We start from the raw sequence: 144179 nt of genomic DNA on the forward strand, positions 1-144179 counted from the left end.
ATCACTGTAGCCAGGACTAAGACACACACTGCTGTTTCCTGTTCCTACAAACCTGTAGTGAAGGTGAACAAAAAGTCCCCATATCCTGTAAAGTTTAAGGGTGCATTTAGCTGGACTTAGTAGATAGTCCCAAAAGAAATAACAGCAATAAGGATAAAGGCCACTACTTTCATGAATAATGCATCACTCTCTTACATCATCAAATTTGGGGGCAAGGGAGAGATGCTATACTTTGAAGATCATTACAACTAAGAGCCGTGCAATAGCTTGTGATAGCAATCAGAGATCAGAGCTGGAGTCCTGACATTCAGTCTTCTGCTCTAGCTGCTGACTTGTTTGCGCTTTCCAGCTACAACCCAATTATGACATCTGTAGATGTGTTTGCCAGAATGGCAAAGTTTGGAAGCCCACACTCTCCTGAAAGAAAATGAAGCTCTGCTTGTGTAGTTTATCGTTTGGTCTGTCCCCATGTGTAACTTTTCAGAAACATATACGGAGTTAAAAACAGCAGCATTCCACCTGTGCCCTTCCCACTTACTGAAGTTTCAAGATACTTTTCAAGCTATTCTTATTTATAAAGCCTTTCTAGTTCCCCAATCACAGTAGTACAACATTTTAATTTTTTTGTAAGTAAAAATTAAAATAACTGTTATAATAATACTGTAGATAGATGTCCAAATGAGTGTCTCATTGTTTTTTCCCCCAAAATTATCAAACATGAAATTATGTTCCCAGAGTTTGTTCCACTGAAGACTGGATTTAGTTTTCACCTTAGGGCATACAAACAAAAATAAGAACTGACTGCATAAGGCTCACAACTTGTAACATCCCAACAGAGCCTGGGAAAACTGTACTGGTGATTAAAAAGTAAATACAGTAATCATACATCCCTCTTACTATGCTAGAAATTATAATATTTTTGCTAGAAAAGTAAACACACATATTTGCCTACTCATATAAATTTTTTTAAAAATCAAGTTTTGATAGAATTCCACATGGGGAAGGTCAATGAAAAGATCACCATCTAAAAATATGGGCCATATTATCACATGGCCTCGTAGGTTGTGGAAGTCTTTATAATGTAACTTCTAAAGATTGATAGTGTGTGCTTAATAAGCTTGCCTCAAGATTTACTGAAGCCAGTGAGAGTCCTTCTGCTGTTTTTCAAGCCCTGTATTAGGAAAAAAAGGGAGTATATTATCCAAGAAACACTAGCAACCATCAGACTATTCAGTCTTGCATTATGGAAGCCAACTGCAGTGCCAACTTTAAGATCGCAGTAGAGTATCAGAGTTCCCTGCATGGCCACAGCCTTAGTTAACAGAACCCCAAATTCTTTTGCATATCTGAATTCAAAGAAAAGCACATGATCCATAAGATTACATACAGCTAAGCATTCCATAATCCACAGTTTCATTGCTGCTTTCCCCTTTCTTCTCCTTGTTTCAACTTTTTTACAAAAAATACTAAAATAAAAGATGCATTTGTAAATGCCTTTTGAAGCAGACTTTGGTAATTAGTCTGCCTCATGTTTCATCTAGAGCTTCTATTGAAAAAGTAAATCAGTATAGTTAAATAAAACAGGCAATAGAGCCCACATGAAAGAACCTGCAGAAGTTTATAACTGTTATCTGAGAGTAATATTTTAGTATGATTTTAGTAACTGAATACGGCATTTAAGCGAAGACCAGTTTTAGTAATAAAAGTGGTTAAGTGTCTAAATCGTACTGGTTTCCTTGAGATAAAGGAACACAATGTATGAGCTACTATTCTAGTGCTTTAAGAAATTGGTTGTTACAGAGTAGCATAAAAGGAGCTTTAATACTCTGAAATGATTCAGAGTATTATATAAACTCATAGCATTATTTGAGTTTTCTGGCATGCCATCTTCCATCAGCTTGAAGTGTAATACAGAAACTTCAGTTACTTCACATCCATTTGTGTGAATTATGTCAATGCACAACCACAGCTGTCACAAATCCCATGTCTTTAGGAGTCACCATTAAAATTTTGGTAAGATTGATCAACTTTAAGTGCAAATTGCTGTTATGTATCTAAGAGAGCAAGGGCAATCTCTCACGTAGTGCTGGGATGCGTTGCTGTCCAACAGTGAGACGATGGAAAGGAATGTCTGTGGCTTTTTCCCTTCATTTCCCATTCCTAAAGCTTAGGTTGGTAACGTACATCCTGCACAAAGTGGGCAGCTAATAATTTTAATTGTCTAAGAGTTTCAAAGGAATGTATGCATTTTTGTGACCTCATCTACTATTTTTGTAGCATTAATCTACACATTTTGAACACTAGTTTAATCCGAGGATGTCATCCATTAACCTGAATGTGGGAGACTCTTGGACATTTGCAAACATTGGAACAATGACTCGATAGTTTATTTAAACTTGGACTTCAAATTATGGAATGGAGAACGTACTTGTTTTGTATCAAAGAATGAAATACAGCTTTCACCAAAAATAAAATCCCAACATTTCTATAAATCAGTGGAAAAAATAATTTATTGCCATTTCTTTTGCACATTAACATGAAACATTTATACATATATATTCTGTGCTGATAAGGTATACTAGATATAGACAATTTCTATACACAAAGTAATTGCACTATCCTATTTTATAATGCAAATATTCAGAAATTATCAGTCAGATAAGAATGGATATTATTCACATAAAAATGCACTGTATGTTGAAGTTACGGAAGGTCTATGCATCTGAAACTTCATCCACTTTTACTAACTGTATCAGCTGATGAAAGACACTATGTCCCCTTATATCCTTTAATTATGCCATGATGCCTAGGATATTATCAGGTCCTCCCAAGGAATAAAATAAGATCATTTCTGAAAATTAGAGAGACTAAACCAGAAGGCAACCATGACAACCATGTCCCAGCAGCATGCCTTTCAATTTTGGGGGCTCCATCAGAAAAGAATCAAAGCACTACAGGTAGTCTAAAATTGTCCAGCAATCTATTATTAACATGACAACTGAATTTAGTTAATATAAACCAATGGAAAATACATTGCAAGTGAACAGCATTTCAGTAAAAGTACATTGGCACATGCTTCAAATGGCAGTATCAGACAAACAACTGCCCCTGTTCAATATAGAAAATGTTTACATAGTGTCTACAAAGGGAAAATGCAGGATGATACAAAAGAGGAAACTTTTTCTAACCAGGAATTTACAGTGCATGAAGCGTTATTCACAAAATGAATGGAAACATGGTCATAGCAGAACTAAATCTGATAAACATTTATACAGTAATTTTCATAATGCTGCTTTAGTTATTATTTTTAAATAAGTTCTTTAGGTTCATTGTTCTGCCCAACAACTGAAATACCTATCTTTCCAGAAATGTCACTGATTCACGTAACCACTATACTTCAGAGACGAAGATGTGAAGCATCAGATTGAAGTGGTTAGTTGTGGCGTGCATACTACAAAATGTTATCCAATCTTATCCGGTGGTAGGAAGGGCCACGTGACTGACGTGCAAAAATGTGTATCAAAAAAAGGAAAGCTTGAAATACATGCTCATAGCAGAGATAACAATACCAAACATTAAGGAAAAAAAAAATAGCAGGCGAGCCAGGAGAAAAATGGTGAGTATGATTTCAGGAGTAGGGCAAAAGACAATGGTATTGCACATGGCAATGGGAGATATGATGTGAAATAACATCCATAACTCAACCTTACTGCCTGGCACCCTGTTTGGAGACAGTACTGCACCCTATCCAGCATCCTCTTCCTCTTCCCTCAGCTCAGAAAGCATCTTGCTTTGTTTCCTTGAGTGCATGCAAGTAGAATTTGAGAAGTAAGGGATTTTCTTTGAAGAAACAACACGGTGGGTCAATGCAGTGACAAAATACATTTTACAACTTGCAACCAGTATCAGTAAATAATAAAAATAATAAAACACAGCATAGATAACGCATGTATTTCTTTCGTATGTGTTGTATGTAGGAACCTAACAACTCCTACATTCCCTAATGAACTACCAGCTCTGACTGAGATACTTTTAACTTGTTCCCATCAGTAATGTGGGGACATGGCAGAAGGGAAAGATATTTGAAAGTGTGGAACGATGGAAATTGCAGTCAGACATCTGAGGCTCTCTGCAAACTTTATTTTTTACAACAAATCTGTGTCTCAAGAGAGAAGCTGCAACTGAACCTCTGTTAAAATAATAATAATAGTAATGATTAATCTTATAACATGCAAACAAGTGGATGCAAAATGAGTAATTGGTCACAGTTGCTTTTGTTCTATGTATATTTCTGATGCAGTTCTGATTTTTGTTGTAATGGTATCATGAAAGAGATATCTTAAGTGGAAAAAGGTAAAGGAGCAGTTCTCCAAACCAACACTGATTCTCGTAAATCCGGTCTTTCTCAGAAGTAACTACTGCTCACAGTCACTGGCATCAGAGATGCCAACTTAGGAACCAAGTTTGAGGTATGCTGAGCTGTTCCAATCCTATCATTTTCTACAGGCCTAGCAGAAAGAGCGTATTTTAAGCCTTGGTTTCACATCTCTATACCAGCTGTAAGTATTTTGTCTTCTTTCCTCACCACATATTAATTACTGGGCTTCAGGGTAAAATATTATGCTGATAAATTTGAAAATGCTGAACTGAGAAATCACTCTCTGAGAGATATAATGACAAGAAAAATATATCACTAATGTGAATCTATCCTAGATTTAAAGATATTGGAGGTAGAAAAATTCATGATAAAAGAATAATCAGCAAAAATATCTTCAGGATGATTTAAGAAATATTTTCATGTTTACTTCTATAAGCCACTTCCTGCAATAGTCTGGAGTGACCTCTCAGGAAATTTACCGTGTAGTTTCTGAATAAATGTTAACATGCCATATTTATTGTTACGAACAGTCCCCCTGAAATTAACAGCACTGCACGTGATAATACATTACCATGTGTATGCGTTTGAAAGGTCAGAGAGAATAAGATTTTGACAAGAAAACCAAGACTACACTCTTGCCTAAAGCAAAGCTATTACTCTAAGGTAATCAAATACAAAAAGTTGGTTATCTGATTTCTGCTTTTGGACTACAACTATTATGTACAGCCTATAAAGTGCCAGAAGTAACATGAAGAGTTGTCACAAGACAAAGAGAAACTGCAAACAGTTCAGAAAATCTTAAAGGAGTAAACTCAGTGCATCTTTTTGTGTATGGACAGATGAAATTGTGCAGGGAGTGAAAAAGAATTAAGACATCAGAGTATTATATTCTTTCACTTTTCAAAATCACCTCTGACAAAATGATTATCAGTTTCTATCACCACATGAATGTATCTTTCTAGTCTCCTACTCCCCCAAATTTACTACAATTTAGAAGAGATACCTTCATATGATGGGAGAAGTCCTTCTATCTGTAAGAATTACATGCATGTCTGATTTTCAGAATTAACAAAAACTAAACAAAAGCTAACAAAAACTAAAAAAATTAGAGAGGTTTTTTGAGTGTGATTAAACTGTGAGTCTTAAGTGCTTCTGAAAACCAGGTTGACGGTATTTTTCTGTCAGGTTTATTCCTGCCCCCATATCCCACTCTACAAAGCTCAATTACTAGATAATAGTATAAGCAAGTACCTCTCAGGACTGCTGTGAGGATTAACAAAAACAACTGTTGTACAAGATCTCTAAAAGGAGATTGCAGTATTTAAAATTCTGAACTATCTGAACATGTGCGAGGCTGAAACAAGGAAAATACCCACCTGACTCAGTACCCTTCTGAAATTTTACATTTAAAATTACAATGTGCCCTGCTACAAATGATAGGACATAATTTATAATGCAGAAAAACGTGAAAGGTGTTTAATTAAAACATATTTTAAATACAACTATAGATTTGAAAGAATGGTAGCCATGTGAAATTATAGTTAATCTTGATATAGAATAAAAATAGAAAAGTATTATCAAAAGTGGCACCCAGAATATTATTGTAAGTAATATATACTAAAATACAGACTTCAGCAGAGTTAAAGTACAGGCTCTCCCTTGAAGTTTAACACTGGGGCTAATGCTGGGAGTTACCATTAAAAACTCAGTATTCATATACCTGGGTACCAGTGGTAATAAATCTGGACTACGTTTCCTAAAGAACCAAAACAGTTTAACAGCCTAAATTTCATTTTCAGAAGCACATGAGTATTCAGATGTGTAATTAATCTCCTGTGACTTACAAGAATTATTTCAGCCAGGGTAACTGATGACTTTCATTATGTTAGTCAGGTGTATTTTTAAGATTAAATACATTAGCTTAAAACTCAATTTCTTTTTGTATTACCTTCAGACAAAATTCAAGCTATGTAAATTACTTTTACCCTTTTTTTCCTCCCTGTTGGCAATGGATGGACTATATGCACCTGCTCAGCTATGGCAAACCAGCTGGCATACTGTAACCTGATTAAGTGTTTGAGTTTGTGCACACTTATGAGTCTAGATTTCATTGGCTTTTAATGAGATTTTGATTAATACATGCCCAGACTTCTGAAATTGAGGCATAAGCTTAAAGACCACTCAGTGCTTGAAGAGCTTTACCCTACATCATTTTGAGAAGAGGATTTAGGCTCATATGTAATTTAGAAGAAATAGTTTTCACCCTACATATTTCTAAAGCGAGACCTCTATCATGAACAAGCAGATCCATCTGGGGTTAACAGACCACCATACACATCAGGTGTGAACCTGCCTGCAAGTAGTTTCTGGACTGTTGCCTAAATATTTGAAGGCACATTTCTTCACTCACTGTAAGCAAATGGTGAATTTTGAAGTGCTGATAACCAAACATGTCAGCTAAACAGAAACGGACATTATATTGCAAAATCTAGTACAGTGGAGAAATCTGTAAGAAGAGGGAGATATAAATATTTAAACACTTAGCATTCCCTCAAGGACTTTTTAAAATACAAAAGTATTCTTTCAGGGACTGCACAAACTGCGAAGACAAATAATCAAGGACTTTAACGTGCTGTCAAGATAGTAAATGCATTAATGAAATAGTGTTGTACAAAACTAAGTTTTTTCTAGGGAACGTTTAGTTTTGCAAATGCAAATGGATCTCAATGGTTTAGATTAAACTTGCCATGTTTATGCCTTGTTTAAAAAAAAAAATACACTTTAGTTAGTCATACCTCTGTCTCTGTACTCTTTCTGGACAAAAACCAAACCTGCATTGGTTCTTTTTTACCCTTCATAGAAACTGGACCCCTGTACTCCAGGTGGAACTGAGGATCTGAATTTTCTGGTGTCATAAGACACCTGAAATTGAAAGAGAAAACATGTAAATGTATGTACTATGCATGCACACCACTCACTACATAAAATATTAAACATGCTACAGATATGTGAGGAAATTAACAAGAGTCAAATCTATCTCTAGATCATTATTATATTTGCATACCAATAACGGTATATTATAATGCACTCTGCCATACAGTTTCATGAGAACTCATGTACTTAAGTAATGTGTTGCAGGAGTCCTGTCACTTTCAACTCCAAAGACATTTTGATGTTATGCTGACAAAGTGATTTCTTTTAAGATGTCAACACCAATAAAAATACTGCATCACTCACCTGTAAGTATATTCAGAGACATTGATCTTTCCTTTTTCTCCAGTAGTTTCTGTTCTGCTTGTTAGATTGACAGTATTTCCAAAGAGACAGTAACGTGGCATCCTTTGGCCTATGACACCTGTGACTACCTCACCAGTATGGATCCCTATTGTTATCTTTAGAGAGAAAAGAAAAAGAGTTTGAATATTGAAAATCAATGTAACTAATCTGATGTTTCTGACTAAATACAGGTATTATGCCATTTAAGTCTACTGGAGTTTATTTTTTCAGTGTGACACCCCTGCTTCTTCAAAGCCTTGCATTTTGTTTTGTGTCACTTGTTTTCGTTGTAGTGTGGTGTCATGGCTCTGTCTCCCACATGAAAGAACAAAGTCCATATTTCTCCAGCATGCACTATGCCATGCTGCTATTATGTACTGTGAAATTAAAAGAAATGGAAAGAGAGGCATACTCTGCAGGTCTGTGTTTAATGAGCGCTCAGAATATGCAGAAATGGATGGTGTAGGTCAAGAAAAAGATGTTTGTCAGAGGAAACATCATGGTATATTGCATTTAAAAGCTCAAGAGACAGGACAGTGGTTTGGAGAAGCTCATTCTTGTAACACATTATAGCTATTGTAAAGCCCCAAATCAAACCTTCTCACTTCTTTGCCCAGTGACAGAAGTACAAAGATCTGAGCTAGGTGTTAGATCAATAACATTCATGTAAATAGAAACATGCATCACACTCAGTACTTATTTTGCTCTCACAGCCTTCTGATGAGGACAGGTCAATGAAGCCTCCCCAGATGTGTATTAATGTCACAATATCTTCATAAAATCCCACAATGAATGAACTTCCACTAATATACAGCGTTGCCAGTAATCATTGCCATAACTGCCTATGGAACTGTACTTTTTAATGGAATATTTTCTCATGCTGATGTGAGGATCTGAAGCATGATCAAAAGTATCAGTGAGGGAATATTATTGTTCTGTTCATTGAGATGAAGAAGACTCAACAAATTGTATTTGATGGCAATGGGAATTTGTTGATTAGATTGGAAAATAGACATAAGTGATGTGGACCTAATTCAGTCCTTTAAAAAGTTAATCACAATAATTAGATTTTGAGGTCTGGGAACTGCACATGTCACATCTACATGTGATTCTTCATATTATCTGTACATGTCTCAGTCTCAAAATCTAACAGCATCAAAGCTCACACAGACTGGGACTTGAGCATTATCATATTTTAAAGCATTATCATCATACCAAAGAACAGGCTCTTCATTCAAGCCCACACATTTACTAACCTGTACAGGCTCACCATCTACTTGAACTTGGCCTGCTATTTCCATCATATCCAATGCCAGGTGACAGATAGATCGTGCATGATGAATGCAAGGCTCTGGTAGACCACTCACTGTCATATACTTGTCCCCAACTGTTTCCACCTATCAGGATATATATTTTTCAATTACTTTATTATCATGTGCTTTTGAGTACTGGAATGGATGAAGTGCTTCCTTTAAGACTGCTTGTCCTTTCAAATAGTTTCCCTTCACTTTCATTCAAATCACCCTAATTCCCGTCATCTCTGCTTGTTATTGGAGAGAATTTTTTGTATGCCCACAATGTAACAAATTAGAATGACACTGTGATTGTGTGAACTTGAGCCAAGTTTCTTTTGGGGTCTTCTGAATTTCTGTAGAAACTGAGTGCTATGCTTGTTTTGATTCACACCCTTGATTCACTTGGTACAGGACATAAAATTGATTTCTAGTAAAAGCTAGGAATGAATCTTATACAAATAAACACACAAGCATACACATGTACATATATATGTGTCTCTGCCTATCCACCTGCTACCAGCTGATCTGAAACTACACCTCATTCCTAATAAAGGAATGAAATTCACATTGAATAACTGCATAGTAAGTTGTAATTTACAACCAGGAGACCCAGGTAAATGACTAAAAAACTTAAAGCACAGGGCCAGCAGAACCACAAACTACTTGTATAAATGTTCACATCTGCTAAATATGGAAGTAGATTTATATATCCACCTAAGGGGTGACTGTGCAGAAATCCTGGTAAGCCTTTTATGTTCCTTCACACATTTAGAGATAAACAGCATACTCTTCTTTAGCTATGTAATATCAGGTAACAGAGTTCAAAGACTGAGAACATAACTATTTTTTTAAAAAAACCTAAAATGCAAAGGATGGAAAAGAGTGACATGATAGTAAATTATTGAAAAGTCACAGATTAAATACTTCTGCTTACCTTATAAACAAATGGATTCCTCCGTGAATCAGTCAGAATATCAAATCTTGTGTAAAGATCATTTAGAAGATTAACAATCTTCATGGCTCCCTCTCCAGAGGCATGTTTACTACAGAAGGCATTGAATCCAACAATGCCACTGAAAAGAATGGTCACATTGTCATACCGCTTAGCTGGAACAGGACGCTTGTGTCTCAGCTCATTTGCCACTGATGGTGGTAGAACAGAGTACAGTAATCTAAACATGTAAGGAAAGAAAAGCACAAGCAAAACAGAAAGAATGTGGGGAAAGGTCTTTATATTGGCACTCTGCAGATATTAACTTAGTACCTCCCATAGGGTTTATAACATACTCACATCATCAAAGAGCAGTTTACTGAGAAGTATGTTATTTGGGAAACGGGAGCTGATCTATATCAGCATACCTAAAGCCACGACATTTCAAACATACATTAAATGACACACATCTAAATTACCAACAGAATGAGGCATATATTACTAACTCTTCCCACATGATCTGTTAATAGTGTCTTGGATCATTTTTGCTTATTGCTTAAGTATTTCTGCCTTATCCTCAGCTCAAATAATCTGGTTTTGCTCACAGAACCATAAAAACTGCAAAAAACTGCAAAAAAGGCCATAAAGAGATCAAACAGTATTCCACTTTTGATCAATTCATGCATTGCTAAATGCCTCCTCTTCTGTTGTGAATGCTGCTTTTAGGGTTTATTGTATTTTAAAAAAAATTAATAGTCTATATGACATACTAAAACTTGTTCATATTACAAATTATGCAAATAAAATCTAAATCACATACACAGCTTCACCCTACTCTCATGTGCATTCCTTCAACTTTCTAACTGCAATCTTAAGCTGTGTTTCCCTCCCTACACAGCTAAGTGGGCAAGCTGAAGATGTCTTGACTGTTTCACAGATCTTAAGCATCACTTTGTATACAGCCTCCTGCACATACCCTCATTAGTTGCATTTTTGGCAAGTTCACTACTGCATGAGTTATAATTAGTGAATACTTTTGGCACATGATATAGCAACTGACACTGTCTGTTCCAGCAGCTGCCAAGAAGGCTAGAATTCCTGAAGATAAAATGACTTTATAAAGCAAGTCAACAGAAATGAATAGAAAAAATATTTTTTAGGCTTCCTTTTTCTTTGACTCTTCTGTCCATCCTTTTCAAGTCTTTTTACAATCATTTCCATTACTCTACTACAGAAAAAAAAATCCACAAGGAATTCTTTTATTACAGAGATGAGAACTATGTTTTATAAATGAGAGTCAACCATCAACCCCACACTGCTTTTCACACAAACTTTTGTTTAATTTACCTGCCAGTAGTCCTTGAACTGAGCTGCCACAGACTATGCTATGAATTTGATTTTATAGTTACCTGTAGAAATGGATTTGGGGCCCAATGCATATACTTTACTACTGTTATGTACTTACATCTAGATAGCAGTATTATCTAGATAGCCTCTAAACCATTTCTACAGGTAACTATAAAATCAAATTCATAGCATTAGTCTACTGCAAGACTTCACCTTCACATAGACTGTTTTCAAAGATATGTTTTTCTGTTCTATTAACTTGTGAGCATGGCAATCCGGAAAGACAAAGTGGTCTACAGCTGGTTACAGAACTCTTGTCAAATAGTAGCATTTGGGCATTCATCAAATTCATCTTGGTCACAGAGACTGCATGTTAAGAAAGTCTGCAAAGTACTGTTTTAGGTAATTCACAAAGCAAAAAGGACTGTCAGTTCACTTCTCATAACTCTCCTTTTCAGTGAAGGAGCCAGCAAAACACCTGTGCGTGTAGCAGCCCAGACTGCAGATGACATTTGACAATCTAAATAAAGAAACACCCTATGAGGCGTTAAAGTAAAATGTTCTTTCTTGACTCCAAAATTATCGGCCCTGAATATCTCTTGTATTCCTTCCAAGATTCTGTTACTTTTTGAAGAAGGTAGCTATAAATAATATATTGCTGTGACTGTTTCAGCTCAAAATCAGGATTTGGTTCTTACGTGTCTGTCTTTTTCTTTTCATCTTCCAGTGCACGCAGTGTGTGCTGCAGTCTGTCAGTGAGAATCTCAAGCTCTTGAGTCAGTTTATATTCCTCTCTGAACTGCTCTCCCAAAAGAACCAGATCGCGGGTAGCATCATGTAATGGAATGTCACTCAGATATAAACCTCTTCTGGTTAAATCATCCAAATTCATCACACTGCAATGTGGAGAAATATATAATAATATGGGTACAATTAAACTCACCAAAGGAGCATTTAAAACTCAAATGAACAGCAGAGGCTGCTGAATAACAGAAGAAAGATTATGCTTCTGAACTTGTGATGAGCTGTACAACATCCCTTCTACGAAATACGTTAAGGTAGTCTCTTTCCTTTCTGTCTTCATGCACTCTCCCCCTTTTACACAGGAGATTAACGTATCATAACTGTGTAATCTGATGTGTTAGCTCAACATGCTCTTAGCTAAAGAAGCCATCCATTTAATTCCCCATTCCAACTACTTCTTTATAATCATCACTGCTCTATTACATTAAAACTACTGCAAGAATATATGAATCCACATAGGAAACCAAATCATTGTGGTATTTCTTAGCACACTCAGAGTAAGAAACAGAGGACAACAGTTGCCAAAAATCATGGAATCATGAGGAATTCCCATTTGTACAAACTGGGCCAGAGCATCCCAATGTTTATATTCAATTATTTAAGAATCAGTCAAGTTCTGAAGCTCTTCCCTCTTTTAATATAAACACATGAAAATCAATGAAATCAATTGAACCAATTAATGCCTGTAGTACTACCCTCATAAGTGTTGTTAAAATTAGTAACTATAAAATGAAAATCAGTATTATAGAACTCTTAATGTTTAAAGCACCTCGGTGAACAAAGAAAAAGAATACTGTCTGCTTCAGGCAAGTAGATCATTTGCCCTTTCAGGCGTAAGCAGCTGATTTCTGTTCCAGTCAGTTCATCTTCACACTCCAGCTTTTCCACATCCAGCAGCCCCTCCTGGTGACGAAAAGTCACAATTATATAAGGGCAATGGTACATGTATTACACTCCAGGCAACATATGTAAATGCCTTCACTATGAAGGCAGTCAGAATGTTTGAAATAGAGTTACAGCCCACATTAAAACCCAATTAATTTCTCATTTGAACACCACACACTACCCATATTTTAATACTGTGATTTGCTACCTCAAAGATATAAAGCATGGTATCTTTCATGCTCATAACTTCTTGTTTTCTTCTGCGTCATTTTTTAACAATAGTTTGCCAAAAGTATTGCCTATTCTATGAAGTTCTATCTGTGCCTGGGAGCATCTCTAAGAAATCTCGTCGGTTTCTTTCAGGTACAGTTTTCTATAAATAAACAGGCTCCTTGACACAGTAGGTGCTACTCTACATGCTGCATTCATTCATATCACCCGCCTCCTCTCCTGCCCTCTCTAGAGAAAAGGACACAGAACTATGTATGAACATATGGGCCCCAGCAAGAACACATTTCATATTTGTCTCCCATACTGTTATGAAGCAAAAGTAAATGTAATTGCCTTTCTACTTTTACTTTGGTACAATGCTGTGTAATGGGTTGGCCCATTGCAAAGAAAGCATCAGACATTAAGTATATGTACTTTACCATTCCCATAAAGCACTCAACAGCTACACATGAATTCACACCTGTGACTTTTTCTTGGCTCAAGACTCAAAAGGGACTGAGCATACTACTGGGCAAAGAATTTTCTCTGAAGACTTCTGAGCTTTCAGCACTTCTTATCTCTCCAAAGCATATTTACTTAAAGAAAAGCCAGGTGAATATTCTCTAGTTACCTTGGTCCTCAGTACAAAGACTGTATTGATATGTGAGAGGATCCCATGGAAACTAATATCAATATGAGGCCGGACCAAGGAGAAAACTGACAACAGACTGCAATTTCCTGGCTGCAGCTAGAATTAAAAAAAAAAAAAAAAATTGTTATGCTTTACAATAAAGACATACATGGAGTAATTATATTCCATTTGCTTAGATTACAACACTGAATGGAAGAGAATATATACTGTATGCATTTCTCCATTAAAACACAAGGTTTTTAAATTAAGGATTTTACATCAGAAGTCTATTGACTTCAAAGTGCAATTCTGGTCTGCAAGATAAATTTGTAAAATTGTGTTAGACTACCACATTCGTTATCTGTCAAACTGTTCCCACTCTACAGTAAAAAAAGGTTTCCAGTGTTTTCCTCCTAAGTGACCTCCTTCAAACTTCTTTTTCAATAAGCTATGCTCTCTAAAGCATCAACTCTGATAATAAGGATTCTGACAGCCATTCTCAGTAGACTGAATAGTTAGTTATAGCTGTTCTGTGAATGCCCTTGGGAAAAACCTGGCAGAGCTACTTACAGAGCTCTTCTTTCAAATCTCTCCACAAAATTCAGAGAGAAATTACCAAAAACAAATTGCAGGAAAAACCAAATAACATGAAATTGCATTTTAAAAGTATGTCAATGATTCAGAAACAACATGGTATGTGCAACATTAGCCTACGTAATTGTAAAGATCCTTTGGTGTTTTCATCATCTTACCTTTTGCTTCTCTCATATTACTGTTTTTACCTGTTGCTTATTTTTAGAAACACTGTCAGCTCTTTCAGGCAAGAACTGAGGTATTCTATTCATATACAGTATATATAACTTCAAAGGGACCTCTGAGTACTCTTTTACTGTAAATAACCAGAGGAAATTGCAGCAGCTACATTCAGTTCAGAACACATATCTATATATCACAAACAGTTTGGCTCATCTTAGTTAATACTGATGCTTTTGATGCACAAGCCAAGAAAGTACACTACAACTTCTGTTATTCTGCTCTTCAGTTACTGTGCATCTGACAGCTTAAGTAACTGAAAACATTACTGTCAAGTAATATATACAGACTATGTACCTGCTGCTACACTATACAGTAGTAGGGGAAAGACCATTTCCTGAACCACAGGCTAAGTTGCACTGTCTCACATCCACTTTAAAAGAGTTATCTCCCACTTTCATAGCAAATGTGTCTTGGAGTGAGCTACAAGAAAGAATCGGGCATCAGGCTAACACCTGAACCGTGGGGGTGATCATTATTTTCCCTGCTCAAGCTTATTCTGTTACTGCACATGGACATGACTATAAGAAACAGAGCTGTTGTACAGTTAGGGCTATTTTCACAGACCTTTTTCAAACAAGAGGAGCACAATGTAGTAAAAAGTATACAGTTACACAGGAATGCTGCTTAGATAGAGAATCTTAAATATATTTTATTCATCTTTAAAATAAACCTGTGAAACATCTAGCATTAGGAATCTCTATGATTATTCAGCATGAGAATTATCTAACCTGTGGAAGGACTCTGTATATAGCATTGCCACACTGCGTGACCACGAGATCTCTGTCAAATATTATGTGGAAAGGAAAGGCCTTGCAGAAAGTGTAGGGACTGATGCGAGACTCTTGGGTACCGTTTTCTTCAAATCTGTCAAGGTCTTCATAGTAGTCCTCTTCTTTAGACTCCTTCTCTTCAATTAAAAACTGAATGTGGTCGCATTCCTCATTTCTCTGTTGAATAACCTAGAAAAATGAAGGAAAAAATGAAAAGCTGAAAACTCTGCTACTCATTAATAACTGGAATGAAGACAGGAATACATTTAGAGCAGAAGGATGAATTCAAGAATGATATTTGCATCTTGAAAAATATTATATTCTAATAAGTATTTCTGATTTTAGAGGATCTTTATAATTCCAGGTGAATAATTATGCCTTTGGTTAGCCACAGTTGCTCTTTGCATGAACAACACACTGAAAATCACTCAAATACAATTTATAAAGCCTGAGTGAAATGTACATCTGAAATCAGGGGTCAAGGCTCAGGTTACGCTTGCTTTTACTGGTAGGTGCCAGAAACCAAGACCCTCCCCTTGAATGAACATGTTGCAAGTCTTGAATTACACAGACCACTTGAATCCTTATTTTGATGAAAGCTGTTTGCAAGGTCTGTAACACAACAGCAAACAGCGCTGACCAGAGGATGAGCATGTCACAGCCAGCCAGAAGAAAGGTGGATGGAGCAGATGTTTGAATATACAGTCCTTACACATTCAAGCAGTGATGACTACAAGATGAGGATCAACAGATAAAACTAAAAGCAATGACAATCTTTTCCAAGCTGCACTCCATATTAAAATCACAGCAAAACCAGAGTCATCTACATCAGTCTAATCTCAAATAACTGTCTTGAATATGGCATTTCACACTTTAGTAATTTTACTCAAAGTTAGTAAAAAATATGAAATTAATAGGGATTATTTTGTTTGCAGTGAGAGTCATGTATTGCAGCATAATTAAAGCTAATTACTAATAGAATAATATAATTTACCTTGAGAGGCCAAATTCACCTCTTCTCAAGCCTAATTAGATTTAATGACTGGAACAGAACAATTCTATTTATACAGTATTGTTTAGCAGCAACTCTCTGGAACATGTTGCACCTGATTCTACTTTCATGTAGAGTCTGATCCTAAAGCCACTGAAGCAAAAAAAGACTTCTTAAAATCTCTAATGCACCCTGACTCTGCCCTTTACACATAGTCTAACCACAGAGATTAACAGTTACAATATGAAAACTGAACAGATACGCACAAACATATGCACTTGACCCCTAAGATGTTCAGCTTATCAAATATTTCTCCTCCACAACTGTCAGCCATGCTAACTGATCAGCTGGGGAGTCCTGATTCCTTTATTTGTTCCTACACAAACGGAGGAGTGTAAAACAACAAAATCATATTTTATTGCTAAATGATGCTTAATTTAAGAAGATAGTGTTCCTTGATCACCTATTTGACTATTCATTTAAAGGAAAGAGAGGCTTTTCTGGAGGACAGTTCAGAGCAGGAGCCTGATTTAGGTGCTCTATACCATGTGCTGCTTCTCTTTCTATCGCATATATAAGTAACTTAAGTGAAAGATCAGCCTACTAAATTTACCTAACGCTGGATGTATGAACAAGTTCAAATGTTAATGACGATAAAACCTAACCTCCTCAGGAAGCTGTGTTAGTAATCCATACGGCAGTGTCTGGCAAAAAGAAATAGGAAATTATGAGTTAATAAGAGGTAAACCTTGGAAAGAGTATGTGGTGGTCATTTGAGGAAAACAAATTATGTGGGTTTGTCTAGGAAAATGAAACATAGTAGATGGAGAACTAGTTTTCCTCTGAATTCAGGGTTTAAAGATTCTCCATGTCCTCCTTTTCTTTTAAATCATTATCCCTGAAATTGTGAGAGACTGTGGCCACACTGAAGATTCATAGAATGCAGTTACTGTCTTAGTTCTTACTTTCTGTCACTCATACACACTCCCACAGGTTTTGCTTTACTATTACTGTGTCCAGGGATAGCTGAAATTATACACAGTAACCCTTTTCAAATTGTGTAGAATTATGACTAGAATTGATCTATACTTCCAGATCATTTACAGTCTTGGATCTTACTTCAAAGAGTTGCTCTTGCCACAAATGGAAAAAAATGCATACTTTGGATGAAAAGCTTCTTCATTTGGAAAAGCAGTCCTAAAATTAATTTTTAAAGATCTAATAATTGTTAAGGAAATGTTCATATTAACAGGATATCACCTTCCAGAGATATTACCACTGAATGACCATCTTAGTCACTGCATACTTGTATTCTGTACAACTGCACCCGTACTTAAAAGTTTTTTCCCGATAACATGCAGCACCTAACGGATTTTTTATAACTTCCCATTTTTTTCCATTTATTAGAAATGAATGATGCATCAATAAACAAAACTCAAGTATTGGTTAAAAAAAAATCACTTATGAAAATAGAACTGCTACATGCTTCAAGACGTCTAGCTAAGTTTGAGACATGACCCTCCACAGATCCTACAAGCTTACACAGTGATGAAGTCAGTCATCACACATGATGTGCTATTTTCCTAACTTTTATAGATCAGAACTGTGTCAGTAACAGTGCAAAGCTGCAAATTTTCCTGGTATCTTCAAGTTTATTTGCAACACTATTTTTGACCAGACTCCAGGGCATCCAGAAATGCTTGCTGTATTAGTGCATCACACTAGTGAGCAACGAACAACAGGCCAAACACATGGAAATCACAGAATTACAGAATCACAGAATCATCTAGGTTGGAAAGGACCTTGAAGATCATCCAGTCCAACCATTAACCTAACACTGACAGTTCCAACTACACCATATCCCTCAGCGCCATGTCAACCCTACTCTTAAACACCTCCAGGTATGGGGACTCCACCACCTCCCTGGGCAGCCCATTCCAATGCCTAACAACCCGTTCTGTAAAAAAATACTTCCTAATATCCAGTCTAAACCTTCCCTGGCACAACTTGAGGCCATTACCTCTTGTCTTATCACTCATTACTTGGTTAAAGAGGCTCATCCCCAGCTCTCTGCAACCTCCTTTCAGGTAGCTGTAGAGGGCGATGAGGTCTCCCCTCAGCCTCCTCTTCTCCAGACTAAACAACCCCAGTTCCCTCAGCCGCTCCTCGTACGACATGTGCTCCAGACCCTTCACCAGCTTCGTTGCCCTTCTCTGGACACGCTCCAGTAATTCAATGTCCTTTTTGTAGTGAGGGGCCCAAAACTGAACACAGTCATCGAGGTGCAGCCTCACCGGTGCCGAGTACAGGGGTAAGATCACTTCCCTGTCCCTGCTGGCCATGCTATTTCTGATGCAAGCCAGGATACCATTGGCCTTCTTGGCCACCTGGGCACACTGCTGGCTCCTGTTCAGCCGGCTGTCAATCAACACCCCCAGGTCCCTCTCTGACTGGCAGCTCTCCAGCCACTCCTCCCCAAGCCTGTAGCGCTGCTGGGGGTTGTTGTGGCCCAAGTGCAGCACCCAGCATTTGGCCTTACTGAAGCTCATACAGTTGGCCTTAGCCCATCACTCCGGCCTGTCCAGGTCTCTCTGCAGAGCCTCCCTACCCTCAAGCAGATCAACACTCCCCCCCAACTTGGTGTCGTCTGCAAACTTACTGAGCGTGCACTCGATCCCCTCGTCTAGATCATCAATAAAGATGTGTCAGACCTACAAGATAGCCACAGAGCCAGTTGCACACTCCTGGTAAACCTGATATGCTCTGGACATGGCTGGTTTACTGAATTTGATTCTGGTTATCCATGCACCGACCCTTATTAACAGAAGCTACAATCATAGCCCTCTCCAGGCTAAGCAAGCTACTTCCTGTTGGATATGTAATGTCATAATGTTTTTTTCTGCTTACATCCTTTATGCACTATCTAATCTCCCTAACTCATGATTTCATCCACCTTGTCAGCAAATTTAAAATGAGAACTTCTGGCCATTAACATAATATGTTGAATTCTGTCCCTTCACCCTTGTACTTGCAGATCCAACCTAATTGGCCAGATACTTACCTGGGATAAAGACCTGGCCTAGATGCTCTGGAGTAAGCTTAACTAGAATAGAACTTACCTATTGTTTCATTCTGCAAGTGAAGTTTGCAAGCCACAGAATTTCAGTATCATTTAAATATTCTTGAAGAAGTCTCTGTTCAATGCTTGACAAATGAAAGTTCAGTGACAGAAGCAACAAAGCCAGGAATCTAATTCTTCCTCCCCCTGAGGTCTTAGCTGGTGAAGTGACATCAGTTCGCCACGTCTAAGAGCTCAATCACCATAGTAACTGCAGTTAAAAACTGAAGGAAAAAAATCACTCTCCTGGTTCAAAGAGAATATATAACCTCTAAATGCTAACCTCCCTGTGCTTTCCAGAAGATGTATCTTCAGAGTTTGTCTTTGCTTAGCTGAGTGAAAAGTCACACAAATGTTTCAGGGAAGGACAATTCAGTTATTTTACAATGACTTCATGGTTTAATATATTTGGTGAGCTTCACACAAGATATTAAATCAAGCAGTATCACTGTGATACAGCATGTATAACAAATACATGCTATCTGTTAAACTTTCACTGATGTATCTACAAGACAAGACTCAACTCTATAGATATGAGCATGTCCCCAAGATATACTCATCTCTCAGCATAAGGGGAGGGACAGAATGTCCTTGGGCGGGGATCTTTTTCCACCAGATTGTGAAGATTAATACAAAGCCTGGGTTTTGCCATTTAAAGGTCAATACAGGATGAATTTCTTGATCTCTTCTGATCAAAATTGACCGTGCAACACCACTTGACAAATTTCACTGCAGCTGTTTCAGGGTGATCCTGATGCAAAGCAGTTCACTGTGGAAATGGTACCACTCGTAGCTTTGCACATCTGAAGTTAAAACTGCAGGAATGTATTCACCTGGCGGCTGGTTTCAAGGCAGAGACTCTCATTGCACCAAACCTCTGTGCCTGGAGCTAGTGAAGTTTCCTGCTGCCCTTGTGCCAGAATTAGAGGCTGATTATGCTCCACAATTCACTTACCTTCATACACAGCTAGCATTTAAATGTATGGATCAGTAGTGCTTGTCCTCCATGACAAGTACCTAAGTAGATTTTAGGTCAGCTCTCCAGCTGGTCAAATTCTGGCTTTGTTTTTTTATATTGCCATTAGTCAGAAATTACCATTTCATCAAGGATTTCCCTTGGCCTTTTCTCACTTGATATTGTAAACCATCTTCCCTGACTAAAAGAAAGACTATGATAGTCTGCTCTCAGAGAGTAACGGAACTGCGGAAGTCTTTTTTTTCGCAACACATTTTTGGGCTTTGTAGGATTGTACAACATTCTTCATTGACCCATACCATTTGCAGCCTTGAGGGAATCTCTGTCCTGACTTTACCTTCACAGGTCACCCCCATTTATACATAAACAACCTCTGACAAGTGAAGCAAGAGAAGGCATAGCCAGAAGGCTGCTAACAGAGATCTCATGTCAAAGCTGGTCACCAGCATTATGAAGATTTTTAGCTCTCATACTGAGACTGGCAGAACTTAAATATTCTTAGCATGTTCTCAAAGTCATATTCTTGGGACAACACCTGCTGCAAAAACTATATAGTCTTAGCTCTACCATATCAGGGAAGATAAGAAAAATTGGATTTGAACTAATTAATCAATTATTGTACTGATTAATCAATTATTGTCAACCTAGACTTTCCTGAACTATTCAACTGGAATTGTGAATCCAAGTTCAAAACAAATTGCCTTTCTTTCAGTGCTAAAAGAGTTTAACAGAGACAAAGCGAGACTTTTTTTTTTCCTTTTCCTTGTCTTCAGCCCACACATGCCCTAGGTATTGAAAGAAAAGGCACGTTTCCTGAAGAACACCATTCTGGAAAAAGAAAGCCCTACTGTGTTTCAGAAGAGCACGCAAATATATATATGTATGTATATATAGCATAATTCTGTGTGAAACTGCAGAAATGTGATAAAATTCAACATTGTTTTTTCCTATTTAGCCATTTCTCCACCCAAAGAAACAATTTGGAACAAAACAAGAACAATGTGTTCTTCTCAGTATTTATTCTTCCTCTTGTGATCATGACATTCCTCAGGTTTTCTCTGCAGGTTGGGGGAGGTGATCTTTCCCCTCTATTCAGCAGTGGAGAGGCCACACCTGGAGTGCTGTGTCCAGTTGTGGGCTCCTCAGCACAAGAGAGATACGGAGCTACTGGAGAGAGTCACTAAGGGCCACTAAGATGATGAAGGCAGTGGAGCATCTCTTGTAAGAGGAAAGGCTGAGATAGCTGGGACTGTTCAGTCTGAAGAAGAGAAGGCTCAGAGATAACTTACCCATGTGTACAAACACATGAAGTGAAGGTGCACAGAGGATGGAGCCAGGCTCTTTTCAGTGGTGTCCAGTGCCAGGACAAGAGGCAATGGGCACAAACTGAAACACAAGAGGTTCTGTCTGAACATGAGGAAACACTTTTTTACTGTGAGGGGGACTAAATACTGGCATCGGTTGTCCAAAGAGTTTGCAGAGTCTTTATCTCTAGAGATAGTTGAAAGTTATCAGAACATGGTCTGGAGGAACTGGCTCTAGATGGCCCTGCTTGAGCAGCAGGGGTTGGACAAAATGACCTCCAGAGGTCCCGTCCAACCTCTGCCATTCTGTGATTCTGTGTAACCCATGAAACAAAATCTAACCACTTAATGAAATAAAAACAGTATTATTGTAAACAGTTAAGATCTGCTACCACCTTCACAGAAACTAGTAATATGTAAGACAAATACAAGCAAAATTTAATAAAAATACACTTAGAAGCACGCATTCTCTCAAGCAGATTTATGTAAGCATTTGTTCTAAGCAGCCAAAGAAGAAAAGTGGATAATAAAGTACTAAGCATCAAATTGCAGATACCAACTTTACACTACTATAAAGAGAACTGTAGACCTTACTAAACCAGTCCTGTGATGGATTGTTACATAAATGCTTTGGAAAAAGAGATTTGGAAAGACAACTCGGGAATCTCAGCTCTGTTCTTGCAAGTCAGAAGGCAACTCCCATAACATCAGACACTTAGGGCTAGGCACTGGGGCTCTTATCAGTTCCAAATAAAAATTCTTCCTTCAGCAAAATTCTAACTAAAGTTCAAACCAAGAATTTTACAGAAGAGGCATTGATTTGTCCACAAACACTGAGGGGATGAAGCAACTCCACTGTTTTTCCCATGCTGTGCTATTTCAAACAATGCATTAATTACTAAGTCTGAAACATGAAAGCATTAATTTACTAAATTACAAGGCAAGGGATTGAGATGAAAGAAGTCGGCCAATTTTTTTCTCCTGTTCTCATTTTTTTGAATGATGTAAAACTAGCCAGGTACCACAACAGCAGACTTACTCTGCTTTAAAACCCTCACTCTGTACCATTAATGATTAATAGTTGACCTGTGGAGGGAGACTTTCATTGTCTTTGTGGATAAGCTGCAAATTTTGGCACTCTCACCTTACAGAAACAAGTAGCTGATTATTCTCTGCTTATCCACCACTGAAGTTTGTGAGTACCTGTGGAGCAAAGCACTACTGAATGTCACTGAAGGTGTCAAAAGCTAGACTTTATTAACCAGCAGAGACAAGAAAAAGTTCAGGGTTGAGGGCACATGAATTTCTAACAGGGACAAGGGAAAAAACAGGGTAACAGACAAAATAAAATACAGACAGTATATACACTTTCTTCAGTTTAGAGGTAATACTAATTTTTAGGCACCTAAGTGCTTTTGGCTCAGATGGTCTGGAAGAATAGTTTGGATTTAAATTAAACTTTATGCTCACTTACAATAGGTTTGACCAACACTATTCAATTTCTATTTAATTACAGTATAACAATTAAATTTCCAGAAAAGCCTAACAAAGTCAAATGAAAATGAGAAATAAATTTAGAATCAATATTTAAACCTCTTTGGAACATGTATTATTTGTGAGATGTCCCAGATGGATACCAGTACCATCCAATACAATCTTCTCAACAAAGTAACATTCAGACTGATGACACAGTTTGTCAGAAGTTTGTTCTGGTAGCTGCTTTGTGCAACCCAGATTTCTCCTCTGCCCCACTGATCACTTTTGACTCTGCGTGACCCCTCGACTATGCTGGCAGAACTCTGATAGACAGAACACCAAACCACATAAAGGAACAGATGTGAGTAAAAATAACCCATAAAAAAACCCCTGTTATTTTGAAACCAGTTCATTTCCTCAGTCTAGTTTATTTTACAGCTTCACAACAGCTGGAGAGACACAGCTGAAGAAGCTGTCGTAGGACAAGCTTGAGCAGCAAGAGAAGGGGGACTGTGTAAGCTGTCTGTGCTACCAAAATAAATGCTGCCAAGCAACAGCTTCAGCACTCTTGCAGCCAACTTTCCAACATGGTCCTCCTTGACTGTATCAGCACTTTGAATAAACAAGGACCTTAGAAAAGGATTGTTTTGATTCTCTTGCATCCTTCCGTATCTGATTACTAACACCTGCTGTAAAAGTTTGAACTATGAATTTCTACAAAATAGAACCTAAATGGAGACATCAAGTATATCACCATCACTATACAGAACTATCCATTCAGTATAAACCTGAGCTAGCTTACAGCAAGAAACCTAGAAGGCAAATACTCCAATATAGCAATACAAATACCTTTGTCATTGGGTTCCTCGTACATCTCTTATCTGAGCAAAATCATGTTTTGTGATACACTCATGAAACTGGAACAGATTTTCCGAACAAGTATACAATGAAACTGTGCTAGAAATGTAATATGACTAGGGAATCATAAAAAAAAAAAAAAAAAAGAATGCTTGCTGTACCTGCTTAGATTCTCTTCTACTTGATGAAAAGTATTTTCTATCAGTTGCAATATTTCTAGCATCAGAAAGCTTTTATTTGCTGTTTTTCCCCAGATATATCTGCATCTTGGACCAAGCTCTGATGTTGTACCATTACATATGCAAGGCATATCAATTAAATCTTCCTGTTGCTCTGTATGGACACAAAGCAGAAACCTCTTTCCCATTTCACAAGTGACTCAGCACACATGACATTATGCAAACTCTGTGACTGAAGAACATTTTTCCACTTCTGGGGCTGTAGGTGTATGTCTAGCCACACTCCCACACAGTGGTAGTATGAGACCCACAAACACATTCTGGTTCTGGGATGGACCTGGCATGCAGGCTGGGAGGAAAACTCTCTGCTCGCCAGCCAAGCCTCATCAACACACATCACTCTCACACTCTGCACATAGATGAAGAATCTAGGACATAGAGACAATGTCCACGTTCTCAAAGAACACAGCAGACAGTAAGAAATATATGCCAAATATAAAATAAAATGGAAAAAAGCACCCCAAATAATCCAGTACCTAATCTCTGTACTTGTCATCTTCTTTGAATAAGGGGTATTGTTCTGAGCTGTTCCCATTTGGGTCTGTTTGCAAATTAGTCCTGGCCATCCCAGCACATGGCTGACGTGTCCTTAAAGCAACACAATGATGATGGCTCTTCCTGAGTCAGTACTGATGCCATTGCTTCACAGAGGACAGCAACAATGAAAATGATTGTTTGCCATCACCTCACTTTTGATTTTCTTAATTTTTCCTAATGACATAAACTTCCAGTATGTACATCCCTTCAGACATTACCTTCATATCTATTTCTGTACCGTGGATCTGTTGAGCTACTGTTTTGATGATTCCAATGACAATATCCTGGAGACCTTCTCTTTCCGAATAGTAATGCAGAATGAGTCCCTTCCCCTTCTCTGCATCAGTGCATCTAAAGGAAGGGGCTCGCATACCCGGGTAAATAGTAGCAAGGTGGTCATGCAAAGCATCCAGGTTCTGGAAGAAGAAATTAAAAACATGATTATAAAGCATTCACTTATTAGTTCTGAAGAAAGTAAGTACATATTCTGTCTAATCTGAACATCGCCTTTCTCCTACTGCTCACACTCCCTGTGCATTGCCTTATTATTTGTAGAACTGCCATCATAGCAGGCTTTTCAGGTAGCTTGTGATTGTTCTTTCCATCTCCTCTGGCACTATTTGGATGATGAACGGCATCAGAATTAGCACTATTAAAAATTACTCCAGACAGTAAGAATTCATGCTTGACTATGCTGCATTCTGAAACACTCCGATGATTAAAGAGCTTGTCTGTTTTTCTCGCTCCTGTACCTCACCCATTTTCATCCCTTCCAAATTCTAGTCCCTATAATCACCTCTTCAGATGTGAATTTAGATGTCAGATACAAATACACGTCTGAATAAACATGAATCTTTTTCCTTATTTTCAATGAAACGGGATAGTTCTGACATCATAATAGTCAACCCAAGTTTACAGGACCTGGGAAAGTCTCAAATTTAAAGTAAAGATTTGAATGTTTTAAAGACCACTCTCAAATACATACTTTCTTTGTGAATAATTGAAAAAATCCCAGAATACATAGAACATATCACAGCTGCTGTAACAATGTTTCAGAACAGGTTATTCAAGAAAGGGAAGAGGTCTGCTATTTTTCCAGCTGATGTCCCGGACATCTTATGTATTTAACTTTAAATTTTGACCAGACAATTTGCTATCTGGAGAGGAAAGACAAATGATAAATTGATAGGCATATCAAATACAGACATTAAAGAGAACAATGAGATCAAAATCACACTAGAACACAAGTCTAGCTCCAACTTTGATTATGAAGCAATTATCAAGGCTTCAGTTTACTATCTACTGTATATTTAACACAGAAAGAGCAACCTAGAGCAACCTTGCTGGGTAGTGCTGCAACCCACATAATTATTTACCTATGCTGTAAAATTCATATAAGTCCTTTATATCTTAAGTCCAGAACATTATTGCATATTTTAAATGTTGTTCTCCCACCCCCCCAGGTAACTGCTAGTACCAGGTTTTGCATATTGTCTTCTCTCAGCACAAGGAGAAGTAAGCTGAAAATATTTTTAATGTGCTGTCTGGGCCATTCTCCACCTTTCATGAGCATCAAATTTGTGGAAGCATACTCAACTTGATATCATGTGAGCTGTGAAGTGCTGGAACAGCTGCCTCTTCTCCTGGGAGGCCTCCAGAGGAAATGAGACTCAGAAATTAATTCTGTAGGATGTACTCAGCCTGGAACTTCCTCCTTCAGTTTTTTAGTGTGTTTCAAATTCATGTTTTTGTTGCTACGTCAACACCTCCAAATTAAAATTTGAAGAAGCGACAATCTGGGAGTCAATTCATTCCAGCTGTCAGTGAGCATTCAGTTGCAAAAAGTATAATGCTTGAAGGCAAATTCTGTAAGATCTTTGCAGGGTTCAAGACAATAAATTAGAAGAGATTGCTTTGAAAGAGTGTGGATGAGAAAAGAGCGAGAGAGCTGACTGGCTCCAGGGGATTGCCCCCCAGTCTCCTTAATTGGGTGCAGAACTGCTCTTTCAGTACACATGCCTCAGAAACAGCTGGGATATATCGACCTTTTAGAAAAAAACTCTTAATGAGATACATGGGAAAAGATGATAATCTTCCAGTTACACAGTCAGCAACATTTGAAGAATTTAAAAAAGGAATTTGTTATGGGAGGATAATGTCAAGGACAGAATTTTTATAAGATGGTTGTCTAATTATTAACATTTAAGTCCAGCACAAGTGTTGTTAACATATGGCAGTAGCCCCATTCTACAAGACCACTTTGCCACCCTACTACCCCATTGCTGACTTTGTCCAAGCAGTGTCACAGGTGAGCCCATGTGATATGCCCTTCAGACTTTACTCTCTAACCATCCAGAGCAGAGGACTTGCCCAGAATGTATTGCAGCTGCTTTCCAGTCCCCAATGTGTCTTTTCTTCCCATGCTTACTGATTATGGGGTGAGCTAAGCACTTACTGTATTCAGAACCTTGCTACAACACACAGTGAAGCAGTACAGATGTGCTTCCAGACAAAGGAACTGAAATCACTCCCAGATCCTGTCACTTAGACATTGTCATTGTCACTCCCACTCCTATTTTTTGTTGTGTTTGATCCATTGTAAAGTGACATTGCAGCTTCTGGAAGAATAAATGTGTCTTTTTTTTTTCTAGTTTGTTCACCTGCTGTGGGCCAGAGACGCAGTCAGGTACAGAAAATAATAGGTTAAGCTCTCTCCCTGAATAGCTGGCTCCTGGACTGCTCAGATGTATGCCAGAGCTTCTGCTGGGACCAGAGACACTAATTCTAGAGTTTTGGAAAGCAGTAATCAGCTCCATGGTGAAACACAAAGGGATCTCCGAGTGGAACAAGCAGTGATACTAAATCAGGCAGGTCCTGGCCTGTCTAAAAGCAAAAGGGTTGTGATTGGCACCTGAAATACAAAGATATGCTGTTCAGATCCATGGGGTACAGAGCATCTGGAAACTTTTCTAAAAGAGGAATTAGTTCCCTGAAATTTATTGCGCTGCAATTATGGACAACTAAATAGCCATGTAAATGATTCCCTAAATGAGAGAACTAACCACTACTCCAGTGTTTGATTTTCATTCAGTAGAAAGCTACTGAACATAACACAAAAGCACACTTCGGGTTTCTTAGGAAGTACCTCTTTTCACACCGCTTCTTTTTGGCACATTGACTTTCAATATGATTTGCAATTTTTCCAGGCCTGTGCTTTTCATAGAAAGTATAAATATTAGATTTAGTTGTGCTATCTTTTTCCTCTTTCATGAAGATTGAAGTACCTGTGTTTCATCTATGAATAAACTAAATTTTCGCTGAGATGTCAAGGGAAACAGAACATAAATATGAGATTTATTTTCATAAGCTTTAAAAAGCTGCAGCCCTCAATTATTTCGCATATCCTGGACTCAGTACGGATTTCAAAAAGCACATTTTGGAACTCAATTATGTATTTTAAGAATTTGACAAAAGTTCAGCACATTAAAACCAATCTGCACCTTTTTTGTAATAGGTTTATAAATTAAGTTTCCTGACCTAATCTGACTGCTGGAAGATGCAAAAATAATAAATCACAGATAACATTGATTTTCCATCATAATAAAAAGCTAAAAAGTACACTTCTGGCACATCTACCAATACATTAGTCCTATTAAAATTTACAGAAGTATATAATAACTAACATCATCTGTTAACACTGAAATTCAAACAAAGCAGCTTAAAATACCATCATTAGAAGAATATAAATGTAAGCTGTTCACGCTTTTACAGAGGTTTGGTGTGCACTACAAACATATCCAGTCTTTTATCATCATACATGGTAAGTAATGGAAAAAGAAGTATACTTTATGGGAAAGGGGATGAAGGAAAGCAATAGGGAAGGACTGGCCCATGCATGTGTACCCAAAGTGACGGAGCAATGGGCCAGCTACACCTTTTTTTTTTTCCTCCTCCCCTATTCTTACTCAAACCTAACCACAACTTCAGTATATAAATCATCTTTAAAAATTACATTTATCTTAAGGCTTCCTTTGAGGGCAGCCTATGAATGAAGCTATGAAATATAAAGGATGTCACATCCCATAGACAGACAATGGTATACACATCACACACAGTATGCACATGCTGGAGCATACACATACCCTGTCTGTCTGCCCAGTAATTACACTCCATGGGTTTATTCAAGAAATCTGGGTTGACTACATCTAAGATGCTCTGGAACAATCCAGATTTTGGGGCAGGTCATGAGACACAGAAGTAAATATTCTAATAATTCAGAAAATTATGCACTATGTTCTTTCCACTTATTATTGCTGGACAGATTTTAAGGGAACAGATGACAAGAGGCTGATAAATTTCCAGTGAAAATCAATAGAGATTTGACATTCAGCTTTTGGGCAATCTCCTATGAAATCTTAATCAATTCAGTGTTTTTAAAGTCATTGCAGCACAGAGTTCTCTCCCAGAGTGATATATATCACAAATTTTAAATCCAAAGTGGTTTTTTGTAGTGAACAATTTTCAGGTGACAAAAAAAAGGAAGTGCATTTCTTCTACACTTAGAAATCACAGTTTAGAGAAGTCACTACATTTCTCCCATGCTACTGAAAAATCGTTATAATTTTGTTTTGTTTTACAGTGCAGTATCACACTGTTCTGCAGCTAGGAAAGCACAAAAATTGACTTAAACACTGCTCTTCTATCCCCCCCTCACGGATGATCATGTCTTAGACATAAGCTGTGTATGAGCCCTATCTCTGTACATAATGTGTCTATAATTAGTCAAAGAGAACTTAGGAGAAGAAATATACTACAAATCTGAAGACCACATTTTCTGTTATTATAAACAAGGTAAGACTTTTCACTTAACACACACAGGCCAATTTGAATTGGTGGGGTTTTTCATGTTTCTTGTACTCCATACTTTTGTTACACATGAAAACTTCTGTTCAAAACTTTCCTTTGGAATTTCAAACAAAATTTTAGATTTATGAATGCCTCTGCAACCCCATCTTACCTGCCTTCTCACTCCTTTTTAATGAAATTGAACAGTCGAAGATGCTATGGGAAAATTATTATTCTATCAGGTAATTGAATAATATATTAACTGAGAGGGAAAGAGAACAATGCCAAAACTGCTGAGCGGTGGCAAGCTCTATAGAATACCAAGGAAGAAAGTTTTCAGACACCTCTCCACAAATAACTGGAAGATTATACAGCACAACCTGTATCTCCAAATCTAAATCTGATCTGTTGACTAGACCACACTTCTGTTTGGTATCTGAAATAACTTGGCACAAAATTCTTACCTGCAAAAACTCTCTGACATTTGAGCCCAATACACGTAGAATTGTATCATAACCAGATTCTTGACAAAACACAAAAAACATCTTCCCAAACATCTGAAGAATCTCCCCAGCATTTAGATCTAGTTAAAACAGGAAAATATGACTCAGTCTAAACACTGCATTTCATGCACTTTGCTTACTACTTTAGTCTCATATTCATAAATAAGAAAAACAGTACCTAAACTCTACCCAGATACAGTAGGTCAAGAATATGAGAAAAACGAGATTCAGGGTCCACATGGTAAATAATGAGTATTCAATACAGGAATTTCATTAGGATTTACCAATTACCATTATGACTTTGCCACATTGTGCATTTCACACATGTATACATTTTAGATTTTGATACAGGTAAGACATGACTACTTGAAAATAAAGGAACTCAGTAGTGCTCGCCTCAGGGAAGTTACTTCTGGTTTGCAATAGCATGAAACCACATCAGCTGCTCCAGTTCAACAAAACTACTACAGTCATCACAGTCTTACAGGTTCTTGGCTAATTACTGATTCAGAATAAATTCATACCGTGCTTGGGTCTGCAGATAAAATAATGCTCATGCGCATAATTCTATCTTTTAAACCCCAGACCAGAGCTGCAATGATTGAAAATGAATGAGACCCAAATCAACGGCAAATATGAAATGAGATGTGCCCATGTCACAGATATTTTTGTAACTCAGCAGGCTTGTTCAGCAGAGAGATCAAGGATTCATTCATGGGCTGCTCTTGCAGCAGTGGTTGAAACCTGGGTGTATTGGCAAGGTAGTTACAGCCATATATTGTTACTTCACATTTCCTTGTAACTGACCATGCTCTGTGGATGAGGTATATTACCGCAGTTTAAGGTGTACCTATGACTTGGAATACTTTGGAAGTAATAAGTATCACTTCAAGAAATAAAAGGAATAACAGTATCTTAGATAAATTTTTTTAAAAATCCTTATTTCTGAGATTTAAAAAAAATTCTCTCTTTGACCAATACCCTATTTTCACTTCCTCTGTGCTAAATCCTGCCTCTCTCTGCTACACAGATTTTTGGGGAGGGGTTTATCTTTTATGTGATGAATGGGCAAAGAATATATCCATATTACTTACTAAGGACCTTGCTTGCAGCTGCAACCAGATCATAGGTTTTGGAATCATCATAAATTATTCTGACAAGAAACTGCCCTTCTTCATCCAGCTGTGCCTCCTTCCTGAAAAGAAAATAGAACAAAAACTTTTTGGCTAAGGAAGAAGCACCATATTGATAAGTCAATCATATATTGCTTGGTATTAGTCTTTTAAATAAAATAAGTTTGTAGGTTCTACCTTTAAGAAGTTACTTAAAATAGAAAATTAGAAATAAATCTGTTCCATATTGCAGAGCCATTAAGGTACAATATAAGTATTTCAGACCACATGTGTTCTGAAAATAATAATTAGCTGTGAGAAAATAAAAACGAATTTTCAGTACATAGCCTTACAAAGAAGTTGCTGAACTAATAAATACAGAATCTGCATTTTAAAATAGGAGAATACCCAATAATCCAGCCCAAGATGGGTTCTTTAAACACTTTTTAAGGAAGTGTTTTCATTCCTTCCAATTTTGATTACACTTTATTTACAAAAGGCATGGGATGTTTTTAACAACCATTTGCACATATCTTCAAAGAGGAATCTAAAATCCAGATGTTGGTACCTAATCAAATACCTTTTTTTTCAGAATTCTACACATGCCCAGTAGATAGGAAGAAAAAAAAAAAAAAGGATGCTAGGATTTTGTAACGCCTCATTCTAGCATTGCACATCAGTTCTTCATGAGTAAAGTGTCACCACCTAGCCAAAGCCCAATAAAAATATACATTTCTTCACTAAAGAAAAGAATTCTCAACCCCAGGTTTAAGACAAGGCTCATGTATATGTCACATGCACACTTACTACGGCTGCTAAGTAAAAAACCAAAACAACTCCTATGTTTTTCAGCATCATTTATTCTTCTTTCTAGGTTGAACACTGAGTCAGCAGCTCGTCCAAAAGGCAAAACAACTCTGTAGGCTATTTTTTTTTTTCCTAAGGAAACCAAGTTGATATCCCTAGGCAATGAACTGTGGCACCTTACAAGGGTTGCATTTGGCACAAGAGAGTTACTGGGGAGGGCCCGCAAGTGTCTTCCTCCTTGATTTACCCCATGTGCTTAACACAGGAGCCAGGCTACTAGTGCTGCAGTGGTGGCTGAGTCCCAGCTCTTGGGAGGAGTACAAGGACATGGACCCCAGGACCCTGAAGGCCATCTGCCCCATGTGGCTGGTCCTGCCGCGCATAGAACATGCCAATGGACATGGCCCCAATTCTGCCCTGTTGCAAGTGCAAGACATATTCTGTATTTTCATCCCCTGGCACATTCTCCTTCAGCAGAGAGTGGGACATGCAGGGAGCACACTGCAGTCTCTGATGAAACCATGCTCTGTTTGTTGAAGTCCTCATCTGGCAAAGGAGCACAGCCTCCCTTCTCAGTGTATATTTTTTTGTAACAGCTGATCATGTTCTGTGGTCTTGCCTACAATGACCCTCTACAGAGACAATGTGCTTTGCAGAAATAGTGACAAAAGAGGAGACATTTGCAGGTACTCATTGTCTAATTTATGTGCTTAGAATGTATTTTAGCTCAGCAAACCTAATATGATCATGGCATGGACAGCATCTTTGCAGGTGGAGGGTCACAGCTACCTCATTAAAAAGAAAATATACCCTTTCATCTAAATGCAGCTCTATGCTGCATAACACTTCAGAAAGACAAAAGAAAGGCGAAGAGGTAGGAAAGCCTAGAAGAGAATGACTGAATCATGCCGTCTTATGTCACACCAAAAAAAAATTAGTACAGGGAGCTGGTTCTTCAGAAAAAGCCTTAGAATTAGATAAAATATCAAAAAGGCAGACAATGAGGTAGTTTTTTTATAAAAAAATAAGCACATGTCATGCAAATCAAGACATTCATCAATTCAGGACTGGAATAATTCTTTTTCTAATGTACAATGAAAGAGAATCATCAATAAAAAATTATTAACTAGTACCATGGTAATGAAGGGCTTTTACCAGATTAGGACACAAATGTTCCTTGAGATAAGGCTCAAATATACACATTAAGAGCCAGTATTTCTAACTGCTCTAAATTTCTAATGGTCATCAGAGGAATTATAATCCTATAAAAAGTAGATTCTAAATCTGCTATGTAAAATCCTATATCACCTTTTACATCAGAATCTTTGTCCCCATCATCACAACATGCTCAATCATTAATCAAAACAAAAGTCTTTGACTGAAACCTAGATTCTAATTTTCTAGAGCGGGCATAATATATTTTAAGAATGAAATAATACAAAATAATAATGCCTGCTCAACAATTCAAGCATTTACAAGTTGTAGTGGAATTATCCAGCCATACAAACAGACCATTTCCTGTGTTACTCAAAGGGGAGAGAGGTCTGAGAATTAAGTACTCTTGTTCATCTTAAAACTGCTAGATGGCAGATGGTACTGCTGACAAGGCCTGATTCCAATCTCATATGGCAGTATTCTATTGACCTAAATGAAATTATTTGTCATTTAACCCTCCAATTAATAATCATCACTCTTTAATAATTTGTTCAGTATCAACGAAGTCTGGAACCCGTTATCTTCTTTTTCCTCTTCATCTTCCTTTAATCTTGCTCATCACATTCTTCCTGCTGACCAGAAATTATACTATATTGTTTTTATATTTCAAAAATGTATCGACTTTTTAAAATTAATTAATGAAGTGTTGTAACTGCTACCTGAAATATACATTTCTATACTCACTCTATGAATGGGTGTAACGAGCTAAAAACAAGCTAAGCAATCTTCCTAAAGTAATATGGCAAGGCTATAAGGGAGGTGAGACTAAACATCCTACATAATTCTGCATAAAAGGAACATCATTTCCTACTGAAGGGCATGAAAAACATTAATAAGCTTAATGGGGGTGTTTATTTTCATACTCCAAAATAGTACTTCTAGTCCTCTCCCCCCTCCATTCTCTGAAAATTTCAGATCAGCCTGAAGGATACTAAGTCTCACTGATTCCTGAAAACAGCTCCCATGCCACATATTCCTTCTTTTCCTAAGTAGGAGGAGAGCTGGAGTTATTAGTGGGAAACATTGTCTTGAAGCATGTGAGGTCAGTCAGGGACAAGAAGGTAGAGTTTACATTTCCTAAGAACTGAACTGGAATTAATATTAGAAAAGAAAACCATCTTGATTCTTTGATTCTCATACCATGATATGCAACTGTTATGTAACTAAGTCAGATACAGTTTGGAGGGAAGTTTGCGAAGGGCGAACAAACTTTCCCACATCTCTGATACACACTGTGTTTTCTTTTAGTCTCTCTGATCTCGGCCAAACCACAAAGGATAACGCACGCATCTGGAAAAGCAATGAACATCCTCAAAAATACTGCATACTTGCACAATCCAGTAGACAACAGTTTTTGAGTGTGAGAATTTTCTCTATTAAGAATTGAATCTGATGACGCTGGTATCTCTTACAAAACTTCTTACATTTCCTTCCAATTGCATTGACTGGAACTTTCCCTGTTTCCTTCTTTGTGCCAAGACACGCTTCCCTTTTTCTTATTTTGTCTTTAGTTTACTTTGTCATACTTTTTATTCAATGCCTGCAGTTTCTCTGATGCACCGCTTTTTAAAAGCACCACTGGGTATTTCAATGCCTATTCCATTTAGATTATTTTAGCTATTTTGTTTTTCTCCAGTTTTCTCTAGATCCTTTGGATCACTTAGCAGCCATCTTTCCCATTAAAATAACTTTATTGATAAACAAAAAATAGTTCAATTAGCAATCACATCTGCATTCCTTGGATATAATTTTCTGGGACGAAACTCACTGCTCTAAGGCTTCACTCTCCCTCAGTATTACCAGTCTTGTCAGGCATTCCAGCAGCACAGGAAAAGGACCCAGTGCTTGTACTGCAGGCAAATACTCCAAAACAAAACAAAACAATGTCCTGGCTTTTAGTTATTTTTATTTTAAAACAGAGAAAAATATATTTTAACAAATGCAATTCAACAAAAGCTGATCTCATTTTGAGAATTTTTTTCTAGAAAACTTGTCAAATTAGATATTTACTCCTGCAGGGGATTACACTCCTCACTCAAAACCATGTGGGCAAAAATCTCTTTGCTTGTCCTACAAATATGGCAAATCCCATGACAATGTCAGATCTAAACCTCTGTCAAAAGATTAACTGCCTTTTTAAAAGCCTGTGCTTGAAAATTATTGAATTCCAGAACTTTTTTCTTCCTTTTCAGGACAATTCCTTTTCCATACCTCTAAGAGGTATGTGCTGGTACATTCCAATCATTTAGCTTGATGCTGAGCTGAAATATAATTCAGTTAGATATCTGTTTTTCTGGGTTATTTTTCTGCTGGATGGACTTCCCTGTCTGCTTCATCACCTGGTCACAGAAGTTGTTGTGCATACAGAACAACGTGTAGCCAGACAGAGTGGCTGAGGACAGGATAGGAGGTTCAGTGAAGTCAGCTGAAGCCTTTCCCCTGCCTCCAGTGAGCTGGGTCTGCAGCTTCGGAAGCCTTTCCGCCTCCCTCAGTGATCTGACAGTGTGAGAACTTCAGAAAGTCCTCCTCTCTGAAATATTTGATTAGCCTTAAGACTACATGTGATGGTGAAATGCTGCTGTAAGCTTATCCAAAATGGTCAATGCAATGGGAAAACACTCCTATTTTTACAGGGGTACTTCTCCTTCAGTAAGTCTACAAAATTGCAGGTCCTCTAATGAACTTGTTTCAGAAAGCATAGCATCACAGCTGTCAGCACCAGGGAGGCTGACCATGATGCGACCAACAGCAGCCTAGGAAACTGAACAAAGTCATTGAAATAGTCATTCAGGTGAATGGGCAATCCCTAAATTGTTTCCTCATGGCTGCAGTTCTCTCAGCTAATTACCTGACCCCTACCTGATCTACCAAGGCTGCCTGCATTTACACTAAGGAACTGGTTCTACAACAAGGGTGATATGAAGAAATACAGGATACTGTTGTGAAAACTGTTATAACAAATACTAAAAGTGGAGCTGCTTTGTCAGCTTTGCGGAGCTGCTGTGGTTGACTGTCCATCAACAGTAATTCCTCCAGTGTGACACAGCTGTATTTAACTCCATAATCTATGAGGACCATGTATGAAAACAAACCTGTCTGTGTGGAACAAGAAGGTATGGCTACAAACCTAAGTATGTGAACTTCAAAAGAGCAGAAGGCCGCAACTGTTCTCATCTGAACAGATTCCCTCTCCTGGCTGACAGATGGTTCATGAGCTGGGGTTAGAACTGCAATATAACATGGTATCTTTAGATACAAAGAATTTACATTTGGCTGACCATATTTCATAGAAAACTTCATAATCCATAGCTTTATGAAAAACTGTGGCATTTCCCTTCAAATGCTGCAACCTTTATTCCCAGTTTTTGACCAGATAAAATTATGGGAGTAAATTAGCATAACTAATGTTTTCTGCAAACCATGGTGTTTGATCACAAAGGCACTAACAGTAATAACATGTTGGTGGCTTTCTTAAGGGCTTGACTGGAAAAGAGCCAAAAGCAACAAGCTCTGGCAAATTCCCAAGCCCTGGTTAATTCTTTAGTGAAGGAGCAGCACTACAGTAGCAAACTTTTAACTTTTATATGGCCTTTCTTTCAAAACAACTTCTAAGTCAAATAGAACAGAATTTACAATTAATGTCTCATTTACATTTCTACAGACAAAAGAAGGGTGGGTTTTGCTCCCCAGTAATTTTATGTTCAAAACTTAAAAAAAAAATCCAAGATTTTAATGCTGTTGTCCAAACTGACTCCTGTTGTCAGCACACGGCATGTGATATTTCATGGTTCAAAACTTACATCCTATGTTATGCCTGTCCTAACTGCTACAGTCTGGCAGACCTTTTTATTTACTCTAGACTAATTTTGAATGATTACACAGCGCTATTCAAATTGTGGGAAACAGATTCCAGCCCAGACTTTTCTAAAATGCTGTTTTCCTCCAGAATGTTTATACTATCCAGGTTAATGTGAGGAAGTTTACTTGAGAAAGAAGAACTTTAACCATTGCACCATGGAAAATAACACAGCTATATTGAGGCCATTTTTCACATACAGGTTTGACCCTGAAACCAATGGAAAAATTCCTATTGAGTAGATCAAAGCAGGATCAACTCTTAAAGCAGCCTTTCCTCCATCAGTCATGATAACACCCCCCAAACTGCTGTTGGTCTAGCAGCACAGAACAGTGTTACAGGCGATACTATGTGTGTACAATGGGTGCTTTGAAAATCTTTCCCATTGTGAAACTAGTTTAGTATTTGAAAACACACTACTAATGTTCAAAGGTAATGTTAATAATTCACAGAGATGGATGAAATGCTAAGTGTGGACAAACATTCCAACAAAAGCCATTCTTAGAACAGATCTTGCACTGCAGATTTTTAAACCACAGATTGCACACATTTTTATTTCAATAGGGGAAATATTTTCTCTATTTTGATGTAGTAAGGATTTTTTTTGCCATCTTTAGAGACTACAGACAACACAGTTGGACAAGATGCCACATCAGGTTGGTCTTACTTATATAGCCCGTTATGCACAAAGTAGATTTTAATGTAGTTTTGCAGTCAGACTGTAGCATTTAAAGGGAATTTGAATAAATCATAATCAAGACGAAGGTTGCTGTGGTCAGAACTTTTTTATTCCTGTGAAGTAGCACTTGCTATCCTGCCTCTGACAAGTCAGTCATTAAGCTGGAATTAAGAAAAAAAATTCTTACAGAAAAAGAACTCTTCCCATTACAGAACTGTGCATGCAGTAAATACTGAGAAAATATAATGGATACAAACAGGAAAAAAAGATGGTACAAGACTGCATGGAACAATTACTTTCTATCCTGAAGATGCACAGGCTTCTCTGTGATACAACAACATTATTATTTAGAAGCTGCTGGTGTCCCTTTAACAGATCATCTAGTGTCCCAAAAGCACAACTGGTTCTCTTCCTATCAAAACTCCAGTCCGAAGTGCATGCCCTGGGTGTGTCACCTTGAACACACCACAACAACTGCCAGTTCCAAGACCACCTCTATGACTTCTTCCATGATAGGTATTGTTTCTGTTGGGACTTTTGCCACCATTGTGCTTAACTATTCTTCATGTACCAAGGATGGAAAAAGTGCTCATTAAATTGAAGAGACGTCAAAACAATCTTAATGACAAAATAACACTACTGCACTTAGAAAACCCAGCACGGTTCTGATCTCACTGATAGGAGCACGTCAAGTTTAATTCCCTTCCAAGAGTAACACTATTAAACAGAATTACATGTGTCAGAACTAAAGATGGTATCAGTGAAACCAGAACCATCACTTTGCAGATCTTTTACACTAAAATGGCAAGCTCACTGCTCATTATATTACTTCACAGATGGTTTGTGTTTTCAAAATGCTTCTCATCTTTGTTTCATGTTTCATAAAGATGCTTTGCTAAAAATTATTAAAAATATTGAACCGCTCTTCTCACTCCTCCCAAAAAAAAAGAAAATAGACTTGTACATGTTGTGGATGGTCCAGAGATATTTTAAAACACCCAGCTGGGAAAAACATAAATTATATTAAGTTACAAGATTAAATAAAAATGGGAATCTGTCCAGGAAAATGACGTTCTGGGTAAAATAAATAGGTGTATTTATAGACTTCAGAGTTCTGAGCTATTTCCCAGTTTTACAGGCTGGATATGAGAGTGTTTAATGTAAGTTTTCAAAACAAGATAATCCTAGAAGATACAGTTAACAAACATACAAGTTCTTTGCTACTATTCCAAATACTAAAAATATTATTAAAAATATAAATCTAGTATTATTTTGCTTCCTTTTACATAAATGGACTAAAAGGATTAGTATTTTTCAAAATATTCTTCCAAGCATTTCATTTATAAGAGTGAGTGATACAACACCTGGTATCCTGACAGGTCTGAAAGCACTTCCCAGTTCTGCAAAGTACCTGAGAGATATTGCAAGAACAGTCACACCATGTTCCACGACATGCCACTATTTCCTTTTAGCCAAGTCTTTCCCAGACGAATTAAAGAATTTGGCATCCACACAGTTTAAACTCTTGACCTCCAAGCAGGTCCTTCTGCTGTGAGGAACTGAAGGAGCAGGAAGTGTAGTGTCCTGATCCTACAAATCTTATGAATATTAACCTCCAGACCCATGAAGAATCATTTATTCAGCATCAGTTTTAAGAAAACTTGAAAAATACTGCTTAGAACTTCGGAACCATATGAAATAAGGACTTAGAAACGTAAACAACAATAAGTGTTCCTACTTAATGTCACTTTCTGGATAAACACTCACTAGTGTTAAGAGGTGTATGGATTAATAAAATTAATCTATTGTCCTTTCACCACTAATGGCTTTCCAAAGTCACTTTCTGACATCTATTTATAAGTAATCTGTATTTTTTTCAAAATTGTTATGAGATTGATTGAACAGAACACTCCATCTTCAGCACTGTGTAAACCCATGTGGTGCTAAGGAGGCAGCAAAAAAATCAATTTTCATGTTTTTTCACAGACCACTGCAATTAATTATAACTGAGTCTTGTATCAGAAGGCTTGTATCAGAAATAGCGTGGCCAGCAGGGACAGGGAAGTGATCTTACCCCTGTACTCGGCACTGGTGAGGCCACACCTCGATGACTGTGTTCAGTTTTGGGCCCCTCACTACAAAAAGGACATTGATCTACTCGAGTGTGTCCAGAGAAGGGCAACGAAGCTGGTGAAGGGTCTGGAGCACATGTCGTACGAGGAGCGGCTGAGGGAACTGGGGTTGTTTAGTCTGGAGAAGAGGAGGCTGAGGGAGACCTCATCGCCCTCTACAACTACCTGAAAGGAGGTTTGCAGAAAGCTGGGGATGAGCCTCTTTAATCAAGTAATAAGAGATAGGACAAGAGATAATGGCCTCAAGTTGCACCAGAGAAGGTTTAGACTAGATATTAGGAAGCATTTTTTTACAGAACGGGTTGTTAGGCATTGGAATGGGCTGCCCAGGGAGGTGGTTGGAGTCCCCATCCCTGGAGGTGTTTAAGAGCAGGGTTGACATAGCACTTAGGGATATGGTGTAGTTGGGATCTGTCAGTGCTAGGTTAATGGTTGGACTAGATGATCTTCAAGGTCCCTTCCAACCTAGATGATTCTATGATTCTATGAGTCCTACATGAAGCAAACCAAGTATGGACTTCCAAACTAAAACTCTAGTAAATAGCCTATTTTTTCATAGGTGTTCATGGTAAAAAGACAATTAAGATAATTAACACAGTATGTCAGCAATATTTTTGGGCATGAAAGAATCAGTAACTTTAGGTAAACTGTAAAGCAAGCATTCTTTATAATAAATTAGTTGTGGGCTGGGAAAGGGACATACCGAGCAAGCTCACAGCAGTTCAACAAAGAAGGATTCACATGGGACCGATTAACACCACTGCAATATACAGCTATACATGGCTATGTGGTAAGATTCATAATCCCCCCTGTTAGCCACCTGGACTTTTCTGACAGTTCTGGGAAGAGAAGTACATAAGAAAGGAATAGGAAAGCCAACAATTTGATGGGAAAAATCCCAAAGGCATTAAGAGGATCATAAAAAAATTGAAGCCCTAGGCACATCCAAACCTACACTTGGATGTTTAAAAGGAGTTTGGCACCAAGGTTCTCTTGCAAATCAGCCCTTGTTGAGAAACACCACAAATAACTAGAAGGCTTTTCATTCCCTTCAACTATGCATGATAACTAAAAGAAATGCCACACCTCACATTCTGTACAGATCTTTGATTCTTATCTCCTGTTTAGTTTGCATTTTTATTGCCCAGGACACACTGTGGTTATGTATATATAATACGCACACACACACATATACATACACATAAATATTTATATGCATATGTATCTACAAATACAAATATAGTTTCTTCAAAAACTTTACATTCTAAGCTGATGATTATCCATCTTCTCTCCTAGCAGAAGTGACACTGTTAACACTGTAGACATATTGGTATAGACTATGGTACTGCTTTACATGCTTTTTAAAGGGTTGCCCTATATATAGAAACTACGGTCAGCTGAAAACAGAAAACATGACATTTTCCAGAATGATTATGAAGAGATAAAATGAGTGTCTCATAAAGAGCCATAAGCATTTGATTAGCTTTTTTTTGTTGTTCTGTGAAAACAGGAAAGATGGATTCGGGTACCACTTATACCAACATTAGTGAAGTCTGCTCCAAGCCACTTCTGCTGCCTCTCCCTGAGCCTGCATGACACAACCTACCAGTCACACCCCTGAGTCCACACAACCTGTTCCTTTTCTTCCAGGCTACCAGTTCTTTCAGTACTGAGGCCAGATCCTACTCAGTTAATGCACAACTACTCCGTATTTTATTTTATCCCATTCATCGATACATAACCTCAGGCTTGATTTACAGCATAGTTTTCAAATCCAGCTCTGAAAACAGAATGATTCCCTTCTAACAAGCCTTCCTGTAGAATTGATCCCTACAGTATTTGCATGCACAAGCATTAATTTGCTCTCCAACAAGCTTGTGAGCCAAATTATTTTCATTTTAAATGGGCAAAACTACCCACAGATCAAAGAGGTTTGATTAATTTTGGCTGCCCAGTTTGAGACAGGTGGACCTGCTTTTTCAAGGTACTCAGCCCTTTTTATGCTCAAAACACAGCTTTCATGGACTTTACATGCCACCAGCATCAGACCTATGAGTTACCTGAATTCCAACACCTCTTAAGAGTTTACTGTTCCAACTTGTAACAACAGTCTCTCATCAGAGCTTTTGTGCATATTTTTCTAGGTTTTGAAAAGGCAAACTATACTATAGTATGAATTATTATTCCATCTAAACATTGTGCTAAGCAACAGTAATAGGCCCAAACCTTGATTTTCACAGGATTTGTCAACAAATGTAAATTTGCTGGTTTTGTGTTTTGCCCTATTAGTAAGCAGAAAAAAACATCTTTGAGAGGTGACATTCTGAACTCAGTATATGGACACAGTAATTCAAGCAAGTGCCTTTATTCTGCAGCTACAAAAAGTTTTTTATTATTTGCTTTGCTTAAGATGTGTAAAAATGGGCAGGTTCTGCTATGCAAGAAATTCCTAGTAAACAAGGCGAGTTTAAAAAAAATCCAATTCTGTCACCTGTAAAAATCCTGTAATATATATTCTTAAAGGCAGAGTTGAGTAGATTTTCTATTATATTATTTGGTTTTATATTATTTACTATTTTGGAATACAACTGCAAATAAAATTAATCAGAATATCACATCCTGTCAATGAATTTGCAAGGATCTAAATTCTAGTGGAAGTCAGTGGAAGACATTTTTAAATGCATAAATGAATAAAAGCATCTACCTTTCCTGGCTTAACTAGTCAACCTGCAACAACACTGATGTACCTAACTGCTAGGAATGCCTTAAAAAATTTACTCAATAACATGTATCACCCACATTTTACTGCAAACGTCACACTGAGTTACTAAAGTCTGACCTGTTAACCTTCACTGATACGATGCAGAAGTTTCTGTGTCTGCTTAGTTTTCTAAAGGCAAGTGATAGCCCTGCAGCTTATTTCACTCCTCCAAATTTTACAGAATTTCCTACTTCAGTTGAACCCAATTTGAAACTGAGGAGACAAGCTTTCCACTTACATTGTGCCAGGATAATTTCTCAACCCTCAGTTTTAACCACAGCAGGACAGTTACAGAAAACAAATTGTAAAGAGTCAACTAACCTGAAGCCTTAGTAGGTGTCCTGGTTTAACCAGGATAGGGTTAAGTTTCCCCAGCAGTGGGGGGGAGCTCTAGCCGGGTTATTCAGATACCATGCGGACGTCACATCCTGGCAGGTCACATTTTTCCTGGCGCGGAGCGCGGTGCACTCGTGGTTTTGTACATCGTGCTTCAAACTGCTGTATTTGGTAGCTATTTTGCTCTGTTCATTGCTATCACCATTACTGTTATTGTTATTGTTGTTGTTGGTTGTGTTGCTATTGCATTGTTGTATTAAACCTTTCCTTATTTCAGTCTTGGGGCTTTGTATTTCACTCCCTTTGTGGGGGAGGGGCAGCGGCCGCGTGGTCTCAGACCCCGGCAGGGGCTAAACCACTACAGTAGGTGATAATGTGTGAAGTCTGGGGGAGAACAACAAAAACCTCCTTCCTCATAGGACAAGTGATTGACTTTTGCTCTTCCTTAGTGTGCACTTCAGATCCTTGGGTCCATGTAAAGTCTGTGCTACCCAGCAGGCTCCCTGGACCTGGAATCTTGTCATGCAAGAGCATGTGTGGACAGCACATGCCAGCCTAACCCACAAAAGGAGGACAAAAATGGCAAAGGCAGGATGATGCCTTCATTTACATTAAGCACTGAGCACCAGGAAAATAAGACTATTACTTGCTTTCTGCATCCCACACTATGGTACAGCCAGCAAAGGATACATGGCTCTTGGGGCACAAAATGCCTATTTTGCTACTGTGCAAGTTTCAACACAGATATTATTTTCTAGAATCAATTAAAAGTAGTTGAACCTCTATCTAGTTACTTTTTGCAAACACACAAATTTTCAACTTCTCTTCTAGTTCTTCCATGCTCATCAGGCTACCCATGTTTTTGTGGGGTCTTCTACCTAGAAACAGAAGGAAGATGAAGACTGCTGTTGACTGGTTGTGCCATTTCATTTCCCAAACCCAGATCTTTCACGTACCTCTATAGGAAAAATATAATTTATTATACAGTGTTGTGATTAAGCATTTTAATGCATTTCTTAATAAGATATTTGAGTTCTCATTCCCTTTCTTGGCAACATATGCAAAAGTGTCATGGTTTGAGCAACTAACCTGACCTAAACTTGGATTTAGGAGCCTGTGGGAAAACCCTGTATTCATTTAATTAAATGATACTGTTGGGAAACACAGTAATAAATGACTATGTACATACTCCCTGCTGACAACATTGCTCTAGCTCCCACAGACTGTTCTGGAGCTGTTTCAAGAAGACATCCCTGTTAATGCTTGTTAGAAAATTAGCCTTTAGAGCTGCTGAATAGAGTCCTCAGAATTTCCCATATACTGGCTGTTCAGCTCAGCAAGATGTGACACCTGTTGCAGAAGAGCCCAGATTTTGCCATGATAGAAGCCCCTTTCAAATATATGTAACCACAGACCTGTTTAAATATGTCCACCACAAAATATACCAGAGAAAACAGAACTTCATAAGCCTTGGATTTTATTTTTTTTTAATGCAGGTAATTTCTCTGTTTTGTTTTGGACAGGCACATAGACAGTAATTCCACACACACTACTTACTAACACATTCACACACTACCATATCACTCAGCAGTATATATTTGGCCTTGATCAGACATGAGCACACAACTGCATGCATGTGAGAATGGTCAGGCTGGGCAATTTTTAGTTTATGTTGGCTAGGGCTTATGTTGGCTGCAGAGGAACTGAAGATATCTAATGCCAAAGGAATCCTGAGAACCATCTTTTCAAGTCATTACAAGTGTGGCCGCAAAATCTGAACTAACCCTCTGGATGTAATAATGACAAAATAAGGGATTTGAGAGACGTTTTCTCTTAAGCAGGGAAGGCACAAATCAAAAGGGTCTTCTCAGCAAAAATGTGGTTAACAGCTCTAAGTAACAGTTTATTTACTAATAACTCTTTGCAGAGCTAGTGGAATGCTGATCAAAGAATCATGTCTCCATGTATTCCAGGTCCTAAGACTCCCAAGGACTGAAGGAGTGAACTACAATGAGAAGTGTATACACAGCTTAAAACTGCCAGTAAGCAAAAGAAATTGTTATGCTGAACCATCTTCACCTTCCACTAAGAAAAATCTGCTACTGCAGAATTCAGCAACTGCAGGACTCTCTCAAGTGGCTCTCGCTGCCCCTCTCTCATCCAGCTTCACTAAATCCCACTAATGCTTCTAGGGCTTCTTAACAAAAAAACTGTCCACAAGCCCAAATTCTCAATTCTATGAGTGGTAGCCAGAGAAAAACTAAGGAGAAACAAATTTTTGAGACTTTGTGGTTGAGAAAATGAACACAGGCTTCATAAACCTTTTATCACTCATATGCCATCTTTCTTCATCATATTTTGAATTCAACATATTTGGGATCAACAATGTTGGTTCAGAAATAGATGGCTTTGAATTGTTTTGGGTTTTAAGCATTTTAATTCTAGTTCTTCAGCAAAACCAAGCCACATTTCTATTGAGCCAGCAAAATTGATATTCAATAAAATTTCAGAGTATATATTGTAATTTTTCCATGAGCTTATTGCCTCATTGTAAAGGTTGCCTGATGTGTTAAAAAAAAAAAAAAAAAAAAAAAAGTCCATTGTTTAGTTATGCTCTGTTTTAAAAGTGGATAAGAAACCATGGAGTCTAACTTTTCCAGTAATTCTACTCTGGGACATTTAACAACAAAATCAGTATGTATCTTGTTCAGATAGATCATGGTTTCACAAGAATGCTGAAAAAATGAATGAAATAGCAGAAATGAGACTTGAAATCACCATTCTGACTCAGTGAACAGTAAGTGATGGCAACGAAAACACCACTCTCATAACAGCATTAAATTCAACTATTTGGTCTCCCAAATTCTGTATTTAAGAACTTCATTCAATGTCACTTTCCTCTGAAGAAGCTACAGAAGACAAAAGTTTTCATGCTTCACACGGAGCATACCCTTCCAGTTCAGTATTTAACCTTTCTGAATGTGCTTTTTTGAAGTATGACCCATTTTCTTTACTTCAGTTTATTCAGTTCTATGCTTTGTTTTCACTTCTATCAATATTAAGTGCAAATTCACCCACTGGCATTTCAAAATCACTCAGCAATCACAACCCACCACTCTGCAATGCTGATTCACAGCTTCTGCAGTGACTTCAGGGAGAACGAAACAGCAGTATGTGATCAGCTCAACATAAAAAAAAAAAAACAACTAGATGCCCAATTTTTTACTGATCTACCCAGAGGCCTTTCTGTTTTACAGAAAGGCTTAAGTTGTTGCAAATCCAACCACAGTAAGTGTAAACTTCCTCTCATTTTTTTTTTTAAACAGCCAAAGCCTGTTGACTTCAACAATTGCTCCTCCAAGGCAATCATCAGTAATTCAACTGATTCAACCCAGCATGCCACAACACTGGTCTGCATCTTCCCATTGTTTCCTAAATCACTAACAGTTCTAACAAAGCCTCTGAAAGAAGTCTGTATTTGCTTACAAGGTAAAACCTTTAACCTCTTCCACAACATCTCTCTAAGTGCACCACAGGAACTTAAAGTACCTAAAACAACAAGCATTTAGTGGCTATCAGCTGACCCTGCACCACCCCCTAAACCAGCACCACTATAATCTGTTCCAGTGAGCTATGTAGGTGTTTGTTTGCTGGTTTTTAAACTCTAGGATGCACTACTTTTTAAGAAATCCTGCTGAATAAATACCCTGTTGCAAACACCTTTTGCATTAGGAGCTATGGCGGCTGTTGCATATACGTTGGCTCTTTCTTGCAGATCATGTTCCATTCTTCTTTTTGGGTGGTGTTCTGGTACAGCTTCCTTCCAGAAAGCCATCTTCTCTGTGAGTTAATAGCAGAGTCTAGCTGTTGGGCTGCTACAAGACAGAAACATTTCTCAGCTGAAAACCAGAAATGGGATGTAGCAGCTTTGTGAATTTTCACAGCTGGCCTTAGCAAAATATTTCATATCTTTCTATTAAATTTCTTCAAAACGTTAAATGACCAATACTCCTCACAGGCTTTAGTTATCTTCAGTATTCTATTAGGTGTGTGAAAAACCTTAGAGATAGGATGCATCAGGAATTATGACAGGGTTCTGACAGGCTGCAGCATGATCCTGTACTAGAAGATGAAACTTTGTATCTTCTCAGAGGGATTAATTTTAAATACAAATTCTGTTCAGTGGGTAATCTGGAGCATAATACTCAAAGACACCTTGCTAAGGATGGCATGCCAGGAAAGTGTGAACATTCTTCATTATATTTTATACATATTTATTATAATTTTCATGGGAAATTATATACGTATCAGTATTATTTTTTATTAAGTCTCTTAACTTACATGTGTCATATAAAACCAGTATCAAACCATAAGAATTCAAAATAGATCAGTGTGTTTAGATAAGGTATGTAAGAAAAATAAACTTATATAGCTCACTTAACTTACAGCACAAAACTGTGCGGCATTCACTGAAGACTCATCTACACAATCCATAGAACTGCATTTGCAAAGACTAATTTACAGATTAACTGTCAGAGATCGCTGGAACAGTGAACGTCTGCTAAACCAGAGCTGTGGACTCCCCATCTCTGGTGATTTTAAAGACTCAGCTAGGCAAAAAGTCATAGCTGAGCCCTGATCTAGTGCCACTAACAGTCCTGGTTGAAACAGAGACTGGATTACATGAACTCCAGAGGTCCCTTCCAAACAACACTTTTGATTCTCTGATTTCATGGTACTGCGTAAGATTAGCACATTCTTAATGAATGGATTAATGAAAAAAAGTGTCATGGTCACAAAAACTTCACTGTCAAGACCAGTCCTTTAACCCCAAAAATTGTATTAGGACAATGGCAAGACGCTACATTGACATATTAAAAGTGGCCCAAAATAAATGGGAGAGAGGAGTATAGAAGAAGGTGTCCAGTTGAAAGAAGACCACTTTCTCCAAGTTGGATAATCTACTTCTACTTATGAAATCAAGAGATCGTATTAAGCCCTTTCTTCTAACTACATAGTTACCTGAAGCCTTACAAAATAAGTTTACAACTCCGTAAGCATTTATGTCTTCTTAAAAATATTTCTTGTAGTATTGCCCAAGTATCAACACCACCATATTTATGGTAAATAGAGTTTTATTTGCACTACCCATCTCAAACTTTTTGTGAAATCTCACAAGTCATCAAAAGTTTAAAGTAAAGACAGTAATCCCCTTGGAAAAATGCCATACTGCCAGACAAGCAAAGGCTGGACCCAAGAAATCAGGTTCAAGACAATAAAGCCAAAAACATTCCTATACATACATTCTTATATGTATTTCTCTATAGCGGTGACTTTTTTTTTTTAATTTCAAGCTAAGCACATTATCAAAATCTCACACTAGTTTTAGATAGAGTTTACTAGCTAAAAACTGTATTCCAGTTCTTTCAGGAATGCAATGAGCCATTAACTGTTGCACGGTTCAGCCGGTAGTCTGACTCAAGGAAGGGCTTCCATGGTTTCTGGGGCGTTTTACCTGCACGTTATTTTTGCCATATACTTTGTATAATCGAGGGCACCGGAGGGATCAATGCCACCTCCGCTGCGGCTCCTGGAGATCAGTACGGATGGAACAAGGCGGGTCTCTGCGGCGTTAAGAAAGGCCCCGAGAAGGACGAAACACGGCAAGAACCGTGCTGGTCTTGTCACGGCTGAGAGCCACCTCCTGGGGACTGCTGCCAGCCCACGGACGTTTATACAGACCTGCCGGTACCGGAGAGCCGCCGGGCCGCGGCCGCCCTGCCGAGGTATCCCCGCTGGCGGGCGGCCCCGGCCCCCGGCCCAGCCCGCCGCCGTGCCGGGCGGAGGGACACCCACGCACACGCACACGCACTTACTTGATGTCCTCCCAGACAGCGGGGCCGTAGTTGCGGATGACGAGCAGCTCCAGGGCGTGATTGACGAAGCCGTACTGCGGGGCAGGGCGAGGCGGCGGCACGGTCAGGCACCGGGCGGGGGAGCCCCTTCCACCACACCGCAGCATCCTACCCCACCCTTCCCACCCCACCCCACCCCGGTGCCGATCTCCCCGCGGGAAGCAGCCTCTCCGAAACACCCCCCACCCCCCCATCTTCCACAAAAACAAAGGGCTGGGGCCCGGCTCCCCTCACGGTTCCCTCTTCCCAAGCGGATTCAGCCTCCACCCTCCCACCATGGGCCCGGGCGGACCGGACCGGACCGGACGTCCTCCGGCAGCCCCAGTCTCCCGGGTAGGGGCGGTGGCCCGGCGGAGCTCACCATGGTGCCGCCGCCACCCCGCAGCCGCCGCTGAGCAGAAAATCGGTCCCGGTCGCCTCACCACCTCCCCCGGCCGCCACCGCCCTGAGTGGCATCCGCCGACAGCCAACGGCGAGCACGGCCGCCACTCTAGGATCCAATAGCGGCCGCGGCCGCCGTGCTCTCCTCCAATCAAAGCCGGAGGCGGGACTGCGGGTGGCTGTGGGATGCGGGGGGTGGGCGCGTGGGAGTGGGAGCCAGGGACGCGAGGGCCGCGGGCAGCCGCTGCTGCCGCCCCGGAGCTCAGCGCGGTCGCGGAGCCGCCTGAGGCGCCGCTGCCCGTGCCCAGCGGGAAGGTGGCGGCCGCGGGCTGGGCCGGCTGCCCTGGGAGCTAGGTGGGATCCCTGTGCGCACTGGCAGGTCCGCGGCTCGCCCTGCTGCTCCTCAGGTGCTGAGGCGGCGGCGGCCGGCGGGATAACGGTGTTTGCTGCTGCGTCAGGCCGACGCGTGTGGGCGAGGGAGGAGGGACGGGCCCAGGCAGCACAGCCATCCCTCTCGTTTTTATTTTCCCCCGTGCTCGCCTCAGCGGAGAACCTTTCGAACCTCTTACAGTTTCCTACGCATCAAAAAGGATTTTCCAAAGACTCTCCAGCTGGGGTTTTGCCTGGCACTGGGCCAGACGATCAGTCGAAATGCCGGGCAGGTTCCCAGCGGCTGGGCAGGTACGTGTAGGGCAACGTGGGCTCTGCTGTCAGTGCCCTTTGCAGTAGTTGCCTTCGCAGGAACAGAAATGCTTCCTCAGTTGTTTCATATCCCAATGCAGCTGCTTAGCTTTTAGGATGATAAATGCCCCCTCTAAAGTGAAGAATGTGAGGGGCAAAATGGTTGCAGACACTTCTGTTTCTGTGCATTTGTTTTTCAAAGGCTAGTGAAATTAAAAGCATAATGAACGCTTTCAGTAATGGTTTTTGTGTGTTGTTGTGTCCTTGTCAATGTGAATAAACACTGCATTGTATCAGTAGCCTGCTGCATACGGATTCTCAAAGGGTTCTCCAAGTAAGGTATGACCCTTACAACAGGAGTTTTTGAGCAGAGGATTCATTAATGCCAAGGGCAGTTCAGAAATAACATGCTGTCGTCATATGTTACCATATACGTGGAACAAAAAAGATAGTGCAGCACTTGAAAAACCCATTTAGTTTAAAGCCCTTTGTACCATCTGAAGACCTGGCCTCAGTGTATGAAATAAGAATCCTGAGGAGACTGCTGAGTTTTTTGCTTGCTTAAAAAGAATCAAAAGATATTCAAGAGGTAATTAGATTATCTAGGAGGATTATAGGATGAATACTCGATGGACTACTACTGTAGTAGCTCTTGGGTAGAGACCTTGCTACATGAAGTCAGTAGAGCCATAGATGATAATCCAGATAGATTCTAGATGTAAATAAAATTGCAAAAGTTCAGTCCTTCGTAAGATAGTGCAAATAAGTTTAAAATTTGAACTGTTCACGTACTTCACAAAAAAAAAAAAAATAAAAAGACAAAGATGGAGTATGTGTACTGGAACTTCCATGTAAGTTAACGAGTGACAGCATTTTAAATCTTTTAAAATCTCATCTATTGCTTGGTGAACTTTTCAATATGTGTTAAGATCTGTTAAAATTGCTAGTAAGTGAGAAAATAAATTACGGGTGGATAGCCATTAGAAATTTGGCAAACATGATCTCAGTAGGCATTCTAAGAACAGTAGACGGAAACCCTGTTTTTAGGTCACATGGGCATAATAATCAATTCTTGTTAATTTAACACATTCCAAATCTACTGGGAAAACCAATTCTAGATTTTTTAAAGTATGACCAAGAACAAAAGTTTCAATATAACCAGTTAAAACCATACAAATAATATGCTAATTTTGAAGGGAGGAAAGAAAATTTTTAGATGAAATAACCAAACTACTTGTTGAAGATATCTGTGTAGAAAACAAACAAAAGCTGAAGAGATGCAGATCTCTCAGAATCTCTTCCATATCCAGGAAATTGGCAACTGAGATGATGTAGTAAATCATGCTGTTGTAATCAGACAAAAGGCTGTATTTCCCTATAGCTGAGGAGGGTCACTAATGAAGGGTACATCAGGTCACCATCTACTTTTCCTATTTGGTAGGAAGGAAGTTTTGTGAAAATGGAAAAACATATCCTATAATACCAATGTTGTAGTTACGTGCCCTGTGTAATCTAGTGTGTGCCTATTGGAGGTGGTAGTGAATCTACACTACTGGAAGATCAAAACACCTGGGAGTTTTGCTCTCTGATGTTGTGTAATCTTCCTCTTCACACACCTATAAAATAGTTTTGAGGCTACAAAATATCAAGGAAGTCCTGACAGCACATTCCAGGCAGGAAACAGGAAGACTGGATTGAGAATCAGTGTGAACAACATCCCCATTCTTCGTAAGTTTTAAGGGACTCCACTTGCTCACTCTGTATATGGGGCAAACCCTCATGCTCACAAAATTATACTAGAGAGGTTACATAAAATTCTTTTTGGGTGTAGTTTTTGGAAAGTATATTATCCTGGCAATTTTATGTACCTGCGTGACGCTTTTTCAAAAGTGCTGATATCTGCAAGGGTCAGAATTATTTTAGACAATTGCAAAATTGCCTTTCTTCTGATTTGGTTCAGGCTTGGTAGGTTGCATTTGCAGGCTGTTCTTGTGATTAAGCCATTGTAATACAAAATGGAAGTTCTAGCATCCAAGGTGAGATTTGTAAAATGTGAACTGAAAACAGCATGGGCAAAGTTAAAGCAGACAACGATTGATTTAGTTTTCTAAAACAGGGATCCCCTTTTAAAAGTTTGGAAGATGCCGAATTAAAGAATTCAACCAAGCGATTTGCTGAGAGGGACCAGCCTCCATTCCAGATGCCTGCTGAATCAAGACTCTCTGGTAGGTCTTAAGCAAGATTTGGTTTCAGCTGAGGGAGAGTCTCTAGGTCAACATGGTAAAGTACATGTCAGACTAAGCTGTTAATACTGGGCTGTGTTTTTCAAGGCCCAGCATTACTAGAATCGGGACTAACAGTCACATGGATTATGCACATCACACAACCATTTGGACTGTATCTGATGCACTTCCAGCTTATTCACAGTAGCATGCAATCTCATTCCCATTTGGGGACCCTCACACACTAGGTACAGCTCATGACCTGCTGCCCAGCTGGTATTCGGTATTCGGGAGTGGGAGGGTAGCTGTGACCACAACTGAGACATGCATGGGATGAAATGCTGGCGTGAAAGGAGCCTTTTAGAAAGTGTTTTCTGTAACTGAAATCCTACAGCTTGTCCACTTTGTGTCCCCCTGAACATGTTTCTCAGGAGGAATTTCCTGTGCTGGCCATCAGAAAGCCAAAGAGTTGCAGCCAGTGATTACAGGAGAAAAACAACTGCTGTAGTTTTCAAGTGGTGGTATACATGTTTCTTCCTGATTTGAGATGCTGACTTCATCTGGAAATTCTTGTTGAGATCCATGAAAGCAAAAAGAAGCATAGGAGCCTTTTGTGCTGTATGAAAGGGCAGTTGCTGAGACAGTAACTTTGGGAAAACCACTAACTGACCAAGAAAATCTACATTCAGTTCAATATGGTTTGTGTTAATACATAAACATTATAAAAGAAAGAAAGAATTTTAATAAGTTGCATTTTTTACTTTGGACTTTGCTCTTACAGTTTATATTGTTACTATAATCCTGAATAGAAATGCTGCCTTATATGGTATTGCTGGATTTCACTTACTGAAGACAGAGTTACTTTACTGACATCTAACTGAATTATGGGTATTTTCTAGTTATCTGTTTCAACTCATAATGGTCTGAGACTTGGCATTTGGGATTGTTATAATAACACCTCTCAGGTGCAGAAATATGCTCTTTTTAAGATCACTTCAGCAAGATTCATTATTTCTATTGTACCGCTGTACACTATTTCACTATACCATTCCATTCATTTTCCAGTAATAGTATCGACAAGCTGTGACTGAAACAGCACTCAATATGTCAATGCTGTTGTGTAATACAATAAACTGTGTAGATCTGAGAAACTGTGAGCTCTGTTGCATCCTCCTGTAAGAGAAATGTAATCTTAGCAATGCGAGCAAACTAATCATATGTTCAAATCTTCCCTAACATCTTCTGCAATCAGTAGAAAGACCTGCTGATTTTCGTAGGCTTGTACTCCAGAGTTCCTGTGAATGTTATTGTCCTTCATAATTATTTGGCAGGTTTTGTTTGAGCTGAAAAAATCAGAGTGGAAGTGTATCCATGACTTAATCTGCCCCTTTTCACATCCTTGAATGTTACTGCATGTATTTCTCTAGGTTATTTCCCATTACATGCTGTGTGTGCAGGATACTCATATAAACATGGCATTTGTTGGTGTGGTGACACAAGAATTAGTAACTTTGTACTGCTCAGAAGATGGGAAACAATTTCAGCACAGATCTTCGGAGGAGGCCTTATAATGGGGCTGCAAAGCAATATGCTCATTTCCATTTATATTAGGAAACCACTGGCTCGACTTTACTGTCAGCATCAAAAATCTGCTGAAGCAGATGAGACACACAACTTTATAAGGTTGTTTACTTTGGTTTAGAGTCTTTCACAGTTTATTATTTCTTTGACTGGCTTTCCAGCTTCATGTTCCAGCTTAACTGCATATTTAACATTCAGATCCTACTATTTGTGCTCAGGAGAGTACGTATCTTTAAACTGTTGCATCTGGATGTAGCAGATGTTCCAGAACCATTGATTGTCTTCTGTATTTTATTTGTGCTCCTGTGTCAAAGAAATGCTGAGTAACATAAGGCAGTGAGTTTTTACTCTCTCCCTTTGCTCTGCTGAAAAGAACTGCTAGCGAACTCATGCAAATGGATTGGGAAATTTAAAAAAATAATAATAAAAAGCAGCTTGTATCTGATTATTTCCTTCCTATGGAGTTGTGAGCAGCTATACCATCAGAGATAGGTTTAGAGGTCTCTAAAGACTGTTGTGGGCACACATCTTGCAGACTTTAGATGTAGAAAAGAAAATCCTAGCTTTGCTTTCAGAAACAGCCTCAAAGTTAAATTTGGTTCCTGCCAAGCTGATTTCTGATAAACTCAACCATGGCTTTGAAAGCAACACAGTCCCTCGTATGCTATATGGCAAATAGCCACAAAAATTACTGCTGTGCAGGAAACAAAAACTCCCCTTCCACTGCTTTTACAGAACAATGAGTGTGCATAAAGAACGGTAGCAGCTAGAGTGGCCTGCTAGGTTATAGGATGGGTGGGGTTTGAAAAAGGGTCCCTTTGCCAAGATTCAGAAAAAAATCCTCTTAATTCTGATGGCTTTCAGCTGGAAATACTGATTTTGCCTCCTGTACTATCTGCTGCAGCTGTTTCTGCACAGAATGCAAAAGAAAATGATGGGAGAAATAAACTGGGTTTAGGGGAGGTCTGAATTCTTCCTTTGTAGGATTTCACAAGAAAAAGTAGATCTGTCCTGGGGCTCGATTATCTGTGCACTTCACTGTTTTGTCAGTTTCTGTGAGTTCATTTGCTTTGTTTTTACACAGTAGTTCAGCAAGAAAACATCATCTCTATTCTAATTGCACTTCCTCTGACACCAGCAATGAGAATTTTTTTCCATCATCTCCCTGAAATCTTATCAGGTCTTGCCTGAATGAAATAAAATTAGTTGAATTCTTTTGCTATAGCTTTTACTTTATCTGTCTCACTGTTAAGATTCAAAGGACCCACTTTTTATATATTTCAAGGGCCATTTACACCACTTTGGTAAAGAAATTTCAGTGTGATAAAAACATATCTTCCATCACATAGTGTATATGTGAACAGGAATCAGCCCCACAGACTCTTCATGAACTAATAAAACAAAAATTCGCATTATAACAAAACCATTTCTGGAGATAATACTAAGGTATTTGTATATTTATATAAATAGCATTGCATAGTCTCTGAAGACTTTCACAATACCATAGAAGATACATATTATACAAGACATCAGCTTAAAAAACCCTTTTATTTCCTTGCAAAATTTCCCAGTGTTATATCAGTTAAATTGCTTTCCTTTTGTTTATCTCAATTTGCTTATCAGCTTTCTGATTCCATTTTTGCCATTGGCTTTAATTTAAGTGAAGATTAGTTAAAAAGTGAAAGTGCTATTTAAGTGAAAGGATTAGCTAAAAGTAACTGTCCCTTATTAAATACATATTTCATTCAGCAAAAAACTTAAACTGAGGAACAGCTTCAGGGAGACCTAAATTCTTAAATTATGCTTAAAGCTAAACATAGACTTGTGGATTTTTTTGCAGAACAGGTCTGAATGCAAGTACATTTTAAAGCACTTTCTTGAATGATTGTCTTAAATACGTGCTTAAATTTTATTTACTTCACTGAGATTCAAGCATATTGCTTTATGTGTACACTTAAGCACTTTATCAGGATTATTCTCTGAACTAAGGCTGAAGTAGATGTGGGAATGTTTTGAACTTTTCAGAAAAAAAGTTAGTGAAATAAAAAGGAATTCTACAGCAATTCTATCCTACCTGGTAAAGTAGCCTAGGGTGTATTAAAAATAGAGAATTATAAAAAGTAATGTTGGAAGATTAATTTGATCTGTAATAAAAACTTTGGCCTAGGGCACATTTTATTTTACAGAGATACACTTAAGAAGGTGTCAGGAACTGTCATGACGAACATCCTACTGAATGACAGATTTGTATGACATCTGGCTTTGAGAATGGCCCCCATCCAGTCCAGCAACAGTTCTTTCCTAGGGACAAAAGGAAATTCACTCCTAAGAGTCCCTTCTATTCGGTAGATATGGAGAAAGAAATCTCTTTTATTTAAAAGCCTATTTGTTTTTTAACATTCAACAGATGACAGGAATGGATAGATTCCTAGTGACTTCGGTCATTACTGGCTTAATATAATGAGCCTCCTGAAGAGTCAGTAGTCAAATACTGCCACATTTTTAAATCCAGGAGCACCCGTATGAGACTGTTACTAGCCTCTGGGTATTTATGTCAACAGAACAGAATTTTCCAACAAAAATAATATTGCAAAGATCAGTCACCAGGATTTGCATAGTTCTTGTTTCCTTGAAACACTGCTGTTAAAAATGTTACAAATATGTATGCCTGTATATGTGCATGTATACACATGGCACACGCAAGAGAGAGATGTGTATATATATGTAATACACAGAGACTTTCAGATTCCATTTTTGTGTCACAGAATTATTTCTAAGCATCTTGGATGGATATAGGAGACGTCATGCAATAGCAGGATTCAATCTGTCAAGTTTAGTTTAAAGGCTGCTTACAGGAAATCTGAATTAAAATATACTTTTAAAATGTTCTCAGTGCTTGGGATTTTTCTCAAGGCTCTGATGGTACATCTTTTGTATGAGTTTCTACTGCAAAATAGTAGGATAAAACAGTAGATCAAGCTTCAGAATGAACTAGTCAAGTTCAGAAAATGAAGAGAATGGCACCTTAGTCTAATGTAATTGCTCCCTGTAAATATTGAGTGCAAAATCTGATTCAGAGGCAAGTAGATTGAAGAAATACTTTTATGGCTTGATATGCCAAAATCCCAAGAGTTTAAAAGGTTAGAATAATAACTAATAATATTTGATGCTACTGGAATTATTTGTATGTGTGTTAGCAGCCTGCAGTTCTCCAGCCTGCAGTTGGGAGGGATCACACTGTGCAGCACAGGGAAATATCTGTGCAGATGGATCTGCTAGTTGGAGAGGCAAAATCCTAAACTCAGGACTTGTAACTAACTCTATTCTGCCAGTTCTAGAGGCAGACCCTTGGGAGTTCTCCACTTATGTTCCACAATAGAAGAGCTTGTACTGTAGTAATATGAATACTTCGTATATGTGTTCATAGTTTTAAAGAATTTCTGTTCACCTGTAGGTTCCCCTGGCAACTTCAAAGCGAGTATACCATCGGCATTTCAGTAACATGTCATACCCACACTGCTGTCCTTGAATAAGGGTCATAGCTTTAAACTGGTGTGCTTCTGTTCCATTTTACACAGTCTGACTGGAATTACCTTTCTAAACAAACACTTCAAAGCATGTTTTATTACACTTCTTTTACAACATTTAAATTTAAATGACAACAAAAAGAAAACATTTATTGCTCTAATACATAATAGCAAGTAGATATTATTTTTTGTAAAGTATTTTAAAAACCCCAAGAACTAAAATATTGTTTGATGATTACAGAGACTTTAGTATGTGATTATACAGTGTTTCAATCTATATTTATTTTATACACAAAATAAAGTTCATGAAACAGTAAGCAGAAAACTCTGCTATGTATATGTGCATTAGCTACAACTAGCAGCCTGATCTGGAAGATGCTGAGCACCCTCAACACACTGACTCCAGTCAGTGTTAGAAGATGGTCAGCAGTTTCTAGGGTGAGGCCCAAATGATGCACTGGAAGGAGTATGTGATAGCAATGACAATATTTTAATGGATATTTTCTTATGGAATCACTAAGAAAATATATTTTAATAGCCATCGATAAGCACCAGCTCACAACACTGCATGTGGCTGCATCACTTGCACATTACATTTCCTGACACACTGCATGTACAATACATCTAGAATTCTCAGCAGAGAGAACTGAGAGAGTTGTAACATAGCACTTACAAATTACCACAGGGAAAATGTAGTTTTTAGTAGCATTTTCAACAGTGAAGTTGCAACATTATTTTAGTGACTATGTTCCTTATGCAAAGGAAAAATAAAAAGTAGTCAGTGACATACTTCCTGAAATTTTAATACTGGCTTTCAGGTGTTAACAATCTAAAGTGCTTTCATGTTTCATACATTTTTAAAAATTTTCAATTTATACAAAAAAATCAAAATATTTATAAATTTATTTTATACACTTGTGAATGTACAATTTAGTCTATTCCTGTTTCCTCACCCAAAAAATTGGCATTGCCATCTCCCAAATCTCTCTTTTGAAACCAAGTCTGTGAGTTTGTTCCTTGAATATAAGCATCCAGAAAATAGCAAATTCCAGGGATATCACTGGGAAAATTTGGTGGAAGCTCTTCTCTTGAGCGAGGTGTGAACACAAAACCTGGATATTGCTTTAACAACCTAGAACAAAAATGAATCACCTTGATTACGAAGTAATCAGTCACTAATTGTTACTACAAGTGCAGACATTAAATAATTATTCATGTACAGCAGGGCAGAATATAGTAGGGCAGAATATAATTTAATATTTATATGTTATTTACTGAAAATATATAAAAAATACTGTTTATTTGGTAACCTTGATAACTTGGGCACCAGCGCAAACAGGAATATTACCTCTCTTTTTTGTCTTGTCGATGATCTGCATGTAGGTGCTACGTTTGTTGTAAATATTTTCAAAAATTATCCAGTACTGAAAGCTAATGCAGATTTTCACATGAAATTGGCACCATAATTAATGTTTCAGCTAATGAAATACTGAAAAGCTTATTAACTAAACTATTCAGGTCCTCTTACCAATTCTAATAATTTTGCTTTTTCACACGTGTCCACTAAACCCAGTGGTCTTCTATATCTGAAACACAGATTGCTAATCTGTAGGGATAAATACTGATAACTGGTATCTAAACTTCCAAACAATTATTGCAATATACAGGAGTTGTGCAAGGTGCCATAATGTTATCAATATGTGTTTAGAATTGGTGTGTGAATCAAAAAGAAAAAAACATTAAACAAAAAGGAGGTTAACACATCATTCATTCAGGGAAAAAAACAAACATATCACAATAATAACAATAGTTTACCCTTTAACCAAATTGCCTATTTTCTAGGCACTCAGAGAATTAATTCTCTTTTTTTTTCAACAGTATACTCATTTCAGATATTCTCTTGAGGTGAATACACAGCCATGCAGAAACCTACTTATGCCACAAGTTATAGGCAAGTCTTGTGTGGATGAAATGTCTACATATGGATATGGAAAAAAAATCACTGTTGGCCAGCACTGTTCTTCTGACATACATAAGCACTGGTGATGCTAATGCTATCTCTGTCTTTGTTTAGCATGCACGATCAAAAAGGTTATTTACTGTGTGCCCTTATAGCTGTGCTACTTTTACCCAAATCACCTGTGTGAGATAATCTAAAGCTTGGCACCCTGCAAGTCACACAGCACATGCTGCAGGGGATCAGGATCCTGTAACAAATTCTGTCTGACATTGGTCACAGAACCTTGCCACAAGGCATTAACAGATACATGGCAGTGGGTACAAGCTGAGTAGGAACAACTGACTGTCCAGACTACAGTGAGGGTAGCAGAGCTTCCTGAAAAGGAAAAAATTTATATCCATATTTCTGGTTATTTTACCCAGCCACCCATATCACTTTCTACTAGTAGATTCACTCTCTACAGTTCATTCTTAGAAAACTTTTGGCCACTCTGCAAGAAACAATACTCTCTATCAGCTCAGTGGCATAAAATTCAGACCCGGACCTGGAGTTCAGATGTACACGGTTGTTACCATCAAATTCAAAACAGTTTCCTATTATCTTGCCTGGCACCTATAAGACACTATTAGTTGGCCATGAACATGTTGCAAGGTGATTTTTAAGTACAATTAAACAGATAATACAAAGAGAGTATTAGGTTTGGAGGACAACAGAAAGATGCTGTATTTCCCATGGGAGAGCCTGCTAGCTGTCTGCATAATTGCATAGTACACATTGCTAAAAATGTCTGATCTAAGTGGATAAATAGTACAGCCTAAATTCCATACTAAATGGTTTAAACTGAGTTGGGATCAAGACCTGCATAAACTAATCACTGGCATGGCTGATTCATTGCAACCTATTCATTCATCTTCCCTCCCCAACAGAGAATGAAGATATGTAGGGTGATGTTTAACAAATCTTCAGTTAGATTGTTATTTTCAACCTGCAGCTGGTTTAGCATCCAGTTCACACTGAAAGCCACATAGCTCCAAGAGGATCCAACTACATGAGAGAAGGAAAAAAAAAAAAAAGCAAGAGGTATACAGCTGCAGGGTAAGAAGCAAAATTGGCCCAGACCGCCCATTAATTTTAAATGTAACATCTGAAGAATAAGTATCAGCTGTTCTGTTTCACCCTTTTTCTTGCTACTGCTGGTTGCATTCTGACTAAAAATAACCATGGTGCATTTATGAGCAGTCAGATAAAAAGCAAACAGCAGTACTTCAGAGGGAAAAAGAACAGGAAGATAATGAACTATTACAGTAACTACTTCAGGGGGACATTTTACAGATATGAAGCACTGTACCTGTAAGTTGTTGGGCTGACGTTTATTTTTCTAGGTATACTGCAAGATTCAAACTTATTGGCAAGAGTTACATTATTTCCAAAAAGGCAATAACGAGGCATTTTAACTCCAACAACTCCAGCAAAGACAGATCCAGAATGAAGGCCAATACGCATCTTTAAATAAAAGACAGAAAACAGCATTATTAAGTAAAATAAAATGGTTAAAGTCCATTTTATAAATTCTTCCTCTATTAAAAAAAAAGAAATAATGAGCTACTAATATAAATAGAGTTAGTACAGTCTCCTTAAAATGTCTGTATTCTGGTCATCACTGCTCGTGGACAGGAAACTAGATGAAGTTTACCTTGCTTTGCATTTATAGTAAGTAATCCTTCATCTGATATGAATGTGATAACGCTGGTCTCTGTGGCAGTAAATTGCTCTAGAAACATCAGCAGGAGTTACTATGGCTTTCCTGGGAGGAATTACATGACACAATGCTGTTAGACTGGTGACAGTTAATGAATAGTACTTGCTTTGCTGTTAAGGTCTGAAGACAAGTCTTAGAGGATAGCAAAGACAATATGGATATGCTGTAGTTCCAGCTGAACTCTATTGACAAGGTCACAGATAGAGTAAATCTCAATCCCAAAGTACAGAATTTTGATAATTAATCAAATTATACAGCAGTTGAAACATTTTGATACCTCTTCTTTGTAACTCACACTCAGATTTTTGAGCTTTGCTTAGCTGGTGCTGCGTTCTATGTTCTTTTTTTTTGAGATGTGTTCTTTTTCTTATGTGCATTATACACGTGTAGACATGTTTTCTTCAGAATAGCACTCTGACACAATAATGGCATGATGTTGGCAAGCTTGTGTATCTCCTCTGTGTGCTACTCTTTACATATCAAGAGAATATCCTATCATTATGAAGAAGTCACAGTTTCTAATTTTGAGTGGAAAAGCAGAAAAGCCTGCAACAAAAGCAAAATCCATCCACACAGCAAAGATGCACATTGATATACAAGTCTGATTTCAAGTAAGCAATTTGCAGTTATGCCTTTTCCTTTGACAATTAATACATGACAGTAGACTGTTACGTATTTGTTGTTCTGCAAAACAACCAATGCTTTCATGAAGCATTTTATTAAAACAGATGCATGTTTTCATTAAAAATAGAAAGATTCAGTTTTCTTCTAAGAAGCTTCTAGTAGGTACTTACACAGTAAAATTTTCTACTTATTTTAAAATTACTTTTTAAAATGTAATAGCATTCCTCATTCAAAATTATAGAGGTAGCATTTATGTGGAAAGTATAAACACATTATAATATTGTCAAAATGTTTCCAGATTTTTTTAAGCATAATTTAATTTGATATTGTGAAATACAAAAAGAACAACTGCTGTTCTCTGTGATAAATGTGGAGCATGTAAGCCTAATAACCCTTTTCTTTGTCTTGGAATACAAATATTCCTTAATCTAAAATCAAAGAAGCCTGAAATTTTCTAAAGGAACAAATGAACAGATAAATGTTAAAAATGAGCAAATGAAAGACATAATGAACTGAGACACCTGTATTACAAATAATAGGACCCCATTCCGGGACATTTGAACTTAGTAGAAGGTCCACATTGTTTGTCATGCACACAGGCCTTTCTCTTTTTTTCTCAGTGAGGTAAACCTACATGAAAAGTTCAGTACATGTGTAAGTCCTCACTGAAAGGAAGCCATAAACATAACTACCACTGAATCTAACAGTTGCTTTGACATTAACACCTTATTTTATGGTAGTGGTTCAGTATCTGACTATAAAAGAAGAACAGCAACAGAATCCTTTAAAGATGTGTGGATTACTACAATCAGAACATGTCTTTGATAATTTGTATTTATACCTGTTATCCCAAAAGACCCCTCACTGGGTCTAATTTTGAGAGAGGATTATTCTCCTCATTAGAAAACAGTATCAGAATATTCCATGCCACTGACAAATCTATTGCTACCGAGACAAAAACTGCAACATGTCAGTGCATGATTTCACTGCATTTAAGTCTTTTGGGTTGATTTTCAGATCTCTGTTTCATCTTTACCTCTCCACAGAACTCTCATTCACAGAACTAAGAAGGTCAGCTTCTCCAGCCATACACACTTGATTCCCCAACTTGTCTGAGTTAATGCAATGATGTGAAATTTCCTTGAGACAAAACCCCCAAAAGCACCTAAACAAACAAAAATGCCCACTTCAGCCATATAAAATATAATAAAATATATAACCTTGATAGGCTCTCCATGGGGAGACACCACCTCATCTGACAGCTCCATCATCTTCAGGGCCATTAATGCTATTTGAACAGCATGTGTTTCACTTTCTTTGTGTAAACCTCCAGCGACACAGTAGGCATCTCCAATAGTCTCAACCTAAAACAGGCATATTTGTTCCTTACTGTTAGACTGTTTGTCACATGAATAGTCTGTGGCTTCAGTAAGAATTGTGCCTACATATTGACTGAGTCTTATTTGTCCTGCTAAATTATTTAAGTCCTCGGAAAATCCTGCAATATCATTCAAAAGGCAAAATTGCACAACTTGTATTTATTGCTGAGCATGATGCTAGAATACTTTTCCTTGCCCACCTGCTGTGAGGCACCCATAGCTACATTAAACAACTGTTTACTCCAGATTCACAGCACTGTCATTGAAATTAATTTTTAAAATTAACTCAAGTTTTGATGGGTTTCTCTCTTGGCTGCATGAACAGCTGATTTGGTTGATTGGGGTTTTTTATAGTTTGTTTTGTGATTTATCTTAGAATGAAGATTTAGGGCAAAATAATTTTTGGACTTCTATTATCCTCTGTCCCATTTAGTCTTCATTTCCTTTCCTTCCCCAGAAACCCACAGAATAAATTGTGTACCTTGTAGACATCTAGCTCTCCACACTGGTAATCAAAGCGAGTATAAAGCTCATTAAGCATGGTGATAACCTGCATAGGTGAGCATTGGGAACAGATGGCAGTGAATCCAACAATGTCAGAGAAAAGCATTGTGACATTATTAAATTTCTTGGCTTGCACAACTTGTCCCTGCCACAGCTGCTGAGCAACCTCTCCAGGAAAAATTGAAAACAGAAGATCTACGGTCTTTTTCTTTTCTTCTTCAAGTGCTTGATGGGCCTGCTCAAGGGTTGCTTTTAGCTTTCCTAACCTCTTCTTCAGTCCATCCTGAGCTCTGGCCTGCTCTCCTATCAGAACAACATCTCTCAATGCATTGTGAATGGGAATATCTGAGAGGTACAATCCACGTCCTGTAAAATCTTCTAGTCTATCCACACAAGGAGATCCCAAGAATAGGATGGCGCTGGATTCAAAAATATAGATCATCTGGCCTTTAAGATCCATTACCTGAAACAGTTAAAGAAACAAGAATTCATGCAAAACATGCGAGGCAATGGTTTAGAAGCAAGAAGTTTTAGAGGAAATATATTTTGCTGAAATGTGGGAAAATCAGACTGGTCCACAGTCCTTACATTTTCATTTAGTTGCTTAAGAGAAAACATGGGGTGCTAAAGCCATTAAATAAGTTTAATTTGCTTGAGCCTTCTGGTACAAGTTAGACCACAACTTAAGGATAAACACCTAATTATGTTTGGGTATCAGTATCGGGTTTAGCTTAGGAAGAAAAATAAACAAAAAAATAATGTGCATTTCCATCTATTGATGTTACTGACTATAGTGGCCTATGAATTTCTGCTAATAACTCAAGCATGTAGTTCATACACCACTTTCTTTGTACAATAAAGTGAGAAAATCTGCTTCAATTTTGTCACAGGATGTTCAGTACTCACTGCAATTTAAAATTAAAAGGCATAAATGGCAGAAATATCCTATTTTAATGATCTAAAGAAGCAAAATATTTTGTGTGACGTGTTTTTATGTCCCTTCCGTATTGAGTTGTGTAATGTGCAAGGTGCTGCAGAGCATCACTTAACATTGCTTTGAAAGACTGTTTTTTGAAGAAAACCTGTTACTTGCTCATAGATATTTGCATATGTAAGTACATGCAAAAGCAAAGCAGAGTCTACTACCCTTTGTAATCATTAAACTGTTGCCTAGTGCAGAAAAGGATCTGAGATGAAGTAGCTAATCAGTGCTACATTTTTTCCCACTTCGTTAATAACTGGGTGAAACCTTTATTAGCATTCTTCATTTAAATTCTTGGAGTATTGAGTCTGAACTGGTAATTCATCTTGGAGCGCCTCAGATGTATATAAGCTGGAATTCAGCTGGGGCCAGTGATGAATAAAAGCAGTCATTGAATAGTCAATGTTTTTTACTGTCCCAGGTCATTTGCCACAGACCCAGCTTCGGCAAAAATAGTAAGTAATCCCATTCAGCCAAAACTAAGTGGGACCTTTGGCAATTGCACCTGATGAAAACATCAGAATATCAAAGATACCAAAGGCTGAATGAGCACAGGAAATGTGTACTTCTTTCCCCAAATCCTAGAGCTGTTGTTTCCAGATGATTGAGGAGCACTTTAATAAAGCTTTCCCTGCTGCTGTCTTTGTGTTGGAGATGCCCTTATTCTCTGCAGCCTGCCATGTCATTGGCTTTATCTCAATTTACTGAGTTTATCTCAATATTTAAAATTATTTTTTTAATAAAATCAATTTAACAATCAGATTTTACTTGTGTAAAAGTCCTAAAACAGAGTTTTGCCTGAATATTGGCTTCAGAATCTGAATTATAATAAGAGTGCCCTCAACAAATCATTATTATTCAGTTGTATTAGATGCTGAGAGGTAGACAATGCAAAATGCACTGTGTATTGTGGCTGTTTTAACTCTACCTGAAGAAAACAAATTCCTCACAGAAGTAATGCTTATTAAAAGTTTCTTACCATGGATGATTTCATATCAGTATTATCCCATCTTCTGACTCGTACAGTAAACTGCATATTTAGCATTGTCATTATTCCACTAAAAGTGCAGCTTACTTTGGGGGTAAGAATTTCAAAATACTCTTCAAAATTTGGCTTAGCTTGAAACTCTCTTCTGGTCAAAAGTCTTCTTATCCCATTTCCAATTTGAAGAACTGACATATCTTTGTCAAACATAAAATGAAATGGGAAAGTCTTACAGAACACAGAGGCAGGAATCACAAGTGAAGACTGTGGTTTACATGGAGATAAGGAAGGTTTTGCACTTTTGACTTGTATTGAATACAGCAAATAAGGCTGATTAGCAAACTCAGTGCAGTCATTATGGAAACAAGGAGGCATGAGCATCACTTCCACCTCAGTTTCATACAAAATATGAGCTGCTGCTTTAATAATACCAGATAGAATAAGACTCGTGATTTTGTTAGGAAAGAAATAATACACATTTAAGAAGTCCTGATCTTTTTCCAGGCATAATATGGAGGCATCTTCAAGTCTGTCCTTCTTTCCTGCTTCTTGGCTGTGGCCACTCTGCTTCAGCAGAGTAGTGAAACTGTTCAAGAAGTCCTTAAGGGTTCCTCCAATAACCCCTAAAATGTGTTCATCCTCTTCATAGCATATTTTGAATAGCTCTTCACCAAGAGATTCCCGTAGAGACTCCACGGGAACACCTGCATGGAACCACATTTTAGTCAGAACTGCACTCATCACACTGAATCTCAGGCTAACCTCCACTTTTTTTCATGTTAGACCAAATGAAATTAGCAATATCCTTCCCTGTTCCAGCACTGATACCTGAGGGCCCTCTCACTTAGGAGTCCTGCTGTAACCAAAGACATACTCATGTTGCCTGGAAAACAGGGAGACAACAGGTTGTAGTTTGGAAAGACCAAAGACTCAGTGTTCTTTGTAGAGATGTAGACAGAATTAATGCATGTTTTGGCACAGGATTTAATCCAATTCCCTTAGCTTGATATAAAGAAATAGGAATTTGAAAAGTTAAGAATAAAAAGTAAGAATAAAATAGGATCTGTGTACACATGCAGATATAAGTACTATGCCTGATCCAGTAAATTAAATGACCCTAGGAATGTTCGAGGGCACTGAGGCCAACTGGCACTGAACAGCTCACATCTTTGCTAGTAAATTTGTTTCAACAGGATAGCTGCATGCAGACTGACTGCTGGGAATGTTCCAACTCCCCGACTGTTACTGGGAATCATTTGGAAAAGTGTTATCTGTCATGGGCCAACTGTGTGCCAGGATGAGCTTAACAGTTTAACTGTGCAAAAGACCATTTTTCCATTCCTGGAAATGTTAATTTACTATTACAGATGTACCCAGAGAGTTCATATTGCAAATTACATCAGTTCTCTTCCAACAGACCACAGTCCTTCAGAGAATGAAAAGGATCAAATAGTTTTTAATGAGTATAAAACTGTAACTTATTACTGAATGTACGTTAAACTCCCTCTAGATGTTGCACCTTAGGGGTGGATGAATCTATGATAGCTCAGACTTGAGAAACTCATCTCTTTAGCTCAACTTTTGACACTGAACTGTTAGTTGCAGAGGTCACAGTTTAAGCTCTGTGTTGTCAGCATCACTGCAGCCCTTATCTGGAGGAAATTATTTCTTAGTAAGAAGAATAATATATATTTCCATTTATTATTTTATATATATAAGTTATATATAATCTATATGTTTGTATACATATATCTATTACTAAACAAGCTTACATTACCTGCTGAATTAGCATGATCACTGATTATTTTTTCAAAATCTTCTCTATCCCCAGTTTTTCTGTAAAGATCATAAAAATATAAATAAAACCCCTGAAAAATCACGATAAACATGGTAAAAATAGAAAGTAAACCCTGTCTTTAATGTGTACAGACCAAGTTTTGTTGATCAAATTGCCAGTTTTTCATTAATTGAAAATAGGGTCTTGGTAGGATCTTAGATTATCCTGTGCGTTTGTGATAAATTAGTTTTAGTGGTCTGAGCTGATTATGGATTGAGGCCAGATACTATAGACTGTCATTGATTAAAAACTCTTAGTTTGCAACAATCCTGTTTTTTGTTTGGTTTGGGGTTTTTGCTTGAAGCTCTAACTATATTTCATAATGTATTGTAAAATATGATTGGAGTTTATATTCAAGCATTTATTGGAACTACATTGCATTAAATTCAAAAGAGGTGAGAAAGTATTTCTGTTTTGAGAAGAAATACCAATAACAACTATTAACTTTAGAATTACTTGTTCATTGGTAGCAATCCAGATTCTGTGACACAAAAATGCAGCCCTCTGAGTTCTCTGAGGTCAATAAACATCAACCTGAATGTCAGACCCGAAATGATGAGAAGGACATGTAATTTAGATTAACCTCCATATAAGCATTAAGCCTTTGATACATACTTTCTGAATTTCTTCACTTGAAATATCTTAGATATATTTATATGCAAAAGCAATACAGACATTTAGATCAGTTTTACATTTGCATTATTACATCATTCAGAATAGTGTAATAATTTTTTGTTTCAAACTAATACTCCAGGAAGCAACATATAATTAAAGATCGGGAAAATATTTGTACCAACAAGCCAGTCTGCAATTGCAATGCACATCTGACCAACTGTCTTCAGTTCAGTCAATGCATGTAAAGTGCTTTGAAAATAACAAATATAATTAGATACACTGCAATTATCTATTCTTATCAAGGTAAACAACAGTGTAGTGTCCAACTTCATTATTTTTCTCCACTTTTGAAAGGAGATTTAAGCTGAGGGGCTTATTTTTTCAGATGCATTCAATAAATTGAGTCCTCAATGTATAATGAGATGCTAAGAAATTCTCATTCCCCACAAGTTTCAAATAATTAATATTGTGTTAGTACTAAGGAGTGCTGAAAGTCAAGCTGAGTTCCTCAGAAACAGAAATGAGAACCCAAGTGAGCCCAGTAAAAACATGTGTGTTGGTCGCTGAATCAGAAGTCACATTTTTTTGTATAATACTAATCATTTGCATCTAAAATTATTTTCCTGGGATCTTAGAAACACTGGGCTAGCTCCATATACAACTGTATCTACTTTTCCATCTATGCCCGGGTAGTCTCTGAGTTCCTCCAAAACACTTGCTCATTTTAAACAAAGTCCTTGCCTGTTTCCCTGAACAAATGGCTAAGTTTGCCCACTAAATCAACTCGGTGAGTGATTTAAATATTTGCAAATATTTTAAAATAAACTAAATCATTATTAACTTACCTTACATGAAATGTTACACACCCGTTTGACAAGATAATTGAAAACAGACTCCAGAAGTCCTGACTCCCAGTCACCACCCCAGTCCTTATGAACTGTCTGCAAAACATTTTTGCTGTGAAGTTAGTTGTAAACCCATTACACATACATACCTGGTTTCTTTTATTCTGTGTTTTGCAAGTGTTCTCTGAAGGGCAAGATTTAGCCTTTCAAACTGGGAAAGAAAAAAAGGTATGTTGATTAAAATGTCATTGCTGAAAATTTAATTGTAAGAATAACATTTTTATACAGAGAAGAATTACTTTGCTCTCTTTGGGACTATCATCTTTTTTCAAGATGGTATAGTTGTTAGAAACAGCATCTCATTTCTGTGTTTGAGGTTTAGTTTATGATGGTGTCTTAATTTCCAGTACCACAATAATTAAGCCCCTTAGCTGATATGCACCAGTGGTTGTGCATTTTAAATATAGGGATGTGCTTCACCTCCAACTTGTCAAATGGCAATAAAGACAGTGCTGCTAAAAAATAAGTGTAACTAATCCAATTTTCTATTATTCCACATCTCCCCCAAAAAAACACCCTACAGTGGATGCAAAATGTAGAGAGAAATTTTTGCAGTTTAAAATATATTCTCCTAACAGAAAAAGCCACTTATATCTGCATTATGCCCATTTATTATTAGAACCATTTATTTTATATATGTAGAAAAACAAGAATTTTGGCTATATATGCTGCAAATCCAAATATCCTCCAGATGAAAATTGAGTCACTGTAGATAACCTTTGTAAAAGGATTCCATAATAAAAGACCCTTTAGAGTATCGTGAAGATTTACCTTAATTTACCTTGATCCCATTGTTCCATATCCTTTCTGTAGTTCCTAATTGGATCAGAGAGAACACTTTCCAAACATGCATATTTCACATGGTTGAGGCCAGTAAAACTGTTTTATGTATGTAGTCTCTGATCATTTGAAACTCAAACTTCCCATAAAGACAGGGTCATAGGATAGTACCATACTGCCATGATAGAATTTGGCTGTGAGGCTTGCTGTGGTCTGGCTTTGCTTTGGTTCTCATTCCCTGAAGAAATTAGCATTTGCTACTGCATCTTCTACTTTTTCTATTTTCAAAAGGAAGGTTTTCAAACATAAAATAACATGTGAAAGAAAGGCAATATATTCTGGAGACTTTTTCCAAGCAAAAATCTAAATTGAACAACTGTTCTACCATGTGTATGAACACAATGTAAATTACATCTGTGTATAAACTGGTACAGTAAATGGAACGCCATCCAATTCATTACTTATCTCTGAGTAATATTCTCTATATTTCTGTAAACACACAAAGAAGCAAATAAAACAATCACATACACTACATTACATCTCAAATTTAATCAACAGTTGTTCTGAATTCACTATGTTCTGGACTTCCATGCACAACTCACTGATTTCATGAGGAGTTCATTAATCAATCGGGGTTATGATGCAGCCCTCTGTTTTGGAGTTTCCAATTGGAAAGAAGATGATGTTAGTCGCTGATGGTTAAGTAAGGCACTATAAAGTATCTAAGCAATGAAAAATATGTTTTTAAACAAGAAAAACCCTTCTATGGAGAACCAGGACTGGGAAGATGCTTAGGTTTTGACTGCAAATTAACATGAGAACAGACTACCTGGACAAAGTTCCACTGAATATGACTTGAATAACTGTAAATAGCAGTGGCAATAACCTTGAACTTCAGTAGCTCCTGGGGCACATGGTCATAATATGCTTGACTTTAGCAAGCTTTTGTCCCAGCTGTTGAACTAGCCTATCATGATTATATAATAGGCAGATGCATACATTTATATCACTCTTTAAAGAAAAAACCCAACAGTTTCATTAAAAGTCCCACCAACAACTATATACTACAAAAGCAATACAGCAATCATGACACCATAGAAAGGGTGCATTGCCAGTTCATTCTTGAGTTAAATGTCCTTTCCTTTATACATTTAAAGATCAGTTTGAAGGGATTAATTTCTTCTGTGCAAGTGCAGCAGAGGTAAAAGAGTCTATCAAAAATTATAACGGAGTTTTAACAAAAGGGTAATAGATGAAGAGTTGCAAAAACAGATCACCAAATAGATTTAACAAAACTCCAGCACATTTAGTAAGGTACACTGAATGTCAAGTAATAGAGTTGTAATCAATTGAGTATACAGAGTTGGCCATTTTCCACTTGTAGTCCCAATATATACCAGTCAGTTCCTTCACACTTTCCACAGAATTTGAGGCAAGGCCAAGGGTTGCATGTTATGGAGCTGCATTTTTCATGTTCTTTTTACAGAGACAAACCATGGTGTTCATCTCAACTCAAGCAAACCACTGTGCATGCACTGTACCTGTTTTCAGTTGCATTGAGCGGAGACCTAAGAATAATTTTGTGGTAAACAGAGACAGTAATGTTTTTAAAAATAGTATGGCAGGAGGTTAGCATCATAACAGGTGAAAACAGCTATTTTACTTTTTTTGTGATGAATAATGTATGTAGCAGTATAAATTCAGTTAGGTGAATTGATGAAGTGACCATATAATTTACATAATTAGGTAACAAAGCAGAGTTTCTCTAACTATCTGTAAAAAAAATGCTATAAAAACACATGGATTTCAAAGGAACAATTAAAATGATCAGTTGAAGGTTGCAAGTACAAGGCAAAAATATAGGGAAATACAGTGGATGGGATGGTGTGAAAGTGTACAAAACTGATTGTGGCAAAATTGTATCCAGAAGGAATGGAAGACGATGAAACAAGGATTTAAACTGTGCAGAACTACATAAGAACACAAACTTTGAAGTCAAAACAACTTTCTAAAGGCTTACATCTAAAGGCTTGCATAAAATGCTTTTTAAATATTTATAACTGCTATTAAATTTTATTATTATGCAGTAGCTATTTACCTCAGGAAAGATTAGTTTGCAGATGCTTTCAGTTAATGTGTGCAGGTACACTCTACTTCTGCTTGTTTTCCTTTGTGGAAGGTTTCCTTGAGCATCTTTTTCATGGATTTCTTTGCAGATGGGCAAAGCTGCTCTAGAGCTGTTCTCTGCACAGTCCTTGTCATGTTCCTCAGTAATGTGACTTGGAGTCAGCAAGGAGAAAGGACATTCCCCTGTGATCTTCAAGTCTTTCAGTTTTGTACAGAACATACTGTACGAAGTCTCTCTCTTGAGATTCAGAGTACTTGGCTTTGTGTTTGTTCTCTTCTGTTTACTAACAAGAGCAGAAGATGGCAGAATAGTACATAAGGCAACCACTGTGGAAGATTATTGGTAGCTTTAAATCACCACAGGAACAAATGTGTGCCCCTACAAAGCAAGAAAAAAGAAAAACAAAAACATTTATTTTCTCTTTTAAATTCCTGTGATGTGACAGTTTTATCATATGTGCATTAAAATAATGGCTTCTCTAGGACCTTGGTCAGGAAAGCACTTAAGCTCATGTGCCACTTTAAGCATGCAATCCCTACTGACTTCAGTGCTTCAGGTAATTAAAGTTGTGTGCATGGTTAAATTCTTGGCTGAATTAGGGCTCTAGTGATTAAGGCAGAGGACTTGTTTTATCTGATAGATCTTTGGTCACATTGATGGATGAGGTTTCTGAAATAGACTGCAGAATGAGAAAACATTTTTAATTTTTCGTAAGCAGCTATTAAAAAATACCTGATACAGCACAATGAAACTGATTTGTTATGGATACTTAAAACTCAATTTACTTGATGCCCAAGATACCCTTCTTGTAATAGAGACATGAATGACTGAAGTTAGTACTTGCACTTCGGGAACAGCAAACCATCCAAGATAAAAGGTTAGCACCTCCTGTAAAAGCCGCTGACTGGTGACAACTAACATGGGAATTTGACCACATAGCTGATGTAGTTGCTTGGAAACACCAAGGGATTTTTATGCTTTCGAAGGTGATATCTTTCAAAGAATGCATTTAAAAAAAAAAGGGCTGAACTTTTCATTTTAATAATTGTTCCCTGTTTGTTACATTTATTTCAATAAAACTTAATCTGAAAAAGGCTCTTCCCTTAAGGGCTTCATTTTCTATTGGCTGTATCTCATTGAGTCAGATCCTCTCATCCTCATATAATACTCTAACAAGGTAATCCTTGAGAGCTCTTGGCAACTCTGGAAGCAGCTGAAGACATTCTTCTCTCTGGAGATGCAGTACAGTAACCATTTCTTTCAGAGGCACTATGGCTTTAATCAGCCTGTGCACCACACTGCTTATTTGAGCCCTTGAGACACCCAAAGGGCTTTTAGGGTCACACAGCAACTGTACCGGGGTTAAAAATAACTAATTCCCTGATACAGTTTATCAGCTGCTTCTTTTGAAACAGCTGGAATGAATGGCACAGCAGAGGAGTGCTGCAGACCCAGCACAAGTGTCACAGGTAAGAGGTGAAACAGGCAGAAGCTATTCTTGCTGGACCTGCTGCTGAAAAAAAATAGTTGGCAGAAAAGGCCCTTTTAAAGTATTTTGTAATACTGATGGTGTCAGGCCAGCTTCTCAGGGACATCTATCAAAATTATTAAGAATCAATAAACACAATGCTAAGAACAAGAGGCTGAAGAATGTTTACATAACAGTCTATACTTCTGATTTCAGTTTTTACATAGAAACTCATGTGTTTCTACTGCATGGATATCAGTAATGCTTTATTTTTTATTGCTGAACACTGTTGTGTAGAAAATGAGGCAGTGAAAAATTTCAAGCAAGAACCACACTCTCAATACATAAATATACACAATACTTTTCTTTATAATGTAAGCATCGTAAAAGTATCTTTATTCAGGAGCCATTATATAACCTTGTTATTACTTTACTAAAAAAGAAAAGCAGAAAAGAACCACCTTTTTGTAGTTCGACTGGTCTGTGTACTGAAATAACTGTTAAGAAAAATAGTAACATAAATATATAGGTGCACCATTGTCAAGGTATAAAAATATTTATGGCTTTAATGGATCTTACATATATACTCACGTGCTTTGCTGAATTTGGGCCTTAAATTTCAAGATAAATCTTGACTTTATAAAATAACACTACTAAAACTTTTTAAATCAAGTATACCAGTATTTCAGAAGAAAAAAAATTCTGAAATATATTTTTGTGAAAAAATATATAATAAATCATGTAAAACATATCCCAGTGAATGTAACATATTAATTCCAAAATGCACTTATATGTGCTGCTACTTAAAAAAAATAAAGTTTCTCTCTGTGAAGAATGTAAGACTGAATTCATGGTTAAATTAGATTCCAACAAATATTTACTGCATTTACACTAAACTAAGACAAAAGGAAGTGATTGACCTGCAGGAATTACTGATAGTTTTGATGGTGGTTTTTTTTACCTGTTGGTGAACCCGTTTCTCTGTTTCTAGAATACAATAATCTGGAATTTTTTGGGAGTTCACTTCCATGCTAGCATATTGTATTTTAATTAAATTACCTTTGATGTGGTAGGAAAAATAACCAGGCAGGTAGAATCAGCTCTGTGATACCATTATTTTACACCTGGAAAACGTGAAGTCTCCAGAAGCTGCCAAGTGGGAAGAAGAGGTCCCAGAAGATGGTCACTGGCCAGGACTTATTGAGAGGCAAAAAGGGCACTGATGTGAAGGTCCCTGAGTCGACAACGCTGCTGGACATGCAGCTTCTGTGTCTGCAGCTTTTTTTTTGTGATACAGCCTGGCATCCTTTGTGCTGCAGGACATCCACATTCAGCTTCTTCCTGCCCTGGTGGGGACTGGAATCTGTGCTCTTCCTCTGAACATGACCTTGGGCTCCTGCCAACTGCTATTTATGACAAAATTATCATTGATTTGCAAGAAAGTGGAGAACCATGATGTTTCTAGTAATAATACTGTTGTACAAACCCAGTATCAGCAATGTACAGATCTTTAAATTCCAAATAATGATGACACAGTTCCTAAAGAAATCTTCCTGCAGAACTATTTTCTAAGTATCCTGAAGTTCTTGTTTTCCCAGAAACAAATGGGCTGGCCCTTTGATTACATATGTCCTGGTTCAAAACTAGTATCAACTTAATAGACATAACAACTTTCAAGCAGTGACCAATTCAAAAGTCTTCCTGACCTCTGCAATGACAAGGCCCCCTAAATAACATCTTTAAAGAAACAAAGTGAAAAACCTAATTCCGTAACACTTCAGATGATTCAAATACTGAAAAAAAACCATGCATATACTAGGTCTTCCTTTATTAATCAAGTTTGCATGTTGTATCCTAAGTGCACCTTGCACTTAATATAACTAAAATTCAGAAAAAAAATCTATTGTGTTATAGGAAAACCTGTCTCACTCAAACAGTAATTAAGACAGTGGTTTTAAAGTTCTGACAGGAGAAAGACAATGAATTGCCAATGTAGAATTTACAGTAGGAATTTCAGCAGTATAATGGACCTTGAAAAGTTATGAGTAAGATGATGGCACACATCACAGATTTAAGTCAAACATTTGCCGATGTCTTTCAAGAATGAGGAACACCAGCCCTCCTGTTGTTCACAATGTTTAAAGACATTTTCTGACCATAACAAAAAAATAAGAAACATGAGGAAACATGGGAAAAGTTTTTCATTTTAATTCCTCTCCAAACTTGCTTAAGAGAGCTCATCCCAGGGGAGCAGCAGTGTTTAATGTGAATTCTCCATCTCTGCCATATTAATTGCTGTCATATTTACCTTGGGAAGCAAACTGAAAACTAAAATTAAATAATCTGCTGTGAGATCAAGCTACAAGCAAGCAATTCATTCAGTGTCTGGCTGAATGCAACATGGCACTGTGCCACTCAGAAATGAAGATGACTTTACATAGTATAGTCATAGCAGGAGAGTAACTTAACAGTGCTCAAAATGCTCTGTGCAAACATTTCATTGTATATTTACATCTATACTTGTCTTCCAGCCAAAATGCCTTCCTATATGCTTATTTGTACTAGTTGCTTCTGAGTATTTTGCTCTGCTAAACATTTCCTTGACAGTGCCATGAAATACAGTGCAATAAATCAATCATACAGTAAAAGCCCCTAATATTAAAATGGCCATTTATAAGAATTAAGCAATACTACTTGTTAATAGTAGCTAGAAGTGGTTTATAATCTTAGCTTATGGGCATGGCACAAAAAATAGAAGCAACATGAAATACTTTTTTCTTATTACAGGCAGAGTCCTTTGCTCAGAGCAGGACAGAATATGGTATTATATTATAATGTCACTTGTTTGTTTTTATTCATACTTATCACTTTGTTAGGTGAACTACTGCACGTTGAACAAGAATTAAAAAAAAAAAAATTAGTTTGTTTTGCAGCAGTCAGAAGATACCACTGACTGGATCTAGCTTTCTCCAGCAGGAGAATAATTGCAGCACTTGCAGGAGCTCTGTGTGGTCTGGGAGCCATTGCCTCAACAGAAGCAGCTGTTAACTTCTGTCTTGCCTTTATGTAAGATGGAGGCTTGCAATTCCCACTCAGCTCTAATCTTTGTGGGACTCAGAAATCACTGCCTTTTGCCTCTTGCCAGTCAGTAGGCCCCTGCACAGAGCAAGGCAGGAACCGTTACTTTGACGCACAGACAAAACACAATCAGCTTCTAGCAAGACAGGTTAGTAATCATCACCCTATCAGTAGCAGCTCATTGCGGATTCAGCTGTTGTGCCTGTCAGCAGCCAAACACAGGGAAAATAACTAAATCCTATCATTTTGTCTTATTAATCTGAAGTGCAATATCGGCACTTTATTTTTTCTACTTCAAGTGCTGTGTGTAGCAACAGAATCAAAGCCCTGGTGATTTGTCTGTTTCCAAGGATTTTAAGAAGGCTTCTAAAATAGAGAAAATTGCTCAAGTCCACATCAATATGTAAGTTAATCTTTTACAAAGTCAAAGTAAGTATTTATTAGTCTTATTAAATCCTGTACAAATAAGTAAGCTTTCTTTGGCTGCTTCATTGTTAACTTAAACATGTTCAGAGTGCATGCACATTCAAAGCATTAATTTGTTTGGGTATTGCTGCTTTGGAAAGCACAAGATGTAAGTAACTGGAGGAGACAGACAAACCCGTTTACAAATTTCTAAGTGGTACTGAGTGATGCCTAATAGAGAACTGCCAACTGTTGACTTAGGTAGAGGACATCTTGGAAAAGATGTGCCCTTCTGAAGAGGACTGAGATGTTTTCCTGCACATCCCCAGTCAGAGAATAACCCATCAACTGGAATTTGAGGATGCCTCATTTACCCCTTTTCAGCAATTTGGTCCTGTCATTAACACAGTAAATACATTTGCTAACCTACCTGAGGATAACTGTGTCATGAATAATTTAAAAACAGTATCGTGTATAACTTGCATACTAGGTAAAGTGCACTGTAGGGATAGGATTTCTAAATCTGCAGCAGCAACACAAACATAATTAAAACATTAATCAGACCAAATTGCATAAAGACTATAACTCTATACAAGGAAAATTGCAAAGCCAAGGAGTTGAGCTCTATGAAACCCCAAATACAGGTGACCGTTCAATCCTAAATCATTATCGCCCTTGTGTAGATAATGTAGATAAGCTTTACTTACACAAAAGTAGTACCTTTTTTTCCAGCAAGATTCTAGGCTCTTTCACAGCACAGATTTTTTCTACTTCAGCAAAAGCAATAACTGATGAAAAGCTTGTTATCCTCTTTGTAGATCAGGATGAGACATATTGGACAGTGAACTTCACAATAATTTACTGGTACCCAAGAAATCTCTAGATTCAGCAATCTCAAATTCCACTCTAGCTCTCAGAAGGAATATGCTTTGTCAGGCTTTAACTTTTCTTCTTGTTCCCCCAAACTTCCACCCTTCCTTCTGACAAGTCATCCCTAGTTCTGAGCTCTCTGTACCCCAGAGTCCTTTAGAGTAGTCTTACTGTTTTTTCTCCAAAGCACTAAACGCCATTGTGTGCTATGCATGCCCAGTTCCAGTGTCGAGAACCCCACTGACAGACGTAGCTGTTTGAGGCTATTTCTAAGAGAAGTATACTCAAAACTTTTCTGTAAGTCACAGCATACTCTTGTAAGGATAGTAAGGAAATGCCACAGCACACCACTGCACTTACTGACCTATCCAGTGGAATTGCAGGATTACCAAGCTAAGTACAAGGTAGTAAAGTGCCTATGATAAAATAACACAAATCATAGCAATCAATTATTATTTTAACAGTCTGAACATTTTAGAAAATCCAAATTTAGTGTTGTAACTCATCCCAGTCACTGTCCGATACGACTGCTTAGAGAAAACTAAAAATCTAGACCTTGCTTACAAAAACGACTTTGTCCTCACATAATGTGGAATTTCCTCACCTTTCTACTTTTTCTTTATGAAGTGTTTTAAGAAATAGAGAAACACAACCAGGTGTTTCCTCTGTGCTCCAAGCTGAATGGATTGTGATCTGTGTTACTGCAACATTAGACAGCTACCAAGCCAGGAGATGAAGAACATAATTACCTTTGTTTTCTGAGAAGAAAATAAGTTACCTACTTTTGCATATTGTCCCTATTGTAATCAGCAGAAAATAAGTTTCATGGAATACCTAAGTAAACTTCAAAACTGCTAATATGTTTCATTTTAAGGTCATGAGACAGACATAGCTGCTGCTTTAAAATATTAGCATTTGTGTAATAACACCAAGCTCTATACCTTGATATAGAAACCAGTGTTCTTAAAGACCAGGAAAAACCTTAAACGTCACTGAATTTCTGATAATGGTTTTGTGACTGACTTATTTCCCTCTAAGGGCCTGAAGCAAATTCCTGGATCCAAACACAGCCCTGGGAGAAGCCCAGACTCCAGATGTGAAAGTTATATTGCAGCCACATCTCTGGTTTCAATTAAAGGCACAGGGGGAACCCTAATTACTGCAGCCATGTTTTGGCATGTAGCTAAAGGAAGGACAGATTCCCAAATGTTGCTTATAAAATATATATTTGTCATTTTAAGTATCACATGTACTTTCATAGGGTAAATATTTTTCCTATGCTAGAACCAAATAACAGGGAGGCATGCTGAGAAGATAGCGTGGGAAAAATATTCTCTTCCTGTGAGTCAAAGCCTATCTGCGAAAACACTCCCTAGCAAGCGCAGCAGGCAGCCTCATAGCAGCCGAGTCTCTGCTTCCCCCCTCGCACACTCAGGTGGAAACAGCAGCCCTTGGCTGGAGCACATCCTTGCACCCTGAGCCCTGGTCCAAAGCATCTTATGATGGAGCTAAGCAACTTACGATGGAGATACTACCCCTAAAAATGCCAGCCTCCTCACACTGTGGAACTCTTAAGGTTGGTTGCTCATGGGCATTTTTCCTGAGGCAGAGCTAAAGATACCTCACAAACACTAGAAACATACCTGGTGTATGTAACCACAACATTATTTGTTTTGGGTTTTCATTGAACTGACATAAGTGATGATACCTCAAGTGATCCGGGTACCCAGATGAGGACACAGTTGAAACAGAGGAGGTGCTGCAGTGAGGACGAGCAAAACTAAAACCAATCCAAAGTGTCTGGGAACTATTCTCACACTTTAAAGGAATATATTTTAAATATAGCATTTAGTCTGCATTTGCAGTCCGTGAAAGTACAATACTTTTCTGAAAATCATAAGAGGAAAGCTAATAAATAAATGTATGTCTTCAAAACTCTTTATTTTCAAGAATTAAAACTTGTCCTGAGGACATGCAGTCTTCATGACAGTTAGCAGGAGTTAAATGTAAAGATCAAAGTTTTGCCCATAGCCAATGGAATGTAAATTAGAATCCACAAAAGGAGAAGGGCTATGGTTCTAGAATATGAAGTAATTGTCAATTGTTGTGCTTACTGATTCTTTCCAAATGTCTACTTACAGGTGAATCTCTCAAACTTACCACTGCATATAACTTTTTTCATTTAACTGGACCTTTAACTTCAAATGTCTGCGAAATCTGATTTTTATTCAGTTCATAGATCAAAAAAATTTTTAGGGGCAAGGAAAGTAAAAAATAATTGTAATTATTTGTAATAAGACTGAAATCTAGTAACTTTTAATATCATACTATTTTTTACTGAAATTTTTAACTAGTATTCATGATTTAGCCAGGATTGCTGCATCTTCTATAATAAATGAAACAATAAACTATTTAAAAATTCCAAATTTCTAATACATGAAGTAACTTCCTGTTTGAGAACCATGGTCTGGATTAACTGTGAAGCATCTTCAGAGATTATAAAATAATTCTCCTACTTCTTCAAAGACGTTCATCTTGCTGAGACTGGTACATGCATCTAATTGAAATTGAATGTGGGTAACTGTTTACACAACTGACACATAGGTTGGCATAAATACCATTATTGTTATTTTCCCAAAGACACTGGAGCACTGTAGAGTAATATAAAACATTGATTGTAGTGTTTTATAACAGTGCATATGGTTAAATATTCCATTTGTGTTCACAGCTTTAAATTATAATGAAGAGCAAATTTTATAAATAAAAGTACTAAAAGCTTCCCTGAACTCTACAGATCTTTGAAAACTGTTTGAAAAATAGGTCTGTAGAAAGCAAAGTGTTTCATTAGTAGACTTCAATTGCAGAGTTTTCTGACTATTTGCCACCTGCCACTTCTGTTTACAGTATCTATAAAATCATTTTCACACTGAAAATCACTGACAACTACCTTTCATATTTACTCACAGTTAAGCACTTCATGCCAACTCCCGTTGAAGTCAATATCAGGTTTCTGGATATAGCAGGAATAGGATTAAACCTAACAGGTCTGTGACTGTTGTCACAGAAATACTGATTTGCATGTTTTCTTATTTTTGAAGCAAAATATACAGCCTTGACTTTTTTCATTTTGGGTTTTTGCAGGTAGGTTTGCAGATGTGATGGTAAACAGAACTGAGGTCATTTGAGATTCTGGAAAAGTTAAAAACTACACATGGGAAGCTAGTAACAGGAACTTCTAAGCAGTCAAAATGGTTTATCCTGCAGCAGCAAGGTCACGTCCTTGTAATTTTTCTGATAGGGAAAAAAAATATTGACTAAAGATGTGCATGCAAACAGAATAGATGGCTGAAGAGGTGTTTTCACAGTCATCATGCAGCTACTGATTCTGCTTTAGCTAGAGCTCATGGCAAAGAAAGTAGCGCTGAAGAAGAGGAGAAATGAGCTACTTTCCCAATTGTTCTCTTCCATGGCATCTGCAGGGCAGGGCCAGGAGGCACCTTCCTTTTCGATTAAATGCTTACAGACAGTTTCTGCTACAAAACATGTTGAAAATAATTGAAATTGCTGATTTTGCCATGTGCACAGCACATTAGTACCTTCATTTTTTATTCTGCTTGGCTTGTCATTTTTTCACACAATGTATGGGCAGCTATAGTTATTCACAGCCCATCCATTTCAAAATCTGGTATTTTAAAAAAGATGTGAATATGCAAAAGCAGTGGATCTTACCTTTGAAAAGCACAGTTTCAAAGGCTATCAGCACATCTTGTGAGACTGAAAGCTCTAAGAATACAATACCAGTTTCCTTGCGTATATCACTTAGTTGCTTTCTAATACTCTTCTGGAAAATACAGAAGATATGCATTTAAAGCAGAGAAAGCTAGGTAAATATGGTAAATATGTGAATTTATATTGTCGTTAAAAACACAGGCTTCTTTTTTCACTAAAATGATAAAGCAAGGTAAAGATGAGATGTTTTGTGAAATACTGAGTTTGCACCTGTGGTATTAAGAGAAATTAATGTTGTTAATTAATCACAGTAAATATGCACTTGATGACTAACACCAGGCTATTAGTGTATACCACCTCTGTAACAAAACTAAAAATCAAGAGGCGGACTTTGACTTCCTGTAGAATGTTCAATCTGTGATGCTTGTTATTGTCTCCAGTGCAATTGCTGGAGTTATCACAGCTACTGATCTTTCAAATCCTTCCGTTCCATTTATTCTACTTTTAAGCATGTGAAAGAAATCAAATTGCACAGTGTTTCTCAGATTACTTTTGCATAGGAGAAGTCAGCACATGCAAATGACAGCAGCAGGGAGAAGGCAGCATGCAAAACTAACTCAGAGATAACTGCTGTATTCACCACATACTCTATATGTGGAACTTCTCCTGGGCCTTGGTGGCAGTTTGATGTAAAGACTGATGTGAAAATGTGGCCCTGCAGAAGAATAAACTGAAAATATTTATGGGTTCTTCAACTTTGACACATCTATTTAAAAACGAAAAAAAATGTGTGGGACAGACTATAGAAGAAATCTAGGTTATTCATATCTAGAAATGTGAGACCCTTTATAAAGAAATTTATCAAGTCATTATTAAAATGTAGCTTGTTTTATTAATATTTTCAGTGAAAATCAGAGGATCATTGAGGCATTGATCATGATGCAAAGGAAGATACATGACATATATGCTACTTTTTCAAACCTTCAGTAGTGCTAAACAACAGAGGAAAGATCCATCCTTATAGCTAAAAAATATTATCAAATAGAAGCCTCAGTCAGCACTGATCCCCCAGTTATAACAGATGCATTTAGAAAGATTTAGCATGTTTCAAACCATGCATTATACTGATTCAAGTGCATTAACTGTTGAATTGCAGCTTCTTGTAACAGTATCAAAATTGAATATTAAATCCCACAAAAATAAAAAAATGTCATCCAGCTTTTTTGAAACTCTAGTGTCTACTTCAGTTCTGGATATTTTAGTGCCAGAGTGCTAGGCACAGACTGGCACAGAAACATATGCTCAGCTCTAAATGCCTGTAAATTCCAATGAAATTCACTGATTTCTGTGGCAGGCATTTCAGATTAATGGAGATTAAACAGATTAAGAGATTTGGAGGAATGGAAATCCAAGAAGGGTTAACAAAGAACACTGCAGAATCTCTGACTGGATGTACCAATCATTGGCTCTAATTTGAGGTACAAATTCAGGGTTTAAATATGGATGTAAATTAAATGTATTTTAACCATAAGGATTCTCCTGCTACTTTTCTCACAAACTTTTGTGACTTTTTAGGCAAGACCCTCAGGTCTTTGTCTCATTGGGAAAATGCAGATAATTTTTCCATAAAACAAGGGAGATGATTTAGCCAAAGACTTGGATCTTCCAAAAGACGAGAATCGTATGAAAAACTCTTACCAAAAAATATGTTTGTCATCCAAACAAACATGCTTCTGTGATACAGAACCCAAACTTTGTGCATTGTATAAATCACGGGGTAATCTTCCTGGAGTTATTCTAGGTAGGGTATCTAGAACTGTCCACGATTCTTCATCTCACAACCTGTGTAACTGCATTGACTGCAACAATGTTAACGTCACAGTATTCTTACCAAAGTCTGAAAGATCAAAACTTTGTTCCATTTCTGAGCATAGTTTTTCTCACTTACTGTAGCATTATTTTGCAATATCTGCAGTTCTTTATTATGTGAGAGATAAAAAGGAGAGAAGGGAGATACAGACAGAATAAAGGAGCAAGGAGTTAAAAACAAAAGAAAGTAGAGAAGTAAGCCTATAGAAGGACATAAGGATTAAAAATCCATAAGAAAGAAGGAAAACATGGGCAACAGAACAAAACAATTTGCAAAGGCACGGACAGTTCTCTTACTGTTGCATTGCTTTTCCTCTACTACAAAACCACTGAAGTATGGCGGCTACTTATGTGAATAATTTTTCTGTAATCTGTCAGTATAGCCTACAGAAAATGTTGAAATTATAATATCAAGGAGCTTTTCAGCAGTATTTTAGATTTTAGGGGAATTTTTTTTTGTGGTAGTTGCAGTTTCTGTTTCAATCAACTGTGTTGCACAATTAAAGAAGGATACATGTTTATCGCCCTGATTTGGCTGCCAAGATCCAATTTCTAGTTTCAGTGCTTTGCCTCACTAGCATCAAATGGGAGGCAGGGAGTGACATACCTTGTTTTGCTGCATTGTTTAATGAGGTTACCCTGTGTTAATAAAGAAGTAAAAACTTTCTAGACTTGGACATGTCATATGTTATTTTCCAGTATTTTGTTTTAAATGGCACTAATTTGTAAGTTAAAGGCCAGACACATTGTTACTGATTTAAAATTTCAGAGTTTTACATTTTATTTTTTACAGATATTTCACTTCTCTTTACAGAATGTCTGTAAGAAACCTCTTTTCTCTTTCCATCAGGCCTTCTGAAATACCTGCACAGGCATCTGAGATCCCAGGATGGAAGCACTACTTACCTGGCTTCCACGAAGGTCCTGACCTGCATTCCAGTGAGGCAGCATGACAGTGCACCAGTGTCAGCAATCACCAGTAACTGCAAGCCAGACCTTCCTCCCGTTGTGCCACCACAGAAGGTAAGAAACTGTCACAGCACTCAGTTCTTATTTCAAGGTGTGGCAATTTACGCTTCAGTGCTGGGAGTCTTTGGGTTTCAGTCCTCAGGCAAAATGAGCATGGAACACAGCTTGAGAGTTTTGCTCTAGAGGCTGGGGCTCCAAATGAGAGCATCAGATACAAAGAAGTAGCAGCAGATAGGCATGTGGAAATCACGGCTGACCAATAGACATTAAGTGCCAGTCACCCATGAAGGCTGAAATCTGAACCCTGAAGTGGCAGGCAATGACTGTAGAGGATCTTGGCTGCATTGTCTTTACTGAGGTTAATGGGGTAATCTCAGTTTTACTTCACTGAGAACCAAAACTAGTATCGACTGTAATTGATAAACATCTTTGTCTCAACACCTCAGCTTGTGCAATGACAGATAAACTACCCAGATACCGTAACACCCACTTTTAGTGTAGGACCTGTCCCACACCAAAGGCCGTTCAAGTACTATTTCCCACCAAAATGTTAAAGAGCAACCACTTTGTATGTGCTGTTTTCTAAACCTGTAAAATGGGCACCCACCACTGAACACCTGTTGTTTTCATTATATTAAGAAACCATGTTCATTTCAAAAATGGGGCCAGATAATAGGACGTCTCCAACTTGCTATTTTGTATTCTGGTGCTGTGAATAGTAGCTCCAAGCCAACACAGAAAACAGTTCAGCTGTTTCAGAGAAGAAAGGCCAGAGAGACTGGACAGTGAACTGTGGGAGAAAACCTAAAAATGAACCAAAATCAAATTGTGGCCCTAGCAAGTCCATATGTACTCAGAGGAGTACTTCAAATAGGTTCTGAATGTCATTTCAATATTATCCTGAAAAGAAATGCTCCTCTGACTGGAAAGATAAATTTGTTAACCGGGTTCTTGGTAAAAGAAATCCCATAACAAATAATAGGTTCCAGATCTGTGTTTTGTGTATGTGCACAGAAAGAGGATGCTACATAGAAAGTTCTCCCTTTTTCTAGAAATGTAGAAATTCCATGATGAAAAGGCTGAGAGACAATGTGTATAGTTGGGGTAGAGGGAGGGAATGAGAGGCATGAGTTCTAGAGGATACAACCAGAGACCTAAGTCTAAGGATAAAGACAGGTAGTATCGCTTTCATGAAGAATTTCCTGCCAAGATGAACACAGTATTTTTTTAAGCCTTTTGATATTCTGGAGCATCCAGAAGCACCATGAGTCTTGCGGAGTGTGCACTCTCAGCAGGTAAAAAAAAAAAACAGGGAGGACAGAAAGCTTGCTGCACTGTGTATAATTTACAAAGGGTCAGAACTTTGACATTTCTGCTTACAGTTTAGGTGATGTTGAAAATTCAAAACATTTGTTTTAAATATTTGTACCTGGCAAGTTTGAATGAGACAAAAGCACTAACTTTATGCTGTGACAATGGAGAAATGAAGTTCTCACAGCATCACAAGTATCTTTGCAGAATATTCATGTTGTAAACCTTTGTTCTGGGTTTTCAACTCTGTTTATAACAGGCATCTAATTCCCACACTGCCCATAATATATTAAACTGACAACGGGATTGCATTCCTAAGTAATGCAGCTTCTTTGCTGAAAGACAGAGTACCAAACCTAAGTTTAGCATTAAAGATCTGAATGCATTTATTAATATTTTACTAAAGATTGTGAGTGTTTTCCATGGTTGTAGAGTAACAGTTGGGAAAGAAAACAGCAAGGATATGTTATATAAATACTTGCTTAAACTGCCTTTTTTTGCAGGTTTATTCCAGCATTAGATGGACCAGGCATTTACAATACAGTACATTACAGCAACTGCAATAAAACCTAACTTCTTTTTAAAAATACAGCAACCCCATTAGATGCTTTTCTGCCACTACTGCTCTCATTTCAGTTTCTTACCTTATTCATTCCCTATTTCAATTTATTGCTAACAAAAATCTGCCCACAACATGGGCAGGGATGGATGTTCTTTTTTAGCTCTTGCTACATATAAATCATAATCCTGTATTCCATCGGTATTCCTTGCTCTTCACCGCTTCAAAGCCTATTTGAGAAGATACTTTTCCCTTTTAACTCCCCTCTATCATTTAAACATATTTTTTGCTTAGAAAGTATTGCTTAGAACTGCAAATTATTTTCAAAGAGACACTGGAAGGAAGATATCATGATACCACATTTCATGTATTATTTTAACCAACAGTTAAAAACATTTTTTACTGGTATTTGCTAGTTCCAGTCTCTAATCTTCTAAGAGAATAATTACTCTGTCATTATGCCCACCACTATCTCATGCATGGTATAGTTGCACACTTTAAACTTTGACTAAACTATGACTCTGTTGGTTCTAAAATCTACCATTGGTATGGTCAATGACTTTTTCCACATATGCATCTCCCACGGATCTGGAGCATATGACATGCAGTAAGTGCAGAGCTGATCTAAATCGATACGCATTTTCAGACCAGCTGTAGATTTTCAGTGTCAAACTACAAATGTAGTCTCTGCCTCTGACTACCAAAATGTTTTGCAAACCATACCTAACTCATGACTGAAAGACTGGTCTCCTCTATGCTATTTCATTGCCACCACACAACCAAATGTTTTTGTCTGGGAAGGGCACACTTTCATTACCTTTTAGCATTCATGTAGGCCACCATTCAGTCAGTGAGACAGACTGATACTTGGTCACTGTGAAAATTCTTATGGAGCCTTTGCTTAAACTCAAATACTGGTCTTTAATCTTCTGTCTGGTGAGTTCATCCTTGGGCAGGTTGCTCAGCAGAGAAATTGTGTCAATGTGACCTTGCATTATGCTTTTTCTCTATCGCTGTTGCTAGATGTTTATTTTTGTTTATTTCAACCTCCCAGAAGGTCCAAATTAAGATCAGGGCCATACACAAATATACAGTAAAAGATTATGTATGACCTGAAGGGTTTGTCCTCTGAATAGCTAAGACAGAAAAATGGGATATGAAAGGAAGCGTTATGATGCTTCTTTTAGAAGTGGGGAAATAAGGCATGCTGGGAATCACAAAAGAAAGACTGCAGCTGAGCTAAGTGAATCCAGATCTCCTGAACAGAGCTGCACACATTTTTTTTGGCCAAGAGGTTAGTAGATCTGAGTAATTTACAAAACTCAGGTCAAACCTTATAAAAATTTGCATCCAGATTTTAAAAATAAATATGGGGATTGAAACCCTTGCACATTTCTACAAGTGAAATTAAAATAGATTTTGCAGGTAGGATTCATAAAAGGGTGTAGGTGCTGTATATAAAAGAAGAACAAAGGAGGGTGACCTCACCCTACAGCTTCATGCCTAACACACACTAGGTTTAACTTCATTCTCTCCTTTCTGAAGGCTCTGTAATTGCTTCTAGGAAAGGCATTTCCTCTTGGCTGGTTTTATTAATATCATGCAACCTGTTTGGGAACCTTTAACTTTAACTGCATCAAAATAAGCATTTAATTCGATCTAAAGTTAATTGTATTTATTCCTGTCATGATTTCATGAAGTTTTTGAGAAAAAAAAATCAGTTCCACATTGATCAAAGGCCTTGATAATTTTCTTAAGCTACAAGACTATCCTTCCATTCATACCATTCTTCCCATGTGGAAATTCTAAAATCCTACCTCTAAATACGCTCTGTGAATTCTATGGACTAATGGCTATGTTTTCATCAAAATTTGAACAGTTGATCAATCCACCAAATGTATTTCTCAACATGAGGCAAGTGGTTTTGCACTCTAAACTTGCCAGTGCAAACAGACAACTATGAAGACAGTTTCAGAAAAAAAAAAAAAAAAAAAAAAGGAAATTTAAAGTTAGATTGATGCATGCTTTCTCCAAAGACATGGAAATTTTGCCATTTTTAGCAGTGCTATTTAAAACAGGAACTGCAATGAGTATTTAAGGCTCCAGGGTGCCTGCAGTCAGGACTAGGGAGCCACACAGCTATTAATATAAGCAGACACCCCTCCCTATTAACCAGAAGACAGCAACTGGATATATTGTCTTGTGCTTTCAAATCACAGAAATAATTATGAGCAAATGCAAAATGCAAATTTTTCCAAGCAACAAACTAGAAATCTTGCTGAGGTGTTCTTCCATTGTAGTCAGCCTTTTACTCATGCTCTTTCATCTGTGAAGGGTTTCTGTATTTGCCGAGGAGGGAAATCAGCTTTCCCTGAAGAACTTTTATCAGTCTCCATCTGTACCAAGTGTCAAGTGTAACACAAGGTTAAAATGAAATTAAACACAGGTTTACCTTGGTCAGCATTAGAAAGGCACTCATCATACTCCTGCCTAATATACCATAGAGAAACCTGTTTCTGGGATCTCAAAAAATAACTGTGCTATTATTCATTAAAACTGGAGAGTTTAGAAGCAACTACTGTCTGTGGCACCACAGAAACCACAAGTTTTACCGCACCCTCTGGAATTGATGACATTCTAGAATTACACCAGGAGGATCCCCACAAAATATATTTTCCCCAAAGGAATGATACATTTTTGTTCTGAATACCTTAGAACAGGGCTGAGGAAGAGATTTACTTCATTTTTTTCAATTTCCATTTGTGGAGGAGAAAATAATCAAAGGATTTTATTTAGCACATTGCCTTATAGTAAGAAATTTTTACTCACACTGAAACAACTGGATGACTTGCATGGGATATTCCCCGCAACTCTCTAATACAAATAGCCATCTAAGAACTAGATTCCTCAATGCTTGATAAAATCTTTGGAACTGGTTCCAGCCTCCTCCATGATGGTGCACACACACTGCTTTCTAGATTGCAACCCACACAACTAAAGCTCTCTTCCTGAGCCACTGCATGGCTGACCTATTTTCTATATGGATTTGGCTGAAACAATCAATGGGCATAGCCATGCGTAAAGTGCAAGGCATAGCCAAACAGTCTCAAGAGAGGGTTTCAGACAGCTCTGTGCCCCACAGCCCCATGCTGAGATGTAAGTCTTTAGGTATTTTCCCCCTGGCCCTAGGGCAGAGAAAACGTGGCCTTGGCACTCAAGCAGTGACAGCAGAGCATTCCACTCACATTCAGGCAGATCATATGCACAGAGGCTCCAGACAGGGGGTCTTATGAAAAAAGTACTCTCTCAGAAATAATACGTAAGGTCACAACTTGATTACCAAATAGGCTTAGTGTGTTGCCTGTAAGAAATCAGCCTACTGTGCTCACTTGCATGAGGAGATGGCTTGTTTGAATACTTTACTAGCAGAGCACCATTCTCTTGGAACAGCTACTTCTAGTATGAATATGAAATAAGAAAATCAATTCCAAAGTTGGCTTTAAGTAACACAAAGGAACTAATTTAAAGAGTCAGAGCAGTAAAATCAAGAATAATAGCTACCACAAGTTCAAGCCAAGTTCAAGGAGTGGGGAGGGTGTGCCTAAAAGTAGCAATGAGGGTCTGAACCACAGAAGGGGGCATTTCAGTCAAATGAGAATGTTAGTTAAAATACTCCACAGTTAAATATGAAAGCAGTAATATTCTTAGCAAGGGCATTGATTCCACTGAACAAAGCTATCATATAATAGGAAATATGAATGAAAAATAAGTGCAACTGAACGTCACAAAAGACTGTGCTCACTGTGGGTGAAATTCTTCCAAAGGCTTGTGGAAACCCTAAAGCTCAACTTTACTTGGGGGTCTGAAGCAATGAAGAGGACTTGATGAAGTCTCTCTATGGTGAAGTAGAGTTAATCCCTAGAGAACCCCTTTTGCTCTGACTTAGGTTATGAAGCAGCAGTGAAACCTGCACTCCTACGAAAAGGGAGTAGATGTCAGCTTTCTGCAGACTCCGCATCTACAAAAATACATAAGCATTCTGTAGGAGCTACAGGCCATAAATGAGGAGCCAAAATGACGAGGAAACACTAGCACTGACCTAAAAGTGGCATCACCTCAGTAAGACAACCAAAAAACTGGAAGAACAGCGTGTTACCAAAGGAGTAGCAATCAATAACCTGTGTTACAAGTAAAAGGCTTCATTAAAGATATTAACATGGTCTTTTAAACTGTTTCATAGCAGGTGAATCTATAAGCAAAAAAAACCTTATAAAAAACCTGCTGTCTCTAGCAAATTTTTCTGCATTTATTACAAGAAAAAAACTCATTGTTTATGCCCTAGCCAGAAGCCCTAGCCCGTTTATGCACGTGCTTAAATCGTACTGGAATTTTTAAATTAAATAGATACTAATATTATGTCCTGAAGACTGTTGCTTTCTTGAATAAATACTTATGCCCTGAACACTGACTTAAAAATATAGTAACTGTTCAATGATAAACCTGTATCTCTACTCCTGGTACAACCAGTCATGCAAGACTTGCTGAATAAGTATCATATATATTACAGCCATATCTCAGATGCTCAAAACATGCTGGAAAGAATATTCAAAGTGATGTCAAATGTGAGATTATTTAAATTTCAAGGGCTAAATATCTTAATTGCAATGCTAAGCTTCTAAATAAATGCTGTGAGTTTTAATAAACATATAGACAACAAAGATCTTTATAAACAAAATAGTACAAAATGTGCAAGGAATTCCAGCAAAGAAACTCTAATGGCAGCTCTACACAGCTCAGTTTTCATTTGCTAATAAAATGTGCAAGCTGAAGTGTAATGATTTCTAAATATCATTACCCCAAAATTCCTTAAAATGCATCCTGTAGTTTCCAATAACTATTCTGAAACACTTCTTTTTACCTATACTGAACTTTCTTAAATAAGTTTGTATATAAAAAAAAGAAACTTGCTGCTTGTCTACAGAGTAAATACAAAATACAGCCAGTACCTTCTAATACATACTTCCTTGTTGATAATTTAGAATGTTGTGTCTGTTTCCTTAGATTACTGAGGTGCTTGTTTTGTTTGGTTTTTTTTTTAAAGTAAGATATAATTTACAACATCTTTTGGTTTAACAACTCATTTCAGTTAAAAGGAAAATAGCTGTATGTGCTACAAACTCTACCTTGACTTCTTGGATAGCTTGTTTTGAGTCTCTGTATTTTTTTAGAATTTCAAACAGAGGGATGGCATTTATCTTCATAATGGCTGTGATATTTTACCTTTTATTACATGACATAACCAGGTTTTGACTGCTACTGATGTTTTGAGTATTATATTTTGTTATAAACTGTTACTTATGTTTTGCTTTCACTGTGGGATCTGTTTTGAAACAGACTGTCATAGAATGGTTAAAGACAGATTTTTTAAAGAAAACATTAATCAGGATAAGACAAATATACAAGACTTTAGTACTTACTTTTATGGACACGACATTAAAGACTAATCTTGAATTCTCGTTTTTAATGGTTCATCAAAAACTTAATTGAATAATTTAAGTGAATACTCAGCAAGTGAACAAGTGGGAGGGAGGATGGTGAGCCATTTTATTGATAGTCAAAAAAGGGTAAAAAGCCCCCTGTAGAATTAAATTCCTTACTTTCTCCTCCAATGTTTGCCTCATGATCTTGCAGTGTCATGACTCATAATAGCTGCAAGCTACATAATTCCACAGAAAAAAAATACAATCAAGAGATCTCAAGATGTGATTTCCTTCTTTCTCCTTCCTTACTTTTCCTGCCTGCTTTAGATCAGCATGATTTCAGTAATTGCTCTTCTCTTCTGAGAACGTGGAGCATGAAGTCTTTTATATCAGCATGACGGCATTCCTCATGCTTCCTTACAATCATCTAGTTCATTTAAGGTTCTTGCTATTGGCAAAACAAAGAGAATAGTCATCAGAGCTGCAGAATGTATGGCCATATGTAGTGCCCCAGAGCGACACAATCCAAGCAAGAAACTTCTCTACAATCAAGAGAACTTCCCATGCTTGCATTTGTAACACATTTGCACACATTCTCTGGTTGCTTAAATTGCTTAACTTCGCTGAATAATTATGTAAAATAGGCTGTTACTGGAATCTTTTTCCAGCTGGGCTGCCACCACCTTTTGTTCCTAACCCTAGAAAAGCAGCAGACCTATTTATGTGATTTAAAGCGTATGCTTCCTTGCACCTACTTTCTGTAGTTTGGAAACGAATCATCTTAATTATAACTACAAGAAAAGGGATTGACTCCATTGGGAGTTTTGTCTTAGGAAAAACTATAAGATTACACCATTTCCAAATAAGTAAAACACTTGTTCTATTCATGGAAAGATAATTAAACTCTTAGACTTGTTATGAAAAATTGGTCCGTTACATTCTTCTGTAACTCTGTATTCTGAGGCTTCACAATGGAAAATCTGAGTGAATAAAAATTTATTATTTCCTACTAGGTTTTCAACTATCAAAAGTCTTACCATTTCTCTTTAGACCAACCCGTATGCAGCACAGTGTAACCTGTAGTCCAGTGAAAGTGCATAGCCCAAATACAGCATTACAGACAGTTCATTTCACTGTAATACTCAATTTTGGTAATACTGCCTCCTTGCTTAGGAATTTTTTCCTGTTATTCACCCTTCGAACTTAGAAAGCCATCTCACTACATACACAGAACAAGCGACCTGCTCTAAAAATAGAGCCATTTTAGGAGCAGCATTAGATCAAGGTTAGGAGAGTACACAAAATAATAGAAGTACTCCTTTACATACGAGGGAGAAACTTTTCAAGTCTCTCATGTTTATACACAGAGATGATTTTGTAAAGGGACTAGTAGGACAAGGCTAGTAATGGTCGCTGAACTTTAGCCACAGAAACAACTCTATCCACTCAGAAAAGGAATTACAAGCCTGAAGTCTTGAAAAAATAGAAGAGTGGAGCTGAGAAAATCGACTGAAAAAGCAAACTGCCAATCATAATAAATACAACACAGGTTGGGATTTCATTTATTGGAAAAGAATTGGAATAACAAATGCAAAAATGAAGTTATTGTTAGAGCATCAAGCATGTGATTAAATATCAGGTTTGTGTCTAATTTATCCAGTGCAATGATATGAATTACTCTGAAAACCCGATAAGAAACCTTACCTAAGTATAATGCAGTGAAACTAGTCTGCGTGGGTTTCACTAGCCTGACGGGCAGTGGCAGTGAGCAAATTCTTAGAAAGCCTCACAATGCACAAAGGCGGCCGAAGTACCCTCGTGGCTGCGGACTTCAGCGAGCTCCCAGCTCGGCTCCCAGCCCCCGATCGCGACATATATCGCTCCAGACCATATCTGGGCGAGGGCACGGTGCAAGCGGGGCTGGGGGTGCTGCGGGGAGGGGGCTTCCCGCGCCCCCCTCCCCCGATCCCGGGGCCCAGCCCCACACCGCCGGGCGAGAGCTCCAGCCCCGGCCTCGGGCCGAGCGCCCCGCGGGCACGGCCGGGCGCCCCGGCCCAGCGCTGTCCAGGGTCCCCGCCGCTCCCCGCTCCGCTCCGCTCCCCTCCGCGCCGCTCCGCTCCGCTCCGCGCCCCGCTCCGCGCCCCGGGCGTCGCTCACTCACCATGGCGCAAGGGCTGCCCGCGGCCGCGCAGCCCCGCGGAGGGGCTCTGGGCTCAGGGCGCCGCTGCCGCTCCCCGGCGCCGCAAAGGTGTATTTGGGGAGCGGGCGCGGCGCGGCGGCGGGGCCGCCCGGGCGGGCGGGGGCCCGGCGGGAGGGGCCTCCCGCGGGCCCAATCAGGGACGGGGCGGGCGGCCCCGGGCCGCGGCGGGGGCGGGGGCGGCGGCCTGGGGGGGCACGGTGCCCCCGGCAGCCCCCAGCTGATCCACCGCCGCCGGCCTGTCCCTGCCCGGCGGCTGCCGGTGGCGCGGGGCTGCAGCTGGGCGTCGGGAAGGGCGCGTGTTGCTGCGCACCGCCCCGTGCCGGGGCCGCTCCGCGGGAGCCCGCATGGCCAGACATGTCCGTTTGCGCAGGGCCGGAGCTTCGGTGGGCAGCAGCTCCACAGGAGTCGGAGCCGGTGTCCTCGGGGGTGGCAGGGCGTGGTGGTTACTCATGTCTTTTCCACGCCGGTGTCCTTCAGTTTGAAAATGGTGTGCTACCATACTCCCTTTATTTGCACTTTTCCTACCGTGGCTTTGATTTACTTGTTGCTAGTGATACTCTGTGCAATCTGTAACATACACATTTTGACTGTAGCTTTGGAGTGCGGCTATTAAAACTAATAGCTAGGCATTGACAGAAGGGACACCGTACCTTTCCAAAAAGCATGGAAAACAAGAACCTTTCAAACAGCCTTGGAACATCGGAGAGCCAAGTTCAATTGAGAACACACATTCGTAAACCACTTTTTAGAGAGTTGCCCAGGTCTGAAATCATACGCTTTGTTCTTGCACGTCACCATCGAAACAGAACTCCGCAGTTTTTAAATATTCACAAATACCATTGTGCATTCATAGTATTTTCACTGTGAAAACATTGAGTGGTTTTTGGAAGCCCAGGGTCAGAAATAGTTGTTTTGCTGGACTTGGACAATTAACAGTGAGTGACCTCACAATAAGATTAGTTGCCTTATCAAGTTAGATGAAAGCAAACAGAAGATTTCACCAAGAAAAACAGCTGTTGTAAGGTGAAGGATGAGCTTGGAGGAGCACCATACCTACAGGGCAAGAGAAGAAAGGGCATCATTCCTTGGAGCTCACTGTTGTAGCTTAACAAGGTAGCGAGGAAGAGAGAGTTGAAATCAACCCAGACAAAAGCAGCACATCTCCAGGTGGTTTTGAACAGACCAGCTTTACACAAAAGAGGGTATCAAAGCTCAAGGTGTGAATGTTTTGTTGCTTCCTTGACTGTCAGAACTGAAAAACAGTTAAATAAATATATCTGCTTCACAGCATGCTTCCCTCCCTGAAGCGTTCGAAAAGAAACCTGTCAGCTAGAGTAAAGAACTGATGAATTCCCTCAACTACCAGTTAATCAGCTGAAAATAATCTGCCAAAGCCCATTTTGTTGCCATTTCTGAAGTTATTGACAGGCAATGCGAAGCCTAATTGAGTGCTAAATAGTCTAGGAGATTGTGTACCTCATAAAATTACTGTATTAATAGATCATGTATTGATGCAGTCCTTTGCCTCCAGAAACAAAGATTAGTCTCAAGGCAAGGCACCGTCTTGCTGATGTTTGCCCTCACCTGCAAATTACTCTAACTCTTGCTGTTCAGTCTCACTTTTCTTGCCTCAGGGAACCAGCTTTTTCTGTAAAAAAAAAAAAAAAAAAAAAAAAAAAAAGTAGAACCAGCTTCTAAGCAACTGATATAAATGAATTCCATTATCAAGTTTCTGTACCAAAAAGGAGCCAGAGCTTCTGTTGCACAGAGAATGCCTATTCCAGGATGTGCTGTGCAAATTTAGACATGATGATCCCTGCAGTGTAAACCTGCTGTGCCCAGTGTGACAAATTAATGGTAGCCAACAAAGGTGAATTTGAGCATTTGGTGAGTAACTGGATCAACAGCACCCACAGGTCTCCCAGAGATCTTGAAAAGCCATCATTCATCGCTATCACATCAGTCGCTATGTGCCTACTAGTACTGATGTGCAAACTTGCACCAAACAAAAAAACAAATTAAAAATGCCAAATAAAATGCTTATGAGTAAGATCTTTTCAGTAAGTATTTGGAAGAATAAAATAATATTTCAAATTATATTAATTGAATATTAATATAAGGCAGCATTCATTTTACTTTAGCCATTGAAAAGTTAGTTCTCTGAACAAAATTAGATTAATTTCTTCCATAAGATCTTACAAATACCAAAAAGATACCATGTTTCCATCAAGAAACACTTATGTCATGCTTAAAAATGGCTACATTTTCTTCAGTTTCTTCTGTAAATTAAAGGTCTCTTTTTGACCAATAAAATATAAAGATTATGTTGTATGTAATGATGCTAAGATGTATGTATAATCAAATATAAGGGCATCATAATTCAGAGCATAATTAGCACTCCTAAACTGCCATTTACTGGCATCTGCTGTATTTAAATCAAGTTCTCAAAATCAGATGTCTTTAAAGAAGCACCTCTCAAATTTATCATCTCCCCCATGGCAACTGAATTTCTGAAAATATAGAAAGCTACAGCCCAGAGCTGTGGTGCAGAGCAACTGATGGCTCATCTTTGATGGCTTCAGGCACCAGCACCATGGGACTGAGGATGCTGGCAGATCACAGAACTGCAGAAAGACTGAGGTTGGAAGGCACCTCTGGACTTCAGCTAGTCCAACCCCACGGCTCAAAGCAGGGTCAGCTACCGCACATTGTTCAGGGCAGTGTCCTGTCAGGTGTTTAGTATCTCCAGGGATGAGGACTCCACAACCTCTGAAGGCAACGTGCTGCACTGTTTGACAACCCTCACAACAAAAAAGTTTTTTCCTGTGTTTAAATGGAATTTCCTGGATTTTGGTTTGTGCCCACAGCCTCCTGTCTTTTTATAGGATGCCAGCTATAGAGTCCAGCTCCCTGTTCTTTTCTCTCCCATCAGATATTTATACATATGTATAAGATCTCCCTGAGCCTCCTCTTCTCTAGGCTGAACAGTCACAGCTGTCTCAGCCTCTCCTCATATGTCAGGTGCTGCAGTCCCTTAGTCATCTTAGCAGCCCTTTGCTGGACTTGCTGCAGTAAGTCCATGTCTTATTGTCCTAGACCCAACACTCCTGATGTGTTTCACCAGTGCTGGGTAGAAGGGAAGCATTACTTCCCTCCAGCTGCTGGCTCTGCCCTTCCTAATGCAGACCATCTAATGTTTATTGCAGCCCAAATGATATTATTTGCATTTATCACTGACACTAGAAATAGCATTGTTGAAACTGTGCAGTGCTCCACCTCAGTTAGCAGTCCATTTGGCTGTAGTACTATGCTCATTTAGGTTTTCAGATTTTGAATTCAATCTGGTCAACCAGAGTCCTCATGGACTCCCTGGCTCAGTTAACCTCTAGCTGGTGGATTATTGAACTCAGGAGTGATGTGGCCATGCTGCGCATCTTATTTCAAGGCACGGGCAAAGTTAATTCTTGCCTCAACTATAATGCTTGGCTTTGTAGCTTTGATTTCCGCCCCCCCCCCCATCATGTTTCTTGTTTGTAATTGTGATTTCTACTCCACTCCTTAATGATACATTTTCAGTTTTGCCATTCAGTGACATTTACTGGAGACTCACATGAGGAACACATTAGCTTTTTATTCCAGTGCAGAGGAGTGACATGACACAGAAAGGTGGCAGTCACCTGATCCATGTCACTAGTAATCAAATTAGGTTTTACAGAGCAAGAAATGACAATTATTCCTGAAGGCGGATGAGAATTTGAAAACCTAAAAAAAATTGTACCATACACTGTTTCTTTTTAAGAGCCTTCTGAGATCAGTCTAAGTGCCAAATGGTGTGCTGCCAACTGAAGAGTTAATTTAAGTTTGCACTATCTAAAATACATCTGAACTGAGATTAACTGTGGGTTTTGGATACCTCTGCCACCTGGTTAGCATTCTTTTATTGCTTCACTTGTTCTTGCTATAGGGAGTTGAAAACACTGTGGAAAACATACTACCACTGATGTGCCTGAAGGCGTCTGCTGGACTTCTTACTAAAATTATATCAAATTCAGAGGAGGTTTCAGTGGTTTATCCACATCTAGCTCAATTTTCCCCTTTCTGGACAATGATAAATCATCTCAGAAATTATTTATTCTTAAGGCTCATAAATACCTTCCCCAGGAACATGTGTCTTGCTGTTTGGAAATATACCACATTTCAAAAGGGTACCACTATTAAAACGTTTTCCCTTTGCCCTCCACAGAAAGACTTCTCTTCAAATAGTACGTGTCATATTCTTACTCAGCTTTGGTCAGTCAGATCTGAGTATTTATCAGGAGTAATGGCTACATTTTCACCAAAGAAATTTTTGTGCAGAGTTTCAAGTCTGTTTGAAGAAGGGTTTTGTTTCAATGAATGCATAAAAGCACATGTTCCCCATTCTTTCATAGACTTCATCCGCATGCATGCAAGTTGTCCTGAACACAAGATTTCTGAGGATCGAAAGGATTTTTGTTGCTGTTGCAAATATTCTTTGTAAACCACTGTTTCCTGAAGGGCAGGCTAGATTTCTGTGCATTCTCTAAAAATATGTCTGTATCTTGTACAGAAAGACAATTTTGTGAAGTTCTTATGGTGATTTACCATGGAGAGTCACAGAAATATTACAATGGTTCTAACAGCAGTGACAGATAAATAGAATTCTAAGCCACCTTCTTCACTGGAAATTACAGGTAGTCAGACTTCCTGTGGAAACCTTTTCCTGCCAGTTGAATTTCCTTTCTTGACCAACATTCTCATTTTCAGTTGGAAGATGGGTGTAATGCTTCTTTGTACAGATCAAGTATTAATACCACTTTTTAGACAAGGAAGCAGTGATACTTGGCCAGGGGAGAGATTTATTTCATTTCTGGAGTCATATTTAGGAAGCTCTTAACTTTAAATACAAGTTCCAGCTTGGGTAATTGCAAATCTTTGCATCCTCCTCTAACTTAAATTGTTATGGCATCCTTCCTGTCCCAAGTGAATTGTTATGAAATCCTTGTCATGCGTTCTACTAAACATTGGCTATGGCTATGCTTTGTGATCTGGAATCCTTTTTCAGCTCCCTGCTCCAGGTGCATGACCCAATGACACCCTGACTTTGTCTTGGATGAGCTCTGCAAATGTGTTCTTTTCCATTGTGCCTTGATTTCCATTCAGAGCAAGCCTAGGCAGGCAGGCAGGCGGCAGGAAAGCAGCTGCGGAGTATGGAGCTCTGGGAATTAGGAGTGCAGGGAGCAAACACCATAAAGTGCATTTATGCTGCAATAAGTTTTAGACTTTTTCACATTTTACCTTCAGATTAGTGAATTGATTATTGTAGGCACAGGAATTCAAGTCTAGCAAAAGTTTGGTTATTTCTTCATATATAGATACTAGATTATTCATTTTACAGCTAGGAAAGACACAACTATATTAGACAATGGTGGAAAACTTGTGCTGAGACAATGCAGCCAATCCAAACTGATTTCCCTGCTATTTAACAGCCTTTCACTGATATTGTAAGTCAGTTATTATACAGAAAATATATTTATTTCTAAACTGCTCAGTTTTGAGAAACTTTTGTTTTATGTACGTTGGTCCACTGCTGTAATGCCACCCTTTCTCCACAGTCTGTGAATATCAGATTAATTCAGCTGTTAAAATGATGTAAGAAGAAAAAAAAGCCTGTGTACAAGTTGGCAACCACATCTGAGGCACTCATTTTATCTGCTGTCTTAGCATTATTGAAAATAATATCAAGTATGATTCTTGTGCGTAACAGTAGTTCTCATTCAATATTTCAGTCTCTGATCTTCTAAATTAGATAAAGTTCCATAATTACATCATTACAGAAATTACTCATTTGCTTTTTGTTAAGGAGATTCTGTTTGCATTGTGTCAAGTACAATGGGTTCCAGTAATTTTTTACATGTTTGGATGCTATGAGAGTACAAATATATGCTAAGATCCACTTTCCTATACACATAATCTCTCGATTTTATATAGATACAATCATATGAAAACATTCTTGAGCAAATTCTTGAAGCTTCTTTTTTGGCTACTGTTTTGCAAACATCTGAATCCCCTCTTGATTTTGTGGGAAACTGTCATGAGTAGTTAAAGGGACTTTATTCCAGAAATCCTTTTTGTCAAAAGAAAATGGAACACAGTACTGAATCATCATCACTGAGAAAGAGCATTGTTTGCAAATAAAATTAGGTTGACCTCAGTTTTGAAAATGCTGGTTTGTGTAAATAAAGGTTTCTCTTTTATTCTAATTACCTACCATGACAAAACTTACTGATCATACTGTAAACAAGGTAGGGTTTCTTGTTTTCAGTGTTTGTTCCTGGATCATTTTAATTTGAAACATTTTAGCTTGGTTCACATGGAGTTAAAATGAATGGGCTGCTTACAGAGCAAAGGTATCACCATCAACAGAATCTAGCTCTCAGCAGTTGTTACTAAATTATGGAAATTTTGAATAGGCTCATCATACTGCAAAGAACTGAGTGAAGTTTGCTTTCTAATTCATCTTCAACCTCCCCCCCCCCCCCGCCCTGTTAAACTGTTGTTTAATTTTAGTAAATCCAAATAAATACTGAGCTACAGTGACCTCATTAACCTCGATTCATCTTGTTAGAGAAATCATGGCTAGATAATGAAAACCTAGCTCAAAATTCATATGGAGGAAAAAAAAATAATTCAGTCTTTTTTCAGGTTATTCTTTTTGAGAAAAATAGAAGAATGCCAAAGAAGGAACCTCTTTGTCACAAGACTTCTCATGTGGACTATGCACATGTAAGCAGTCCAGTTTTCTTCTCTGGGAGCAGTCAAGCAAATGGGAACTGCACTCTCAGGGAGTTTCCGGTCATTTTCTTCCTCCTCCCTGTCAGATCTTTCCTTTTATCCCTTTTACTTCCCTGCTCCCTGCCCCCTTCCAATTCATCCATATCTTTTCCCTGTTTTACTTCCCAGCAATAATGGAGGCTACTGTCGGGTAACTTTTCTTTCATTGCTTCTTTTCATTTTCTGGTAAGGAATAACACATTTGTTATAGGAAGATAGAAATGGAGTGGCTTACAAAGAACTGACAAAGGAACTGCCTCCTGCCTCTCTCTGTGGCAGCAGCAGAGCACTTCCTATGAAATAACACCAGGAAAAATTTATTGCAATAATCTTTGTGAAGCACTGATGGTGTAAGAGAAACCACATATGAATTAGTTCAAGACTGACTACAGATGAAAGTATATTATCACCTGAATTTGACATATTAAGCACATTAGTCTTTGATTTTCTACAAAATAAAATGTTGATTTCTCCCCACACCCCAAATATATGTGCATCTTTCCCTCATTCTAAAACTTCTGAAAGTAATTTTTAATATGTCCCACATCTCGGCAGAAACCTTCTGTTTTATGTTAGGCATGAACATTTGTCATTTTCCCTTCACCTCACACATGTATTTATCACAAAGGATTAGTTCTTTGCGGTGCACATTGTCCTATAATGAGCCTGACACTCCTTTTGTTCCATAGACCTTTCCATGGAATAAGTCTATGAGTAGATTCTTTGTATAAAATCAGTACAAAGTAACATGCTCTCAGTTTTGAATAACTAAATATGATAATAAGACAACAAAAGAAGGAAGTCTGAAATTGACTTAATATAATGACTAGAACCAGAATAAGGAAAAGAGAAAAGAAGCCAAGTTTTGAAAAGCCAGAAGATCTACCTAGCAAAAGATCAAAATATAGATTAGAATAATAATAATAATAAAAAAGTGAATAGTAATATGGGAGCAGCATCGCTTGAGTGATTTTATTCTTTTGCCTCTGAATTTCAAATTCATACACATTAGCTGTTCTGTGAAGATTTCCACTGCTAGGTTACACCAAATGACACTGCATTTGCTGCAAGGTAGTCAATAGTAAAAATATGTCCTTGCACTGCCTAGGCTTGTACTGTCCAAAATGCTGCTCACAAAGTTAATAGGGAGAAATTAAAAAGCTTCAAATGTGTGTTTTGATATTGTCAGTCCTATAATAACTAGTTTGATATGAAAACAGTCCTGAAAGTTAGAGCTCTATGTTAAAGGAGTTTCGCACAGCTGGATCATCCTTAAACCTGCAATAAAAAAATCCTTCAGCCAGCAGACTAAAGGGCATTCTTCCTCAGATAGTAAAGATCATCTGGACCTGTTGTTAGCCTCATCACTTCCCCTAGTACTTATTTAGTATCACTAGGTTTAACGGGATTTTCTTGAGGTAGCTTCTTTGGTGAAAAGTATTAAGAAAGTGAGGTGAAAAGTACATTTTATTATGTTTCTAATATTTTCAAATTATGTACTCTACACTAGCAACCAGGAAAATACAAAGCACATACATGGTCTTACAGACATACGCACCACTGTTCACTTTCCTCCTGCACACCCAGATTCTGCCACCAGGATCACCCTGTGACTTTTCTTGTAACAGAACCAGCTTCTCAATCTCAAAACTAAATTTAAAAAGTCTTCACTTTAAAACCTGTTTTTAAAGTGAAAATGTGGAGGATGGAAAGACCTTCTATTGGGTATTCTGTGAGGATCTGTTCTGTTTACAGCGGGTTTAGGTGTCTGGGTAGGTAAACAAGGCTGGGAAGTTGGCTGATCTTCCCTCTAAGGAAATGAACCCACTGTATAGCCATCACAGGCAGCATCACCATGGACTAAGTTATTTACAAAGCTATGTATTTTTCAGATAGCAAGGCACTATATAAATATCACTGTAGCTTAATTAGTATCATTTGTAGGTGGTATGTGAAAGCTTGTCTCTTTATAAATGCTTTTCTAACCTCAGAAGTGTATTTGGTTATCTTTCCTGATCAGGAAAAACAAACACACATCACAAAACAAACAACAAAAAGCCAGGCAAAAAAAGTGTTGATGAAATTAAAGATAGTTTCATGATCCTGGTCTGTGCAAATCTCCTTTGGTTTGATTTTTTAGTCAAAAGACTTATTAATAGACCTTTCCAGCACATACCCAAATAAGGAAAAATGTTACAGGACCGGGGAGAAAAGGTTCAAAAAGATTGTTTACCTGCCATCTCTTCTAAGAAAAATGCTTAATTTAGTAAGCTTTAGAAGGAAGAATCACTTCAGAGGTTCTGGAGGTGGTGGTTCATCTATTTGAATAGCTGCAGATAAGAATGGCAATGTGACTGTGGCAGTGATTTAATTTTTAATTTTTCAGGTTTTAGTATGTAATTTAACTTCAAATGTAATTAAACCATAAAAGTTTCTTTTTATTCATATCTACAGTGCATATGTCTTGAGTGCCATTTGCCTGAAAGAGAAAATAATTCTGCACTTTCTAAAAAAGTTATAATTCTGATAAAGAGTGTGCTGCTGAAAGCATATGAGAAGAGATATGGGCAGTCAGCATACAATGAACTGGATGCTAATCTTTCCAAATGGGAAGCTGCCAGCTTTCCAAATCTACTATTTTTCACTCCTCCTGATATCTCCTCAGCCACAAGCAAGTAATTCCTTGATGAATTCAAATTTTTGTATCACGGAGCAATAGCAATTTACAAAGTACAAAGCACTGCAACTTCCTGAAAGTCCATATAGAGCCTAAAGGCTACTTTAAATTATACTCAATATTAACCACCCTATTACAAAATTTCAGGGATCAGTGGAAGTGTCAAAACTGCCATGTTGGAATTATTTTTTACAGTTGGCCTATGCTAACTTTGAGCACCAAATTTGCTTGTGTTGGTATACAGAACGACCACACCTTATGCTCAGATCTGAACTGTTCGGAGCTGGTGCTGTTGGAAAAAAGATTTTTTGTGTTGATGGGTTTTGATTGTATGCTAAGATAACTAAAACCAAAAATGTTCTAGAATAGGCTGAGAATTTTCATCCACTTCTTTTTTTCCCCAGATATTCTATGCTTAATTTATACAATTTTTAAGTTCTTTGTAACTACTATGTGAGTTTTCCTCAGATTGAACTAGGCAACCTTACAAGCCAGCCTCCTTTTGTGTGGTGGAAACACGTCTAGAATCAGATTATCATTTAAATAGTATATTCCAAATCCTTTGCTACACCCAGGAAAAAGCCTAACAAAATCTGCTCTTCCTATTCATACTGTGTACACTTCCAGTAGCCAGTTTTTTGTTCCTTTACTCACCTGCACAGATAGTCAATCCAGTTTCTGACCAAGGCCATAATGAATGGATTATTTATAAATGCTTATAAACGTTCATGAGTAGAAAAAATATCTGCTTGCTGCTTTCAGGAATGAGCTGAGAATTTGAAAATTTACTGTAATAATTTTTTTTCCTAGAAGCCACAGTTTTAGAATTGTCAAAACCAAGCTGTTATTGCATTACTTCCTTTCTTTTAATCTTAAAGTTATCACAGAGCTCACAATAACAAAGAGATCTCAGGATGAGACAATTCATACGCATAAGACATTCTAAGCAGGGGTCAAGTTTCCTCCATCTGCTTTAATTCAGTTTCAGTTGTATGTATCACCTCAATGCATAAACTGCTGCTGTCCCACAGGTGGTTTTGTCATTTGTGATGCAAACCAGTCTCCTTCTTTTAATATCTCTCTCACAGTGCTGGAATAACAGGTGATGCTGTCCTGTTGTAGAAAACTGTATGTGGGAAACTTCTGAAATAGATTACTAGACTAGACTATGGTGCGCAGTTCTGTATCTACCTCTCTGTGAGGGTTTGGGTCTGTAAAGCAACAGCTGAAATGACTAATTGGCTTCAGCAGGAATCTCAAAGCATCCAGATGGACTTCCTGCCTTGGGTCCAAGCATTCACGCACAGAGTAATAGCAGGTGGTATTCACATATGAGCATATTTGAGATAAAACATTCACATGTGGGTGAATTTGTGATAAAGGTGCAAAAGATGTTTGATGACTGGAAAAATAATGGAAAAAAATATGCAGCTAGCTACATTCTAGTTTTAGATCTTAATGTGTATGGGCAGAAAAAAACCCCACAACTATGTTCTTACTTGTCCTGTGACTTCTGGACTTAATTATTCTATGACTTGGGAAGGAGTGAGCACTTGAGACATTCCAGTGAAAAGGTTGATATCCCTTGGTAAAGAACCAAGCTGGATGGAACAATGTGTTGTCTTCCAATCAAAATATAAAAGATCTATTTTTTTTCTAAATAGCATTATTCTGGAAAAGGCTGATTGGAAAAAAAAAAATATATATATATATCTCCAATCTCCTATGTTTCCGTTAAACTGTTGGTTACAATTAATCTGTCAGTTGTATGTTTAACATGCAAGTTACTTTATTATTCAGGGCATTTTGTCAACATTGAAAGTGATATCTCCGTGTAGGGTCCCATATTCAGAATAAGGACACAGCAGAAGCATACTGGGAGATGCTTGTTCATCACTACGGACTGTCTATGGCTACAGAGAGTAGGATATGTGTGTGGAAGGATTACTGTTAATAACTTCCTAAGTGATGTACAGAAATGCAGCAAGATGCAACAGTGTGCTGTGGTTTGTATTGTACCTCTTGTTATACCTGTGGAATATCAGCCAGATTAGGACACCGAGTAACAGGTTTATATTATGGAATTCCTTGCTACTTGCTTGATTACTTATGATAAATTCAGGATGATGAATTTTAAGGTAAATGAAAAGCAATAAAAATCCTAGTCCAAAGAACACTTTAAATTTTATCCCTGGTCTTCTCGTTCCTAATTTTGGAAAATATCAGGAGGGCCCCTGAATGAGGGGAAGGAAAAGAGGGTAGCTATATGTTTGAGAAATATTTTTAAATAATCAACCTGTATTATAGGGGAGACTTCACAAACAAATGACAAATGAGGAAACCAACTAGTTCTCAAAAGTAAACAGTAAAAAACTGTTCACCTCTGTCTGTGCAGATTTATTCCATAGCTACAGTTTTCTGTGTTATTGTGTGCTATTTTAAATATTAAATGTCTACCATCACTGGTTTTGAAGTGATTGCTACCAGTGTGTCAGAAACTGATATTCAGCATAAATGCTTAGACTTGATGATCTTAAGGGTCTTTTCCAACATAAATGATTCTATGATTCTATAAATGTCATATCTGTATCTATGCTCTATTTTTTTTGTGTAAAATGTGCATTTAAAATCAACTAGTCTGTTTTATCCATGCCCCGAATCAAACCCAGCAGAAACTTGAAAGGATACTATTTTTCTGTCTTAATATTTTGATAGGAGCAAGGTAAGGGCAGAACTTGAACTTGTTCACTGTAGCCAGTGGATGAAGGACTAAAATAAATACAAATAAACCTATCAAAAATATATAATTGAAATATATGAAATGTGGCATATATTATTATATGAATGGTATACTTTCAACAGGTTTCCAAGCAGAAAGGGGACATGAAATGAAATGAAATTTTCAAGGGGATATAGCATCTTTTACTAGGAGTGTATCATTTTCTGTAGATAAATGGGAAACTACACAAAAATGTCTTTCAGGGCAGAAGGCAGATGCAGTCAGCATCCACAAACCTTGCAGACTTACTCTGTTGACATGCAGCTTCCATGCCTCTTGTCCAAAAATTTCTCACCTGAGATGTGGAATGATGAACTAGTTTATTAACTTTGGCTTTGGTTCTGTGAATATATTTTCTCATGCTCTGTTGGAATAGATTATATGATTGAGATTGGAATTATTTTTCCTAGTTAAAAGAAAATAAATCTAGCAGAAAAGTACATTTTAAAATGTAATTATCCTCTTCTATGGGAAATATATTACTTTGTGAGATAGACAATTTAATATACTAATTGAATTGAAGCATTGATGGGGCCTATTTGAAAGCTTATTATGCAATTTCAAAAGGACTCTATTGAAAGAGAGATAAAGGCTTTTAGTCATGAGCAAAAAAATTATTTTTTTATTCAGCATCTAGGGTGGCAGTACTCTTTTGTACCTGTCATATTCACATCTGTGTTTAGGAGGGCATTGCTCAAAATATTCAGCCTAGCAAGCTCTTTTATGAATATTAACAAAAGACAGATCGAGATGAATACAGCACACACCTGGGAGGCAGCCTCTGTAACTTTTCTAAGATATCTCTTGAGCGTAAAGCTATTTTGTGACTTTTGGTCCCAAACATCTGACCACTGACATTGCTAGCTCTATTCACAAACATGGAGTTTAACGTAGTATTTGAAGAGTTTGTCAGTGAAGGAGATCAACACAAATCTCTTTCACCTAACAAGACTGCTGTAAAGTTCAAATTTTAGCTCTTCATTGAATCTCCTAGAGAATTAAAAGCACTAATTGTTATAACCATCAAATATATTATCTCTTAGTATCCCGTGCATTAACAGAAGAACTTTGAATTTCAAATAATTATTATATTAGATTAACAAGAAAAATATTTTAAATAGCATGTTAAATTTTCTTAAATTATTCATATTGCCTTCTGGTTTTCAAATTAAAAGTGACATTTAAATGTAACCTTTGACTTCAGGATGGCAGGCTAAAAGAAAAACAAATCAAAAAACAAAACACTGTGAAAGTTTAACAATGAATGTTATTTAGAGGGCATGTGCCTGCTAATCTCTGAAATTTAAGAAACTTTGTGTGTTTTACCTGTAAGAGAATACTAGGTTTTATGGAGATTACTGATTACCTAATATGTGAGTCATGGTTTATATTTCTGTAAATAGCAGAAGTTTTTGACCCGTAGAATCTTTATTATCAATGGTATACCAGGAAAAAAAAATAGTATCAATGTCAGAGCTCTGGTTGAATTTAAAAGGACACAAATTTACTAGAAGCAGAAAAAGTGGAAAATAAACAGAACTGCAGAAAATAGGAAGTGTGAAAGGGGGGGAGGAGAAATAATTCTGAATATTTTTAGTTCTGCTCTTTGATCTCCTCTATAGACTGTAAAATATCACCAGCAGAAAAATCATGTGTAAAATTTCACAGAAAGAAGAAAGCAAACATAGGTTAAATATAGTCACAATGTGTAGAGGAGATTTATCATATTTTTTACTTGCTGGTGTAGTTAAACACATAGATAGAAACCTTTCAAAATCTTTTTGAAAAATGTCTGCATAATACTGTTTTATGGCCACTGAATTTCTTGTTCATTAGAAAAGCTCTATCTCTAACCTCCAGAGGGAACAGCACACAGGCATACTACTTTTTAAACATGATTAGGGAAATACACTCAATAGTGTCATAAAAGTTTAGAGAATGCAGTTGTGTATCTGCAGCAAATCCTATCTTTTTACAGAGCAGCAGATTGGTTTGATTGCCTGACTGCAACTGCCTTATTCCTGGATGGTCTCTTCCCCTCCTGCCCTTCCTTGTCTTCGACCTCTCAAGGCTTCTACCCACCGGAGGAAAAGTCACTGATGTACTTCTTTACTGGCCTTTCACATGGATGAGTTGTTTAAACCAGACCTTGCTTGGTAAATTGCATGTGCTGCTCCTCCAACCTACATCTGTACAGATATCTTTCTTCTCATCTGCACCTGCTTCAGGTTCTTGTGACGACAACAGCAGTTGTTTCCGTAGCAGATCAGCTTTAGGAAACCATTCTTTGTATTTCCAGACATCTTGTAATGCAACTCAGCTGCTAGAAAATAGGAGTGGGCAACATCATTAAGTTAGCTGAAATTCTGCAAACCACCAGCAAGCACTGTGCGAAGCCCCAGTAGTTCCTAGGCTTGTGAAATTCTGGTCTGTGAAAAACCTTCTGGTCTGCCTACATGTTTTGGCAATATTTGTTTGCATTCAGTGGGAAGTCTACCTGTGCTTTGGAAGAAGGTATTCCTTACTGTGATGATTAGAGGAACACTTGCTGAAGATTGCAAAAAGTAAACTGTAAGTGTAGGAGACACTGACTAGTCCTGCCAAGCCATTTCTTTCTATGATCACTTCATTGTTTTATTTGGGTTTGCTCTTCTCCATTGTTTCCTTCCAAGAAGTAGGATACAACACGAGAGCACTATTGTATTGCACCACCATAGAGCATATTGTATCTCAGGTTCCAAGTAAAACAATTATTTCCACGTGATTTCTGTGTTCCAAAAGGTGATTCACTGTGTCCCACTCTCATATGCATAGACTTGGAGCGATGTTTACATGTGCCTCATGGATGAGAATGGATATGCACATTGTAATGTTTGTAATGAATGAGCTTTTTTCTATGTAAAGGAATGTTTCAGAGGATTGAATGTAGCTTGCTTTATGCAATGGGTTGCGAAGCACTGACTAAAGCTATTTAGCTTTCCTGTCCCTGGATGATACCAGAACAATGAATTTATTTGTTATTGTAAAGGAAATATTTTTACTTCTGCAGTCCTTGATGTAGATAAAACCTTGAGTTTATCATATGAAGTGGTAATTACTTGAACCATATTTGCAGTACTTATGCTCATATTGCTCAGTTTCTGTTAAATGGACTGTATACATGAAGTGCTTTGATACTCCTGATGTGATGTGTAGGTGTGGGTATTTACAGCTATAGCACAGGCTGAGTCATGTCAAAACTAAATGCTAAACTTGCCTGATCAGTCTTAGATCATGGAAGATTATAAAGCTCCAGTTCATAAATGTTCACCTGCTTTCCTACCACTTACTTCTCTTAACAGGGAGCTCATCTGAGCACTATTCATCAGTCAGCATAAACTGTATTGTCATAATTATCTCATAAAACCTTGTCTGTAGTCACTGCATCATACTCTTGAGAGCCAGATACTCTTAAGACAGAAACTTAATTAGTTTGTCTTGTGATACACTCCCTTGGTCTGGATTAAACATTTTTCCAATGTTTTTCTCATGGATTTTTGTTAAGAAAAAGACCCAACACAACAAAAACAGTTGTTCCATTTCTGCAGTTTCAGGTCTTTACTTATGAACTTTATATCCATTTTTCTGGCCTCAGCTCAGGTAATTACATTACATACTTAAAGCGACAAAGACTGTTTGACACCATTCATCTGTGTTGTCTTCTCTCAGGCAGCTGTTCTGGGCATTACAAGCACACGAAATACAGTATATATAACATACCACTTCTTACTTCCATCTGAATCTTACTTCCGTCTGAATTTCCGACTGGAAAAAATTAAATTTCTGGTAGAGAAAAAGGGCTACTGCTTATGGACTAGTTCTAGGCTCAGCTACCATCATCATTATATCCAAAAGAGACTAGCCTAAGAAATTGAAGTGCAAAGCTCTCTTCATAGTACTGCAATACTTCAAGGCCAGTCAGGACATACACAGATAAGGCAAAGATATAAAGCAACATGTAAATTCAGTATCTGCTCTCACTATTTTATTTCTACTGAATGCCATTCTTCATTGACTTCAAAAGTGCTACTCCTGGAGTAGATGGATGGTACATGAGAAAGATTCATTAATTATTTTTCTGTTTTAGAAATTTTAACTACTGAAATGAGAAGCATAGACTGTCAGAGACCCATGATCTCTGTGCCTTGGAATAACCTGTTAGGCATGCAGCCATTTCTGCAGGGATGAGGCTTGTAGGCTGTCTGCTTTTCCTGAAAGGGAAGGAATGCCTCTGGAGCTGCAATTTGGGAACGTCATTATAGCTTACCCTAAATAGTGAGCATCCGACAAAAACCACTATTGGATTTCTGCATATTTCTGTTGCTGGAAGGAATTAAAGTTGTAAGACAAAACAAAACTGTAATTGTTAGGGTTTTTGTGTGTGAGCACAAACACCTAGTTATGATGACCACAGCTCTTTTATCAGAGAATCATAGAATAGTTTGGGTTGGGAGGGACCTTTAAAGGTCATCTAGTCCAACCCCCTGGCAATGAACAGGGACACCTTCAACTAGATGAGGTTGCTCAGAGCCCCCTCCAACATGACTTTATTATATGCTTTGCTTAAAAAGACCATTTGTTAAACAAAAACTTGACACTTTCCTCTGCTCTCAATACCTTCCTTTAACAATCCAATTTTAAAATTTTGTTTCTATTCTCACTTCAGCAAAGCAGTATTTTCACAGCTGTTAAGGCAATTCTAATAAAAAATCTTGACTGTGTGCTAACAGAGAAAGTAACTGTCAGTCTTACATAGCAAGCCTTAGTATGTGGCCTTTCTCTCTAAGACCCAACAAGTGGGACGCTAATTGTAAAGCAAACCCTTGGCATTTATCTTTTAGACAGTACATATGTATATTCAATAGCTCTTTTTAGCTTGTTACCTTAAATTTTATTTAAGAAAAAAAGGTCTGCAAATGCTAGAGAAGTTAGCTTTGTCACAAAGCAAAATTGAAAATTAATTATTTTGTCTATTTGATAAGTTCTCTTTATGAAAACTTGTGCAAATTAAATTTGTGCAATCAAAACTTCACTATATCCATTTTTGCTTTACTGATTTATTGTTACATTAATTAATCTGCATTTTGATGATTGTAGGAAAGTTGATGAGTATAGAAACATTAGCTTATAATTTCCATAGATCTTATTAGGAGCTGAAGGCAAGGATTTCTGAGATTTATCCTTCCTCTTTCTGCTAGTCTTTATCTGGTCTTCCCTATCTCAGTGTTGGAACTCGTAAAATCCCCTTTTCATGCTGTCCCACCACAAAACATGACCTGTCATTGAAGTGGAATCCCCATCATGTTGCCTGATGCAGAGCTGCAAGAGGCATATTTGTAACACACAATGTGATCATGGCTATACAGCTCTTCAGCCAAAGAAGGGCACTTCTGTCAGACATTCATAACTTACAGAAACCAAATGATTTCCATGGTAGCTAAAATACATAGTGCATATCTTCTTCCCCATCAGCAAGATAGATTAAATTCAACTTTAGGAAAAAATTGTGTATAGAAAATCTATGGGGAAATACAGTCTTTATACCATCTCTGTAAATACAAGACGTGCTATTATGCATATTTTCTGAAGCCAAGAGCCTTCATGAAGAATGCCCAACCTGCTAGCTCTTTCCTCCTGTGAGAAGCTGTGTAGTCTCTACCCACATTTTAGATGCAGACAGGGTCTCAGACATATGCTTTTCCTACCCATTTCTTTATGTGGCCACACTAGACCAAGTATAACTTTTTCCCTCACAAAAAGTTTGGTCTTCTGTGTTTCAGTTTTCAAGAGGCCTCTAGATCTTCCATATAAACATCTTCCCATATAAACAAGAACTAAGTAATTATATTAAGGCTTGCATTTAAAAAAAAAAAAAGTAAAAAAGGCACAGAAGTATAGATATAAAAAACTGCATTCTGTGATTCAGCTGCTGGAGAAAAACCCTCAGGATCTAACGCTTGACTTCTTGACCTGTTTTGTAAAAAGGAGAAGACATCCTGCCAGCACCAGGTGCTTATATATCTCCATAAGTGTGAATGACTGTTGGCCTCACTCGATGACACTATTTGAGACTGCTGGTTTCAGTTCTGTACAAAGTTGAAGTCAGCTGGAGCTTACTCGTTTGCCATGTTTGAATAGGTTCAAGCTTGTAACCCCAGCCCTGCTGAAACTGATGTTAGTGAGACCAGGATCAAACCACTGTATACTAGCTAGACTTAGACAGCACAGGTAAAAGATGGAGAAAAAGCAAACAAGAAACTCAAGAAGCGGAGATAACATCAGATATTGGGCATTCAGGAATATGCATTTTCCCTTTATTTGCTAGATCAGTCAAATCTGATAAATTTAATGATTATTTAGCGTAATCTCACAAATTTTAATGAGCTGATTTGGCTTTTGCACAGCTGCCACGTGTTTCCAAGATCTATCCATTATAATTGCCCTTGCATAGTGGACCTGACATAAACTGTTCCCAGCTTCAAATCAGACTTGGCAGCTGTGACACACACACACCAGATCTCTATCCCTTCTGGGGGGCAAGGGGAGCTATGAACTCCTAATCGCTGCTCTGAGAGATATCCCAGCCTTGCCAACAGGGAAAGCCAAAAACATGCTTCAGCCAAAATCTTGTCATTGTCAGCTGGCTGTCTTCACATAGCTTATCTTCATATATTGTTGTGCTAGCTAAAAAAAGTAACAATAAGTTACATAAGCTTCCACTTTACTTAAACTGTGAAACCTGAAGATAAAGGTTCTGATCACCAGTTTCAAGATCCCTGTCTAGAAGGTGATAAATTCCCCTTGTTTCCAAAACAGGCTTTTAAGGCTGCCCAAAAATGGCAGAACCCAGTGTACAGCAAACAGAAGGAGATTGTCAGTCTGAACAGTTGGGTCCTAAGGATTATGCTGGGTTGGCAGGCTGTATTACCCTCTGCTTCCTCATTACACTTGTGCTTCTCTCGCTTTCTGCAGTAGAGGAAATAAATTAGGGGGAGGAATGAATGTTTTGTGTGGGAACAAAACGCAAAATAAGAAAAGAGCATCACATAAAAATTCCTAAGACTAAGTTGCCACTGGTGTTATATTCTCCTCCTCTTTTAAGCATGGGATAGTACTAGCTGGAAAACATTTATAAAAGGTACGTCAATTATTTCTAAGGAAGCAGACAAAGGGTAAAAGATATGAAATACTATATTAGTGTCTGTGTCTGTTACGCATTCTGTAAGGCTTCAAGGAGGTTGCGTTAAAAATGGAGGCTTTTATTTCGTTCCCTCAAAACAATGGAAACATCTTTTGCTATTATGGTAAACCTGGATGAGATAAAAGCAGAAAATAAATAAAAGATTTCCACTTCCTTGAGTACTTGGGTCCATTTGGAGAGTCTAGTTTTTATTATATAAGAGAGGAAAATATATGTATATATTACATAATAGAAATATTTCAGTTCACATTGTTCCTTTTTTTTTCTTTTCTATGAATAACATGTATGTTGCAAGACACAAAAGAGTGAAAGGCAGTAGTTTAGATTTCCTTATATGATCCAGTGATATACTGAAATAAACCTTACAGTTTATTCTTCTTACATCCTCCTCAAACAAATCTTTATTAATTCTCTGTTTAAAATAGAACACATTGTGTGTCCTCATAATGGGCCATATCCTGCTATCAATATTTTAACAGATCCCCCATGGACTGTAATGTGGAGTCTGCTAAAAAATTGATGGCACCATTATGTTCAACTGCAAGTATATTTATAATTAAATTATTTTTCTTTGTATTCATTCAAATTTCTGTTCATGAGAAACAAAAGTGCCCTGGTTAAAATTAATTGTGAACACATTGTGTTTTGTTTATTTTGATAATGTTTGCTTGTCTGAAAACCTGTCAAGAATGTTCATGCTTTCCTGCTATGGATTAGCACACGAACGTTCAGCAGCTCAGAACAGATTCAGAAGATGTTGCAAAAGCCATTTGCCATAATTAGGAAGCAATTGTTGTAACAAAGTATAATAGATGTACAAGTAGAGCCTTGTTGAGTAAAGCTGCATAATATGCATAATAGAGAGGAAGGAAGGATAGAAATTGCAGAACAGTAAACCTATCATAAAAACTGAAATAGAAGAATTTATGAAAAAATCCTATTTTTGGCCTTCTTACTTTCATTATGGTTCACAGAGCTAGGGAAAACAGCCCATGAAATTTCAGCAAATTACTGTGGAATCTCCACTCAAGAGCTTTCTGCTTCAGAAAAAATTATCCATGCCATTTAAAATTAAACACATAGATTTATTGTGAAAAATAAACTGAACAATTTATTTAATGGGGAAGAGTTTCCAGTGTAAGAGAAAGATTAGGGTAAATTTATGGGTTGTATTACATTGGAATAAGCCTTTTAGCTACTGTTTTCCTTTATTGACCACCTTTAATTCTTATTCCTGATTATTTCCTACTACTGAGAGATGGAATTAATATATTGCTAGCTGGATTTGAGCCTGTTCTCTTTCTCTTATTTTCTCTGTTTCACTTGGTAACTTTTTGAGGTTTTCTTTCCTTCCCTCTCTTTAGTGCTTTACAGTTTCTTTTACCATGCTTGAGCACTTCAAAATCTTTTAATGTACTAATTTTCAGAAACCATCTGGAAGATAAGGTATAACTGGAAAACTATCAATGCATAAGATGATCAAAACTTTTGTGAATACGATCTTTGGAATTTTTTTTTTTTGCATGATGTATGCTAAATATAATTAAGGTTTCTAGCCCTTCACACTTCAGAAATACATATGTAAGTCTGTCTCCAAATGTTTTTTTCCTCAAGTGCTCAGAAACAGTATATCATTATAGTAGGTGTATATACCTATATATAGGCTTTATATATACATTTTTTAAAGCACCTAATTTTGAATGGCTAGATTATTATGTGTCTCAGACAGTTTTTTTCAGTACATAATAGAAAGCAGGATAAGCCAACTGAACAAAATTAAAGAACAGAAAGAACATACTGCTTTACCCTCTGCAGCCTTTTAGAGAATATGGGAAGCACTGGGCTAGGCTCTCTGAAATGCTAAGTACCTCTCACACAAACATTCGAGAGAGTGGAGGATTCTGGGCATTTTGATTTTAAATAGAAAATCTCTTATTTCTGGCAAAGTTTCTGACAGGAATGGAAAATGGCAGCTTTTGAATGACAATTATTGTAATGAGAATGGAAAGTAGCTCCATCATAGATTCCTGTCTTCACCATATTAAAGCTGGGCTTTTATATCCCTTCTTGGATGCAGCAGGAGGACACATACAGTATTCCTTTTTATGCTGCAGTGCATTCAAATCATTATTCAGTAAATATCACTGGAAGGATCTGTTGCAGTGACAACATACAGTTTCAATGTTGATCATCCATAGCGTGACTCAGTCTATGGAAAACAGATCCATTTGGTAAGTGTTTTGTAGAGGTAATTACTCCCAAAATCAGACCTTACCTTTGTATGGCAACTAATTAATTTATGAGAGAACAGGAGACAAGCAAAATGTTCTCATCTTTACTTCTCAGCAGTAAATCAAACTAAACATGCAAGTTTAGAAACTGTTTCCCTTGCTTTGTACAGTGCTACAGGATCAATATAGTCAAAGCCAGTTGCTTCATAAATTCTTTGGTCTTGCAAACCAGAGAATTATTTATTTTTGTATAGAAGTAAATTTATAAGTGTGTGTATATGTGTATAGAAAGTCATCTAATCCATCTATCCCAGGTTATAAATGTTTCAGCAAATTAAAGAATCCAGTATCCCATAGTAGAGGAAAGCTCCTGCTCTTCACAACTGCCCAAAAAAGATGTCAGATGCTCAAATGGGCAGAATGAAGAAAGGATAATTGTTCTATGTTCAACACCCTGGTTCATGAGAAGTGCTGCAGTGTGGGTGGTGTACTCTTGCCATATATTTTTGGGCCACCAGTATGAGACATGCATCTCAGAAGGTTACAAAAATATTTGCAGCAAGGTCTTTTTCTGGAGTCTCTATCTTTACATAGTTCTTTCAGTCTGCTAGTTGATGTAAACCTGCAATATGAGAAAATATCTTGAAAAATCTAAAAAAAATTATATACAAAACTAAATTTATACAACACATTGCAAGTGGACGAGCCCAATCTGATTTGCTTATAGCTGCTTTCAGCAGATCTTCTTAAAAGTGCTGAATGCTGATATGTCTTACTGATCAGAATATGCAGGATTTTTTATGATTATCAGAGGCTTGAATTTAGCACTGTCCTGTTTGTACTTACAATTTAAAGACGAAATTGGTGTTTATGCTGTGATAGAATATTAAGTAAATAGATCAAAAAGCTTAATTGCAGTTTCAAGCCAGATGCACCAGTGTCTGTTATTGTTGAGATGCAGAGTTTGTACATGTGCAAGTTTTGCACTAAAATATGGAATAGATGGAGGATGATCTTTAATACTATTCAGGAACATTATACATTTCACATAAGCTATTAGATTTCCTAACTTTAATAAAGACTTTAAGTTTCTGTAATAAAGCTGATTCTACTAGCTACATGATGATAAGCCTTACTTCAGTATCATTTAAATGAACCATAATTAAAGCTGAATCCCAACACCTATCTTAGCTGATTACAATAGAAAATCAACAAATAAGCATGACTTCAAAGGAATAAAATTAAACCTCTATCACCTGCCAAACCCCTATGACTACTCCAGCAAAGCAGTGGGAAAAGGATTATGAAATAACTTAGTGAGATATGTTGCGAGACAGACAATACAATATTCCTTTTCTATTACATGGTAGAGCGCAAAAGCTTTAAAGCTCATAACTGATAGTTCATCTGGTGTTGAATTGCCCTTGGCAATTTCTGCATCTTACTTGGTCCTCTATCCTAAACAAGTACAGGGGGCCATATCCTACACTTTTCTGATACCACCATGTAGAGGGCATGCAGAGTTAGAAGAGGGAACAAATAAAGCTTCCAAGTTTCAGAGATTGATTTTTGTCAGTTTTGAAACAAAATTACATGCTCCAGATATGGGTAAAGTCAAAAAAATTCTAATAACCAGTCTCACAATGGTTATAAGAGAGCTAACACTAGTATTACCTAGGAAATAATATTAACTTATCAATAGCACTATGTACTTATCCTTTTAATGTACCACTCTAGGAAATACTGTGGATTTTAACAGGACAGGCCTTTTTTTTTGTAAGAATCTGATGCAGATTTTATATATCAATCATGTCTTAAAAATGGATCCACCTAATCAAAGGCTTACATTCACCTTGTCATCTCTTACTCTAAACTTAGCATTCAAGCAACGCAGCAAAACCACCTTTGTTCTGAACTCAGTGGGATGTGAAATGCCAGTATAGCAAGAAAACACCATTTCTCCATGTAGAAACAGACCATCAAAGATGTCAGGATTAATTATAAAGTGGGCTGTCAGAAGTACTATCTGCACTGAAAAAACAGATAGCAAACAGATTTCAAAATGGAAGTAAAATGCATTTTTTTTATGCATTAAAGACTAGCTATGAGTTCGTTTCTTTGTCATGAGCCAAAACTATGCCATCTGGTAGGAGAAGGAAGCTCTTCAGGTTCTAGTCACAGTGAATACAGTTCACTCAGCTGAAGACTATGTCTATACTGCACATTGCAGTACAATGTAGAATTGACAGAGTTATGTATAAATGGAAGAGATTGAATACTCAGAGTAATAAAACCAAATTAGCGAAGACTTCTGCTTGGATTAATATACACTGCTTTTCATCATAGGATTTGTGCATTAAAATGCTGATTGCATTAGCTTCAATGGAAATGTTGCTGTATCACTTCTAGTATCCAGTCTAGTGCCAGTACAACTCTATGTAAAACAGCTGGGATATCCTGAACCAGATTTTGTAGGCGCAATTAATATAGATCATTATCTTGGATATGTGCTATTCCAGTTACATATGAGTCAATTTATCCCTACACTAGTAATCTCAAGAAGTCTGTTGCTTGTCACAGGCCCAGACTGAGGATGTTGCAGAGGAATTGCCAAGACAATATCTCATGGGAACCATTAACCTTTGCTGCTGACAAAAAAGTGTGGAAAGCACACTCAGGAAGATAACAAATGGCACTAAGCTTGGGGAGCAATTTTTGTGCTGTAGTGTACCTGTCCACTTTTGTGCTTCCAGAGACATTGACAAACTAGAGTGAGTCCAGTGGAAAACCACCAGAATGTTTGGCAGACTGGAGCACATAATGTATGAGAAGCTGAAGGACCTAGATTTGTTCAGTCTGGAGAAGAGGAGGTTCAGGAGGGTCTCACTGGTGTCTATTTCATGGAAGGCTATAGAGAAGATGGAGCCAGAATCTTCACAGTGTGTACAGCAAAAGGAGGTGAGGTAACAGACACAAACTGCATCAGGGAAAATTATGACTAATAAAAGGAAAAAAATCTGCACAGTAAGGGTGGTCAAACCCTGCAGCAGGTGGTCCAGAGATGTTGCAGAGTCTCTACCTTTGGAGATACTGAAAACTCAAGTAAACAAGGGCTTAAGCAATGATCTATCTGAAGTTAGCCCTACAGTGAGCAGGGGTCTGGACCAGGTAACCACAAGGGGTCCCTTCACACCAAAATTACTCTCCGTTTCTGTGAATTTTAGTGGACTATGGAGTTTTTTCTGGTCCTGAGACAATACATACTCATGTCCATGCATCTAAACTCTCTTACCCTCAGAAGGTGATCACATGCAGACTGATCACTGGGAATAGACCTTGGCCCATGCTGTCAGCTGAACTGTTTGGGAAAAGGTTAGATAGAGCAGATTCAAATCATAGCAGGGAGTTTGGTAATGTTTAAAACTATGGAAGTTGATCAGCCATTGGTCAACCTTGTGGTCTGATTGCCCTCTTTAGTTATTAGCTTGTGTATAATCATACCAATGAGGGTAAATAATGTAGTTTACAATCAGATGTGATCATCTAAGTGAGTTCATCCCACCTGTATATGTTTTATATATTAAACATTTAAACAGTCACTATAGTGTCTCAATCCCATTAATAGGCTTTCTGCTATCAGAATGTAAAGATGAATTAGTAAAGTGCCCTGTAAATATAATTAATTCCTATCAAGCTAAAAATAGCTCTGTAGGTCATGTATATTTAGAATTCTTCTCTCTTTTTTTTTTTTTTTAAAAAAAAGGTACTTTAATACAAATATGTGATTTCATGGTTTTCCTAAGGCTGACTTGATTTGAAAAAGTATTGTCTAAACAGAAAGTGTGGTGATTCATTTTGGTTGAAAAACAAAGGCCTTTGGTACAAAGTATTTATCCACCAACTGGTTTGAAAGGCTTCTTTCTATTTTCAAGTTGTCGTAGAGCCAAATTCTGCTTTCAGACAGAAGCATGTGTCTGCCCTGCAGTGAGCAGTTATGAAGTCATTGGAAGCTGTATGTAAACTTGTAATGGTACAATGTAGCTCAAACTTTTTAGTACTTCTGCCTAGTCTTTTTCAACAAATTATTAAATAATCTCAATGCAAAGCTTTATTCTAAATGGTTTTTGATATATTTTGTGCAGCTGACAGATACTGAGCATGTAACAGTAATGAGTGGCTGATCTTGCAGGCTGATCAGTAATCATTGTTTTTTGAGATGAAAGGCCCTTTGGGCTCAGCTTTGCAAAGTGCATAGTATTATGGTTTCAGTTCTGCCAGCTTGGTCAACATATACTTGATATTAAACATCTGAGTCAGCTCACGGAAATAATGAGGTTGTTCTTGTATTCAAAGATAAACACACACTAAAATGCTTCTCTGTGTACAGCACATATCTTCCCACAGGACTGGCTTTCTATCTTATGTGCTTATGCATAAGCATCAACTTGGCTGCTACTCTAGTAAACTACAGCGTTACTCTTATCAGAATGGCTCACAGCAGCTTGGGAATATGGATTATAGTACCTGTCAAGGATTTATATTACCATTTGCTAAGTAAATTAAAAGGTCATAACCACAACTGATATTGATGTACAGGCATAATCAATTGTCTGCATTGTAGATTGATACACAATGATCAAGTCAGAAGGCATTTCCTGTAGGTTAATAGCTAGCTGATAGTCCAAGCCCATTTACAGTCTTAACAAGAAAGATAAAGCAAGTTTGATTTTAATAGTGCTGTAGCTACAGTGCTAGAAGTACGTGATATCCAGATCAATGATAGAAAATAGAAACTGTGTGGTTGAATTCTCTCACAGTTGCTGAGTGAAGACTGCTGTTCAGTGAAGATGCAGTCAGATCCTTCTTTCCTGGGATGTATATATAAGCCATGATTTTTGGACCTTTTTCAGAGCTGCAAGTTGTCTTTCCTCTGTTTCGCCTCTTATTTAGGAGATGCACAACTTCACATCAGACCCAGACTACTTAGGCTAAAGTAACATGAGGCCTTTCACTCTGTTTTATTACTTGCTGCACTTATTGCAAGATTTAAACATGAACTGCATCATTACATTTCATCAGAGTAGTTTATTTTATAAACCAACCACAGCTTCGCATGCAACGACATTCAAATAACCATGCAAAACCTGCTTATTTGTTAGGTGTTTTCAACTGGCAGTGAGAAGATTAAGAATATTTTACTGATTTGTTTTGAAATCCATGTAGCTGATGATAAGTAGATTTTGTGGGTTGCTGCAGTACAGTGCACCTCTCTGTCCTTTTCTGCAGGGGCTGGCTGGAGGTCCTACAGTAAAGGTTAGGCTGTTGTGCTTACTCCTTTAATGCATGGCTATCAGATCAGCCAAGGCACACTTCCTGAGGGTACATTATAAACACATTTTCAAATTTGAAGAGCATAATGATGAATTAGCATATTCACTACTGAAGGGGTTGCTGACTGAAAATTAGCAAGTCACAGACCTTTACTGCTAACTCCGTCATCCATTAAGAAAATGCTTGATCTCTCTCTCTCTTTCTCTCTGTGTCATTTCAGAGTACACTGTGGGAAAGAGAAGTTCCAATTGAAATTCAAGCCAAGTAAAACAGAGGAGAAAAATGTTGTTTTCTGTGAACCGAAAAACTGGGTTGCAAGTTTGTGTAGATGGAAGGGGCTCCAAAGGGTCAAACTTTTGAAATCCTTCATACTGTTTGACAAATATCTAAAAATACCAGTGAACTTAAGACTTTCATATTTTTTATTTTTTTGTAACTTCAGCAGCTTTGCTACAGCTTAGAGTATTTGCCACTGATCACAATAAAGATCACACACTAAGGGGTCTGAGACAAGCTACCATACTTAATAGATCTGTAGAAAATTTGACAGAGATTACTAAATATCTGTGAGAGAAACACTATAGCACAGTAGTGGTAATGTGACATATTGAATTATGTACACTCAGAACATCTTCCCTGTGATTTTCAGCCTTTAATTACATTGACTAATTGCATAGGAGGTTTCAGGGACAGAAAAATGAAAAAAACAATATTGGCAGATCCTCTGGTAATATTGCTAATGGGCAACATGCATAAGCATTAAGAAATAGGACTTCTATGATTAATGTTATTTGCTTATATATGAAAAGTAAACAAGAAAATATGGCTGGGCACAGAATTCAGAATCTGCTAGTATCCATTTAGGATTGCAAGGGTAAAGGCAGTACTTGGGGCTTATTCTTAATTTGCCAAGAAGGTTGGACCAGATGATCCTTGAGGTCATTCCAACATGGTATTCTATGATTCTATGATACAATTTTCTGTCAGTATATGGCTTGTGTCAGAAAACCCCTGGCCTAGTAGCTCACTGATCTTTATATTTACACTGACGGCTATGGCTGACCTTATGATCTTCCTCAAATCAATACTCAAGGACTATTAATATTGTAATGACCCCTCCCCAGTGCCCCTGGACAACCAGCTACATTTCTGGTATCAGGTAAACAATGTTCCTTTTTGCCAAGTTTTTAGAATTTATGTGTAGGAGTCTACATGAGCGCAGGAAGTTTTTAAGCGTTAACATAAAAGTTCAATCCTCTTGACTTGCAGCACTTCTCTTTCCTACTCCTTCTCTTGGCTATTGTAAGTAGATACAACTCAGAAAGAGAGAGGGGTCACCCACAGACTGGTTACTGAAAGAGTCTTACCCATAAGGGACAAATGCAAAAGAAGTATTTGCATAAGGGACAAATGCAAAAAAATTTGCCTAAGCATGTTTGCATACATTCCTGTTCAGTCAGGTACATAAACAATACAACTTAAAATCATTTCAAATACTGTTGAGCAGTTAAAAATAATACTTCTTAAGGAAACCCAGAGAGGACAACATTGAAATTTTGCTCAGAAAGACTGCTTTTACTGTCTTTTTCCATTTTTCATCAGGAATATCAAAACAATGCGTTTATTTTCAGGTTGTTTGACTTGACTTGAATTGGTATAGTGTATTTCTTCTTACTGTCTTCAGACATTTAACTTTATGTCATTTCAATACTTTGGGGGGAGTGGAGTGGTGCCCACAGATTTTGTATTTTGGAGGGCTATGTCATATTTTTTTCCTCTACACTGACATTCATCATTGAACTATGTCTGTCTTCAGTAAATCTAAGGCAGATTACTTTCTGCCTGAGCGTCAGAGTGCACAGGAGAAACAGCACAGCTGAATGTGAACCCTGGAAGGAGATGACACTTTGACTTTAGTACACCTTGGCTGCTCACGGGGCTGTAGCTGAGTTAGTACTAACCTGACTATCTTAGGTACTGACAAAATGTGACTGTGGCAGCAAGTAACTCAGTGCATGTTGATATCACCTGACAAATTCAGTAAATACCTGGGAGGCGAGTACACACTGAGTTCTCTGTTGCCATGACTACACACACTGCCGTCTTCTAAAACCAGTGTCATTATTTTGGTCCTTTGTTAATGATTGCAATGGAAGAAACCTGAAAATAATAACAAAAAGTAAATTTCATTTCACATGCTGCTTGTACTTTGGATTATGAGAAGTTATGAAAGTATAATTTGTCTTAAAAAAGAAAAATCACCACACAAGGCACTAAAATGCCAGAGTTGATTTCCACTTTTCCTTAAAATGTATAAATGGTTTATTCAAGATTTGCAAACACTGTATCTTGAGTACAACTGGCTTTTTCACTTGCAGCTATTCAAACATGACATGATTATATATAATAGGAGCAGCATTTAACCCACATAAAAATAATCATAATCTGACAAAGTGCTAAATAAACTTTATTAGTCCTTTTGACAGACCGAGTGAGACTATCCAGAAGCTTTCTTAAGATAGTTTTTAGTACAGCATTTTAAAGAATTTACTGAAGCTCATATAGTAATATGTAGCCAGAGAGTGACATAAGGCCTTGTTGATGACATAAGATGAGAAAATGTAAAAATATGCAACTGATTGTAAAGCTGTGGTAGAGAAACTGCCTTTTAGATTGTTTCTGAAATGTCAGGCTCAAACAGTTCTTGCAGACATGGCTGGAAAGCAGCTATGGGAATATAAAATCTTACTACTTCTACTGGTCAGCTGTCATCATTGGTCTGCATAGTTTGTAGCTAATTGCTTATTATATCCCAAAACGTGAGGACTAGGTAAGAGAGCAAGAATCTATTACCAGGACACAGAGACAAGAGGCCCAGTGCGACAGTGTTTTGCCTTCCTGGAAGCACTGTGAAGGTGAGACACTCCTCCTACAGCAGCAGTGCACTGCAACATAGAGAATACATTATTACCTGGTTTTATCTTTTTTAATATTAGCAATAGTCTGAGCAATTTAATTGTAATCATTCAGAAGAAAAAATAGGAACTTTTCAAAGTGAAAAAGCTCAAAACTTCTTCTGGAGCTGATCTGTAACACACTTCATTTGCTGCTTTTGTTACTATCCATCTCATAATTAAAGTATCAAGACTCAGTTATATTAAGAACTATTTAGTTCCATAAACTCCTGGGAAACTGTGTTTTTAGGGGTTGATCAATATATGTACAAGAGCTGAGGATAAAACAAAGCACCAGCCATGTAATTGACTTGCTGAGCTATTTAGGCAAATCCAGAGAAGCCCAAGCCTGGTGGTGACACTGGAGGATATCAGATATTTATATAACTCTTTTCAATCTTTATGGAAAATCCAGTGGAAAGTTTTCTGAAATTTTCTCCTGATTCTTGTTGGAACCTGGATTTTTTCAAGCCAAGCTCTTATTGCCTAGGGCTATTGTCTTTCAGTAGAAACCAACTTAGATCAGCCAAAAATAACTAGTAACCAGCTGAGGAGTTCCACAAGTCTGCTGGTATACGAATTAAGTGATGAAATAAATTTATTTGGAATAGGTGAATAGTATTGTTAATAGAAAGCATGTTCTTTTAGCTAAGTTTGGCTCAGAAATGAAATCTAATTTTTTTATCTGACTTGAACCCTTAAAGCCTGTGATGTCTACTTAGCCTCAACCAAATGTTAACTACAGGTGTGCTGTTGACCTACAAGCATTTGCTATTCAGATGAACAAGTCTAAAGATTCTATATTACATTAAAACAGTAATGTAAATGAAACATCTTACCAAGACTCAAATTTAACTAGCTAACATCCATGGAAACCTCTGTTTCCTATGTGGTGCTAGAACTTCAAGATGACTTTTAACCATATATGTGTAAATTCACATAGCTTTATATTAGGAGGTGAACATTTCAAATGAATTATTAATAGAACAGAAAAAAATAACTAATTTTTTACACATGGAGTGAAATTCATGCTTATATGTAAAAGTTTAACCCTATGATTCATTGAGGCATATAAGGAAAACCTGTTTGAAGGATACTGCCTCATAAACAAAATTCAATAGGTAAAAGAAAATATTCTTTATTAAAACAGCACAAAGCTTCCACAATTTATACCTACATTTCTCTGATACACTTCTCCATTATATCATAACTTTTGCTTTATCATGCAAGGAACTTGAAACATCAGGGTAATATGCAACAAAGAAAGTACACTAATAGCAATTAAATAATTACCTTAAGACAAATGCATTTCCTCTGCTGATTTCACATCTAGGTCTAGCACTAAAACTTGAATTTCCTACCCTACCCATAGCATAAAGCATTTCAATACAATCAGTTTCAGCAAAAGATTTGACTCAGGGTGTCAGGTTTTGCTCTGACTTTGACAGAGTTATGCAGTGAATATGTCACTGTAAAACTTGTCTCAAGAAAGTTCCAAGTGTCATTTAGGGAATTTAAAATAACTATAGTTGAATAAAAGAAGAGCTTTGATGGCAGCTATTATGACAAGTTATTTAAGTGAAAAAATTACTGGTGAGAAGTGAGGAAAGGTTCTCACGATAATTAGATGTAATAATAGAAGTAGCTGGCAAAGCAACATAGCATTTTAATTTCCCTACAGTTATTTTTGGACTTAACTGCCCCCCAACCCAGCAGACAATAGTCAGATCCAAATGCATACAGTATACCTCTTCAGAGGCAAGGATATAAAATTGGCTGGTTTTCATCCACAGTTTGTGAGAGCGTTCCATTCCTGGAGCATTGTTTAAAGTACAATGCAAGGCACTGGGTCAAAGATAGGTGAGACTAAATCCAGTCCCCTAGCAATGGCTGTCAACTGTTTCATGTAAGGCTGACATTGTCTGCTCCTATGTAAATAAGCTTCCTGTGAACAAGGATCAAATATGAGGCTTACTTTATGCTTCCAGTTATTAATCAAATATATCTGAAAATATGAATCCCATGAGTATTTTCCAGTTAAAATGTAATGTTTTCAGTCTAGAAAAACTGTTAGTCAGAGACATTCACTTTTAATGTATAAGTTAATGGTATTGGCTGGAGCTCCATTCAAAAAACCCAAATCCTGGATGACTCCACCAGATAGCAAAGGTTGCATACACATATAGGCATACAAGCAATGAGTAAGTAATGGCTCCCAGTGAGAAAGGAGAGGCACATAAGTTGGAATGGCTAAGAATGTAAAATATTACCAGCCTGTGTGGAAACAATTAAGCAGATTTAATCCATATTACCATTTGTTTTCCTTTGGTTCAGGCAAGATATATGATTTTTATTTACAGAGAATGAAGTTGAGGTTAGATCTACAAAGAAACTTAATGAAATATACTTGGTAGCTTTGGGGAGATAGGCTCATCAGTGACTGCTTGGTACACGGTGGAACCGTTTTTCATTCTTCTACCTGGGGTTGTTGGCTACTGCTGGAATTACAGTGATCATATTCCAGAGGACAAGCCTTGGAAATGGGGTAATGGGAATTTACCCAGTACTGTTTCCATTGTCTGTGTAAGCACCCTTGTTGAAACTCACAGCAGAAGGCATATACAATAACTTTGATGATCAGGCAGATATATGTCACAGATATATCTATCTGTGACATTTCTCTGTCAGAGGATCAAAGGATTATACTCAACAAAATTGTGAGTGATATCTATTTTCAGATCTATATTTAAGAATATGTAGCAACGCATGCCAGGATTTCTCAGTTTTCATTTGTTGTTTTGACATCAGCAAGAGAAAGTGGGTATCTTACACCACCATATGACAAACAATAGATGATATTCCATAGTCACTGTGGAAACTGCATTACCAAAAAAGAGGTTCGTATTTGTACTTTTGTAGTGAAGATAAACCATAGCATTTTTTAAGTGCTTTATTCTTACTTTGATGCCAGATTGCTTGAGTTACAAGTAAAAAAAAGGTGCAAGAAATATCTGGGATTCTTTTCCCCTTTTTTTTGGCTGAAGTCATTAACATCGTTCAAAATTTAAAATATGTAATATTCTACATGGAAGAAACAGATGTTCTAACAAGAAGGTGGCAGTTCACAGATCTTAATACAAGTCGATTGAAGACAACAGAAAGCACTCACTGCTTTTGATGGGAAGTGGGCATCTGATATAGGAAGCTGATTCCAAAATATACATGTTTTCCTTTGTTCTGAATTTACTAGGTATTGATTCAGTGAGGGTGTACAGAGAGGGCAACTGCAAAGAAGACTGACAACGTAGTTACGGAGTAGGTTGTCCACTGTACAGCAAAGCCCAGTAGCATTATAATAAAAGCATGAAACTCAAGGGGAGAACATTCTCTGATGAGGAATACAAACTGCACATTGACCAAGGAAGTGTTAACAGGCTGTTGTAGATTAAATTAGCCCTGTCCTAATTTACTTGTGAAAATTATTGCAGAGAAGGAGTGTCAATTCACCTGATAGAGGCTGGAAGGAGGTCCGGTTCTCCTTAGCTGGTTCCTTTGTGGAAGTCTGGGGTGTGGTAGGCATGGCCAGGTTTTCTTATCAGCCAGCTACTGCCAGTTGTGGTAGCATAGGTATATAGTGTTTCTGTCACTGTGTGGGACTGGTCTTTTTGACACATTGGAGTTGTGGTGATTCAATTATGCAGGTCCACTTCAAAGAACTGAAAAAGCAGATGTAAATAATACACTTGGAAGAGGTTGTCTGTGGGGAAGTCTGCAATTATTTTTTTACAAAGTGATGTGACCACCTGCACTGTTGCCAGGTGTTTTATTTTTCTCCCTTTTGGTGGGTCTTTGTTATCACATTCAGTCACATAAGGCCAAAGTCCTGTTGTATGGAAGCTGTATCAGTGCTGTTGAATGTGATGCTGAGCTGGTGGTCCTGGAAGGAAGAAAGTGATGTCAGTAGGGTGTGCCACTTAGGCTGGACAGTCCTGTGAGAAGTGAGATTAATTTGTCTGGGCACAGTGATGTGCTAATGCATGCCTCTAGTATCTCAAATAATGGCTCCTTGCAGTGACTCAGGGTCACATATGTATGCATTGTGGAATTTTTAGGGTCAAAGTATGGAGCTCTGTAATTCACTTTGGTGCTTGTCCACTGCAGGAGGAAAAACATTCTTATTTAAGTGCTGAGATTTATTTTATGATGCACAGAGATTGCTGGGGGCTCATCAAACAAAAAAAAACCCAAAATTGAAAAAGCCCTATCCTGCCCAGCTGGGAACATTGGTGACTGGATTGTGGCTTAGGTACCTAAAACATTTTTCCTGTTTGTGTTGTTCAGTGCTCAGCTGCTGCCAAGTGTATGAGAAATCTGTGCATTCTGAGACTTGAATGCTTTGGTACTAAATTTCTTGTTGCATCTGAAGTTCTGTTTCTGGATATGTCAGAAGCATCTTAGTGGGTCTGAGGGTGCTGGTGGCTAACCTCCAGATCCACAAAACCTTACAGGGATGCACTTAGACTACACTTGTGTTGGCTAATCTTGTGGCCTAATAGGGCTGGTTGACATCAAGCCCTTAATGTCCACACTATACAATTCTCAGGGGGTTTTGTTTCAGACAAGATCCTGTGGACTGAACAGTCAATTGCGGTCAGAGCCCATTAGGTGGTTTCTAGGGTCCATCTTCAGCTTTAATTTCACCCAGAAAGAACCAATTCATGTACTCCAAGACTATTCTGCAATATATAAACAGTAAGCTGGAGCAATTAGGAGATTTACTTTAAAAGAGCACTCCTGTATGAACTAAATGTGTAGATGCACCTTTGAGTATCAAAAAGTGTCCATATCCAAAAATGGATGAATTATGCTGCAAGTTGCCGCCAGATGATGAAGAGCTGAATGAAAAGACAGGGTTTGTGTTTCTTATCATGAAGAATTTATTATAGTAATAAAATAAAGGATGCTCTATATTCTTTTTTTTTTCCCCAATAAGTCTTTGTTTTGAAAAAGTTGTTTGAATTTTCTGGACAGCTACATATATACTCAATGATCTGCTGAAACCTCTTCCTGCTGTTACAGGAAATAAAATTATGCTACAGAAAAATACAAATATATGAATTGAGTCTTCCATTTTCTAGTTCTGCAACTTTTTTTCCACTGGTAAAATTAGCTAATAAGCATTTAAATTCTACCAAAAATTATTAATAGAGGTTCCTGCCCCGTTAACCTGGACAGGAATGACTATTCTTTTCTGTGTAACGAAGATTTTAGCTATAAATCAAAATGGAGGCAATACTGGACAAGCCATGTCCTTACTGCATGGATGAAGAGACGGTGTCTTGCACAATATGTCTTGGAGACAAAACTCCTATCAGAGAATAGTGAAACTGGACTTCTAAGGCTCCTCGAATTCAGAACTCATTTGTTTTAATCTACAGTGGAGACATTCAGATGTTTTGTGTGGTAACAACAATGAAGCCATAGAACAGAGATGTGGAAGGTACAAAGTGTCATCTCTTCACATGAAGGGCATTTCCAGAGATGAATTAAATACAGTTCCATTGCCCGGCAAATGAAGATTTGGGTTAACCTCGAGTTGCATATAAATTCCATTTTCCTTACATTCTACAGATACTTATCTGGTTTATAGTCAAGTATTTAGCATATCATTTGAGCAAAACATCCTGTTGGCAGTGCACCTGTTATCCTATGCAAAGACCTAAATGAAGAAAAGATTTGCACAGAAGCTGTCAGTTTAACTCCAAACTTAATACCTGAATGTCTCAGTCACTTAGAAAAAACAGTTCTGCCATATTCCAGCAAAGATTTGAGTAAACTCAAACTTCACTCAAAAGGGTCAGCAAGGAGTTCATGGTAGTCATGAACTCTTGCGGCTAGTTGCGTATGCTGACTTTTAGTATGAAGGATTCTTCATATTATGTGAAGAACTTTCTATGAATTCTTTAGATTGATTTGATGGCAGAGCTGTTCTGCAGTGTTCAAAGGCATCTTCAGGAAATGACTCTGTGTGAAAAGTGGCACCACAAGGTTTCAGGCAGGTATTAGCACTATAGAAGGGGGCTTTTACTTTTGGATAACTGCAGATATATGTAGTTTGGAAAAAATACACGATTTGGTAATGCAGTGTGAGCTTTTTCCTATTGGTAGAGGATTTTTTAAAAACTACCCAGTGAGCATTAATTCAACATTTCATTTGGGTGTGATTTTGTCATTGTTTGCAAGCAGCTAGTGTCTTAGAATCTGTTTGCCAAAACAAACAAACAAAAAAAGAATCATTACCTCATTTTAACCTTCAATAATGGTGTGGAGAGCTAGAGGAGATAAAGACATTTAAGGCTTTAACTTGATAAATTATGCACACACCACTGTATGTTGAATGTTAAGCAGTAGCTCTGAAAATGGCCTTTCATTAAGGTTCTGTTTTACTTGGTAAATATTTGATGTGTGCCATCATGCAGGGAATAGCTCACAGTAATTTCCTTTGCTTCCTATGGGCTATAAGGATAAATAGCCTTAACAGTTATTTTAAACATAGCTCTGCTACCTTGGTCTTGCGTAAGATTTGTCTTGCCAAGGATGGAAAAGAGCATGCTGGAATGTAGCAGCTAACAAAGATCTGAAGCAAATCCAGGTCACACCAGGCATTGTATATTTTTAGTGAGTACCACAGGGCACAGAAGAGTTAGATAATAAAACCCAGGGATAGGGGAGTTGATCTGAAGTAGAACTAGGCACATAAATTTTATTTAAATCCTTAACTGTTATTTTCAGACAACTTGCTCAGTCCCTCAAGTCCATTGCACATTACTTCTGACTTTAAGGTCCTTGCAGACACAGCCATGCTCCAATAGTCCAGATCTATCTCATTTTTTAGCCTTTTCTCCAGCTGCTACTTTCATGTGTCACATGACTGATGATAACCCTCCTTTTCATAGCCAAGGGGCTAGACCAGAAAGTAGACCTAGGGTCAGATCTTCCTGAGCCTGGAGGAGTTCCAACTCAAATGTCCTACTTTGCATTAGAGTGCTATTCCCACAAGATATGTGCTATGTCATTCTGAGACACACTTTTTTCCCCTGGTTGAACTGTGCCACAGTGCAGGAAACTCCATTGGATCAGAGCGTCCCAAGATGAAGGCTGTTTTACATTAAGCAGTTGATTAATATGGACTGCTCTGAGCGCAGGGGCCAATAACTTAGACTGGACTGTATTATAATCACAAGTCATGGCCACAGTTATGTGAACTTTTTTTCTGGAGCTGGGTTTGCTTTTTTTAATTCATGAAATTTGCAACTCCTGATTTGTCTCAGCACAAAACTGGTGTTAACATCACTTGCAGCCTACATACACACAAAACAGAGTAAGAGGTAGTTATTTGTCAAAGTTTTTAATATAATAGTATTTCAGGTTTGGTGTGCATTGTGCACATTAATGACAGGCAAATTTGATCTTGTCACATAGATGGCCAGAGGAGAATTTTATTTGAAGATTATTGTAAATATTTCAAAATTTATTTTTTCACCACACTCTAATGGGGTTGCAAGTTTTTATACAAAACGAAATATTTTTATAAATTGTTATTTCCCTACAGAAAACCAGATATTTCCTTTTCTAGTCAGGATGGATTGGGCAGTACAGGATTTCAAACTTTACTGATACTTTTTAAAAGCATCTTTGAAACCCAAAATTTTGGGTTAAGTGCCACATTTGAAAGACCACAAGAATGACATTTCCTGAAAAAATCTGTCATTAGCAACAATCCAGATGTGATTCCTCATGTTACAAGTACTGATAGAGGATATGGAAGTGAGGGAGAAAGAAGCAGTTTGGTTTGTATTATGTATGACAGACTTCTCTATTATAACTGTAGTATAGATATGCTTATGCAACAGCAGTTGTGTGCTGATTTAGCTGTAAACACTCTGCTTTTGCTTGTGGACATACTGATTCACTCTGAGTCATTTCTTCTCTGTCAGAGTTGCCAACAGCAATAATTACTCTGAAAACAAACAGAACTGGGATCAAGGCTTCCACATTTGTTTTATTCTCTGGCTTCTGAGACAGGCAGTCAGATATGAGGAGATGTATCCCAGTGCAGGTAGTTTTCATACTAGCTCTGATTCTCCTGGGGGATTTGGCTATAGGTACAACTCCCAAATACACTCCCAAAGGAAATCAGAACTGTAATAGGAGCAGGGGGCTAGAACCAGGCTATTGTAAGCAACATGCTTTTATAATTCCTCTTGACTTGATCAGTTTATGAGTCTGGAAACCAATTAAATATTTTTTTTTTTGTCTGGCACAACTCTGATTGGAGGAGTGTTCCATACTCTTGTTGCTCTAACAGAAAGAAACTTCCTTCTGATTTCCAGCCTGAAGTTATGGAGAGCAAGTTTTGGATTTTTAAATTTTACACTGCTGTTAACATAATTCTCATATAACTTCAGTAGGGGACTCTGGAGTGCAAGTAGTTTTCTCACCAATACTCCCGGTCAAAGGGAAGGGGTTTGAAACGGCCAGTCAGATCTGGTGAATCAACAATTGGTTACAGGACTGGTGCCACGGCCAGGGGTTTGGCTACTTAGACCATGGGACTTGCTTTGAGAAACCTGGTCTACTGGGGGCTGATGGCATCCATCTGTCAGAGAAGGGGAAGAGCATCTTTGGTCATAGGCTTGCCAAGCTGGTGAAGAGGGCTTTAAACTGAAGTTTCCAGGGGAGGGGAACCTCAATCCATCCCACTCCTACCAGTTTGATGCCAGTGCCAGCAATTGATGGCCAGAGCCTGGAGAGGGGTCACAGGTCATCAGGAGAGCACCTGAGGAGCAGCACAAAGGAATTCCAGCCAGAAAGTCAGCTTCATCTGGGCCCAACTTAAATGCCTTTATGCAAATGCACGTAGCAAGGGGAGTAAACAAGAGGAGTTAAATGTGCGCACACCTGCAGGGCTATGATCTTATTGACATCACGAGACATGGTGGGATGACTGCTACAACTGGAGTGTTGGAATGGAAGGATACAGGCTCTTTAGGAAGGACAGGAAGGGGAGATGAGGAGGGAGTGTTACCCTCTATGTCAGTGACCAGCTGGAGGGCATGGAGCTCTGCCTGGGGATGGATGAGGAGCCAACTGAGAGTTTATGGGTCAGGATAAAAAGGAAGTCAGGGACAGGTGACATTACAGTGTGAGTCTGCTACAGGTCACCTGACCAGCAAGACTGAGCAGATGAGGCCCTCTATAGACAGATAGGAGCAGCCTCACATTCACAAGCCATGGGGGACTTCAACCACCCAGATAGCTGTTGGAGGGACAACACAGCAGGACATAAGCAATACAGGAGGTTCCTGGAATGCACTGATGACAACTTCCTTCTCCAGGTGATAGAGAAGCCAATGAGGAAAGGTGCTATACTAGACCTTGTTCTCACCAACAAGGTGGGGCTGGTGGGGAATGTGAAGCTCAAGGACAGCCGTGGCTGCAGTGACCATGAAATGGTGGATTTCAAGATCCTTAGGGCAGTGAAGAGGGAGCACAACAAACTTGCTACCGTGGACTTCAGGAGAGCAGACTTTGGCCTCTTCAGGGATCTGCTTGGTAGGGTACCATGGGATGAAGCCCTGGAGGGAAGAGGGGCCCAAGAAAGCTGGTTAATATTCAAGGATCACCTCCTCCAAGCTCAGGAGTGATGCATCCTGACAATAAGGAGGTCAGGCAAAAATGCCAGGAAGCCTGCATGGATGAACAAGGAGTTCCTGGACAAACTCAAGCATAAAAGGAAGCCTACAGAGAAATTGTTCAAGCAGCCAGGGATCAGGTTAGAAAGACCAAAGCCCTGATAGTATTAAATCTGCCCAGGGATGTCATGGGCAACAAGAAAAACTTCTATAGGTACGTCGGTGATAAAAGGAAGACTAGCAAAAACGTGAGCCCTCACTTGAAGGAAACAGGAGACTTGGTTCCCTAGGATATGGAGAAGGCTGAGGTACTCAGCGACTTTTTTGCCTCAGTCTTTGCTGGCAAGTGGTCCAGCCACACCACCCAATACACAGAAGACAAAGGCAGGGACTGGGGGAATGAAGAACAACCCACTGTAGAAGAAGGTCAGGTTTGTGACCATCCAAGGAACCTGAAGATGCCCAAGTCCATGGGACCTGATGAGATGCATCCACAGGTCCTGAGGGAACTGGTGGATGAAGTGGCTAAGCCACTATCCATCGTATTTGAGAAGTTGTGGCACTCCAGTGAAGTTCCTGCTGACTGAAAAAGGGGAAACATAACCCCCATTTTTAAACAGGAAAAAAAGGAAGATCCAGGGAACTACAGGCCAGTCAGTCTCACCTCTGTGCCCAGCAAGATCATGGAGTGGATCCACCTGGAAACTATGCTAAGGCACACGGAAAATAAGGAGGTGATTAGTGACAGCCAACATTGCTTTGCTAAGGGCAAATTGTGCCTGACAAATTTGGTGGCCTTCTATGACAGGGTTACAGCACTGGTGAATAAAGGAAGAGCAACTGACATCATCTATCTGGACTTGTGCAAAGCATTTGACACTGTTCCACATGACATCCTTGACTCTAAATTGGAGAGACATGGATGTGTTGGTGGATAGAGAATTGGCTGGACGGTCGCACTCAAAGAGTTACTGTCAATGGCTCCATGTCCAAGTGGAGAGCACTGATGAGTGGTGTTCCTCAGGTGTCGGTGTTGGGACTGGTGCTGTTTAACATCTTTGTTGGCAACATGGACAGTGGGATTAAGTGCACCCTCAGCAAGTTTGCTGATGACACCAAGCTGTGCGGTGCAGTCGACACACTGGAGGGAAGGGATGCCATCCAGAGGGACCTGGACAGGCTCGAGAGGTGGGCCTGTGCAAACCTCATGAAGTTCAACAAGGCCAAGTTCAAGGTCCTGCACATGGGTTGAGGCAATCCCAAGCACAAATACAGGCTGGGCGATGAGTGGATTGAGAGCAGCCCTGTGGAGAAGGACTTGGGGGTATTAGTGGATGGAAAACTGACTATGAGTTAGCAATTTGTGCTCGCCACCCAGAAAGCATCCTGGGCTGCATCAAGAGAAGTGTAGCCAGCAGGTCGAGGGAAGGGATTCTCCCCCTCTACTCCACTCTCCTGAGACCCCACCTGCAGTGCTGTGTCCAGCTCTGGAGTCCCCAACATAAGAAGGACATGGACCTGCTTGAGTGGGTCCAGAGGAGGCCACGAAGATGATCAGGGGGCTGGAGCACCTCCCCTGTGAGGACAGGCTGAGAGTGTTCAGATTGTTCAGCCTGGAGAAGAGAAGGCTCCAGGGAGACCTTATAGAACCTTCCAGTACCTAAAGGGGGCCTACAGGAAAGATGGGGAGGGAGTCTTTATCAGGGAGTGTAGGGACAGGACGAGGGATAATGGTTTTAAACTGAAAGATGGTAGATCTAACTTACATATAAGGAAGAAATTCTTTACTGTGAGGGTGTTGAGACACTGCAACAGGTTGCCCAGAGAAGCTGTGGCTGCCCCCTCCCTGGAAGTGTTCAAGGCCAGGTTGGACGGGGCTTTGAGCAACCTGGTCTAGTGGAAGGTGTCCCTGCCCATGGCAGGGGGGTTGGAACTAGATGATCTTTAAGGTCCCTTCCAACCCAAACCGTTCTATGATTCTATGATCCTACGACTCAGTTTTTCTTTTCTTCCCTGATATTACATAAAACACATAAGGTAGGATGCACTCAGCTTTTTTCTTGCAAAGTTAAGTGAACCAATCTAGTCTGTGCTTCTCTAGACATTCTGCCCCACCCCATCACTAATTCTAGCACCAATTTTGTATACATGTTTTAATTAGAACTTAATTAGTCTCAAAGATGGGTTTTTACCTTGGTACATTAAGGAGTTGGATCCCATTGCTGGTCAGTTGTACTTGTATCTCTTTGCTGTTTCACAAGTTTGTTCTCACATCCATCCTATGCCAAACTCACTGATTATGCAGCCATCCAGAAACTGTTGTTCTCAGGCTCATAGGGAAACTGAGGCACATCTGGAACGTTATTTCAAGCTCCAGTGTGTGCATAATAGTCTTTCATATCCATATCAAATAGCATATCTATGTTTTTTTCATTCCGTGTAACAAGCATTTTAGTTTTGCAGAAGAAATGTTTGTTAGGATGAAAAGCAATGTGTTTGGAACCTATGTTGCTGAATTTCACTCTGTATCTATTAACTTATTTCTAGGCTGCCTGCATGATAGTTTGGTACTCCTGCTGCTTTAAGAAAGCCTTCAGATTTTGTCTCACTCCATGAATGTCTTTCTCTTGTTACTTATAATCTTACCATTCAGATTCAGTGGTTAGTTTCTTTTACATTAAAAAAAAAAAAAAAAAAGCAAAGTATTAATATTGGAGAATATCACTGAAAATTGGATTCAAAAATTGGCATCATTTTGCCATCCTTGGGGGATACATGTTCTAAAATGATCATCAGTGGAAAATGCATTTTACAGCTGCACTGTGTGAGTTTTACAATGAAAAGAAGGCCGGAAAGGATCTTTTTATCCTTACACATAAAGTAAAAATAGATTTCTATTGTATCTGTCAATAGAAAAAAGTATGTCTGTGACCACCATGAGAGAACATGGTTCTTTCTTACAATATACTGTCTTTACCAACAGTTGATCCACTTCATGGAAAAATCTTAAAGGGTTTGAGACAGGAAAGTTAATACTCATCTTCATATTGAATGAGTCCTTTCAGATTTGTTCCAACATCCCCTGAGTCCAGCAGATTGTCACCTCATGTGCACAGCATGCGCACATCTCTGTACTAAAATGAAGGGAGTTCAGTCTGTACTTCCTTTACAAAAGTAATTGCACTGTACTGCAGCCAAACTTGAGCAGAATATTGGCATTTTATCAAGTTATATATTCAGCATAATGAAATTCAGTGAAAAATGCAAGTTGCTGTCCTTGACAGGATGGATGCTATTCAAAGTCTATGAAAAGCAGAGTTAATATGAAAGTCTTGATTCTTGATAACGCAGCTAGCTTGGAAATTTGGGCAGAGCAATGTGAAAAGTAGCTATTGCCTGACTTTTTTTTTTAGTCAATTAAGCACATAAATACTTATGGACTATGTTCCCATGTTTCACACATAATTTTGTTACAGCTCAGGGTAAATGCAGAAATCCAAAGGAAAGCTGTAAAGTACAGGCTGGCAGAGGAAATACTTGCTAGTGTAACGGGTGAAAAGGCCAAATCTCATCTGGCTAAAGCACCAACTTTTCAGACAACTTGCTCTCTTTACAGAGAGTAAACAATGTAGTAGAACAGCCTGTACAGTGTTAATAAGCATACTATATGCGTTTAAAAATTATTATTTTAGTTTGGTATGTTCAGTATGAGCTCTTGTTGCTTATTGCTGCCATTTTTGGATTACATGACAACAGAGAGAAACTCAGCACACAGGAATTTTGCTAGCCCAGATCTGAGCATCTTTGATTCTATGCAACAAGATACCACTAGCTTCTCTGTAAAATGGGAAACTTGTACTAGTTGTTATCTTTCCCGTAGCTTGCTATGCACAGCCAGAATGTTTTGTGCTGCCAGTGACATAGCGTTTTTCATAGTTTAAACCCCTCCTCGAATACTAACAACCTGGTTATCTAAACTATAGGAACTTTTTAAGGAAAAAAGAAGAGCAAATCCATACAACCTCACACTTGGAAAGCAGAACAGACAAGGATACAGAAAAAAAATATTGGGTCTAGAACTACTTTAAGTTAAGCCTGACACACAAGTCACAGGCAGTTCTTCAACTTCATGCAATAGACTTTGGATCAATGCTGTTTATTAGTGCTATTGTTATATTCTCAAATTGACACTGTAAATAAAGCATGATTCAATGCACAGGGCATTTGAAATTATTTTTTTTCTGATGAGAATATGCTGGAACACATCTTTTTTTTTTTTTTTTTTTTTTTTTTTTAATTTAAAGTCTACTCTGGTATAAACAATAACTTGGACTTCCCAAGCAGACATCTATATTAATTTAATAGGATATTTGTTCTCCAGTTAACTGCTTTGCCAGTGTCTGGGAAGGAAGAATTCATTCTCTAATATGAAAAACTGAAATACAAGAGATCACCTTCAATGTGATCTCAAGAAGATCCTTTATTTACATTGATCAGATTATTCATGTATCAAAGAATGTTATCTGAGGCTTTACAAAATCACACTTTTTTTTTTTTGTGGTGGCCCACAGTAGCAGGACTCACAGGCTGAACTCAGGAGCTCAGAAGTGAGTTTATAAACACTATGGGAGTTAGAGATACTTTCAGTATGGAGAACTAGAATTCATGAATGCGATTTTAATTAACACTTATTTTCCAAACCAAAGAGGTATGTGACTTTTTTTAATAGCAAGGCCATTCTGGCCTGTCTTGCATGTGTGTACAGAGGGAGAGAGCACAGAACCTCTTCCTGCAGTGGAGGACCAGGTGGACCAGAAGGAATTGGTGATCAGTTAATTTATTCACTTTGTGCAGTATTTTATAGTTCTGCATTATGTGGCCAGGACACTGCTAACAGCTATCAAGGTTGTTAATGGCTGACAGAGTATATCAGGTGCTACTGGATTTTCTTTTTTATGTTTTTCTTTTAGAAGTATCAGTAATGCTCCTATATAATGATGCATTCTCCATTCTGACATTTCAGCACTGCTCTTCCTATTATCATTTAGAGAAGTTCCCAAATTGTCACCTTAGGTTAAGCATCTGTACATAACTGACTTTAATTTTCAGAGATATTGAGGTGAAAGCATTTTGGTATAGCTCAGAATAAAACTAAGAAAACAGATACAGGAAAACTGCCAGTTGTGAAACTGTGTTGTATCATATAATATTACTGTCACTTCTTCACTGTGGAGAAATAATCTGGTTTAGGGATCATATGACTATATTCAATAACTTGATATGTCCTAATGTCTCTTAGCCAATAAACATTCTCAAGCTTGATACAATTCCTACAACTGTTCCCATTTACCGCTATCGAGACGGTTCTTGTTCATGAGCATTAATCATGGAAACTGTTGTAAAGTTTTAATTTGACAGACTTTTTCCACAGGTGAAAGTGGAAAAAGTAGCATTACTCATATAACATATAGGAAGCCAGATAGCTTGAGTGACTAGTAAATCGAGTGTGTGTTGTTTTTAGTTCAGTTCAGATTTATTCCTGAGTGAATACCTAAGTATTCTGGAAAGTTATATACTCCATGTATGAACAGACTGATATCCTGTATAACAGTATCATTTGTACACAAATACAATAAAATTGAGCCAGTGTACATCAGAACAAAAGAAGAGGAAGAGAGACTGTTTCTTAGTTTGCTTGAATTATACAGCACCCAGTATGTATTGACATCATAGTTGCCAGAACATACATATTCCTGCCTCCAAGATTTCCACCTAAATGAAGAATAAATTCAAACATTCAGGGAAAAGAGAGAAATAAAGACTTTAGGTGAGCTAGTCCTAGTAATATTAGCATATTTTAACATATTTGAAGCATTACACATGACGCATTAATTGAATAGGTACCTACTTAAGCAGTAAGCAGCAAGATGGCAAATCCATGGAGCTGATGTTTGTAAATCATTGGAGAAATGGGAGGTTTTTTCATTTTCTATGCAACATTAACCTCCTTTTCTAGATAATCTTACATGATCAGGATCGGAAAACCCTGTCTCCAAACATTTTATGTCTTTCAGAAGCAGACAAACAGAGGTTCTCAAAAAAGACTGTAATAACAGACTTTCCCAGACCAGCGACTTTTATTGTAGATTGAGCCTTGTGCACCTGTCATGGTTTGCTGTCTTTTCATGTGGAAATTCAGACATGAAGGAGGGTCATGTAAAGGAAAGAAATACTGGCATAAATGCAGTCTCACTTCACCCACATCCCGTACACCTTAGGGCATGCATGTGGACTCTACTTCTGGTGCTTGGTAAAGCACCCAGGTTTACTCATAACTTCTGCGATGCTAATGAAAGTGCAAAGCATCTCTTCACATATGTAGGAGCCAAATACCATTTAAAATCTGCAACAAAATACTTGTTTACAAAGAACATTTGATTGACCTGTAGATCTTGATTTTTTTAAATGAGTTTTGAAGGGCTGTGAAAAGGAGGAGGGTGGGTAGGCCTCCATTCTGCTACACTCAGTATTTTTTGGCACTTCCTGCCCACTAGATCCCTGAAGTTGGAAAAGGCTGTTATCTTTCCTACTAGTTATCTCTTCCTAAAATTTGTAACCTTATAAACAACATATCTAACGATAACAGGCTAGTCTTTAGAAAGGAAAGTAGACTTTCATCTGTGAAAAATCTACAACATTGACTGAAGAGTTCTTCTGGCTCATTACAGGAAGGTCTTCTTACTTTTGTGGTATGGAAGGATCTTCTGAGGCTCTAACACTGCCTTTCAAATGGCCACATCTAGAGGAAAGCTCTGCAGTACCACCTCCAAGTGAACTGAGCTGTGTCCCCACAGCCCTTGGGATGGGGTGGGGTGAAATCTGGGACTTCCCTTTTAGCCAGCAGCAAGTGCTGAAGGTGAAGTAAAGAAAAGCATTTTTCTGGGATACCTCATGCCCCATGTGCTGTACAGGGGAGACTCAGGGCCTCACTTAGCTCCAGGCTCCAGGAGAGAGGCTAGGTCCTTAAGAAAGCTGCAAGCTACTGCTAAAATAAACTAGGGTATTTAAACATCAGGGTTAAATGTTCAACTTTTAAATAGTTTGTGAGACTGATGTTGGATCCCAGTATGTTCTGTGTTTTGTGAGCTGCCAGAAACCAGTCTGAAGACCAGTCTGTTTGTAATTGGATCTTCTGTGTTTGTACACAATCGGTAAGTACTTGGTGTGATGTTGTTTCTCTCTGGGATGCAAGAGAAGTTTGTTATCATTTCTGTAACGAGAGATGCAACAAAACTAATAAATATTTACATACAAACTTGCAGCAGTTAAAATAAACAGCCTTAGCGTTACATCTTTCATTAGATCACTGTAGCTCCTCTGTATACAAGTTCCTAGTCAGGTATTTGTAGGAAACTGAAGATTCACTGTAAAGTTAATTGTCTTTACTGTTCCATATAAACATGTAATTGAGAAGTAAGAGCCCTGTGAGATAAGTACTATTTCATCAGAGGAAAAAATTGAGAGGGTGTTCATTATCCCTGTAAACATATTCTGAAATTATCTCAAAAGAACCTAATTGTTAGAGAAGTTGATGCCTTCAGTGCAATGTCAACCATTCAGCAAATATTAATTTCCTTTGAAATCCTAAGTTGTTCTGTCTCACACAGCCCTTGTTCAGGCTGTGGTCCAGACCATCCTTAAAAGCCTGTTATGTTTCACTTGATTTTTTTATTACTTGTATTTTGTTGACACATGTCAAACATAATCTGATTTTGAGTTTAATTCCATTATTCCATTATTCCAATATCCTTCTTTCAAATAATCACTGGGTTGACAGACATCAGTAATTTAGCAAGTATCTGAGAGAAATATTTAAGAATATGTCAATATTATTCATTTTTCAATGTCTTTAAAAATCCCTAAGGGCAGGGTAGATCTGATTTATGTGAAGACTGAGATGAAGAGAGTTATGAGTATCACCTAAGTTAATGATATTTGTTCCAAGCACATTATACAGTCATTGTATTTCAAACATTCAACAACAGAATAATTTTGTTTCCATTGGGCTATGAAGGCAGGATTACTGCTGCTTCACCATAGTTCCATATCCTGTTTCCAGTGATATATAGGCTATTCGTATGTCTAATTCTTGGAACTGTTCATTTACTGTGTAAGTCCTTTAACATTCCTGGTAGTAGTAACTGAAAATAGATTACCAATAGAGTTTTAATCATTATTCTAATATGTCATTTTTTCTAGCTAGATTTCTTAAGCATGTCAGCCTTATCTTTGAATGAAAAAACATTTAAAAAAATAGGGTACAATCTACTGTGTACAACAGTGTGTACAACAAAAATATGAATCAGCAGCAAACAAACATTTCTTAGAGCCAGTATGACCATTAGTCTGATCTTTTACAGTAATGTGCAAAGAAGATTTGGGAGTCAGTGCTGAAAATTACGTTGCAGGCTGACCGTACAAAGGCAGTTCAAAGACACACCACTCCAAGACAATTCCATTTTGGATTGTCAGTAGATCCATCTTTGGAACAACCTTTGAATCATGCTGATGCTCACAGTGGATCAAAATAGGACCAAATTCAAATGCAACTAAATATATATCAGCTCACAGAAACATAAGCATGTTAAGCGATGCCTTACCGCTTACATTCAGACCTACTATGCTTTCATAATTCAGAGCATTTTGGAAACCCACAGAGTTCTTTAGTCTATGCTTGTTTTCATGTCCATTATTTGTGCAAAGCAGTCTTAGGTTTCAAGGTTAACAGGTGCCTGTGACAGTCTTAGATTCATTGCTTTCAATGTCACTGCCACAGTCTCAGGCTTTGCCCTCCTCACTGAATGGGATTTTTATGATTCATCAAAAGACAGCAGGTGTAACAGTATGTGACTTTCCTCCCCACTTTATTTTGCCTTCCATTCTTTCTTATTTCTCTGCTACAGATGTGTATGTTTTATCTGTTTTATGGTCATCTGCAAATCCCTTAATCTTCCAGCTTTCTGTTTGGCTCCCTTCTGTATTATACAAACTATGCTTAATCTTGCCTGCTTTTGAAGAAAAAAACCCCAATATGTCTTAACTCTCTTTTGTCTCTCCACCTAGGATGGAACTTTTTCTTCACAAGGACCAATCTAAACAAGCTTGGGCTACAATGAGCAATTAAAATTCAGAGGCCTAATGTAAGTCTCATTTTGATTTTGTGTAATTTCTGAACTTACAAGCTATCACTCATTGGGGGGTTTTTCTCATATCAGAGCCCTTGAATGTTTAGTAGTATTCTAGGTAGTGCTCCGTTCAACTACCGCCTCTCAATTTCAATTAAAACAGATTTTGACAGCTTTTGACAAAATCTCTAATATCACAAAAAAGAAGTACCAAGAAAGTGTCATTTTCTTGGTCTTTGTTATCTTGGCATATGGACACCTAATATATTCTATTTCTGGGGTACTAATTCAGACCCCTCATAACTTTCTTCCTTGGATCTCTGTTCTTGCATATTCTGATCCTTTTCTTCTCGGAGGCTACCCATGATCTTCAATCTGGACAGGGACACTTACTTTGGTTTGATAAATCTGACTGTTTATCAAAGAGGAATTTGAAGTCTTCTACAGTTACAACAAAATTATAAGACCTTGGAGGACTTCTTCTTTTCCTGGTGTACACTTCATATGTGTTTCAAGACTGTATCAAAAGTGACATCCTGGCATGGGGGAGCCATCCTTTCCTTCCCCATTCTGTATGCCCTGCTTTTTTGTGAGAAAGAGGTGTGTGGACTGGAAGGATGTGACAGTGCATGTCAGCCTGCTTCCTGTGCAGACAAATAATGGTAAAGGCCTCTGGGACACATCACAGAACTGACCTCTCCAGTCTAGCCCATCGATTAACCTCCTTCCTAGTAGCCTTGCTTTGAATCATGTTGTGCTGTGCACCAACAACCTATCAGGGAAGCTGTAAAATTGCAAGGTTGGTTCTTTGATGTTAGGTCAGTCAAACTCCTCTGTGGACTCACCTTCCTTTGCCTTCCCTGCCTCAAAACATGCTGCCCACATATTTCATTTTTGTATGAAAGGCAGAAGAAAATGTCTGCAAGTCATTCTTGAAGATAATGATCTATGGAAAGCAACCACATAAATTTAGAATTATCCAGTCTTAGGAACTGCACTATATTTTGCCATATCTTTTGGTATAGACACAATATAACAGAGAGCGCTTCAATTTCCCCCACTTTTTGTGCATTTCCAGTGTCAGTGCTGGGACCTAAAACTGTTCAATTTCTTCTCACAGTGTATTCCTTCTTCCCTTTTTCTGCTTGTATTGAGGACTTAGGTGTTTGACTCCAACTAGAGAGCAGGTAACTTGTGCTGAAAAGTCAGTTTTTTCTGCCCAGTATCAGAGGGCTATGCATAATGGCCATGCATAATGACCATGAAATGTCTTGCTTGGTTTCTTGCTTTAAAGGGCTAGTCCCCAATTTCACACTGTATGCAATAGTAGAACCATGTAACAAAAAGCGTAGAAGATTGCCTTAGATATAGCTTTGAAAAATGATGAAACCAGTTTGCTTTTAAAATGTTTTGTATGGTTTCAAACTTAGCAAGCAATAAAATT

General features: G+C 38.0%; 2 protein-coding genes across 2 annotated transcripts; both read right to left on the reverse strand.

Annotated features, from left to right (window-relative positions):
- Positions 1-2492: 2492 nt before the first annotated feature.
- GUCY1B1 (guanylate cyclase 1 soluble subunit beta 1) lies at positions 2493-49456 on the reverse strand. Its single transcript, XM_074822963.1, has 14 exons — positions 49365-49456; positions 48965-49038; positions 31285-31385; positions 30152-30270; positions 25061-25258; positions 15302-15532; positions 13758-13874; positions 12801-12934; positions 11926-12123; positions 9884-10121; positions 8911-9051; positions 7616-7770; positions 7174-7300; positions 2493-3799 (listed from the first exon to the last, which is right to left on the reverse strand). The coding sequence occupies exons 1-14, from the start codon at positions 49365-49367 to the stop codon at positions 3776-3778; spliced, it is 1860 nt and encodes a 619-aa protein (XP_074679064.1). The 5' UTR covers positions 49368-49456; the 3' UTR covers positions 2493-3775.
- An 8001-nt stretch (positions 49457-57457) lies between these two features.
- GUCY1A1 (guanylate cyclase 1 soluble subunit alpha 1) lies at positions 57458-93893 on the reverse strand. Its single transcript, XM_074822965.1, has 9 exons — positions 93753-93893; positions 71824-72231; positions 69035-69096; positions 67366-67424; positions 65583-66292; positions 63599-64084; positions 62959-63102; positions 60704-60858; positions 57458-58527 (listed from the first exon to the last, which is right to left on the reverse strand). The coding sequence occupies exons 2-9, from the start codon at positions 72070-72072 to the stop codon at positions 58326-58328; spliced, it is 2067 nt and encodes a 688-aa protein (XP_074679066.1). The 5' UTR covers positions 72073-72231; positions 93753-93893; the 3' UTR covers positions 57458-58325.
- Between the last annotated feature and the right edge of the window lie 50286 nt (positions 93894-144179).

This window comes from Strix aluco, chromosome 4 (genome assembly GCF_031877795.1).
Source record: "Strix aluco isolate bStrAlu1 chromosome 4, bStrAlu1.hap1, whole genome shotgun sequence".
In the NCBI taxonomy this organism is placed as follows: Eukaryota; Metazoa; Chordata; class Aves; order Strigiformes; family Strigidae; genus Strix; species Strix aluco.

Coding starts and splice junctions, on each gene's coding strand:
- GUCY1B1 (XM_074822963.1), bottom strand. Junction 9,052..9,883: donor GGAATCCATTTGTTTATAAG/GTAAGCAGAAGT, acceptor ATATCCTGATAG/GTGGAAACAGTTGGGGACAA. Junction 7,771..8,910: donor TAGATGGTGAGCCTGTACAG/GTTAGTAAATGT, acceptor TTCTCTCTAAAG/ATAACAATAGGGATCCATAC.
- GUCY1A1 (XM_074822965.1), bottom strand. CDS start 72,072: ATGTTCTGTACAAAACTGAAAGACTTGAAGATCACAGGGGAATGTCCT. Junction 67,425..69,034: donor CACAGAATAAAAGAAACCAG/GTATGTATGTGT, acceptor TGATCTTTACAG/AAAAACTGGGGATAGAGAAG. Junction 66,293..67,365: donor TGATCATGCTAATTCAGCAG/GTAATGTAAGCT, acceptor GGTTCCATGCAG/GTGTTCCCGTGGAGTCTCTA.